The sequence below is a fragment of the Lissotriton helveticus genome, chromosome 7 (assembly GCF_964261635.1).
Source record: "Lissotriton helveticus chromosome 7, aLisHel1.1, whole genome shotgun sequence".
Lineage (NCBI taxonomy): Eukaryota > Metazoa > Chordata > Amphibia > Caudata > Salamandridae > Lissotriton > Lissotriton helveticus.
The window spans coordinates 875,389,019-875,533,197 of NC_136068.1; positions in this window are offsets into that span (position 1 = coordinate 875,389,019).

The window sequence follows — 144,179 nt, forward strand, 5'->3', positions numbered from 1 at the left end:
AATAGGGTGGTTGACTATTTTGCTTCCTAGCCTACAGACGCCCCTAGGTTAGCAGGCATGCAAATACCTCTGCTCATGTTCGCGGATGATACGCGGATGATACCCTGTTGCTCTCCAGGACCTAAAAAGGCCTGCAGGTTGCCCTGGAGCGCTTTGGGGTTTTCTGCAGTGAGCATGACCTTGAGGTAAATGTGGACAAGACGAAGTTTATGGTCTTCCACAGGTCCAAGGTTGTGAAGGGGAGGGTACATATGAACAATGTTCCTTTGGAACAAAAACACTTTCACTTCTCTGAGGTTAACATTAGGAAAGAAATTGAGAGAAACCCCAGACAGATGTGCTGACACTCAAGCATTCCCAAATCACAGAAGCATTGTTAAAGGAGCAAAGGCTCTCAAAGATAAAGCCCATATCCCCGCACTCAAAATATACAATCTTAAAGTAGGCTCTTCTCTGTTGTACGGGGCAGAATTATGGGGTTTTAATGACTTATCTACCCTGGTGGCTGCCCAAAATAAATTTCTAAGAATCTTGACTGGCCTACCGCAGTCTACTCCACTCTGGCCCTTATTCCTGGATTTGGGATGCGAAAAAATCTTGGACCAAGCACGGTTTAGACCGGTAGCTTTCTGGAGAAGGTTCTGGACCACTCCAGAGCTTGCCGTATATGCCCAAGCTTTTTCCGAAGTCAGGGGGTTGGGTTTTACAACTCAAATACCCTGGATGAGGAACTTAAAGCACACATTGGCTAGTATGGGTATGAGCAAGCTGTGGGATGGTCCAGGAGACGCTGCTTTCCCCACAAAAGAAGAACTGAAAGCAGCCTACTGGAGTATGGTCAGACTGCAGCATTTTTCACAACGCCATTGATGCTCCCTGACCTGGGTCTTTATTGATCTTAAACACGAGCCTAATCTCAAATTATATTGGGACATCATTACAAGACCAGATGACAGAAAGCTGTATCACCAGTTCAGGGTGGGGTCTCTCCCTATCAAATTGTTCACTAAAAATTGGCACACCCTTGTTGATGATAAATGCCCCTTTTGTCCAGCCGAGGTGGAGTCTCTAAGCCATATTTTCTTTGTCTGCCCAGCATATCGGTCACCCAGGCACAAATGGTTGAAACCAATCTGCAAGAATATGGGCATCAGAGTAGCAATGGAGGCCCTCAGGTTCCTAAAAACCAATACAGATGCCCCTATTATTATAGCAGTTGCTAAATATTTAAGCTGGCTGTGGGCCATCCGACGGAAAAACTGAAGGGAGGCTAACATAATTCTTACCTTCAATATACAGTTTGTTACTGTTGTTGTAGCTGTTGCATTATTCTTATTTTCTTACTTTTATCTTTTTACTTTGTCATAGCCTATGGTAAACCAAATGTACCTTTTTATTGCTGCTTACAGTTTTTATGATGGATGTAAAAGCCTCTTTGTGATTTTAGGTATTTATTAACACTGGAGGTTACACTACAATTGTGTATCTCTCTTTTACTTTTAGTCTAATAGGTAAGCAACTAGTCTGAAATGTTGGTTGTATACTGTCATTATGGTACTGTACCGGGATATATGGCTTATTGATGTATGATGTCTTTTATGATTTTTTTGGTAAATCAAAATAAAGACATAAATAAACTGAAACTGACAACAGTCATTGTTGGCAATGTGTCAGTCAAAACGTAAGATGTTGTTCACATCTCATGGTGTATTGCATTGACATGTGTCCACTTTGATCTCAACTAGGAGGAGGTCAAATCTGCATAGTCCCCTCACAGTGCTGGCAGGGATGGAGAATGAGGAGGTCACCTGTAAAGTCCGTCTGGATAGAGCCACCCTTCAAAACCTATGTGCTATATTGGAGCCCCACCTGCAGCCTTGCAGGACATATCCAACTGCTTTCATCCCTACATCTAAGTTGATGGCGGGCCTGCATTTTTTTGTCACTGGATCATTCCAGCAGTTGTAGTGCAGGCCCCCCACCCCCAAACAACCCTTCCAGGGAAGATGGCTACCTATCTGTAAGTTTGTTTGTGGTGATACAATGGCTTCCAACTGCTCCTGGGTGGGGGAGTGCTCCATCCTGCTCAGGTGTGGGACAGAGGGCATGGTGGGAGTAGTCGTGTAGGCCTCCCACCCCCTAACGAACCCATTGTATGATAATGTTGCTGTTATTGTAAGGGTATATGTGAGCTTTGTGACTACAGCCAGTTGTTGACCCAGTGATGGCTGACAACGTTTCTTGGACAGGGCATTGGTGCATCTACAGGTTGTGTATATTGGCACTGTTGCTCATTGTGATGTGGGCCTGATTGATTGGATAGATGGTTTGTGTTGCGTGATGTCTGTGATGCCACACCCAGACTAGTGAGTATTTTTCTTTTGTGTTTTTCTAGGTCCCTTCAACCTCTCCTTGCATACATACATTCAAAACTCCTGGTACATTGTATTCATGGTGGAGACTGCACATCCTGGAATAAACATGGATCAGAAACAATGGCATGTGTGTAAGGATTATTTATTTACAATGGTGACATGGGAGGGGGGTTGAACATTAACATTGAGGTGATTCGTGAAGCTTTAAGTTTACAGTTATGGTAAATGAGAGAATCGAGTATTCACCACATTGATGTGGTGACCCAGTCCAACAGACAGATGCCATTCACAAGGCAGTGTGGGTAAGGACAGTCCAAAAGAGTCAATGCAGCAGTGAAGAGTGTTGCCATCATGGCTGGCTGTGTGACTGATGTTTGGCAGGTGCTTTGCCACTGGTTACTCCCAGGGATTTCTTGGGACAGCCTGTTCGTCCCTTGGCAGGGGGGCCTCTGCTGTAGGGCCAGTGGGGTCTGAGGACTCACCCCTCTCTGTGGCGGCAGAGGAGGATGTTGAGTTGTCATCCTGCAGACCACCAGTGGTAGGGGGAGGTGTTGTTTGTGACACAGGCCTATCCCTCAGTACCACCACTTGCTGGCCCAAGAGGTCCACAATATGGGCCACGCGGGTGTCCAAGGACCTCATCAGCAGGAGGAGCTTGCAGGAATCTTCTTCTGACTGGCCTGTTCATCCCTGTACCTGTTCCTAGGCCCCAAGGACTCTGTTTATGTTGTCCAGGGCTTCGGTCCCAGCCTCTGGTTGCCTGTGACTGACCCTGCCCCTCCCTACCTGCCCTGCTGCCATGGACCTGTTGCCTCACCACTGTGTGTCCCTGCATCCTCTCCCTGCCCTCCTCAGTTGTTGATGTGGTGAGGTCATCCTCTATCACAGGGAGAGTGGTGCAGACAGTACTGGTGATGGTGGAGGATGCACAGACCATAACAGCAGGGGTCTGCAGAGAGGTTGGGGTTGCAGCAGATGTGGTGGGGGGGACAATGAGGTCCTGGGACCTGTTTTGCCCTGGCACACTAGATGGGCCGGTTTTGAGCTCCTCGGCCAAAGAATCCCGGGAGTCAACATCCGAGAGCCCATGTCCTGGGGAGGGGGAGACTGGCTTTGCAGGTTGCTGGTGTTGTCCTCTGCAGTCAGTTCTTGGTGTTCTGTGGGTCAGATGGGAAATGGTCATTGTAGTGCACCCAGCAAGCTTTGTGTAAGCTGTATATTATTCACTGTTTGTACACCACACAGTTGACTAATCAACACAGTTTGTATGTGCACTACTGTGCCTACTGATATGATGTTGAGGTACATTCATTACTTGTCCATGGTGTGAGGTTTCAATACATACCATGCGACACATGTATATTTTGTGATTACAGGGACATGTTGTCAACTAACGACTAGCGCAACAAATAATTTAGGTGAAACCTCTTTGTTGAATACTCTGCCCTAGCAGACGTTACATCTGAGCATGAACTGTCCATTGTCATCTCATGCATACCTTTGTCATGTCATGTGCATATCTGAATTTGTACCAGCAACCATGCTTTTTTTGTCATCATGCGGTCCTTGCTGCTCTTGCCCCATGGCACTTTCACATGACATTCAGTGCTGTGCATGATTGTGTACTGACTTTCTTCTACATGTGAATTAGAGTGTCACACTTTGGTTCCTGTGACAGTTTAATTTGCTTAGATGTGTGCACACTGTGAGTTGCAATAGGATCGGTGTGTATATTTGTGCAATGAGAGGGCTGGTGTTGTCATATGGCACTGTTCTTTTTGAGAAGAATAGCTGGGTGCATGTACTGGCTACTTACCTATTATGTTTTCACATTTGCCTTTGATTTGTGACACATCTGTGTGTATGTGTGTGATGGAGGCTTCCATCCTGCTCATCTGTGGGACAGGGGCCAAGGTGGGAGTAGTAGTGCAGGCTTCCCACACCTAAACCGCCCTCCCAGGGAAGATGGCTACCTACTTGTTAGGTGAGGGTGAACCATACAATGGTGGTAAAATGCTTCTGGTTGGTGTGGAGTGCCACATCCTGCTCAGGGATGGGACAGGGGGCATGGTGGAAGATATAGTGCAGGCCTCCCATCCCCAAACAGCCCTCCCAGGGAAGATGGCTACCTACCTGTTAGGGGAGGGTGAACCATACAGTGGCTGCAAACTGCTTCTGGGTTGGTGTGGAGTGTTCCATCCTGCTCAGGGGTGGGGCAGGGGGCATGGTGGGAGTAGTAGTGCAGGCCTCCTACCCCCAAACAGCCCTTCCGGGGAAGATGGATACCTTCCTGTTAAGGTGAGGGTGAACCATACAATGGCTTCGATCTGCCCCAGGGTTGGTGTGGAGTGCTACATCCTGCTATGGGGTGGGACAGTGGGCATGGTGGGAGTTGTAGTGCAGGCCCCCCACCCCCAAACAACCCTTCCAGGGAAGATGGCTACCTATCTGTAAGTTTGTTTGTGGTGATACAATGGCTTCCAACTGCTCCTGGGTGGGGGAGTGCTCCATCCTGCTCAGGTGTGGGACAGGGGGCATGGTGGGAGTAGTCGTGTAGGCCTCCCACCCCCTAACAGCCCTCCCAGGGAAGATGGCTACCTACCTGTTAGGTGAGGGTGAACCTTGCAATGGTAGCAAAATGCTTCTGGGTTGATGTGGAGTGCCACATCCTGCTCAGGGATGAGACAGAGTGCATGGTGGAAGTTATAGTGCAGGCTTCCCATCCCCAAACAGTCCTCCAAGGGAAGATGGCTACCTACCTGTTAGGGGAGGGTGAACCATACAGTGGCTGCAAACTGCCTCTGGCTTGGTGTGGAGTGCTCCATCCTGCTCAGGTGTGGGACAGGGGGAATGGTGGGAGTAGTTGTGCAGGCCTCCCAACCCCAAACAGCCCTCCCAGGGAAGATGGCTACCTACCTGTAACTTTGTTTATGGTGATACAATGGCTGCCAACTGTTTCAGGGTTGGTGTGGAATGCTATATCCTGCTCAGGGGTGGGACAGTGGGCATGGTGAGAATTTTAGAGCTGTTTGCCGGAACACATACAACCCTATAAATGTTGGCTACCTTTGGGGTGATTCAGATGTAGTGAATGTTACATCTGTGGGACATGTGTTGGATTTTGTGGTGCCTATGGCTATACTTGTACCTCTGAGATGTAGCTTTGTAGTTGTGCTGGACAGTACATAGCAGTGTAATGGTCTACATTTGTTTGTACTTACTAGCCTCCCCTCCCCCGGCTATTCCTGTGAGACTCTCGGGGTGCAGTATGGCAAGCACCTTCTCCTCCCATGTAGTGAATGTTCTTGGTGGAATGGTAGGGCCACCGCCCCAGTCCCCTGTGCCAGCTTACGGTTCTTGCTCGTCTTCTTTTTGACAACACTCTTCAGGTCATGCCACCGCTTTATGATTTCCAGTTTGTTCTGCGGGATGGTCCCTACTGCATTAACCTTGTCGATTATCCTTATCCACATTTGATTGCTTGTGGCTAATGGTGTCTGTTAGACCAGGTTACCAAACAGTTGTAGTTCTACTCTGATTATCTCATCTACCATGACTATCAACTACCTCTCTGTGAATTTGGGCATTTTCTGTGGTGCCATGGTGTGTGATGTGCAAAGGGGTTAGAGTGAGGTACAAGTGTGTAAGGGGGGTGATGTGTATGGTGTGTGAGGTGCTGAGGGATTGGAGATGCAGGTGTTGAGGTGGTGGTTGTGCTGTGTGTGGTGTGATTAGTGATAGTGTGTTGATTTGCCTCTCATTTGTGCTCTGGTGTTGGGCCCTTCAGTTGTAGAGTATTGCAAATGATTGTGGTCAGGGATGGGGCTGGTTTTCTGCTCAGCTATGTGCGTGTGTCCAAATGGGGTATTGCTGTCAGGTGTGTTGTGTGGGTTATCCTGGGATTTGTATTTTTGTAGTAGCCATGTGGTTGGGTCATTGGGGTGTGTTCTGTGTTTTTGGGGGCATGGTGATTTGCTGTGGCCAAATTCCTCAGGTGGTCATGGGTGATCCGCTCGAAAAAGTTATGTATGGGATAACGTTTTCTCCCAAATTGGGTTTTAACGCTGTATCAAAACTGTGATTATTTAATTCAATCTTAACCATTATGTATTGTACATCTTTACCCTCAATGATTTATGGTAACTGATTTTATAACTATGTACTCTCCTTTTTTTGAATGAATTGTTATTTATTGATTGTATAAGAGGGGAATACGTTTTATTCTGTTGTGTTTTAAATTTGTTCTTAATTCTTTTAAAAAACAATATGGAAAACGCTTTTATGATATTTCTATATCGAAATAAAGCTTTGATGATGATGATGAATTTGCTGTGTGCACTTGGTGGCCTTGTTGTGATTTTTTCTGTCGACCGCCATATTTCTCACGGAGTGTCCACAGCGGTGGCTATGCTACAGCTCTTTTGCCGGCTCTCCCATCCATCACTGTTTACGACTGCAGCGGTAGGAAACAGCGGAATGTACCGCGGTCACATCAGGGATATCCTAATTTTCTGTGCAGTGTCTCCGCTGGAATGGTGGTGGTTTGCTGATTTTCTGCGGTGAATCCCACCGCCGCGGACGGATTTTAGCCAACTCTTAAACTCCTTTTATATAACATATAAGTCATCACTAAGGAAGGACCTTGGTAACCCAAAGGGCTGGGTGCTGTGTAAGTAAAAAGTAGGACATGCTTCTTTATGTTTTACAAGTCATGATAGTGGCAAACAGTCTATTTAATTTTTCACTACCAAGAGGCCTACTCATCTCCTAGGCTAGCATTGGAAATTCCTCAATACACTTTAAGCTGTAATTCCTGATCAGAGAGAAGTAGCTTTTTAATGTTTCATATTATGGAATGGTCTTGATAAATCATCTTTACTCGTGAAATTGGATTTAACATTTTCTCGATAGTCCAGCTTATCACCCTATACCCCAAGACACAGAAATTAAAGAAGAACTCAAGTATTTCAAAGAAATCAGTTTAGAACTATCTAGGAAGGCTATCCTATCTTGTAAATCAGGCTCTCCCTTTGACCCATGCCCGCCCAAAATTCTACATTCATTAGTAGATATAGTAAACCCGGTCAATAACCAAATTGTTAATACCACTTTCAAACTGGCAAAAATCCCTGACCTCTGGAAAACTTCCGCAGTCAAACCCCTTCAAAAAAAGAAACTCTCGGATCCCACCACTCTTTCCAATTTGAGACCCATCTCCCTTTTCCCCTGCCTGAGTAAAATTGCCAAGAAAATAGTGAACACACAACTGAATGAGTTTCTGGAAAATTCTAACACCCTACACCCTAAACAATCTGGGTTCAGATCAGGACATTCAACAGAATCAGTACTGCTCCACACCACTGATACCCTTAAGTTCGCTCTGGACCAGGGTAGGGAGGCAGTACTGATTCTGTTGGACCTCTCCGCGGCCTTCGATACTGTCTCCCATCACATCTTGTTAGACAGATTGAAGCAAGTTGGAATGAACAGCAAAGCCCTTGCCTGGATAACATCATTTTAGGAAAATAGAAACCAGATTGTCACACTAGGCAGTTATAAATTTGAAGGAAAGCCACTTTCCTCGGGGGTCCCTCAGGGATCTTCCCTGAGTCCGACCCTATTCAACCTGTATATGTCCCCTCTGCCTTCACTAATTGATTCCTTCAACATTGAAGCAATTGCCTACGCAGATGATACACAGCTGATTCTCACCCTAGATAAAAACTCCACCGCAGCAGAAGAAAAATTCCACCTCTGTCTCACCACGGTAATGAAGTGGATGGAATCAAATCATCTCAGATGCAATAGCTCAAAAACAGAAATCATGCTGTTCGGAAAATCCAATGATTTCAAACCCACCCTATGGTGGCCCTCCAATTCAGATCCCCCGCCAACTACAGTAGATACCGCAAAAAACCTAGGTATCAAATTCGACCCCACGCTTTCCTTTTATAAGCAGGCACTTACTATTGCTGGCATGTGCTTTCAAACTATAAAAACTCTAAGAAAATTCTTTGACCTACTCCCTCTACAGGCTAGGAAGACCGTGGCAGTGGCCTTGATCCTGTCACGCTTGGACTACTGCAACAGCATATATGCAGGAACAAAAAAGACGGTGGTAAAAAGACTGCAAGTAGTCCAGAACTCCACCGCAAGGCTGGTACTTGGGCTCCCCAAGCGCTCCCCCTCGGCCGAAGCATTAAAAATTCTCCACTGGCTGCCTATCCACAAAAGGATCCTGTTCAAGGTCCTAACCACCACCTATAAAGCCATAAGCGAAACTGGCCCCCAATACCTAAGAAATAAAATTAGGCCCTACAAAACTAAACGAATCTTACGTTCTACATCAGAAAATCTACTCGCCATTCCCAACTTTAAAATGAAAAACCGGGAAGGCAAAACCTTGGCAGCTCTCGGTACAAAGGCCTGGAACACCATGCCTACGCAACTAGGGCACACCCATAACGAACCCACTTTCAGGAAGCTTTTAAAAACCTGGATCTTTGGCGCTCCAGATCATCAAATACTGTCGCTAATCTGATTCCTCACTCCTTTCTTCTGCCGATACCCCTCCCACCTCCCTTTAACCCTGTCAATACCTTCTGCTGATGTCCTTAAAGCACCAAGATGCTCCCTGGAGTGAACGTTGCGCTATACAAAACCCTCTTTCATTCATTCATTCATTTCTATTTTAGAAATGGCACTTTTAGAAAGTGAACATTTCTCTGCTCTTGGATCCAATACACCTCTGCGTTGGGTGACAGATATACTTTGTGCATTATTCCTTACAGATCACCACAAACACAGTAAGGTAAGGCTCACCTGCATTCTGAGCACATATTTGCATTCACCTGCATTCTCATGGGCGACATCCTTTACAACGTAGGCCTTACAACGAAATGCCCTTACAACACAACCATTACAACGCAGATACACTTACATCGCATGATGTTACAACGCATTCCAAAACAAATTTTGTAATGCGTAAAGAGTGTATATTTGGGTGAATGAATGGGGCGTGATTTTTAACGTTCCATCCATCATCCAAATATTACTGGTTTCTAATCTTAATGGTTGTGCTAAATATTATTATTCTCTTTTGAGGGTTTTCGTTGTCATGCAAGAGGAAAGGTATATTAGAATAAGGGAGTAGGTTTGGGGAGTGACTCTTTGTGGGTTACTTGTCTGTTTTTGATGTTGAATAATTCTTCACAAATTAGTTATGATAGGCCTACTACTTGTAACATGTGGTGGAATGTGTTGGGATACCTCCCTTAAAACTGCACCATAGGTTTCATTGGAGGTGGATGCAAAATTATTTATTTCATTATTCCTTTCTCTCACTTCAATCTCCATTGCAGAGGCAGAGTGGTTATGGTCTGTGGTTCTTAAAACAGTGTCATCAAGAGTAACTGCTCTGCCTGTGCAATGGGTTGAGTAATATTGCACACACCTCCAATGAAACATGGGTTCAGATAGTCTCTCTTTACAATAAACATACCCACCATGGTTTAGTAGTCTGTTCCCTCTTTTTGATGTCAGGTATTTTGCTTCTTTGAATGGGGTAGACATTTTATTTTCTGAAGACAGAAAAAAAAATCAAATGTTATTATATTTAATATTTTATTGTGCATACCTGTTTAGAGGGAAAACGACTGAATATTTAATATAATACATTTGGCAGTTTACAATTCATGCATTTTCATTTTCTGTTTAATATTTTAAGTTTGTTGTTTTTCTAACTTCGTTGGTTTATTTCATAAAGATTTTAGCTTTATTGTGAGAAAGAAACATTAATTTGTTGTATAGAAAAATAGTTACATTTTTCTTTCCTTTGAATTTGCTGTGGTTTTGTTCTTCTTCTTTGGTAAATGTATTGATTTTCCTTGATGTTTCTGAAATGAAATATATTTTATGGGTTTATTATATATATATATATATTGTTTATTGTAAAGTTGCCTAGGGAGAGAAATATAGTTAATATTTTTGTATTGGTTTTTGTTTCTGAATTCTTACCTTTATAATATTGTTTAGGTTGTTTCTTGATTTTGAGAGTGAGTTTTAGTTGAGTTGTGTTCTGAATGAGTAGAAATATATTTATTGCTAGTATATTGAATGTATTTTAAAATTATTTGTCTGAAATATAATAATGTAATTTGGGTTGAGGAACAACAGTTTCGAATATTATAATTGGACAACAGTTTATCATTTTTCATTGAAGAAATACTTTTGTGCTTGTTTGCCTAATTTTTTTTTAAATCAAGTTTAAACTATCTATTTAATTGTTCTATGTCTTTTTCTGTGGAAGAAAACATCAATTCTTTATAGTAATAGAAGTACAATTTTTAACATAATAATTTATTGATGTGAAAATTACCTTGTTATACAGTTTTTCTTTTAAATGGTTGTTGAAAGATTTGAAGGCTGAAAGAAAAATATTTGGACATTGTTTAAAATCTGTTAGGGTGATGTTTTTAAATTAGTTTAATTTGTGTTTGTATACTGTTTAATTGGTTTACATATTTTTTGTTGTTTAGATATAAGGAAATTACTTTACAATATTCTTTTCCCAACTTTTTGTGGATATTTTGATATGAATTCTCTTGAAAATGTTCTGAGTATTTTGTTTTTGGATGTCATAGTAACCTGTTGGTATACATTTTTCATGTAGTTCAAAATACAACATAATGTTTTACTGAGATAAGTTGATGTTTTAGTTGGATTAGCAATGTATTTTTCATCAATATACAATATTTTTACAAAGTTAGAAATAATAGTTTTATCTTAATCTTATTTAGTATTATATTTGAGGTGTGCATGTTTTAGGGTAGGAATAGAAATATAACCCACACCACTATCCTGCTTTTTCTCAGAGGCAAGCACCCTATGGAGTAGGAATAGTAATTTTAACATACCAGTACTCTGCACCTTTCTTGAAGTAAGCAACTTTTGGAGTTGGAATAGTAATTTTAACCCCATTAGTATCCAGTATTTTTTGTGATTTAAGCATCCTTTGGCGTAGGAATAGTAATTTTAACATGCTATTATCCTGCACCTTTCATGAAGCAAGCACCTGTTGGAGTGACAATAGTAATTTAAACGCCATCACTATCCAGTGTTTTCTCTGAGGCAAGCACTTTTTGGAGTTGGAATAGTAATTTTATTTTTTATTTTTTTTTTTTTTTGGTTTTTGTAGAGCGCGTAGTCACCCGTGAGTATCCCAGCGCTGGACCTCGAACTCCTAACGGGGGGGCAGGGGAAGATGGAAGAAGGATCAGGGGAAAAGGAGGGTTTTGAGGGACTTTCTAAATCGAAGGAGGTTTGGTTCGGCTCTGATGTTTGAGGGTAGAGCGTTCCATTTTCTGGCCGTGTTCACTGAGAATCTGCGGCCGCCTATGCGGGTTTTCTTCACCCTGGGGACAACAATGAGGTTTTCCTGTTCGGACCGAAGCGCTCTCGACGGTCTGTATGGAATGATCCAGGAGCTCAGAATGGGGGGGCCCGCGTTATTCAGGACCTTGTGTGCCAGACAGAGGGCCTTGAAAACGACTCTTTCCCTCACGGGGAGCCAGTGAAGTTTATTCAGGGCAGGCTTGGCCGAGGTTCTCGCTGGGGTGTTTGTGAGCAAGCGGGCTGCGGCATTTTGGGTTTTTTGTAGTGTTTGCAAGGTGGCTTCTGGCGCCCCGAGATAAATGGCATTACTGTAATCCAACCTTGCTAGCACTAAACCTTGAATTAGCAGGAGACGGGACTGGAATGGCAGTAGGGGGAGCACTTTTCTACAAGATCTCAGGAGCCCATAGCAGATGCCTGCTGTTTTCCTGGCCTGTGTCCGGAAAGTGAGGTCTGTCTCTAGCCACACTCCCAGACTCTTAACCTCTGTCTTAGGGGAGGGGGGGTCACCCATACATGCGGGCCAGATGTTGGGAGGAAGACTCGGGGTTTTATGTCCGAGCAGCAGGATCTCTGTCTTTGACCCGTTCAGCTTTAGGTCAGAATCGCCCATCCATTGATGGACGGTGGACAGGCAGTCTTGCAGGTTGGAGGGCTGTAGCTTAGGGTGGGAGAGGGTCACCACCAGCTGAGTGTCGTCAGCGTAGCTGACGATCGTGACTCCGAAAGGGGCGACCAGCTCCTCCAGTGGGGCCATATATACGTTAAAAAGTGTGGGGCTCAGTGAGGAGCCCTGAGGTACTCCACACTGGAGGGGGATTGCGGGAGACCGGCTTTCTCCTTCCCAGACTTGGAAGGAGCGTCGGGAGAGAAAGGATGTGAGCCATCTCAGCGCACTGTCTTGTACGCCAGTGCTCTTCAGGCGCTGGACTAGGACCTGATGTCTGACGGTGTCGAATGCTGCGCTGAGGTCTAGGAGGACCACTGCCACTGATCCTCCTGTATCCATGATTTCCCTCGCCTTTTCTACTGCTGCCAGGAGGGCGGTGTCTGTGCCCTGACCTGGTCTGAAGCCTGTTTGGGAGTTCTTTAGGCAGTGGTTTGTTTCCAGGAAGTGGGACAATTTTTTGTTTGCGAGCTTCTCTGCGACCTTACCTATCCAGGGGAGGAGCGATATGGGTCGATAGTTGGATAAGTCCGTTGGGTCTAGTGACGGTTTCTTCAGCAGACCTTTAACCACGGCCTCCTTCCAGCTTTGTGGGACTGTTCCTTGGGAAAAGGAGGTGTTAATGAGGGCCGTGAGTCTAGCTGTGATGGTTCGTGCTATGTTTTTCGTGAACCGTACGGGGACTGAGTCACTGGGGGCTCCGCTTTTCGTGGCTGCTAGAGTGGTTGCCACTTCTTCTTCTGAAACTGGCCCAAAAGCGGTTAAACAAGGCGATTCAGGTTTGTCCATAAGATTGCCAGAGGTGAGGGTACACTTCTTAGCGATTCCAGGGGTGGCCTGGTTAGTAGCAGGTAGGGAGGATAGGATTTTCTTGATTTTGCTATCAAAGAAATTGGCCAGGTTCACACATTTCTCCTCGGCTGCTTTGGGGTCTAAGGGTGCCTGCGGGGGGGCTGGGACATGGAGAAGCTCTTTAAGTATGGAAAAAGTCTCTTTAGCAGAGCACGAGGAATTCTGTATTCTCACCTCAAAGAACGAGCTTTTAGCGCTATGGAGGGCTTGTTTATACGCCTTCATGGCAGATTGATAGGCGTTTTTTTCCGTCACTGTTTTATTTTTTCTCCATGTTCGTTCCGTCTTTTTGCACTCTTTCCTAAGAATGTTCAAGGCCGGGGTGTACCAGGGAGCGTGATTAATCCTCTTTACGTGTTTAAGAGAGCATGTTAATGGAATGAGGTTGTCTAGGGGGTTGGTGAGCCAGCTGTTGAATTCCCTATCAGCGGTGTTAGGGTCAGCTGAGAGGGGGCCATCAGAATCCCTGAGCTTCGCTTCCCATTTTTCAGTATTTAGCTTGTGCCAACGTCGGGTTAAAATCTTAGTTTTCTGTTTGGGGACCGAGGCGGGTTGATAGGCCCAGTGCATTGGGACCAGGAAGTGGTCGGTCCATGGGAGGGGGGTGGGGGCTTGGGTTTGGAGGTTCCTGATGTTGGTGAAGACTGGGTCTAGGAGATGCCCTTTCTCGTGAGTAGGTTTCGAGTTCAGGAGCTGGAGGTCAGCTGACGCGAGGTCTGCTAGAAGATTTGCGGCGGTGTGGTCTGCCGGATCTAGGAAGTGTAGGTTCAAATCCCCTAGGAGAAGAAAGTTGGGCGTTGCTATAGTTTTTAGCGGGATGAGATCCATTAAGGTGTTCGAGAAATCACCTATTGAGCCTGGTGGTCGATATACCAGGAGACCCGATAGAGAAGTGGTAGGCGAGATCTGAAGGGAGAAATTACAATTTTCGCAGTCCTTGACCGTACCGTCGGTGATCCTGCAGCTAAAATGGTCTTTATAGAGGATGGCGAGCCCGCCACCTCTTCCAACTGGTCTATTGAGGCAGCAGATTTGGTAGCCTGGGGGGGTTGCGTTGACCAAATCTGAGCCGTTGTTGGGGGTCAGCCATGTTTCGGTCAGGAATAGGGCGTCTAGTGAAAGGGTTAGGGTGAGAAGGTTTACCTCGTGTGAGTGCTTTACTAGCGACCTGCAGTTCAATAGGCCCAGTCGGAGCGTGTTGCTCACTTGTGTGGTTTCAGGGGTGTCACATAGAGGGCATCCTGTGAACGGGGTATCATCCTTCAGGATGTAATTACACTGTGGGTTTTTCTTTGTGTTCCAGAGACGAAGGGTATCCGGGGAGTAGGATAGGAGGGGCTGTGAATCGGGCATAGTGTCAGGTCCTAGGGCCGGCTGGGCCCGGACGGGCCCAGACGGGCTTGCCTTTGGCGCGCCTTCGGCGCGCTGACGGCGCGCCCGCTGCGCCCGTCCGCTGCGCGTCCGGTAAATGCACATATTTTATTTGGTGGAGAAAATGCGGGTGGGCGTGGCCTCGGGGTGGGCGTGGCCTGTTTACCTCGCCGTCAATGGCGGCGCAATTGTTACAATCCGGTTTCCTACGTTGCAGCGAGGGTCGCTGTTCGGCGCTTCTGTCGCCTGTGTTAGTGCAGGCAGGGGGTGAGTGAAGATATTTTTTTTAAAAGCAAGAAGTAAGAAGTAATGCGCAGAGTGAAAATCAAGAAACAAATTTTAAAAATACAAGGTGTCTCCCGGCTTCCGCCTCAGGAGATATGCAAGGTCTGCTTTAGTGGCGCTGGAGGCAGCGAATTTATACCGTGGAGGGCGGGTGGGCGTGGCCTCGGGGTGGGCGTGGCCTGTTTACCTCGCCGTCAATGGCGGCGCAATTGTTAGTTGTTATGCACAACACTATCCAGCATTTTATAGAAGGCAAACACCCTTTGGAGTAGGAATAGTAATGTTAACATACCACTACCCTGGACCTTTCTTGAAGCAAGCACATTTTGGAATTGGAGTAGTAATTTTAACCCTACCACTATTCAGCTTTTTATTTGACTCAAGCATCCTTTGGAGTGGTAATAGTAATTTTAACATATCACTATCCTGCAACTTTCCTGAAGCAAGCACATTTTAGAGTTGGAATAGGAATTTAAACCCCATCACTATCCAGTGTTTTCTCTGAGGCTAGCACCTTTTGGAGTTGGAATAGTAATTTTAACCCCACAACTATCCAACTTTTTCTGTGGTGTAAGCATCCTTTGGTGTGTGAATAGTAATTTTATCATATCACTATCCCGCATCTTTCCTGAAGGAAGCACCTTTTAGAGTTGGAATAGTAATTTAAACCCCATCACTATCCAGTGTTTTCTCTGAGGCATACACCTTTTGGAGTTGGAATAGTAATTTTAACCCCACCACTATCCAGCTTTTTCTGTAATTTAAGCATCCTTTGGGTGGGAATATTAATTGAAAAAAATCACTATCCTGCACCTTTCCTGAAGCAAACATCCTTTGGAGTGTGAATTACTAACCCACACCTTTCCTGAAGCAAACACCTTTTGGAGTTGGAATAGTAATTTAAACCTCATCACTATCCAGTGTTTCTCTGATGCAAGCACCTTTTGGAGTTGGAATAGTAATTTTATGCACAACACGATCCAGCATTTTACAGTAGACAAACACCCTTTGGAGTAAGAATAGTAATTCTAACATATCACTATCCTGCACCTTTCCTAAAGCAAGCACATTTTGGAGTTAGAATAGTAATATAAACCCCATCACTATCCAGTGTTTGCTCTGAGGCAAGCACCTTTTGGAACTGGAATAGTTTTTTTTAACCCCATTACTATCCAGCTTTTTCTGTGTCTAAAGCATTTTTTGGAGTGGGAATAGTAATTTTAACATATCACTATCCTGCACCTTTTATGAAGGAAGAACCTTTAGGAGTTGGAATAGTACTTTAAACCCCATCCCTATACAGTGTTTTCTCGGAGGCAAGCACTTTTTGGTGTGGGAATAGTAATTGTATGCACAATACTATCCAGCATTGTCCAGGAGGCAAATACCCTTTGGTGTAGGAATAGGTTTTTTAACATACCACTATCCTGTACCTTTCTTGAAACAAGCACCTTTTGGAGTTGGAATAGTAATTTTTACCCCACCACTATCCAGTGTTTTCCCTGAGGTAAGCATGTTTTGGAGCTGGAATAATAATTTTAAACCCACCACTATCCAGTGTTTTCTCTGAGGCAAGCATGTTTTGGAGTTGGAATAGTAATTTTATACATAACACTATCAAGCATTTTACAGTAGGTAAATAATCTTTGGAGTAGGAATAGTCATTTTGGCATACCACTATCCTGCACCTTTTTTGTAGTAGGAATATTTTAGAGTTGTAATCGTAATTTTAACCCCACCACTATCAAGCATTATCTAATTTGGAGTAGGAATAGTTATTTTTATTTTCTTCATATTTCGAAGCATTTCAGAGGCGAGCATCTTATGGTATAGTAATAGTAATTTTAACATATTATTATCCTGCATGTTTCCTAAGGATAGTATATTTTGGAGTTGGAATAGTAATTTTAACCTTATCATTAATTTTCATGTTTTGAGAGGGAAGCAGCTTTTGTATTTGGCATAGTAATTTCAAATCCACCCGTATGCAGCTTTTCATAGGACAAAAATAGTGTTTGGAGTAGGATGAGTTATTTTAACATGCCTTATTGTCCTTATTGTCTCGTCCCTAGCTCCTATCCCCTCTCCCCCAAATCTCTCCCCTTGCCTGCAACTCTGCCTACCCCCCTGTCCTTTGTGCCCTTTGACTAAGCACTCCTTCTCCCCTTGTTGGGGAAAGATCCAATATTTACACTCTGGAGTCTCAGCGAACCCGCTGAGTGAGTCCACTGCGCCAAGGGAGCCACTCACACTTGAGGTTTGGTATGGCACCCCTTGCCAAAGCACTCCCTCTCCCCTTTCTGGGGAAGTATCCAGTATGTAGGCCTTGGAGTCTCAGAGACCACTCTGAGAGAGTCCACTGTGCAAAGGGAGCCTCTCGCAACAGAGTTAGGGAAGTGATACCACTTCCCCTGGGATCACAGCTTACTGGACTTTGGACATTTGCCTTGACTTGTCTACCGGTTTGTGTCCCCGTCACCCTTCCCCTCCTCTTCCCATGCTGTGTCTCTCACCCTACCCTCCTCTTTCCCGCCTTCATTATCTGTCTACTTCCCCTGCTCCAACCCCCCTCTCCTGATTCTCTCACCTTGCCTGCTTTTCCCCTTTCGTATTTGTGCTTATTGTTTATCTCGACCTTACAAGTTACTATGTGGCCATGCTGTACGAACTATGTAACCTTTGTAACGATTTAACCTGTAACTATGATCTGATGCTCATGTAAAGCGCTCTGATACCTCCGGGTCTAGCCAGCGCTATATAAAACTTTTGAAAATAAAATAAATAAATAAATAAATGCCAGTATCCTGCATTTAATTTTTCAGAATTTTTTTATAAACCCATTATTATACATTTAGTAAAAAACGATAAAAAAATATATAGTTTTAGTTATTTACTTTATATTTATTGTCCAAAATAGAGTATTTTGCAATGTTTAGTTAGATTTTGAAAGTTTTCAAATCAACTGAAAAAAATATACCTTATTTTAGTATGTTTGCTTATCTAGAAGTTGTTAAGTAGTTAAACATCTCTAGAGTTTGTACTTACTTCATCTTTTAGAAGGCTTGCTTCCAGGTTTGTCTTTCCCAGTATTAAAACGTGCCTTCAGTCTCTGGTAATCAGGTAACTACAGTTTATAAAATGGTGGTTGGCTTTTTTACATTTTTTGTGTTGCACGTTATTGGAAAGGAAAATATGTTATGTGTAAAAATTTTCTTGCCGATTTTTAATGGTGTGTGAGAGCGTAAATAATTATTTCATTATGTTACTTTTTGTAACTTTTTTTTTGCATGTTATGAGTATTTCCAGGTCAAAGTAATTTCACTGAAGGACTTTTGTTTTCGGAATTTAAAAACGGAAGTTTTCTTTTTTGTGTTGATAGTAGTTGTGTGTTATAGTGTTTTTGTTATGTGGATCTTTAAGTTTTACTAATGGTAGTTTGTTTTGTTTTATTACATGTATTAATGTTTGTTTATTTGTTTTGTATTGATATAGTAAATTTTTTAAAATGTTGGTTAAATGCATGTTATTTTAAAATATTGTACATAGATTATTTTTGTTGTTTTAAGTTTGATATTTATTTTATATGTGTTTTTTATATTTTAGTAATGTTTAGTAAAAATATTTTTTTTAAAACATTGTTAAAAAAACTTGAGTATTATTTTTTTAGAAGTGGGCACTTTTATTAAATATCTTTTTATAAAATAGAATATTTTGTAGTAATATTTGAAATACATTTATATAATTTGTATTTGATAATTTATTCAATTTTTAAGTATTAATTTTGGTACTCGAGTATTAATTTTAATACCTATGTCTTGATTCCCAATATCCATGTTTTAATACACTTACCCAGCCAAAACCCCTATTTTCCCTGCATCCCGCTACAGGAGTTTATTATACAAAAAATAATATATATTGCATTGTAAAAGTGTGCGTTGTTTTAATATGCATTCTAATGGTTCATTGAATGTATTATACTATATTATATTATATTTGCGTTCTAATGGTATGTGTTGTAAAAACTTGCGATGTAATGTCACTTGGGTTGTAAAAGTTGCATATTCATTCTAATGGGCCTTGGCAGGGAGGAATGGGAGGGGCTGACAGTAAAACATCAATAGGTAGTGTCCTGTCCACACACAAAGCCCTGATTTACCCCCCTAGGTTAGCCAGGCAGACAGGACTGGGCTGAAAGGGCTGTGTGCCCTTCGGAGACCCTCCTTTGATGCCACCTCCACTTCAAAGGCACAGTTGGGTATAAGTACTGGGTCTCTGACCCCATCAGATCAGACACTTCTGGATGTTGAACTGAACCTCTGTCAGAAGGACTGCTGTGCTGCCTAAGGGGCTCAACTGGACTACTTTTCTGGAAGGACTTATTTTCTGCATGGTGCCCTGCTGCCCGCTGCTCCTTGATTCTGTTGAAGGAAAACTGGACTCTTCCTTCCCTCCAAGTGATCTCCAAGGGCTCAGGGTTTCAAAAGACATCTGCCTTCTGTGAGTCCTACTCTTGCCTGAATTGCCCTCTCCAAGTTCTGGGCTTCAGAAGTGGGTCTTCTCAGCTTTTTCCACATTGACGTTAATGCAATGGTGACTTAGCGCTGATCAGAACCGACACATTGCCTTAAACACCGAAGCAGGGAGGCTTGATGACAGAGATTCTATAGCTGGTGTGATCCATCACCGGCAGTCACCACAGCTTGACATCGATGTAGCACATGTATCACAAAGGGATTTTAAACCAAAGCTTCCATCGACAGCACAGATGCTCACCTCCATGCCAGGAGTGACAACGATAAGGTGCCACTTCAACATCTTGCCTCGAGTCTTTGACACTGACACTTTGAACCATCCAAGGTGTTAGTGGGGGTAGTAGCCGGCCTGCCCTCAAACGCGGTCAGACTGAACTATGCATTTACCCTGATCTAGCAAGGCCTCAAGTAACCTTTTAGCAGTACTGACGTTTAAGCACTGTTTTTGCATTTAATCTTTAAAAATTCACATCTGAACTTCTACTGATTGGACTTTTGTCAATGTGGTCTTATTTTACTCAGATACATATTCTTTATTTTGCAAAACTATTTTGGAGTCCTTTTGTGGTGTATTTACTTTGTTGGAGTGTGAGTTATTGCGCAAATACATTACACATTGCCTTCTAAGTTAAGTCTGTCTGCTCTGTGCCAAGCCACCAGAGGGTGAGCACAGGATAATTTAGGATTGTGTTGTGACTTATCGTGAGTAGGATTATGGTCCCTACTTAGACAGGACACATACCTCTGCCAACTAGAGATCCACATTCTAACACCAAGTAACCAACTATATTAAATCTTCTAGTAGTGTATTCTACCACTAATTTCCTAGCACTGTTTCTCTCCACAACCTTTCGACAGAAAACCAAGAATGTACCTAAGATCTTAAAACATGACCTATAACATATGTACTCCGCCTGCCTTTCAAAAAGACAAGATCATATTCTAAAAGTATTTGTGGATCATCATAAGCACTCAATTCTTCACCTGGTCGGAAATGAAATGCATGTTCTATCAACAAATTGAGATGTGAAGTTAAGAACTTGGGGAGCAGGTTGAAGACTCATTTGCATATGGCTGTTCCAAACTGGGGTGGGGTGGTGAGCAAAAGAACAATAGTTTAAACCCAGATCTGTGACTGGGAGTGACTGGGAGTGATGGTTGACAATGTTCAGAATTCCGTCCTTCATCTCTTCGTAAAGTTTTCTAAGCATGGCATTTTCAGAATTGTCAGTTAAAATCCAACTTTACCATTAAACACAATTCAAAATTACAATTCGTTTGAGTGTAATCATGTTTTAAGTAGAGAGTATGAACCTTTTGCCATTGATTAGTAGGGGAAAAGTGCCAACAAAAAAGGCCAGGTCCAAAATATTGAAACAATATTGGTTTTAGGGAATTAGCCTTCATAGGATACACTATCTCTGTATTTTGCAGATTATATTCTAGAGAAAATGGATTATAACCAGAGATGTAAAACACCTGTCTCCACAGCCTTGATGGGACCCTATTAATGACAATACTATTATTCTTAATATTCAAGGACCTTACTACGTACTAAATGCCCATTTACTTCAAGATCTCTGACTTAGTTTCAATTCAAAATAAGTATGCACCATTAGGGTAGTTGGAATCTGAGGGCAAGGACTTTAGCAAACCTGCAGAGAGGGAAGAACTAGCAAAGGAATCCAAATCTGTTGATTTAATTGTTATAACCTCATGGTGAATGGCAGAATGTATTCATACTGTTTCTGATAGAGCTGACCACTTGGTCAGTCATCCAAACAGGTGATAAAAGGGCTGGCCACAGGTCACAGAATAAGTTCCAATCAACTCCCCAGGTGAATCTAAGGAATGGTCTAGCCCTTGGGAAACTGATGAGAGGATACTGGAGCATATAACAACATAGCAATGGCAACTTGCTTTGGGAAAGTTGATTCACTATATGCATGATAAATTGGAACATGTTAATTTTAAAGTGTTTGACTTTTTTAACTATTACTACAGAGCTGACATGATAAGGCTTTACTGGCTACAAGTAAACTCTAAAGTAAAAATGAACATCTTAGAAATAGATAATGCCATTATGATTTGAGGGACATCAACATTCCAGAAAGTTTTTTTAACCCTTCTATACTTATTCTAATGCTTAATGGCCTGATTAATGAAATTATTTTCGCTTGGAAGTTAAGAAGGCAATCAAGAATAATCGGAACCTACTTTGTTTAGCCAAAATCCAATAGTGTATATTTATGTGCAAGAAATATGTGCAGCTTCAGAGCCAAGGACAGATCCACATTCACTATCTATCTGGACGTTGCATTTGAAACAGCACTACAAAGTCCGCAAATGCAGAGCCTACCCCTGAGTTTACATTGGCTCAGGAAATGGAGGAGGTACTTGCGTATATATCTAATAAAGAGAAGTGTGTAAGTCCAAATAGTATACATTGATAAAATAGCTGTTGAAATCCTCGGCTGACGGCTTGACAAATGGACCTACTTTCTTCCCACAAGATGCCTATCAATGCATCCTGCAATGAGAAAGGAGGATATGGCTACTCTCTACCTACAGAGAGGCTTAAACAATGGATTAATGGTGGATTAAACACTGGAAGTGGTTGTAGGTTAGGGAAGAAAAGGGAACTGGAGAGGACACAAGGGTAGAAAAGATGAGAGGGTAGAACTAAATAGGGTGACAAAGATTTGGATGTATATGTTTGTTTTCCTTTATTCTTTTTATATTAAAGATTCTAAGCTGTAATGTTAATGGCTTGAGTATACAGCAGAAACAATAGGCTGTTATGCAAGAACTAGATGCATGCCTAATCACTATTGCTTTCGTTCAAAAGACCCACATATCTTATGTAGAACATGCTTTATTAAAGCAACTAGGCCTGAGTGTAATAGAAATGCACATTCTAAACATATCAGCGAAGAGTATTGGCAGGTACATTTACCAAAAATAATATTAAGGAATTATTAGTAGTTTGTACCACGAGAGGCAGCTCAGAATCATTCCGACAATAAAGCACTAATGTTGTCAATACTCATCGACAGGGCAAATAGTATTACAGGTGGACTCTTCCCTAAAACAATAATACTTGAGGACGATTTTAACAAACATATGCCTCATTATATGAGTATATTTGTTTCAAAAGATATTACACTACGACTATTGTGTGGGACATTAATGAAGGCTGCAATACATGCATACTATCACCAGCTATCTCATTAAGAAAACCATGACAGTAATAAGGATTTTGGTTTTCCTCAGAAAAGATTACTTGATTAGAAAACAAACATGTCTATGCCATTAGGACTCATTTGACAGCAAGCAATAATTTATATCTATTTATACTGCAGGTTATGTTTCATATTACCCAATGGATGGTAGATAAAAACAAATCTCCCACTTATGCTTACAATATCATACCTCCATATATGAAAACAGTGAATCAGTAGTTCATATATTGACCTACCGGATCAAGTGAAAACATTGCTGTACGAATTTTAAGAGAAGCATTGGTGATAATGGCATAGACATTCATAGAAATGGTGCAGATTGTTGATCAATTTCAGCGTTTTTATCAGAAGCTTTAATAGCTAAAACATTGGTCCTATAGATAAGGCAACAGATAGTGGAAGACATTGGGATATTGGTTGAGGCAGGAGGGAGCCCCACTCAGGCAACAACCACATCCTTGTCATGGTGAACCACAAAAGTCTCTAAATAAACCTATGGTTCACCCTGTGGTAGCTTGGCACAAACGCAGTCAGACTTATATTAGAGGCAATGTTTAAAGTATTTATGCAATACACAACTAGTAATAAAGTAAAAACACGACACAAGAAAAATCCGAAACCATTTCAGGAAATCATTTTAATAAATAAAATGACACTGAAATAAATTGAATCCATTCAGTAAAACTGGAGTTACAGGTGATTTAGGTAAATCTAAAACTTAAAAGATCAAAGCGCCAACTGCGAGTATCTGATCACTCAACATAATGTGACACTCAAAAGTTAATGCTGATCAAAATGGAGTGCAGGTCCGAAATGAGGGGTGGATTGGCCTGGTCTCTGCTTACCTTTGGACTTAGAAATTGTTTTTGAAAAAGTTCTTGAGAAGGTAGAATCTCAGCGGGGCAAGGAAGCCAGCTGTGTCTGAGGACGAGTCATTGACGATGAGCAGCCGCTGGATGAGGTTTTGCTGAAGCCTTTGACAAAGGCAGGAAAAGCTCCAAATAGGAGAAGTTGGATTTGCAAGCTGAGGAGATTGATGTTGTTGTTGAAGTGTTGATCATTGATGAGCCTGGTGAAGATTTCCATCTTCAGACTTGGACGATTTTCTGGAGCTCTGATTCACCCAGCTGGAGGAGCCTATACCCTGTAGCCAGAATTATCTATGAGTCTAAATACCATTGCTGGGAGATCCGGCAAAAGAGGACTTCTGCTGCAGAGAAGAATGTAGTGGGAGCTGAGGAGAACACAATCCTACTTGAAAACCACCTTCATTGGATCAGCTTGAATTTTCATTTAGGTTCGAACTCCTGTTGGTTCACAGAGTAGTTTTTGCAAAATAATTTTCAAAATCCAAGTTTGGCATTTTGGAAGGATGAGGCCTTATTAACAGCACACCAAGGGTCCTGGACCTGGGGAGCACCACTTGGGGGCTAGCACTTATTCCAGCAGAGGCCATATGTATCTGGCAGGTTAGTTGCAGGTTCATTGGAGTGTGTTGTTTCCCGGTAGTTCACACAGGAGGCTAGCCCTTAGAGTCACAATGGCAGCCCTGCATTTGAGGAGCAGGGTCAAGCTTCCTTTCTCAGGCACCAGTGCAGTCCTTCCAGCAGCAAGTCAGTTCCTCCAGCAGAAGGGCAGTCCTTCTTCTGAGTCTTCCACAGGCCTAGAAGTGATCTGATCAGTAATTCGGGTGGTCCAGTATTTAAACCTGGTGCATGCCTTAGTGTGTGGATGAACTCCCTGTCCTACCCCTGTCTCTGATTCTGGAAAGTTCCTACCATCTTCTGTCTAGACTCCAAGCAATCTGGGGTGACCAAAAGGGAGTGTCAGGTTATTTTGTGTGTTCTTGAGGCAAAGCCCTTTGAAGTGTAAGTGGGGAAGGGTACAGGTCCACCCCAACCATCCTAGTAGGATGGCCCATCTGTCCCACAACTTGTCCCTTGTGTGTCACTTTTTAGGAGGAATACACAAACCTTCAACAGCAGAGCCTTTCATAGCTGTGTGACCAAGTATACTGGCAGAAGGCACAAATGGCAACTTTCTACAAGTGACACTTTCAGAATTGTGACTTGAAATTTGACTTCACCAATAAAGAGTATTTTAAAATAGAACTTATTGATTTTGGGAGTTGTTCACTGCTAGTACATGTAAATCTTAAATACACATATCCTATTTTTTAAATATCATGCACCCTGCCCTAAGAACCATTGGAGCCTGCCTTAGGGGTTATTTATACAAATTCAAAAGGAAGGTTTAGACATGGCAAAAGGTTTTATTTTACTTGATCAAGTTGGCAGTTTAGAAGTGTACTAAAGGCTGCAGAGGTAGGCCTGAGACATCTATTAAAGTACTGCATTAGTGGGTGACACAATGAGTTTTGCAGGTCCACTGGTAGCATTTCATTTAGAGGTACATGTCTTACCATGTTACAGGGACTTACACGTAAATCAAATGTGCCAATTAGGTGTAGACCAATTTGACCATATTTTAAGGAGAAAAAACAAACATTTTGGTACTAATTAGCTTTGGTAAAGTGTGCAGAGTCCTAAAGCCAACAAAAATGAATTGAACAAAATAAGAGGGATGAAGGAAAACGTTTGGGGGACTGGCACCCAGGGGGGTCAAGTCTAACAGATAGCTTTCTAAGATCAGTAAAGGTCTGACAATTGTCCCAAATAAACCCTCGGTTTTTAGAATTGCCAATTACAGGAGATGAGGTTTTCCTGGCTATACAATCATTGACAAATGGGAAGGTTGTAGGTGAGCACTACATACCAGCTGAGTGTTACACAGCCTTTCCATATCAAACAATTCCTCTATACATTGATGTTTTTTAGATAGATAGATTTATTTAGGTAGCCAGGTTCATACTACAAGGGAATACATATTGATAACACACTTTTTTACAAAAGTGGGAGCCTCTAAAATAGAGAGATACTCACTAAATATTCGATTAACCAGACAAATTTAAAACTCCTACAGAACATCTCAGCATTTATATTTCCTTTAACTCACATGTGGTATCTAAAGTAGACTTTTAAGATATTGGGCCCTGTAACATGTATGGCAGTCCTGGGCCCGCCATACCATCCTTTGCGGTCTGACCACCGCCTCCTTGGCAGTCCGTCTGCCCGATAACAATGGCAATTGCATGGCCATTATGACCTGCTTTTCTGCAGACTTTTTCATGGCGGGTCACCGCCATGAAAGGGTCGGTGACAAGACAAGTTTTGGTTGGGTACAACTGTTTCAGGGTGAGTTTTTCCTTGATTGCTGTTGTCAGCACAGTTTGCCCCATGCTGTTGGGTTTTTGTGTGCACTGTTTCATTTGCACTGTGTGCTGCAAGAAACAGTGCATCTGACTTGTCGGGGGCAGTGCTGTATGGCCAGTAATAGAACTGCAACAATGCCTCAACTGGTATTATTGAGTAGGCTATTTAACAAGTATGTACAAGACATTACAATGCAAAAGAATTAGAGAGACTCATAGTTCATTTTAAAATGTGCTCTGGCATTATTATATTTTGAAAAATGAAAACAATAATGATATAGACAAGGGGGTACAGTTGTATCAGCACTGTAAGTAACGATTGCAGAGGCAACCCAAAAAAACTGTGCACACAAGTGCTCGTGACATTCAAGGTGAACGGCGTAGGTGACAAGTGAAAAAACAGCGGGTGCGCAATGTGAACAAGTGACTGGTATTTACAAGCACCTCAAGGATCACCAACAGACCACCACCACTGTTGCCGCCCCAATTTTTAGAAGAGAGCAGTGGACACGGTCAGGGACAGGGACGGACACAGAGCAACTTCCAGTACCAATACTCCGGAGAGCGACAAACCCGAAGAAGGTTTTACCAATGGGGCCCACCACAATAGATAATGCCCTTGCTAACGCAGTTCCATCCACCACAAGTACAGCCTCCACAAACAATCTGGACCAATATTCAATTTATCCGGCCACACCCTATCCGCTGAGGCCTTAGCTTTATGCCCACAGGATGGAGCAATTTCTTTGAACTCCAAGAAAATGTACTTCAGTTCTTTAGACAAATCAGGCTACAACAGTTCTTTTCTGACAAACCACAGTCAGCATACACTAACAGAAACCCCTTCCATCCACCTTTAACCCTCCATCGGCCTCCATGCCCCCGGAAATGCCTGGTACTCCGGGAAGTAGTTGACCTCAAGAATCAATTTGAATATATTCCATACAACCTACCTTGGGAAGAAAAACAAGCGCTACTTAACTTGAAAGAAAAAACAGAATTTGTAATAAAACCTGCTGACAAAGGTGGCGGTATTGTGGTAATGGACATTGAGAAATAAGATCAAGAAATCAAGAGACAACTTGCCATTGGTTGTCACTACCGTCCTCTCACCAAAGACCCCCCTGCCTGATCTCAAAACCAAAATCAAAACACTGACTGGCAAGCTAGATCACAAGACATCATTTTACCCAAGGAATTCACATTCTGAAACAACCAACACCCTTGGACGCCTATTATCTATGTATTTCCCAAGATACATAAAGATAGTACCAACCCTCCTGACCGTCCAATTGTCTCTGGATGCGGGTCCATCTTGGGACCCTTGGGCAAATACATTGATGCCTTCATAAGTAAATTTGTACCCATGACTAAAACATACATACGCAACAGCATGGACCTCATAAATACCATTGAAGACAGCCCTTTGACACCAACACCAAACTCATGGCGGGACTTGACATAGAAATACTGTACACCAACATCCCCCATGAGGAAGGCCTCATGGTGATCCAAGAACTGCTGGAAGCCAGACCCAGACCTACACTGATACCAAAGGATTTTATCATGGACTTACTTGTAATTGCTGGGAAAAATAACTACTTCCTAAACCGTGATACTTACTACCCACAAAGCAAAGGAGTATCAATGGGGGCATTCTTAGCCATCAACTTTGCCATCCTGTTTGTTTATAACCTTGAAAAAAGTCACATACTTACACTTCACAATTCATTTCAATGCCACATTTTTTTTTGGAGACGCTACATAGATGACATTGTTCTACTGTGGAAGGCCTCTTCCAACACCTTAGATTCCTTCATCGCATGGCTGAATCAGTCACAACCCTAGCTGAAGTTTACATCAGACTGCAAATCAAATGACCTACCATTTTTGGATATCACCCTACATGCTGAAGAAGGCAAAATTGGCACCACCCTCCACAGGAAACCTACCAAACGTTACACTCCATTACACTACTCCAGTTACCATCCCTGCAGTCTCTGAAATTGCCTTCCCTAAGGCCAATTTCAGCGCATCAGAAGAAATTGCAAGTAGTGCAAGGACTACTTTCGGGTAGCAGTCATATTCTCCAACAAACTTATCCAAAGAAGATACACACCACGATTGGTCTCCCGAGCCCGCAAAAGAGCTTGGTATTGTCACCCGGAACAGCTCCTGATGCCCCAAAAGAGAAAAGCCAACACCCGGATCTCTTTTGTCACCAAGTTCAGACCCTGCAGTAATCAAGTCAGCAAAATCATTAGGAAAAATTGGTCCATACTAAGAACACATGAACCATTTCTACAACTCCCGCTCTTCTCCTATAAAAGCGGCGACAACCTTTCTAACCACTTGGTTCATGCCATCACGTGGCCCATGAAGACAGGCTCACAGGAATCCATCACTGCCACATGGGGCCTACCTCCCATAATTGGACATTACAGATGCCAAAACTGCGTGGTATGTTGTCTCAAAGTAAACACCAAGGAATTTAACATCAACAACAAAACCTAAAAACTTAAAAATCTTATCAATTGCGCTCCAACAACGTAATCTAAGCCATTCGATGCCCCTGTGACCTAGTCTACATTGGCCAAACGACCCAAATGGTCAAACATAAGAGCCACATTCATTGCAAGGTGCTGACCACCCCGTTGGTGTCCCACTGCTTGGAGAAAAATCACAGCACACTGGATATGACATGGCAGGTCATCGACCAACCCTTACTACAAACCAGAGGGGGTAACCTCCAACTGTTACTCAACAGATGTAAATTTAAATGGATCACTAGATGCAATTCGGTACACCATGGCCTCAATGCCATTGATGAATGGAACAGCACTGTGCAATTATAACCTGAATGCACGTCTCACTGTCAAGCCATACAGCACTCTGCCCCCATACACCCAACGGACTGCCCCTACAAGGTTTTCCTTGGCTCTTTCTTTGTCAGCTCACACAACCCTCTTGTGCCAAGTGAATAGATTGAGTGTCCACCTTCTTGCTCAAATGTATATATATGTTTACATCCAGATCATTAATGTATTCTGTAAGACACTTGGTACTGACTATTTATGTTCACCAATTTAACCTTTATGCTTTGACAATAATGATGTCTTTATGTCCCAAATGAACAGTATCTCTCTCATCCTTTGTTCCTTTTTTATTACAAATCTTTATTAAATCCGCCTTTAACTACCCGTGTCCCTGCTCTCCTTTTTGTTTCCTCCCTGTCCCCCCCTCGTCTTCCTTTTCCCCTTTGCACGCGTTCCCCTTTTCCGATGCGGCAGCTCCTTTGATTTTCTGATCACCTTCATGACTAATGCTGCTCCCAATCCCCCCTACAGGCCCGCTCGTCGATAACCCCGTTGATTTCTCCCCTTCACCAATGCCTGCTTGGCATGTGGGTGTTTCCCTAACATCTTTGCTCACACCCTATTGAAACACCCTCTAGCGCGGTGGTGCTCTGGTTACCGACTGGCTCCAGCACGTTTACGCCGAGTTCAGTAAATGACTGGCTCCACATATACGGCCAATTCTCACGGCTTCACCAGAGACCGGCAGGCCGACCATGACCGTGGTGGCCTCTTGCAGATCCTTGCGATTTAAGCATTCATTTGAGGTTATAAAAAAGTACTTTGAACAGCCAATTTCCTCAAAATCCCAAAATTTCGATCGGGTTGGGCATTGTCAGACTTTCATTTTCATTATTGGACTGCAAAGGGTAAAAAGATTATAAATCAACTTATATATGTGAATTATGGTATTGGACTAAAGCTCGATGGCTGATCAGTCAATCTGACCCTACTACTAAAGGATCAAATTCAAGATTGTCATTGATGAGGGTTGGATCTGGCAACACTGTATACATGTTTTTGAATACATGCAGGTCATAAATATTTGTCTGTCGGTGCACTATCAAACTTGTCTGGTATTTTCTCATGATATTATTGCTTGGAAATGTGGCCAGGGTGAGGCTACACATGTCGGAGCACAGTATAGACCACGGGCCTCATTTATGAAAAGAGACGCATCGCTGGGTGAAAACAGCGATGCGTCACTTTTCATTGTGCCCTCCCAATGATGTGTCATATTTACAGTATGACGCATCATTGCGCAAGGAGTTACAGATACGTCAGTATTTCTGACGTATCTGTATGGCGCAAAAGTGACGCATTGCTGGAGTGTGTCACAAAAGTGACGCAACTCCAGCAATGTGTCCTTTCACATAGGGCATGCCCCATGTGAAAGGGCCTGCATCTTATGCCTGCTGTGAGGTAGGCGTAAGAAATTGACGCATTTGCATACTAGAAGTTGCGCAGTGAAATATTATAGATTTCACTGGGTCACTACTATGACCTTTTCTTGCGTCAGAACGCCACCCTGCATACATTATACCTGGCGCAGGTATAATGTAGCGCAGGGGTTTACAAAGTGACGCATCTACCTAGATGCGTCACTTTGTAAATATGGTGCAGCAAGGCACATTTGTTATGCTGCTGGTGCGTCACAAAAAGTAACGCACCGGCGGCGTAAAAGTGACACACGGCCTCATAAATGAGGCCCCACATTCTTTGAACATATGTTAAGCTCCAAAACGATGATCTCTTGCCTAGTTCCGGATTCTAAAATATTTGCTAATAAGAGCTTTGCTGATTAAAGCTAATATCCAAATGGATAGTCCAGATCTATTTAAAATTCTTAGGACACTGGCTATTGCCACTATATATATATATTTATATATATATATATATATATATATATATATATATATATATATATATATATATATATATATATATATATATATATATATATATATATATATATATATTACCTACTGGCGGTCGCCAGTAGGTATATATAGTTAGGATTTTTTCTCTATGGGATTTTTGAAAATTCTATGTCTAATAACTTTGCCGTTTGTGGACGGAATTGGTTGCAATTTTCAGGAAAATGGCACATTTGGTTTCTGAGCAGCCTTTGAAAATTTGGGGGGGGTTCGTCAAGGGGGGGCCGAGAAAAAAGGGGGGTCCCAAAACGCGTTTTTCCCATGTTAATTTCCATAGGGCGGTTGGCCTCACTTTTAGCCCGAACGGCTGAATGGATTTGCACGAAACTTGGCAAAATTGTAGGGACTGGTAGCCCGATGTGCCTTTTGTAGGTCTCAATATATGTGCTCCAGTGGATTTTGAGAAATTAACGTTTAAAAAAGATATATATCTGTAAGCGCGGACCGGGCAGCGGCCTAGGACGCGTACTTTTCGCGCAACGGAGCTTTGTGAAGCGAAGCTGATTGGTTCTCCGGCGTCTGTCAACATTCCAAACAGTCCGTAGTGGCCGCAAACAGTCCGTAGTGGCCGCCATCTTGTCTCTCGGTAGGATCGAGAGACAAGAGGAGGCCAAAGCGAAGGGGCAAATGACCATAAGGGGGAATAGTAGATCCTCGCTGACCCCCTAGGTTTGATGTGGAGGTTTTAAAAGGGCCCCGCGGGGCAAAAAAAAAAAATTATAATAATAATCTTACGGCTGAATGGATTTGCACGAAACTTGGCAAAATTGTAGGGACTGGTAGCCCGATGTGCCTTTGCTAGGTCTCAATATATGTGCTTCAGTGGATTTTGAGAAATTAACGTTCAAAAAAAGATATATATCTGTAACAGCGCACCGCTTCGCGTACTTTTCGCGTTACGGAGCTTTGCGAAGCGAAGCTGATTGGCTCTCCGGTGTCTGTAAACATTCCAAACAGTCCGTAGCGGCCGCCATCTTGTCTCTCGGTACGATCGAGAGACAAGAGGAGGCCAAAGCGAAGGGGCAAATGACCATAAGGGGGCATAGTAGATCCTCGCTGATCCCCTAGGTTTGATGTGGAGGTTTTAAAAGGGCCCCGCGGGGCAAAAAAAATAAATAATAATAATCGAACGGCTGAATGGATTTGCACGAAACTTGGTAAAATATTAGGGACTGGTAGCCCGATGTGCCTTTGCTAGGTCTCAATATATGTGCTTCAGTGCATTTTGAGAAATTAACGTTCAAAAACAAGATATATATCTGTAACAGCGCACCGCTTCGCGTACTTTTCGCGTTACGGAGCTTTGCGAAGCGAAGCTGATTGGCTCTCCGGTGTCTGTAAACATTCCAAACAGTCCGTAGCGGCCGCCATCTTGTCTCTCGGTAGGATCGAGAGACAAGAGGAGGCCAAAGCGAAGGGGCAAATGACCATAAGGGGGCATAGTAGATCCTCGCTGATCCCCTAGGTTTGATGTGGAGGTTTTAAAAGGGCCCCGCGGGGCAAAAAAAATAAATAATAATAATCGAACGGCTGAATGGATTTGCACGAAACTTGGTAAAATATTAGGGACTGGTAGCCCGATGTGCCTTTGCTAGGTCTCAATATATGTGCTTCAGTGCATTTTGAGAAATTAACGTTCAAAAACAAGATATATATCTGTAACAGCGCTCCGCTTCGCGGAGATAAAATTATATCTGTATTACCTAGCTGTTGCTAACACCAGTTAGCGACGGCTAGTAGGAGATAGCGACCATCTTGGGCCCCACTTTGCATGTGAGTGATATTTATCACTAATGACATGCAAAGTGGGCATGCCAAGATGTTAGCGACTGGAAACAGTCGCTAACATCGCTATCTCCTATTATCAACTTTTGGAAATATTCGAGATAAGCGCGAATATCTCCAAAAAGTAACAGCTGCCCTGAGCAGTTCTTAGCCATGTTATCCTATGGGAGGTGGATAACATGGCTAAGAGGATTAGCTCGGTAATGCATGAATATCGCTGAGTTTTCAGCGATATTAATGCATTGCGGTCGGTTTTTATCGTATTTGCGATAAACTTTGATAATAGCAAGGTTTATCTGCGATAATTTCTGACGGTAAAAAAATCTTTGCAATGCATCGTTAGGGATAAATATCGCTTAACTTTGGTAATATGCCCCAACGTCTGTTAACGTTCGATTCGAAGGAAATCAGGAAGTGTTGAAAAACATTGTCTGCGCCATCTTGTCTTTTTTCAAATGCCACACTTTTGTCGTGCAAGGCAGCCATTTTAGATGCCTTGACCAGACCCACTCTGTGCACGCTGTCGATCCTTAGCATGTCTCCCCACCCTCGCAAGCATCTCCCCCAGGCAGTGGTCACCCCCGCTCTCTGTCTTATGCATTGGTAATAAACCTCCCCCCATCTGCGCTGCTCTTTCCTGAGAATCACACCCTGTGCCCGCCCGACACCTCCCTTTCGCCCTATTCACTACTGCACCCTCTGAAATTCCTTTTCCTCTGTGTCCGATTGTCCAGGCTGGTCCTAGGGTATCAGCTAGCCCTGCAGATGTAGTTTATGGCCACAGCTGTAAAGATTCACCCCTCTTCAAAGGAGTTATAGTAGATCAAGGCCCACACTCGATGAGATCCGTCACAGCAGAAGCGTTGCTATTATCTGAAAACCATCCTGTATTGTGATTGGGGAGGGGACCGAGCGTGCAGCGGAAGATTCCAGGGATGACTCTTTGTACATCAAAGTTTTTACAATTATGTGTCACATTAAAAATATATAGCACTCCGACAAAGTAGTAAGATTATAAAACTTTAATAATTTATAAATATATACAAGAAAACAAAAATAGTAATAACATATAAACATTTTTAGGGAAAAACAACGAAGTAGCGGTCGGCTGTGCGAATAGTCCCAACGCAGCACAACGTCCAGATTTCCGGCGTGGGGCGGGTCATCAGTAGCAAACTGTTGTGCGAATAGTTCCAAGGCAGCAGAACGCGCTGAAATCTAGATGACACGAAAGTGATGTCTAGTAAGTTGCCACCCAGCAAATAACGGCGTGGGGCGTCGCGGGGGGTGGGTCTTCAGTAGCAAACTGTTGTGCGAATAGTTCCAAGGCAGCAGAACGATGGCACCAAGGTGATGTCCAGTAAGTTGCCGCACTGGTTTTGGTATCCTACAATGCTGCTCCGAATAACGGCGTGGGGCGCCCCGGGGGAGGCGGCGTGAACGGGCCTCTCCAGGTGGAGTGTCATCTGTTGTAGTGGGGCGCCCCTTTACCGTTTCAGTTGCCATTCCGTCCGTTTTTGGTCCACTGTGTCAAAAGCCGCAATTCAGCTGAGTTGCGCCCACTCTTGCGGTGCAGCGATAGGCGGCTGTCACAGGACTCTCAAAATGGCGGCAGGCTCTTTCCTTTTTGGGCCTGGTCCACTGAAATGGCCCTGGGACACCTTGGAAATCGGACGCTTGTCTGCTAGGTCTTGGACCCCATTCTCGAAAGCGTCCCCTCCGCCTTGAGAATTCATCAAAAGTTTTGGGGGCCCCGACTCCTGCAGGCTTCTGGTGGGGAGCGGCTGCCATGATTGCTCGCGGAATGACTACGACGGAGCTACGAGATGGTGGTGCTCTCATGCTGACGCCAGCTTCAGTCTGAAACATCCAGAAACAAGGTGGGGCTTTCATCGTTTGGAAAAAAAAAAAGTTTTCATCCAATGAAAAGTGTTGTTTTTAGGTCATATGATCAAGCCTTCCATCATTAGGAAACCAAAAGTAAAATGAACCAATGAAAAGTTTTATAAACAAGTCACATGACCTGTTATGCGGCATAGGGTATAAAATGCGGAGAAAATACGTTGGCACGTGAGGCGGCGTCAGTAGCGGACCGATGTGCGAATAGGCCGAAGGCAACACAGCGCGCCAAGATCCGGATGGCACCGAGGTGGTGTCCAGCAAGTTGCAGCACTGGTGTGGCCATCCTACAATGTTGAAAGTCGGCGTGGGGCGCCCCGTTGGCCTGTGAGTTTGCGTCAGTAGCGGACCGATGTGCGAATAGGCCGAAGGCAGCACAACGCGCCAAGATCCGGATGGCACCGAGGTGGTGTCTAGTAAGTTGCCGCACTGGTGTGGCCATCCTACAATGCTGAAAGTCGGCGTGGGGCGCCCTGTTGGCCTGTGAGATGGTGTCAGTAGCGGACTGATGTGCGAATGGGGCCAAAGGCAGCGCAACAATATTTTCTGACTGACACCACAAGGCGCTGAGATGCCAAGATCCGGATGGCACCGAGGTGATGTCTAAGTTGCGGACTGATGTGCGAATGGGGCCAAAGGTAGCGTAACAATATTTTCTGTATGGAAGATACCACTAGGCGTTGAGATGCCAAGATTCGGATGGCACCGAGGTGATGTCTAGCAAGTTGCTGCACTGGTGTGGTCATCCTACAATGCTGAAACTCGGCGTGGGTCGCCCCATTAGCCTGTGAGATGGCGTCAGTAGCGGACCGATGTGCGAATAGGCCGAAGGCAGCACAACGCGCCAAGATCCGGATGTCACAGTGGTGGTTTCATAGTTGAGAGGCACTTCATCTGCAGTGGGGCGCCGAGATCCGGATGGCACCGAGGTGATGTCTAGCAAGTTGCTGTACTGGTGTGGTCATCCTACAATGCTGAAAGTCGGCGTGGGGCGCCCCATTAGCCTGTGAGATGGCGTCAGTAGCGGACTGATGTGCGAATGGGGCCAAAGGCAGCACAACGCGCCAAGATCCGGATGGCACCGAGGTGGTGTCCAGCAACTTGCCGCACTGGTGTGGCCATCCTACAATGCTGCGCCGAAAGTCGGCGTGGGGCGCCCCGTTGGCCTGTGAGTTCGCGTCAGTCAGTGGGGGCTGTTTGAGGATCTGACTGCATTGGAAAGCAATGTGATGCTGTGCGTCGCCCCCAAGATGGAGGTTCCTCGGCTGCAGTTGGGCGCCCCTTGGTGTTTCACTCGCTATGCAGCTGAGTTGCGTGCGCACTTGTGGCGAATAGGCCGAAGGCAGCACAACGCGCCGAGATCTGGATGGCACCGAGGTGGTGTCCAGCAATTTGCCGCACTGGTGTGGCCATCCTACAATGCTGCGCCGAAAGTCGGCGTGGGGTGCCCCGTTGGCCTGTGAGGTGGCGTCAGTAGCGGACCGATGTGTGAATAGGCCGGAACCAGCACAAGGCGCCAAGATCCGGATGGCACCGAGGTGGTGTCATAGTTGAGAGTTCTGAGCAGCGCTTGTAACACTGTCTGAAGCTTATTTGCACCTGCTGCAGCTTCACTATTGCCCTGGTGTGGCCTAAGATCGCCCATGACATAGGCGGCCACCTCCCGGGGTCCGGCTGAACTTTTTTCCTTTTCCTTTGTGCATCTTGTCCCACAATCCGTTTGACCTGAAGACACGACCAGGTCCCTGAATGTGTGCAGGGGGACGCTATTGATTGAATCAAAATGGCGGCTTCACACAAAGCTGACTCAAGCGTTGCTGCTGATGCTATACAGAGAAAAACTGGTTTTCAGTTTGTACATTCTTCAGGATTTTTCCATCCAAGGCTGGTTGAGAGTTTGTATAACAATGGCTTCAGATTTTCAACATACTACTCTTCAACATTCTTCCTAAATGTAACAATGTGAGACTCACTAGGAGAACGGTGTAGTGAGGGCCACAAACGGCTGTTTGTCTTTCCTTTCAAAATGCTGCCAACAATATTTTCGGAATGGAAGACAACACAAGGCGCTGAGATTCGGTTGGCACCGAGGTGGTGTCCAGCAAGTTGCCGCACTGGTGTGGCCATCCTACAATGCTGCGCCGAAAGTCGGCGTGGGGTGCCCGAAGGGGGGGGGGAGGCGGCGCAAACGAGCCTCTCCCGCTTCTCCATGTGGAGGCAGTTCATCTGCAGTGGGGCGCCGAGATCCGGATGGCACCGAGGTGGTGTCTAGCAAGTTGCCGCACTGGTGTGGCCATCCTACAATGCTGCGCCGAAAGACGGCGTGGGGTGCCCGAAGGAAGTGTCCTTATCCAGGGCATTATCGCTGTATCATGTCCTCCACTAAAATGGCCCTGGGACACCTTAGAACTCGGACGCTCGATTTTTTTTTCCTTTCCTGTACATGCAAAAAAAGGTAAATGCCCGGTACGTTACACGCTTCATCTGCCACGATGAACTCTCCAGAGGAACCGAAAAAAAATATAGTTGTGGTAACTATACCATGCATCGTCATATGGAGAGGTGGCACCAATTAATTATAGTGCTGCATAAAAGAGAGATTTGGAGGAGAACCCCTGACCTGCTAGTACATTCATCAAAGAAGTGGCACTGAGAGCTTCAGAGGCAAGGGAAACGGTCCCAAATATTTAGAAGAACTTTGGAAAGATTAAAATGACATGTTTAGATTGTGGCAAATTAATTTCATGTGGACAGATGAGTGTTACTCTAATAAATACAGCATATGAACATCATCATAGTCGATGGTTGGTAGAGACATTTTGACTATATCCTGGACCTGCCCGTCCTCGCCCAAAATGGCGCCGGAATAAATGGGACTCGTAACTCCTTGTTGTGTACTGGTTGCAGAACCTTGAAATCACGAGATACGTATGCAGTTTTGAAGCACATGGCGGGCGGGGACGAGAATTGATTGAATATTTCGACATCCCTATTGATATTAAGTTCTGATGTGTTATTGATTACTGTACTGTTGAAAGTTCGAATTAACGTCACCCATGGTACTTGCCCGCAAATGTATATCTAGATAATTTTATTGTAACTGGCCCTGTCGTATTTTAATTATAAAATGTACGTCCACCGATTCCGTAACTGTTAGACACCTTAGTTCTTGCAACCTAATGGCCCGCCCGTTACGTTCCTCTACAGTGTAAATGTCTACTCATCACATACGATTACAGTTTGCTCCGTGGCCGGCCCACGTGGTTATAGGCTCGTATTTGTATAATGAAATTTTCACAATAAAGGTTTTTAAAAGAAAACATGGTAGTAGTATATACATTGGTAAAGTTTGTAATAATAGTCACTGTTTTAGAATCATTAAAAGGCAAGTGAAATAAAGCAGACCAATTACATGAAGGGTAAAAGGTATAATACGAAGGAACGCAGTAAAGATAAATGGTCAAGGGCTGTTGTGTTTTCTATTCCTGCAACATAAAGTGATCGATAAGAATCTCATATTCAGGCGTATCGGCGACTAAGACAGCAGGTCGACCCTCTTTTGCTCAACGGCTCCATCATGGGACGAAGAAACGCTCTTTTTCTCGAAAAAAGAATATATTTTACTTGCAGGACAGTTGTAAAATTTCCGGGAAAGTACATTAGCCTGGAACATTATAACATATATTTAAGAAAAAATAATGTTCGGAAGTAATGAAAAGCGTAATTTTTAGGTCATATGACCAAGCCTTTCATCATTACAATAAGAAAAGTAAAATGAACCAATGAAAAGTTTTATTAACAAGTCACATGACTTGTTATGCTTACGTTACGCGCTGCGCGCCCCGGATGACTTCCGGATGCGCTAACGCGGCGCGTCATATGACGCATTACGCGACAACGCAGGTCCAGAATATAGTCAAAATGTCTCCACCAACCAGCGGTCGGAACACAACCCCTTTCAGCAGGCTAAATAGTTCTGTTAAATGAGAACAGAAGGGACAGGCAACAAGAACCATCAGTGAAAGAGGGGAGGGCTAGTTCTTCTCTACCGGGTTACATTGGGGCGCTACCGGAACTGATCGAATTGGTAGTCTACAGTGTTTCTGGATGTTTCAGACTGAAGCTGGGGTTAGCATGAGAGCAGCATCATTTCGTAGCTCCGTCGTGGCCATTCCGCAACCAATCATGGCAGCCGCTCTTTATCGTTATTTTGGGCGGGGTGGGTGGCGGAGCCGAGCTGTTTTGCAGCCATCATTGTGTGGAGTTCAGTTCATCTCACTAGTTTTGTATTTGTCATGAGGGGTTGTTCCTAATGTTTCTATTTTAGCGAGGTCAAAAAGAGATCCCATTAGTGGCCTACTGATTTTGCTCGATTCCTTTTCTTTTTTTTTACACGATTTTTCGTTATCTGCAAAGACTAAACAGAGTATTGCGACTCTGTGTTTGTTTGTAAATAGAGAATGAACCAAAGAGAACTAATTCTAAAACAGTAAATACTTGGATAACAATCAATCAAATGGAGAGAGAAGCAGGCACGACGGATTACAACGGGGGCAAAGGCCTGCGTTAACTACCTTTCACTATCTGCAAAGAGAGAGTACTCCTAATAGAAATGAGGGGGGGGGGCACCATTCAAAGCAGATCAGTGTGCATAAACACGAAAATGTTTTCACTTACCACGTACTTGACATTCGACAGCTTATGATATTTGCTATTAAAAAACATGATCAGCAGTGGATTGCGGGTGCGCAATATATAGTTAGTGCAACTAACTATATATGGAATTTCAATGGTTTTGTGTGAGTAAAATAAGGTTTTTTAAATGCTAATTCCTAACTATATATGGTCTATAACCTATGGTTTTTTCAGTGAATTTTCAAGGTTTTGTAAATGCTAATTCCTAACTATATATGGTCTATAACCTATGGTTTTTTCAGTGAATATATATATATATGTTGTACTAAGTGCCCAGCTGTCAGGATTCAATAACATTTTGGCGGAAAGATGGTCTAGCAGTCTGAATTGTACTGTTAGGACTAATGTGGTATTACATTACTTTGAATGTGCTATTAAATATTTGTGTGCGATTCATTTTTCATTACCTCACTATCAGACAGTAGACATGCTATATTATACTCGCAGCAGATTGTATCAATGCAACTGTTATATAAATGCACAATGCCCCAGATGCCTAGGAAAAAACGTAGAATGCGTGGATGTTTGTCACCTGTTGCAATCTTCGTGATTATTTCCAGAATATTCCTCACAAACTTTCTAATTTCTTGGCTTCGGAATTAACCTTCTATACACGTCTATACAATAAGGGACATGCACAGAGTTACTAACGGGACTCAGACACGACCTTGTGATCAACTATGGTAACAACCTCCGATTGGCAGACCATTCAACCTGGTCCAGTCAAATAGAGTGTTACTAGTTGGTCCTTTGCCTCCCCCTGTCTCAGCTATAGCCCGAGGCAACGCCGGACAGGTAAGGGGTCACGCTGGCCCTCTAACACTTTGGTTTTATTTTATTTTATTTTATTTTATTTTATTTTAGAAGCCCTTTTAGAACCACTAGAGGGTGGATAAGACATTTACATCTGGGATGGCAGTAAAATGTTTATCAGAGGGTTTTTGAGACTTAAGTAATATCTCTGATTGTTACTAAACATCGAACATAACAATGAGAGGAGCGGCAGATGTGTGGGGGGAGGGGTGATGTCCTAGGGAGTAGGATCTAAACATTACAGAGTTAAAATGAGAAGCGAGGATAATGCACTGGTACATGTTAATTGTGGGATTAAATAGGACAAGTGAGTCCTGAAACCCATATTTCAGCTCCGGTGCCCTTTTGCTTTTCAGAGCGGGGTCTCACTACGTCTGAGCCAGGTCCTGGACGAGGTGAGGTCTCTTCCCCGGGCAATCTGGGTGAGTGGTTATATGTACTGTGGTTAGACGTATACTTAAGGCAATTCAGTGGAAACATTTTCCTGAACTTCAAGGTGGTTATTCCCTATGCACGGTATGTTTATTTCCCGCTCTACAGATCCTACAGAGAATCCGGGTGCTAGAGGAGAGAAGTAACAGTCTTTGGAGACATATATCCTTTACTGTTAGAGAAATATATCATTGTAGTATTTCCTTTTTGATTTAGTTTTTTTACAAACACCAGTTTTTGCAGTCGCATTGTTAGAAGAACAGAGGCCCTGATGAAAGCCTGGGGACTGTATCCCGTAAGGCAGAAACATGTTGGCCCCTATGCAGATATTTGTTAAACTGCATGAATAATTTTTTGCGCTGTTCTTGTTTTTAATTAGGAAGGGGTCTTGGCTGAATAAAATACTGAAATGAGATTCTCTATCCTATTTTAAACTCTCACGCACTTTTCTTTTGTTGCACTGCACTCACCCGTCAGATCAGAGTCTATGGTTTTCCTAATGTTGGTATCGTGAACTATGAGTCCGAATAGGGTACTATAGCTGTCTCGGTGATCTAGAGACACTAGACCCAGGACGGAGGACCATATGATAATATTGATCACACATGGTTTTTGATGGGAATCCTAACATAGGTACTCACTCCGCTAACACGAGGATAACCATCTTCTGTATGACGCCTTGAATCAGAATCCTTTTCTCTGATTTCATCTCAGCATACCAATGAGTTGCTGTTATACAGTTATCTGATTAGATTCTCAGGTGTTAGACCCATAGGTTTGTTAGTCTTTAAATAACACCCATTGTCGTGTGTTTGATTTGATTCATTTTATAGCAAGAAAACCAACTGAAATCAAATAGCAACATAATTATTTAATGTAAAACTTCTGAGGTGAGTGACATGCATAACATTTGTCTCAATTGTTTAAAACAGGACTCTCATCAGAGAAGTTGCACAAAGTGCTGTTGCAAGCGGCTCAGTAAAAATAGAAAATGCTGCTGCTAAGAGGGGACACACCTGAAAATTGTCTTTTGCTAGGTCTATTTAAAAATCTGCCATGCCCTGATGATCAGTTCTGCTTTCGAGCACCCATATAACGCCTACATTGCCTGTACATATTGGAGAGGAAAACCAAAGTGGGCAAGTATTTCCTTTAAAAACAATCACTGGAACTGGTCGAAGGCTTTTTGGCATCAACCAAACGTGATATAAGGGACAATGAATGGGTTGTAGATAACAATATCCATGCATGCGTGAAAATAGGTGTTATACTTCCCAGCTTGAAATCAGGGAGAATCCTTGCAGATCCGAAAGAATTAGCCTAATTATTACAATCTGAAATGGTTATGCGATGATCTATCAAGCTTAACATGTGTATTCAAAACATATTTCAAGTGGAGCGCAGAGCACGTCTGGCTCATTGTTTGATTTTCATTAAAATTACCTCCCTGCCACTGTCAGAAAGTGGGTTATTGTCTAGGGAAATGTTGTCTTCAGGAAACCCCAGTGTGTTCTGGCTGGACTGCAGTTTCAAAGGTGTGCAGTGATACATGATAAGGAATAGTCTCTGCGCCATGTGCATTTTATGTATTAGATGAGTCACCCCTAAAGTAAACCTTATAAACTCACATGGCTTTGTGCTTAATATGGAAAAACAAATGGCATACTCCATATAAGGAATACTATGCATTCGCAATGAACATTTGTCTGAAGTCATTGTTAACTGTGTAGGTAAATCGGCATTTTCCTTGAAAAGGCCAGTTATAAATAAACCATCATTTTATATCTCTGCCTGTACAATACTGGAGGGATAATTAATAGTTACTTTTCACTTAGTGTAAAAAATCTAATTGAATTTGGAAAGCAACTTTAGAAAATGTGGATTGTTAGAGTGGGGTTTTTTCACCAAACAGGAACCAACATTTACTGTGTTATCTGAAATAACAAGATACACTCTGAAAAAAATGAATCGAGTCAGGAGTGGTACTTTATTCAAACAAATAAGTAACAAGTGTCAAAGACACATCATTAATCAAGAATAAAGGCACACAATCTAGCAAATATTAAATCACGGCAATTTAAAGAGAGAGAGTGAAATTGAATATCAAAATGCAATGAGACAGTATAACCTCGACGGTATGACCTAATCCAATAATGAATGAATCAATAAATCAATCAGCTGGCTGGGAGCACCTCTTTATGAAAGACACTGTATGAGGTGATCAACGAGTTGGTCAGCGGACAGTCCTTTTATAAAGTCTTAATGAGGAACTGGTGACCGCAGAATCAAAACATTATCAGGTGCTTTACTGCAGAAAATAACAAAAGCTGGACATTTTATTGAAAGAATTTGCATCACTTATTGAAAATTAAAAAAGCAGAATTTACGAAAAGGTACAAAAGTTTATCAAAAGGTTACATGTTATTTTGAGCCATATTGCTGTCTTATATTCCAGAGCTAGCAAAACATCTGGTGAGAAGTTGCGGTTATCCCCAACCTCTAGGTTTAGCCCATTATGTTCTTCGAGATGACAGATGTTTCCTATTTATCTCTTCATGATGTCAATGTACAGTAAGACATGCATGCAGAGGACAGGGGCTTGGTGACTTGATTATCATTAAGGCAGTGAACTGAGGTTATTGGCCTTCACGGGAGAGATACATCTGAGATTACAGAAGGGCATGAGGCCTACTACCTCTGTAGACACTCAAGGCAGTGTGGAACATTTTTCACAACCCTGTCTAAGGATTGGCAGGGACATTTGAGACTATCATGCTTCAGATGTGGACAGAATGAACCTGGGGCATTATATGGTAAAACTGGACCCTGCTTCGGGACCCAGTTTGACTCTCATCCTTGCTCTAAAGGTCCAATACACATACTTGGTTGAGTGTTAACAGCCATGCTTCTGAAAGGCAATGGCTTTGCCTCTGGCCTGGGGAGGGGCAGGGCTGTCACCAGCAAGTGGTCGTTTAGCAGGAATTATCTGGGAGGAGGAGAGGAACAATTGTCAGAACAAAGAGCACTCTAAAAGTTCTTCCTTTCACTTGAAGATGCAATATGAGGCTGGATGGTAATACCGTCATCAAATCCTAGAGCCCAGCAAGACTTTCTGGCTGTAACTCCAGCAGGGAAGAAACACTGTTTTGGTCCTTACAGAGGGGAGGATCTCTAATTTCCATAGTGGAGATGCTAGGTAGACTTGTCTATTTTGTTTTAGATCTCATATGAAGATTTGAAGTAAACCGAGAGAAAAAGTGCTGCAAACCTAGGTGGGTAATTTTTGAGAAAGTAGGATTGGGGGGTAAGGAGTTTGCCAATCACTGACACTTGCCGGGGAGGATGTCCCCTTGTAGCTTTTTGCCACAGTTAGAACTTGTTCAGTGGGAACTTGTATTAAAGCCATCTGGCCTCATGGTGTCCTGCTCGAATTAAGCTTCCACTCTTGCTTGTTGGTGGAATTTGAGATCCAAAGATGTGATTAAATCAGTTAGGTAAATTCCTAGACAAGGATAAGGTGGCAAATCTACCCCTTCAGCAAAGTGATGTCAGTGGCTTTGAAATCCAGTTTTAGTGTGCCTGACTTTAGCTCAGGTGTGATTGGCCTGACATCCTGGCTAGGCTCTGAACTAATATGTTTCACTCACTAGTAGGTTACATTTTCTGGGTGCTTTCTGCCATAAAAACGTACAAATTTATATTTCTGCTTCTTCTTATCCAATTTTGATCATTTTGATGTCTTTGTTATATTTAGTTTGACATTGTACCCCTTCCTGTGTAATTTATGGTAGCCATTATATCACTTTGCACATAAACAATAAGGTAAGCGTATGCTTTACTGTTATCCTGCTTATCTTGGAAAAATTATGCTAAGACAACATATAATAGCTTCATATAGATTAAATAGTCAACATAATAGATAACGGCCAGAGAAACACAGGTTTTATTGCTGGTTTGCTATATATTTTAAAATGCACAATAGTTATGACTCCAGGAGGCAACTGTTGTGCAGAACTGCAGGAACAGATCTAGACATTAAATAAAGAGGATGTAAAACGATAAGTACTTTTAAGTGTTTTTAAAGGAGACATCATTATGACCATTAAATAGATTTTACTGCAAAACAGCATTAGCACAATACCACCAGGGAATATTTGTTCCTGTGACACTGCAGAACTGCAGGTCTGCTGTCGCAATAGCAGAATAAATGGCTATGCCTTCTGCTGTGCAATTAGCAATGTCCTGTTATCTCAATCAAGATGTTGTTACAAGGGTAATTTCCTGAGAAAATGTGTTCTACTGTCTCTCTGCCAGTATGCTACCTTCTAGAAACTGTGATGCTCGACATAAAACGATGAACAATCTCAGAAATGCCAGTACTCATTTTGTAAAGTTATGTTTTCTTTCACACCCTTGAACAGCCTAAATCGTTTTCTGTGATGCAGAAAGTGTAGCATATTAGCTTAGAAAAGAGTCCTTCATATGAAATGTTAAATGTTTGAAATGACTCCTTTATATAATATTTCTGTATTCACTAAACACACACATACATCTGTAAAAGACAGTAATAAAAAAAGCGGGTTGTGTAAAAGATTATCGCAATCCCATAGCAAAACGTTACAGTGCTATATTGCACAACTGGGGTATTTGCATGTTGATAGGGTCTGTTCTTTGCTTTGGAGAAAGCCAAAGTAAGAGTAAAGGAGATGTGGCTCACAGATGGCCACTTTATTCGGCCAGAACAATTTATTCAAGAATAAAACTCTCATTCGAATTTACGTATCACATTTATGGAACATTGTAGCAATTGCTTCACGGGAGAAGGAATATTTATCAATTTTCATGAAATGCCCTTTAATCATTCCCCATCATGGGGACCCATTGGGCCATATTGTATTGTATTGTATTGTATTGTATATAGCTCTTGTATAGCGCAACTGCCACCCTACGGGTCTCCTGGCGCTTTCAGAGAGAACCTAATCAGATGGAGCCGGCCGATAGCAGGGCTGAATAGTGGGTACTGAAATCTCAGATTTTGGCAAATAGCCAGGTCTTTAGGCTCCTTCTAAAACCTATCAGGGAGTCGGCTTGCCTGATGTTCTGGGGCAGCTCATTCCACAGCCGGGACGCTACTGTGCAAAAAGCCCTACCTCCCATCCTGGCTCTCTTAAATCTGGTGGTTGTTGCTAGACTCAGACTAGAGGAGCGAAGAGGCCTAGTGGGCTTGTACCATGTAAATCTCTCTTGCATTGGTAGGGGCCCCGTACTGTGCAGTGCTCTATAAACAATGCGTAGTGATTTAAATGTGACTCTGTCCCTCACGGGCAGCCAGTGGAGGTCTCTCAGAGCCATTGTGGTAGAGGAGCTGCGTGGTCTATTAAGTGCCAGCTTGGCCACGAAGATCTGGACTCTCTGCAGTCCCTGCAAGATATATGAGGGGGCACCTAAATATAGGGAATTGCAGTAATCCAGTCTGCATAAGATTATGCTCCTTACCACCAAGGGCCTGGCCTCGACGGGAAGAAGAGGGAGAATCTGTCTAAGTGCTTATAGCAAACCAAAGCAGACGCTGATAGTTTTGTTAGTTTGCGATACCATTTGAAGATCTTCATCAAACAGTACTCCCAGGTTACGCACTGTCTTAACTGGGACACAGAGATAAGCCCCCGGGGAGAGCCTAAGCTGACACTGTGGCTGCTGATTCAATTTCGCAGTCGAGCAGTAGACTATCTCCGTTTTCCCCTCGTTAAATAGTAGGGAATTTGCATTTAGCCAACCAGAAACCCGACACATGCATTCCTGGAATGTGTCCATAGACACTGCATGTTTCCCTTCAAGGGAAGTTATGATGGGTATACTAACCCATCTAATCACGCACTGTTCACTCGGCGCTCTGCACCTTAGGTTAGTTTATTCACTTATTCACTATAGACCCTGTTTTACTGTTATTTCTGTTTATTCCGATTACACATTCAGTGTTAAACTTTTTTTGGTAAACCTTTTCTCAATGTATACGAAGTTCAAACAATAATCATTATCAGCATTTGCATTTGAAACAAAAACATTATTTTCAATAATTCATTGATATCTCAATGCTTCATTATTACATTATTACATGATCACAAAGTTTATAACGAGCCCAATGCATTTCGGCACCTGATTAGTGCCTTCATCAGGGGCGAACCTGAAAAAAATAAATTTCAAGAATGTAAATGTTCGTGTCTGTTGTTGTCCATGGGAGCTTATGTGTTTGCATTTAATGACTATTTCATACCTGATTGTATTGACCTTTGTGAAAAATATAACCTCGTAAATACCACGAAAGCAGCTTTTTATCTGTTGACGAAAATGTAAAGAAACACTATTGTAACTGTCACTTATCAAAACGAGAAAGAACTAATCGTTGTAACTACTCTTCACAAAAAGAAACACCTTAACAGAGCCTACCTTACTCCAATTAAAAAATCAGACCACTGTAAAAACAAGATAAACCGTTTTAGAGAACATTGCTGCGTTAATGTATTGATCTTAACGCATCTTTGAATAAATAGCATACCTTGTTCGCTTGTTGTTTCTCTAACCTGAAACGACACCGAGAAAAGTCGTATCATTATATTGAACTCTCGATACGAGAAACCATCACCAAGATACAACCCGCTGCTAATCATACCTCTTATACCCGTCTGTTGCGCGTTGTAAGAAAAACCACTGTCCCGACTCAAAACGCTACCGGTCTCTGCCCCGGGTCGCCCTACGTTCGTGTTTATTAACACCCGTCACGGTGTTTAGAAAAATAAACAAAGGACTCAATGCAAACGGACTTTTCCTTTACTATAGGCGCCATCTTTGCGTGGTGAGATCTTATAAACAATGCCGTATTTCTGCTTCGGTTGCATGTTTTGATGATTCGAAGCTATATATGCTAGGTTGCTGATTTGTTGCGTTAAACTAATGACTGTGCCCAACTACACCAGTCGTCCACCAAATCAATCCTACTGTTCTTGTGCTGCCGGTTACTCACTTCTAAAGACCCCCATTTCTCGAAATTGATGACTATTCAAATTGGTCCTCATGAAGTGAGTTCGTCACGTTTTTCAAGGGAAAACACCAATTGGGTGTTATATAGAGATAAAATACATGAGGGTTAAGGTTATGGCACATGCACAGATCCCAGGAAACTAGCAAGGACATGCTAGCTAGGTTGTGTGTTTCTGCATGACTGCACTTGTCCTTTGAAGAAGAGGAAAACTTTCTCGTAAGCCAACTCCACAGCGGGACTCAGGGCCAGACTGGGTACCACAACCGGCCCTGGCAAAGTGATCGGCCGCCCCCCCCACCCCCCACAGAGGGGCATTCGAGGTGCCGCCGAGCGCTTTGCCGGGCCGGTTTTTGGCCGATCTTGTTACAGGGCCAATTTTGCAGCTATGCTGCAAAAACGTCCCTTTAACTAAAACGGCCCCCAGGGGCCCAAAACCAGCCCCCACCCGTGCGGCGCACCGGGGGATTGCCCGGTGCCCGCTATGGCCAGTCCGGGCCTGGCGGGACTAAAAGCTTTTCTACCAGATATTTTTATGGTATATATCTTACATGTTTCAGTGATTTTGTAGGATCCCATTTCAAGGGGAGATACCTTACCCCTAACGAATTTAAACAGTAGCCAAACAATGCCAGTGGGAGCCCTACAGGTTGAATATGATGATTTCATTGAGTGCATGATGTATATTCGGGGGTTTGCCAATTGCAGATCATATAGACCCTAATCACAATGTGTCTGCAAGAGTGAGCGCAATTTAGGCACTTACTAATTACTGTTAGTGCAAGGTGCAGTAATCACAGGGTGTGCAATTTGCACTAGATTCTGGGATGCAAACACCTAAATCAGGAATAAGATATTGATTGCATGTGCTTTACTTCTGTTTGGAATGTAAAAGACAAAAATGTGTGCTGTTTGCCTTGAGAATTTGTCCCTGATTTTATTTGCTACAAATTTAGAGAGCGAAAAAACCTGAGGATGGAGCAATACGCAACTAAACTGTAATTTCAAGGCAGGTGTCAAGAGGATTAGCTCAACAATTGTACTTGTGGCCTGGACTACATGGTTGCAGTACATACCTGGAAAGCGGGAGCTCTTTCCAGGTATCTAATGATTTCTCATTAGTCAGTAGAGTTAGTTCTGCAGCATACATTACCTGTTTAGCCTTTTTTGTCCATCTGTTTAATTCATGGAAATGGGCTATGATATTCATAGTTACGTGGAACATATCCTCGTGCAAAATATCACAATAAAAAGCTGTTCAGTGCCCTGTTTTCACAATACAGATGCTACTTTTCCTTTTAAAAACTCTGGGGCATATTCTCAAGGAGTCATCGCTGAGTTAACAGCACTTTATCGCAGCCAAAGTGGCGATAAATATATCGCCCCATTCACATGCTGGTGATAAAAGCCCATATCGCCAGTTTACCTGTGATAGCAGCCGCAAAAAACATCACCACAGATGACCCCGACAACTATTGTTAATGAGATGCAGAGTAGGCGTTCCCGTGCTAAATTTCGCAAAAACACCACTCTGCAACATTCTAAAGGACCAGCCAGATCGGTGACAAGATGCTATGCTGCAAAAACGTCCCTTTAACTAAAACGGCCCCCAGGGGCCCAAAACCAGCCCCCACCCGTGCGGCGCACCGGGGGATTGCCCTGTGCCCGCTATGGCCAGTCCGGGCCTGGCGGGACTAAAAGCTTTTCTACCAGATATTTTTATGGTATATATCTTACATGTTTCAGTGATTTTGTAGGATCCCATTTCAAGGGGAGATACCTTACCCCTAACGAATTTAAACGGTAGCCAAACAATGCCAGTGGGAGCCCTACGGGTTGAATATGAGGATTTCATTGAGTGCATGATGTATATTCGGGGGTTTGTCAATTGCAGATCATATAGACCCTAATCACAATGTGTCTGCAAGAGTGAGTGCAATTTAAGCACTTACTAATTACTGTTAGTGCAAGGTGCAGTAATCACTGAGTGTGCAATTTGCACTAGATTCTGGGATGCAAACACCTAAATCAGGAATAAGATATTGATTGCATGTGCTTTACTTCCGTTTGGAATGTAAAAGACAAAAATGTGTGCTGTTTGCCTTGAGAATTTGTCCCTGATTTTATTTGCTACAAATTTAGAGAGCGAAAAAACCCGAGGATGGAGCAATACGCAACTAAACTGTAATTCCAAGGCAGGTGTCAAGAGGATTAGCTCAACAATTGTACTTTTGGCCTGGATTGCATGGTTGCAGTACATACCTGGAAAGCGGGAGCTCTTTCCAGGTATCTAATGATTTCTCATTAGTCAGTAGAGTTAGTTCTGCAGCATACATTACCTGTTTAGCCTTTTTTGTCCATCTGTTTAATTCATGGAAATGGGCTATGATATTCATAGTTACGTGGAACATATCCTCGTGCAAAATATCACAACAAAAAGCTGTTCAGTGCCCTGTTTTCACAATACAGATGCTACTTTTCCTTTTAAAAACTCTGGGGCATATATCTCAAGGAGTCATCGCTGAGTTAACAGCACTTTATCGCAGCCAAAGGTGCGATAAATATATCGCCCCATTCACATGCTGGTGATAAAAGCCCATATCACCAGTTTACCTGTGATAGCAGCCGCAAAAAACATCACCACAGATGACCCCGGCAACTATTGTTAATGAGATGCAGAGTAGGCGTTCCCGTGCTAAATTTTGCAAAAACACCACTCTGCAACATTCTCAAGGATCAGCCAGATCGGTGACAAGATCACAAAACAGGCGATAAGGCGCTTTAGCAGCAGGAAAGTAACACCTGCCCTGACCGGGTGCAAAGTCGGACGACAGCCTGCACCAGACAAGAGAGCCCAGCCCAGAGCCACACCTGAAGACAAACAGAAGCCATGGAGCTATTGATCATGCAACCTGGAGCCCCAACAGGCCCACAACACCCACCGCCACCACCGCCACCACCTCCAGGCCCGCCGTCCCCGATCCTGCCTGCGCCCCCGGACTACGGCAGAGGCAGCGCAGACACATACCGCGAACCTTCAGAAAACTCACCAGCCTCACAGAATTAGAACACCAGAGTATGTCATTGCTCATTACAGGCTCAAAAGGACAACCATCCTCCACATCCTGAGGCTGATGGTACCAACGCAGTGGACAACCAACATCCCTCTGCAGACAAAGCTGCTGGCTGTGCTGCATCTGTTGGCCGCTGGTACCTTCCAACCAAAAACAGCCAGAGTCGGAGGCATCTCACAGCCAGCCCTAGCAAAGTTCCTCAAACCTGTCCTGGATGCCATCTTCAGCTTGGCACCCCAGTACCTATACTACCCCCTACACTGCGCAGGAACAGCTGGAGACCAAGCAAGGTTTCTATTCCATAGCCGACTTGCTGCATGTGTTGGGGGCAATTGACTGCACACATGTCCTACTTGTACCCCCTGCCACCACTGTACACAATTACCGCAACAGAATGCACACACATTCCATCAATGTGCAGGCAATAGTGGACCACCAGGGACTCTTCACCAATGTCGTCACCAACTACCCAGGCAGTGTGCATGATTCATATATCTTCCAACAGTTCATCATCAACCAGCGCTTCCAGGATGGCATCTACGAAAAATGCCCTGCCCGTTGGTAAGTACCAAATGAACACATCACACACCCTAACTCCACAATCATGCAACTCACAACTCTGGTAATGCACACGTCACAAAGTCACATACAACATGCCAAACAACATGCCCACCCGCCAGACACAACAGCACAACTTACTGTGGGAACCTGGGCTAACCATGTACATGAGTCATTAATGGCATGGCACTGCAGCCACACAATAGCAGATTGTGGGGAGAGGTAGAAACCAGGCATTTGCGAAGGAGGCAAGTGAACCATGAATGAGAATGTACAAAATGCCAAGAGTGACGTGGATGTGCTGGCCAGGCTGTAGTATGCAGACCACAGATATGTCTATGTTGACATATACTGCTGGTGTTTGGAGTGTAGTGGACAGTGGACCATGTCACCCCAGCCAGTGGGGGAGATCACGGAAATGTAGCTTGTTACATCCCCCCTGTAAGTGTGTGCAGAGTGGGCTGGGCCGGCGTACACCAGGGCAGCTTAGGGCTGTGAATAAACAGCACGTAGCCCTGGCGTGGTTCTCTTCCGGAATGGCCAATGTGTCTGCCTGGGCAGCACCTCTCACCCTGCCACGAGGCCGATGCCATCAGCGGTGTTGCCTGCGATCTTGTGTGCCTGCTGCACCCCGGGCCACTGGTCCCCAAAGCCGTCGTGCTCGACCCTGCCCATCCAGGCATCGCTGCTAACCTGCCGACACCGGCGTGTGTCGAAGAGGGCCCACCACATGCCATTGCAAGCTCCAAGCTCGAGGCAACCGACCTTGGCAGCCTCCTCAGACCATCACAGCCTCCGCGAAACAGGCCGGCAGTACTCCTTTCTCTTTGACGTACTCCACCGGCGTACACAGGGGACAAGTAGGTTACACATTTGGAACAGAGTCTTGAGTACACCATGGCAGAGAACATTATTTATCGCTGAGTTTATGTCACTATACTCCCTTCAATGTGGTGCCACCAAGTCTGTGCATAGGACTCCAACCAAACATGTCTGTGGTCCCTTGCTGACTGCGGCCTTCGGCCTACACAGCCACAAATCTAATCCACATGCCATTCCAATGTCATGTGTTAGAGATCCAGGAGGAGATTGCTGGACAGCGGTTAATCTGCGCTGACAGCTGCCTCGGACCTACAATGTGGTCAATGTTAATGTTAATGTTAATAGGTATTTGTAAGCGCTCGTACGCCCGGGGGCTTCATGGCGCTGTAGGAAGGAGCTGGCGCAGGGTCACAGGGGAGGGAGCAGCTCAACAGTGCGCCTGAGTGAAAAGCCAGGTTTTCAAGGAATGTCTAAAACTGAGGATGTTGTCATTCAGTTTCAGATGGAGGGGAAGGGAGTTCCATAAACCAGCTGCAAGAAGGTCAAAGCAGCTGCCTCCAAGACGCTTCCTCTTGTAAGATGGAACTGTCAGAAGAGATTTATGAATAGAACGGAGATTACGTGAGGGAGTATATCTCTTAAACATGTCTCTGATGAAAAGGGGGCCAGAATCATGCAGAGATTTGAATACAATGCACCCTGTTTTAAACGCCACACGCTGCTCCACAGGCAGCCAATGTAGCTGTTTCAGGCCGGATCTTACAGACTGCCTCTTCGAGAGGTTCAGGAGGAGTCTGGCGGCCTGATTCTGAACCAGCTGAAGGCGTTTGAGCTCTCCAGCTTGAATGCCAAGGTAAAGACTGTTGGAGAAGTCAAGTCTGGACAGAACCAGGGAGATGACTATCTGAGTGAGAGCGGCCGGGGAAAAGAAGCTAGCAATTTTCTTGATTTTCTTCAGCTGGAAGAAACTAGCTGAGACAACTGCTCCGACTTGTTTTTTAAGGGAGAGGTCTTCGCTAATGTGTATTCCCAGACTCTTGACCGAACATGACTTAGATGGAGGAGTTCCCATACAGGAAGGCCAGAAGCTGGGGTTCCAGCTGAGGGCGCTCAGTCCTGGCAAGACCAGTTCGGTCTTGCCAGGGTTAAGCTTCAGATGGCTGCAGTTCATCCATTTTAAAATGTGGGACATAGTGTTTTGAAATTCAACCACAGCATCCTTGGTGTTTAAAGGGAAAATCAACTGCAAATCATCTGCATAGTTGAATATCGTTACTTTGGCCCTCCTAAGGGAGTGCAAAAGGGGGCGTAGATATAAATTAAAAAGCAGGGGTGATAACGAAGAGCCCTGCGGGACTCCGCAAGTAGAGGATATGGTGGGGGCAGTAAAAGGTCCTAGTCTGACAGCCTGAGTGCGCCCGGTAATGAATGAGCGGATCCAGCTCAATGCCAGGCCCCTGAGACCTGCCTGCTCGACACGGTCGACCAAGATGTTATAGTCGACCGTGTCGAAAGCGGCAGAGAGGTCCAGCAGCACCAGGGCCTGATGTATTCCTTCATCCGCATTCCGTCTCAGGGTATTCTGCACCGAGAGGATGACCGCCTCGGTGGAATGACATGGGCGGAAGCCGGCCTGATTCGGTGCGAAATACTCTGATTCTTCCAAGAACTTGAAGATGCTGTTACAGACATGAGCCTCCAAAAGTTTGGCACAGTAAGGCAGCAGGGATATAGGCCTATAATTTTGCAGGTCCTGCGGATTAGCACCCACTTTTTTTAACAAGGGAATAAGAAGGGCTTTTTTAAAATTTTCAGGGACTTTACCCTGAGAGAGCGTACCATTCAGTAAAGAGAGTATGCCCTCCGGAATACTGGCTCCCACTTCTTTCAGGATAAAAGGGGGCAGATGTCGTCAGGAGAACCTGATGTAACTTTGGCGAGGAGTTTGAGCAGCGTAGTGCTGTCAACAGGGGGAAGTGAACTCAAAGTGGCAGTGTTATGAAAATTGTCAGTCAATAAAAGCGGGGACTGAGTAATAGGGATGCTTTGTTTGATAGCACTGATTTTATCCGAAAAAAAAGAATTTAGTGAGTTACATAGCTCCTGAGTAGGAGCTATCGGGAGAGACGTTCTGTCGCTAGCACTCAAGTTCTCTACGATGTTAAACAGCTCTTTGGATTTGTTGTGAGCATTAAGGATCTTTTTAGAGAAGTAGTCAGTTTTATGTTCCTGAAGCAGTTTTTGTTAATCCTTTCGTGTCTTGCAGTAGTTAACTCTGTCTGCTTCTAAATAGTCTGTTCGCCACTTGCGCTCCATCTGACGAACTCCAAGTTTAAGACTTTTCAAAAGAGGTGAAAACCACCTATGAGCGTCATTGGGGCGAGAGCGGGAAAAGTTGGTGCAAGGAGCATAGACATCGGCTGCCTGAAGTAGCCACTTGGAGAATGCTGCTTCCATTTCTTCAGTGTCCTGATCTAAAAGAGGACAAGAAGATCTTAAGGTGCCAATAAAACCCGAGGTATCCACATTATTCCAGATTCTAGTTTTGCCTCCTGGCTGAATAGGAGGTTTCCTGTTATTTTCAACGGTCAAGGTGAATTTGATCATGAAATGATCCGACCAGATGCAAGGCAAGATGGAGTTAATGGCCAGAGGGATGTTCTGAGACCAAATTTGGTCAAGGCTATGACCTTTTATATGAGTAGGGAGGTGGATCTGCTGAGTGAGGTTCATATCTAGAAGGACATCTTTCAGTGCAGCTGCTTGGGAACCTAACTCCGCCGAGTCCAACCAAAGATTAAGATCACCCAGCAGCACTATTTTTTTATGTGAGATTATTAAGGGGGCGAGCTGTTCTGCTAAAGCAGCCGCAAAACTGGGCATATTTTGAGGGGGGCGGTAAATGAGGATCATAAGTAGAGTGCCGCAATTGTTATCCAGTTTGATAATCAGGTTATCTGAGCATATAAGGTTCAAAGATGGTAGAAGGGAGACATTATGAGACTTGCGTAAGATCACGGCGACCCCCCAGCCCCTTTTGTCAGCGGGTCTATCCACATGCAGAATGTAATAATCTGAAGGGACCGCTGCCAAAATGTCGGGTAGGGAGTCAGCATTCAGCCAAGTCTCAGTAAGGAACAATATGTCAGGCTGTTCAGTTTGAAGGAAAAGAAAAATGTCCAAATGGTGCTTAACCATGGACCTGGTGTTGAGGTATGAGCATTTGAGGATAGTTTTAGGGTTAGGAGGGGGTGGAAAACAGTCGGGGAGGCTAGGCAGTGGAGTATTACCGATGGTAAACTCTGGCCTCAAGATACCATAGGTGGCAGCGCGTTTTAAAACATAAGCAGGGAGGGCGGGTCCCGTGCTAGAAGAGGGTCTAAGTGACAATAACTCAGGTGAGGAATATTTCTGTATTTGACCAGGGGTTGCTGCCCCGCGCCCCGTCCGTCCGCGGACGGGCTTGACTTTGGCTCGACTTCGGCGCGCTTCCGGCGCGCCCGCTGCGCCAGCCCGCTGCGCCGTCTGGTTGGGTGACACATGATATAGGGAGGAGGAGGGTGGGAGGCCGGCCCGACTTGAGCGCTGACCTCGCCTTCCTCACCCAAGATGGCGCCCACCGCCGAGTGAAATGTCAAACAAAGCGGGTTGAGGCTCAAAATATAAGAGGTAAGGGTGTATAGAGTGTCAGTGTGCCTGCCAATTCAATTCCCCTTTCTAAAACAGCCCCCAGAATATAAATGCGAACAAATTCTTAAAACGCTAAAAACGCTCCAAATTATTTTTTTAAAAGCCTATAAGTAGGTCACACTTTTGGGACTGAGTCTTGGTTTCTTCATGGCAGTGATCATGTCACAATACGCAAGGAGAAGAGTAAGAGGAAGACGCGCTTCAGTCCGGAGGAGAAAAGGCTCACCTTTACGGAGGTGATGGGACACTGCCAACAACTGCACTGATGCCACTGACTCTGTGCAGCGCAGGCCTACCACACGTGGATGTGGGCCACTGCTGACCTCTGCTTCTGGCACACACGCCGTTGGAGTAGGTCATACAATTTGAACTGACTCTTGCCCTCTTCATGACAGAGTTCATGCCATTGTACTGGCCTCATCGCAGACTGCATCCCTTTTCAGCTCTGGTGCCACTGAGTATGTGCCCTCTAATTCATGGGCAATCTCTGGTTGAAATTTGGTGGCGTCTGAGTCCATGGGCTGGAGGTTGTCTTCATCTTCATGTAGCTGATACTGACATGGTGGAAAAGAGGAGTCTTTAGCATTCAACTCCGCCATTTGTCTGTTTCTGCTTGCTTCTGCCCTCTGCCTCATACCCTGGAAGGACCCCTTCCACTGTCTCCCGCAACCCTCTGCGACATTATCCTTGGACATCGACAAGGAACCGCTCAGCTCGCATGGCCCTAACTCAGTGCACCACAAGTCACCGTCCCGTGGTAGTGTGCCTGTGCTGGCCGCAGTATATCTGGGGCCACTAACTCTGTGCTGCTCAAGTAAGGGACCCTTGCTGTTCGTACCTTGTACTGCTGATGGTCTGATCACTGTTGTGGGTGTTGCCAGCACCAACCAACCTCTGAGGGGTGGCTTACACTACCCAACATCCATCCAGCACAGGGGTCACTGGACATGTGACCCTGGCAATAAAAGGGGCCGGGCGCACATGCCTGTAGCCAGTTCCACAAACTCACTCAGTGTGTCCGTGTGGTCATTATATATGCATGATGACCCCGGGCCCTGCCACATTACATTGTGCTGTGTACAGCCGGCGCAACCATGTCACCGCAGGCAGTGGTGTAGAACTGGGACTTGTAACCGTGCCGTACCTCCCTGTGAGCATAAGCGGAGTGGATCTGGGTGTGGTTAAGTGTAGGCCTTGCCAAGGATGTGGCTGATGCATGTGTCCCTGGTGTAGTGTCTGCGCCACCCGTCCAGCAATCGACAAGGTTGATATGTGGCATGCCCCTGGAGCGCGTGCTCGGTTGAAGCAGTACATTGGGGAGGGCATGCCCGCTTGGGGTCAGGGATCACACATGCCAACTGTTGTGTGTGTCGCTATTAGCGCAGCATGAGCCAACAATCTACCCTCAACTGCTTGAAGAGTTCAGCCATAACTGCAAACACAACAATGATGGACAGAATGTGGATCAATGTCACACATTCACCCCAGTCAAAAGATCTGGGCCCAAATCCATCGTTTTTCCACTCCACACCACCCTGGGTTAGACAATGGCGATATGCAAATCAGCGCTGACCCTGTTGCCCCATGGGAACAGTCCAGTCCGAACTACAAAAGCCATGTCCTTCCCAGAACGGAAACAAGCATCCGAGGACCGGCCCGGTTTCGAGGTAACACCTCTCATCAGCCCGGCTGAGTGGAAAAACGATGGATTTGGGCCCAGATCTTTTGACTGGGGTGAATGTGTGACATTGATCCACATTCTGTCCATCATTGTTGTGTTTGCAGTAACCGCGTGAAGAGTTCAGCCAGGCAGGTGCTCTACATCTGTGTCAGCCCTGTCCTTACAATGGGCCTGCACACACATGGCTGGCCACCTTCGGCGCACATCATCCCTGTGTCGTAGTCAGGCTTGTGGACATGCGCAGACAGGCATGACAATGGTGTGCCGTAGTGGTGCAAGTAATGCAACGTGCTGCGCACATTAGTGACTATGCCAGGGGGGGAGGAAGGAGCAGCAGTGAGGCTACGTAAGACACATTGATGCCGTTCATTTGCAACAGACAGTTCATGTCTTACAGGATTCACTAAGTCACACATACCAAACACCAATGAACCAGTGAGCCTGCCAACACATCATGCAGCACGTAGTCTTGACTCATGTCTCTGTGCAAGGTCGCAGGTGACCAAGGATATGCACTCTGCGCTTGGATGATGACACTCCTCCGAGCCCTGAACACCCTGGCCTAGAGGCAGTACAATTTGGCCCACAAACACACCAGGGGCCTCGGGGAGCGTACATTTGGAGGGTTGAAGTCATGTTTCAGATACCTGGATGTCACAGGTGGAAGGCTCCTGTGCAGCCCAGACATCGTGTGCAAGATGATCAGTGCATGTTGTGTGTTGCACAACATATGTGTATGCAGCAAAGCTCAATGAATAAGAGTGCCAGATGCACCGAACGATGATGATGAAGATGAGGCAGGTGGACCACTCCCCACTGCAGCAGGAATAGTCCGTAGGGACTATATCATTGACAAAGTCTTCTCTGGTTGGTGTCACATTGTGACGGTCTTTGGCAATAATGGGACAGTACGATGACTGGCACAGGCACAGCATGTGTAAATAATTGCTTTCCAAAACACATTCCCTGCATGCATGTCACTCATTTGTACGGGCCCTTCACTCAGACAAATGTGGGTGCGACATGTAGTGATGACAATTTTGTAATTTGTTAATGGATGGTGGGTGTGGCACGTCTGTGCAGTGAGGCTGTTTAGGGTGTCACATATTTGAACTGCCAATTCGCTGAGTCACAGTTGTTATGGTATCCTACTATTCGGCTTTTCACCTGTGTCCCAAATCATTCCATTTTGGCTGTCATTTGTGGTCTACAAGTGACAACAGGGCTTCTTTTGGGCTCTGATATGTGCCACCATGATGCAGGGAAGCACCCTGTGACTCATGTTCCATGACATTGGCGACATGTAGGTAAGGGTGAGTCACTGCCCCTAAATTATTTCATGCTTTCATTATTGTTTGATCATGACCATGGCACGTCGGTGTGCAGGAGATGTTGATTGTCCCTCTGCAATGTGTTGAGGAGATGCGGTTTCACAGTGTGTTCCATGTATGTTTCCGCATTGGTGCAGGGTACATACTGAATGCATTTCAATGTACATTGTGGCTGTTTGTGAGGAAATGCCTATCTGATGTGGGACAATGGTCATTTCTTCTACGTCACAGCTGTGGGGTTGTGCTTGTGCATTGTCATCTCACCATTTTTATACTCTGCTTTTATGGAGTATATTCCTGCCTGCCGCGTGGGATTTGCAGGCCTTTCGCTGGTTTTCACAGCTTTTTGTATCACGTTTGGCCTCATCGCTACTTTTTCCGCGTTCGCTTTTTACATTTTGGCGGTGTTGCATTGAAATTTAGCATAGACATGTGGCGCGTTGTTTGGGGGCTTATCGCATGGTGCCTCTGTGTTGTGAATATTTAGTTAACATGGCGTTATTTTCCCGCAATAGACTGCAATGTTGAAAGTTGCGTTAAGCTTATTTTGCAATGGTTATCACATGTTCTTGAGAATATCCCCCTCTGCGTGGTTGTTTCTGCAAATGTCATAACTTTTTGCAATTGGGTTTCCAAGAATGTGTGTACGGACATGTAAAGATGTGCAGATTAAGTGCGCCTAGGGTATACCTTTACATTTCCGTAAATATAATAATTATTGTTTTTAATCAAACCTTAATTTACCTCCTAATTTATACAAAATTCTCAAGCTTCCCCATTACTTTGTAAAGTTCACAAGACAAGACCTATTTTTTTCAAATGAACTCAACTGTTGCACAAACCGTTTATCCATTATACCCCAAAAAGCTGAACTCAGTGACTGATTCTAAGAAGGAGTTGTAAATCTGCATCCATAGGTTGTATGATGATAGAGGCAAGCATGGCTAAACCATGTGCCCCTCTACCACGCAGTCCGAACCATGAATGTATCTTAACCACGCATTCTTTACTTCGCATGCCTTTAACACACAATTTCGTGGTAAAGACATGAATGGTAAAGGGGAATTGGTCGCTAAGTTTTCCACTACTCGGACCTTAACCCTAACCTACATATCCCCTACATGTCCCGCCATCCTGAGGTCCAAAATCTTCCCTGACCCCCTCCGACCCCCACGGTGTCCCTAAAACTACCCCACTCCCCTTCAACTGCCCTTAGGCCCAAGACCCTAACCTCCTATTTAAAAAAATGACCCTAACCCCCTTAGCTCTAAAAAACACCCCATCACCTCAAAGCCCTAGAAACTAACCTTTTACCCATTCCCTTCCCCCTGAGGCCTAAAACCCAGCCCCTTTACATACACTACCCCGACCCCCCACCTCTTGCGCTGTCCCTAATATACCCCGACCCTCTCCACTGCCCTAAGGCCTAACACCCTAACCCCTAATTATAAATACAACCCCAACCCCCATTCCCTAAAAACTTTCCAATCTCATAGCCCTAAAAATTATCCGACCCCCATCCCTGAAAACTACCTGACTCCTCAACCTTGAAAAACACCCTGACTCCCCTCCACCAGTCCTGAAAACTACCCCGACACCTCAGCCCTGGAATCTACCCCTAACCCATACAAACTACCCGCCCACCCCCCAAAACCCAGCCCCATCCCCACTTATCTCACCACGTCTTACACTTCCTCGTCCAATGTCTCCCTGCTTCCGAATTCTGCTAATCTGCAGCCAACAGCTCTACTGCGCACTTCCTTAACCACACATATGCTTGGTTAAGGTATATGCGTGTTTAAGAACATGCAGAGTTGAAGCCGTATGTTGAGTGGTGCAGATTTAAGACTGTCCAAAACTCGCCAAACTTTTCGAGGTTATGACTGGTAATCATTCAAAAGCCACTCATGATTTTTTTTACTCAGAAGAAAAAAATGTAATGAATGAAAATAAAAAAAGGAAGTGCAAGCACACTTCATGTGTTTATTTTTGTATTTTCCCCATGGTGAATCAATTTACACTCAACCCTTACCATTTTTAGGTCTCACCTGTAGGCAGCACACATGCGCTGTCTCACGTGACAATCTATTATCACTCTTATTTCCTTGCTTCCCATTGGTCAGCATATGCATGTTTCACTTCCTCTTCGTGCAGTCATCCATTCCATGGCTCATGGATCAATTAGTAGAAAAAAAATTATTCTTAAAAGTTATTCCTTTTTCTGGAAAATGCCATATGAGGCTGACTGGAACTTCAGTCAATAAATCCCAGAGTGTTCCAAGACTTTCTCACTAAAATGCCAACAGGATAGAGAACCAGCTATGGCCCTGACAGAGGGGAGGACCTCATTTCCACTGGAAGTTTCTTGGGGGACCACAGCTCCTTCAGGTATGATAGCAGTAGCTATTTTGCATTAGGTTCCATTACAAGGTTTGCAGTAAAGCAAGAAATGGAAGTTATGCAATCAAATATGTGAAAGTTTTGAGAACATAGTATTGGGGGTAAGGAGTTTGCCAATCACTCATTGGTTTACAAGACTCTAACTGACACTTGCCAAGGGAGGATATCCACATGGTGGGGAAGAAAATCTTCCACTTGTAGATGTCTGCCAGAGTGATACATTGCTCAGTGGAAATCTCGCATTAAGGCCATCTGGCCTCATGGTGCCCTGCCCAGCTTCAGCTTCCACTTTTGCTTACTGGTGGATTTTGAAACCAAAATAAGTTATTCAATCTGTAACTAAATTCTTGTACAAGGATGAGGCAGAAAATCTATCCCCTTAGCAAACTGAAGTCAGTGGCTATAAAATCCTGCTTTAGTTTGCTCATCGTCTGCTCACCTGCAATTGGCCTGAAATGATAGCTAGGCTCTGAGCTGATATTTTTCACTAGTGCTTTACAGTTTCTAGGTGCCACATGCTGAAAAAATGTACAGATTCATATCTTTGGTTTCCTTTATCCAAAGTTGATCATTTTGACGTCTTTGTTAAATTATAGGCAAGTGAATGGTTTGGTGTTACTCTGCTTCCTGATTAATGTCTTCCTTTGTATCCTTCCACTGCTTGAGCTAGGGTGGAGGTGTGTTATTTGTTTTTTCTCTTTCATCTTGCTTTTTACTTTGTTGCCTGTGCCTCCTCGTTCATGCCCCCTCCCTCTTGCATTGTTGGTGCTGTCCTGCCTGTCCCTCTCGATCTGTTGCTTATTTCTTGACGGGTTCACCTGACAACCTTTTCTTATTTTCCTCTTCCCAAGTTCTAGTGAAGTCAGCCCTTTCCCAGCACTATACGGACACTGCAGCCCTGCCTATCCATTGGCCTGCACCTTGCCACCTGTTACTTGAATGTCACAGACTTAGCCTTATACATATATATATATTTAACCCAGATGTAGTAAGATAAACATTTGATGAGGACCAGTGTTGGCTGTCCCTGCCTGCAGGTCTGCACAACTGGTGTGCTGGTGAATTACTGCCCTACACCTCAGAGTGAATAAATTCCCTTGGAATTCGGCACAAAAGATATGTCTCGCCAACTGCTCTGCGACGCCTGTACAGAGACTCAGCACATGACTTTAGCCAGAAGTATGCCCACTGTCTTTAGCTATTGGATTACCATCTTAGTCTCTGAACTAGTTTTTTTTTCCCAGTATTTGCTTAGTGTGTAAAAGCAAGCAGGATGTTTTATCTTCTACAATGTAAAGCTTGGTAGCATTCAACAAATGTATGACCCAGTACCCTTCAAAGAGGTAGGGGTCACCAGCAGCATGTGGTTCTCTTCTCCAAGACACGTTTTTTTGTTTTAATATGAATCACACAAAACCTAATAGAAACTGTTTTACAGAAGAGCCTATTCAGTAAGTAGGGTTTCAGTAAGGGGCTTGCTGCTGATATCTGTGTATGACCTAAAGCTCACAGGATCAAGTACTAGCTGGGCTGACTCTGGCTCATTCATCCTTTAAAATTCAATAAATTCGAGGAGGAGCCAAGATGGCGATCGGGATGGCAGCGTAGGCCCCCGGCTCCGTGAACCTCCACATCCCGCACAGATATCCTGCACGAGATCCTGAGCCTGCGCTACATGCCCGTGATGGTGGTTGAGAGCGGCAACCGATCGTGTGCTCCTGAGGTTTCTGCGGCGGTACCGCCGGTGAAATGTTCATTTGAAGTTTGAGGCCTGTGCAACCCTGGAACCGGGACCTCGGGTGGACAACGCGGCCGGGTACTAGTTCAATAACAGCGGCCATTGGTGACTGGGTGGAGTCGTACTACCGGAGCGGTGCGAATATTGGCCTGATTTTCGCTGTGGTCACTCCTACCACTGAGCGGAGCGGATCGAGTGCATACCCGAGGTGGCAATTCCAATGATGCTTCTGTAATTGCCTGAGCCCTCACCAGTGAGCTGCTCGGACGCTGCTTGTAACTCGCCCCGATTTTCGCGGGCCACTCCCGAATTTTTCGCTAGTACTGATCCAGGGTGAGGGTGGCTTTTACCTGTGACCGCACACTGGGCACATATTTTGCCCGCCCCCGGAATCCTGTTTGCAGTAACATGGAACTTGATGCGCTTGTGCCTGAGTCCCGGTCCCAATCTAACGTGGTACTACCCTACGGCCATCTTGATAGGATGGAGTCTATCATCCTGTATACTGGGTCTCAGCAAGGTTGGGAGTGTGTGGCTGCGAGGAGCGTAGCAGAGCGGACGCAAGGAGCTATGCTGGCGTATGGTGATCTTCTCGCAGCCCTCAGTGCCCTTCATTCCACCCTGGATCACGGCGCCCGAATGTTGGGGAGACAGCTTGATGATATTGTGTCAGCGTCGGCACAGTTGAGATCGGCCTGTCCCCAGGTACACAAGGATCTGCTTCACTTCACACAGGAAGAGAGTGTCGTGGCCTCCCCTGTGAATAGGGGAAAGCTGGAAATTTCGGACTATGTGGCAACGTGTGGTCGGCTGGCTGTAGGTTCGGACTGTTCCGGAGGTTTTAGGTTTGAGCAGAAGATGGTGACCTTGTCCCACGCACAGCCTCCGGCGACCCAGGCAATATTCCAGCAACGGTCACCTGCTCTGGCTGTTTCCTCCTTCCTAGACCCTGTGTGCTTGGTGTGGAACACATGTCCTGGGGCAGTACCGGGAAAGATGATCCTCCATGATGATGACTGTGTTGGTATCCAGCGACGTCCACATTACATGTGTGTGTCGCTTTTTGGTCTCTTTTGGTCGCTCCTCTTCCTCGTAACATCAGACATGGCAATGGGTCGACGGGTATGCATTGGTGGATTCGCAAAGAGAGGCCAAGGATAAGGCTGATCCTTCAGAGGTTGTCATTTAATAGGCGGGCGGGCACGGGGGATGGTGCTCTCACGGCATGACTAATAGTGTAGTAGGTGAATAATGCTCCCCATTTCTCTCTGACATGCTCGATTTTTGTTGTTTACTGTTTACCTTGGGGAGGAGTATATTGTGCGGGATGGAGAAGCCGGGGGCATGTTTGAAGGCCCCCCTCCAGTTTCTTAATAATCTTATTCTTTAGTGGATTCTTTGACTTTTTCTTTCCCTCTCCTTTGGGGCAGTTCCTGGGCGACAGGCACGCTGTTAGTGGGGTAGGCCGTAGCCATTACAGTGGTGTGGGGTGGCGGGTGTGGGGGGGGTTTGTTATTTTAGTTTGTTTTGTTCTATGGTCCCTTTCTTCTTTTTCCGTCTGTCTTTGGGAGGGTTCTTTACCTCTTTAATAGGGTTGGCTGTCTTTCTTTCCCTTTCTCCTTTTATTATAAGGCTTCTACACTCAACTATGCCTTTAGGCCACTGGAGGGCGGGATTTCTGGATGGTGCTCTGCTATATCGCTTGCTGTCGTATTGTTTTTGCTCTGGGTCCGCCTCGGCGACTGTATTGTTTTGACAACTTCATGGTTCATCACTGATTCTGTTTGCTCCGCGGGGTACGTCCTCCCCCTAACCTCTTCTTATTTTATTATGTGGTGTGACGCCATTGCTCCTACAGCCGTTCCTACTCTACATAACTTTAAAAAAAACGAAAATCTCATATATCCTTATGCTTTGCAGTGCGCCCTCACACATGTCGTATCTATGATATTGCTTTCTTCGATCGTGTTCTTGTTTCTACATCCTGATTCATTTGATACGCTTGCGGCCGGCCCCTGTGGTTGTGGGCCTGCGCATGTACTATTTTGCAAGTTTCAATAAAGATTTTCAAAAATAAATAAATAAATAAATAAATAATTCAATAAATTGAGTATTGATAAAGTGGATAAAATAAAACATTGGTGCCTTTTAGGTCTCAACTGACACAGTGCCGGTGCAGTTGATTGTGAGGCATTTTATTAGCTTACAGTGGGCACAGAGCCCTGCCATTTGCAGGTGGTATTCAGCCTGCACGTCCTATTCTTATGTCTGAGCCTTTTCTGGAGTATGGCCAATGTATTTGAGTCCTTCTACTGCTCACATTTTGAAAGCTACTATTTTCCAATTGTTAAAGCACTTCATGAGAGAGCTTGTCCTAGAAAGCTGTCGCCCTTTTATGCTTTCTACCTCTGTTTGTGTTGTTGCTTGCCTTCTCGTGCTGTCTGTGTCATTCTTCGTCCTCGTCAGCTTCATTGTTGTCCTTGTCTGCTGTCTGTGTAATTGCTTGCTCCCACCCACTGTCTGTATTTTTGCTTGTACCACCCACTGTCCATGTTGTTGCTTGTCCCCACTTGCCTCAAGATAACCCTTTAAAGTAGTTATTTTATAAGTCTTCCTGTTTTCGTTTAACCCTCTGTATCAATTGAAACCATTGCTTCTGTCTCGCCATAAACTTCAATGTGTTTTTTTCTACACAGATCCAAGTGAAACAAGACACATTGTTGGCAAGTAGTTCAGACAAAGTGATGGTGATGTATGGCACCCTATTAAATATACAAAATTGCAAGTAAATGATGGCCTGATGTAACTGGTTTTGTACTCACAAATGGTTCAGTGTGTAAAAGTGTACTTGTTGTATGCAAAACCCAAAATTGCAATGTACCAAAGGGACATTGCGGTTCACGAATGGGATTGTAAATCACAATGTTACCTGTGCAAACTTGTGAGATTCACACAACAAAATAGTGATGAAAGATTTACACCTTTCCCTGCAATATGCATGTTCATGTGTCTTTTGTTTGCAACTGCTACCGTGGTTGCAAACCACTGACTGGATACAGTCACTTCAAAGGCAGTGGCATTTATGTGGACAGTGGAAGCGGTCTCTGTTGGACAGCTTCAGGGCCGGACTGGTCTTAATTGACATCTGGTATTTTCCCGGGAGGCTGAAAGGGTAGGAGCCGATTTTTCAGCCGTGGAGGCTATTTCTGTTACTGGTGGCCGTTTTGCAATGATACTGATATATCAGCCCCTAGTAACAAAAAGAAGCTGCAGAACTGGTCTGTTAAAATTGTTTGGGCTGGAGGAGGGGAAGGGTGGGCGGCTTGGGGAGGGGGAGTACAAGGGGTTGGGGGAAAAAGCAAAAAAAGAGAAAATAAGGTGTATTAAGGTAAATAATATCAACACTAAAGTCCTTTTAATGATTATGACAATAATCCAAGCTCGGCAGGGAAATTTAACACAAACACATGTCAGGCATTAAAATGTGTACAGACAACGTAGGTGGTCTGAATGATGCGAGAAAGCGTCAAAGGGTGGGACATTTTTCTAAATAAAATAACTTCGATATTTTTTGTATACAGGAGACCCATCTTCCTTGGGCAAAAAGAAATATAATGAATTTTAGGGGGTTTGAAATTTTAGCTTGCTCATCTCAAACATCAACAGTTAGAGGTGTGGCCATCTTAGCTAAACCCTTTTTAGGGGGAGCTAAGCGTCACAAGGCCGATAGCGCAGGGAGATGGGTGATAGTGGAACTCAACTTAGGCTACACATTATGTGTGATATACGGTTCAAATCAGGATGATCCTGAAATCTTCGACTTTTTGGAAGGGGAGCTAGCCAATTGGCCAACGCCCATAATAGTTTGTGGGGATTTAAATATCTCAGTAGACTGGAATAAATCAGCTGACTATTCTGGGCAGAAACCTAAAGTGTTCCGAGCTCTGGATTCTCTTATGAAGTCACATGGTCTCAAGGATGTGTGGGGGGTAAAGGAACTCTTAGATCCAGGTTACACCTATTTTTCTAGCCCCAATCGGAGTTATACCAAGTTAGACTATTTCTTGATCTCCTCCCCAGAGTTGAATAAGGTTTGCATCAAGAAACTCCCAAAGTCAATTTCGGACCATAATCCTCTGGTGCTGTTTTATGAAATGCCTAGAGTTGAGAGAAAACAAACTAGCTGGTCTTTTGAGAGAAAACTATTATTAGATACCAGATTCGTGGAACATCTTAGAAAATGGGCTGTTGAGTTTTATGATGCTAACCGATATAGCACGTCTCGGAATGGCGTGTGGGACACTTTTAAGGCCTCTTTAAGGGGAGCGATGATAAGTTGTTCGGCTAGGCTCAGGAGAGATGATAAGAGAGAGATTGAGAGGCTTATGGACATGTTAGGGGTAGCTGAAGAACAGTATATCAAGGATATAGGCCAGGGACGGGAGGGACAGGAGAGTTTAAAAAGAATAACTGTTATTAAAGCTGATCTTCAGAAAATAGTTATACAGAAGGAAACCATCGAGTATCAGGTTTCTAGGGCAAGACGCTATGAAACAGGGGAATAAGCATGGGCGTAAAATCCGCTCCGATCGCGGATTTTTCGGATTTTCGGCAAATTCGCAATCCGCGAACTCTCGCGAATTTGTCAAAAATCCGTGAATCCGCTCGCGGCGGATTTTTTGCTTGGTTGCGGCGCGCGGCGTGGTGCACGGCGTTCACTTTCCGTCATTTAGCGTTTGCCGAGTTGTTTTTCTTTGCGAGTGACGCGCCATTTTGGATCTTGCTGCGTGATCCCGCGGGAGTTTGGCGCCCGCGAATACGTAATCGCGGCTTGCCACCTTGCACAGCACACCTCGCGAGAGTTCGCAATTGCGAACACGTAGTTGCGGCGGAAAGGAACAATCTCGCACTCGCGAAATAGAGCTTTTGCAATTCTGCACAAGAAAATCACCAGCAAACAGGATAAACCTTCAGAAAATTATGATTTTTATCAGAATCACTCCTCAGATTGACATTTGCATGGCCTTTTTTTTTGCAAGGAGTCCATTTTGGGGGGGGGGAGGAAGGAAGTGCCCCACAGTCTCCAACTTCCTGTTCCTGTCCAGCAGGCTCCTCCCAGTGCTTTGTCCATCTCCTGGTCACTTTCATTTGGATCTGGAGCTGGAAGGATTACTTTTTGTGGGTGCTGCTGGATATTTGGATTTGAGGCCTTTTTGACTGTCTTTGGATCACTTTTGGATTAGAAATCAACTTTCACAAGTAAGTTTGTTTGGGGCATTACAGTTGCTGCAAGTAAAATTTTGGAACTTTTTCAGAACATTAAATAAATTATATTGTGGGTAGCCACAGTATCCAGTAGGACCAGGGTTGGTTAGGGGTGCATGATACAACTGTTTTGTTGAATTTAAACACCATTGAGGCCATGGATGGGCTGGGATTGTGCTGATTTTTGTCGTTTTTTTGGGCCTGCTGGTGGGGCCCTTTGCCCAGGGGTGGTGAGTGTTGCATGGGCCTAGTCTTTCTGTGGGGTGTCTTCTTGAATTTAAACATAATTGAGGCCATGGATGGGCTGGGATTGTGCTTATTTTATTGTTTTTTGTCGTTTTTTGGGGGCTGCTGGTGTGGCCTTTTGCCCAGGGGTGGTGGTGCATGGACTGAGTGTGCCTGTGGTGTGGTCTCACTCTCTTTAATGTAAACATCATGGATGGCATTGGATTGTGGTGATTTCTGGCTGTTTTTCTGTTTTTTGGGGGTGTACTGTTGATGTGGACTGGCCATGTGGGTGGTGGTGGTGGCCATCTTGAGTGCTGGCTGGTACAGGCAACATGTGCTTGGGGTGTAAGGGGCCATTTTGAGGAGAGGCAGTGTCTGAGGCCTGCACTTATTTTGCCTACTTTTCATCCATTATGCCCAGGGGTAGTGAGTGTTGCATGGGCCTAGTGTTTCTGAGGGGTGTCTTCTTGAATGTAAACATAATTGAGGCCATGGATGGGCTGGGATTGTGCTTATTTTATTGTTTTTTGTCGTTTTTTGGGGGCTGCTGGTGTGGCCTTTTGCCCAGGGGTGGTGGTGCATGGACTGAGTGTGCCTGTGGTGTGGTCTGGTCTCACTCTCTTTAATGTAAACATCATGGATGGCATTGGATTGTGGTGATTTCTGGCTGTTTTTCTGTTTTTTGGGGGTGTACTGTTGATGTGGACTGGCCATGTGGGTGGTGGTGGTGGCCATCTTGAGTGCTGGCTGGTACAGGCAACATGTGCTTGGGGTGTAAGGGGCCATTTTGAAGAGAGGCAGTGTCTGAGGAATGCACTTATTTTGCCTACTTTTCATCCATTATGCCCAGGGGTAGTGAGTGTTGCATACTTGCATGTCCCTAGTCTTTCTGTGGGGTGTCTTCAATGTAAACATCATGGACGGCATGGGATTGTGTTCTTTTTTCTGTGTTTTGTCCATTTTTTGGGGTGTATAACTGAACTGATGTTCCTCTGTCTTCCATTGCTTTTAGGTGCACAAGAAGACTCAAGAGAACCACCAGTGCCAGGAAGAAGTCCTGCAGCGGTGTGTGTGTGCAGCATAACGTCACGCGACGTCACGTCTGGACACAGAACCCTCTGCAACTCGTGCAACTGCTGCCTGCTGACCTGCTCTGAAGAAGATGGCCCCAAAAAAAGTAACCCGTAGCTCCTCTAGCAAGAAAGGTGCCAGTAAGGAGCAGAAGAAGCAAGTTACCAAGGACACTGGTGTGCCGCCCGCCCCTTTTTTTGGGAGTAAAAAAAAAAGTATGCCTGCAGCGGGATCTGCTGGGGACCAAGCTGGCAGCAGCACCCCCGCTTCATTGGGCTCAGTGCCACCACCACCACCACTCCAACTTAAGTCCAAGCCCTTGAGTGCTGCAGAGGCAGCCAGTATAGTTCTTCAATCACCATCGACCAGTGATGTTGGCTCATCGCAAGAAAGCAGCAGCAATGTCCCTCAATCAACACAGGTTGTTGTAGCTCATCTGACGAGTGTTGAACAACCACAGCCGCAACAACAATCACATGTGCAAGTACAAGCCCAAGTACATGTGGAAGGAGAGGCAGCGCAAGGAGATGCGCAAGCAGAGGTGCATGGAGGGTCACAAGTGGCCACAATAGTTGTTCCTCCCGAAGTAGGGGCACAGCAGGAAATCGACAATCAAGGCGAGGTATCATTTGAGGAAGCCACTCCTCCTGATGATCCTTCATTGTCTTCCACACCCCTAGCAAGGAAGAGATCAAGGGTGGTGTCTACATCTTCTTCAAGCACACCTCCTTCTGATGATACGGATCAAACTTGGGAACCAGCACCACAGCCGTCTGAGAGTGAGGCACACCATGATCCGACAAAGGTAGTTAAGCGTAAAAGGAAGCTCGTCCAAAGTCTCAGAGTTATGGAGTGTGATGAGGCTCAACAAGAAGTGGCGGATACTGCTGCTGATGAAGACTCTGCCAACGACGACCCAGTCATCATAAAGGTCACTGCAGCCCCAGCGGGCATGCAGCAAACAGACATTTTGACCCTAGCCCGAAGAGCTGCTGAGCGTGATGATGATGATGATGTTGTCGATGAGGAGGCAGTGGAAACACCACAATCATTGGAGTTAAGTAGTACACCAACTCGTCCCGCTTCCATATTTCTTTCTGGCAAGAAGAGACCTCCGTCAACCTCGACCTTAATTAGTGGCGGTGAAAGTGCAAAACGTACAAAAGTTGGGCAATCCAGATCCTCCACTTCATCTGGCATTAGCTTCATGACCACCACCACCAGTATCGCCGGCGCCGCCTCCTCCATGTCCCACAGACACTTCAAGTCCCCAGTTTGGGACTTCTTTACTGTTTGTCCAAAAAATCCAAAGTTTGCCATTTGTACCATTTGTAAGCAAGCAGTTAGTCGTGGTAAGCCAGGTACCAACTATGGTACCGGAGGCCAGAGAGGTCATCTTAGGAGACAGCACACTGTCAAATGGTTTGCGCACCTAGATGCGATCAAGAAAGGCCGAATTCAAGGAAACGTTGATGTTTCATCTGATGATGACGAGGAGGAAGAAGACGTGTCAAACACTTCCCTTACACCCAGTACCCCTGTCAGCAGCACACCCAATGTGAGGCACACTAAGAGTGTTGGAGCGACTGAGACACCAACGCACAAAAGTTCACCAGCGAGCAAAATTGGGTCAACGAAGTCATTATCAGCCCGTAAATGCTTGGTCCAGGGCAACATTAGAACAATGCTTACTTCAGACGTGCCATATGAACGCAACCACCCACTGACGCGTCTGTATAACACTAAGCTGGCTAAAATGCTAGCTGTGGACCTTCTCCCTTTTTCTTTTGTAGAAGCGGTAGGTTTTCTAGAATTAGTGGCAACGCTCTGCCCTAAATGGAAGGTTCCTAGCCGGTTCTATTTTGCCAGAGTTGCGGTTCCAGCACTACATGAAGATGTGCTGGAGGCGATTGGGGCAGCTTTGCAGAAGAGTGCTGTTCACACAATACATCTGACAACAGACATGTGGACCAGTGGCGCAGGCGCTGATTACATGTGCATCACTGCACACTGGGTCTCTTTTTCAGGTGTTAAAGCAAAGCTAAACGCAGGTGTTGACCCGGACCAAGTTTTTAAAGCTGCTCAGAAACATGCAACACTAGCCATGTTTGGCTTGGAGAAAAGTCACACAGCAGAAAACCTTTTGGAAGAGTTTAACAAAAAGGTCTTGAAAATGCTATCCCCCCAAAAACGCATGATTGGTTATGTTTCCACGGATAATGGCGCCAATGTAGTTAAGGCCATGTTTCAGGGTGACTATTTTAGAGTGCCGTGTTTGACGCACTGTATCAACCTGGTAGTTCAAAAATTCTTGAGTGATAAACACAGTCCAGCGTTCGAGGTAATGGCCACCTGCCGCAAAATGTGCAACCATTTCAGCCATTCTTTTAAGGCCCGGAAGCATCTGAGGAGACTGCTACTTGAACGTCAAATGCCAGTGAAAGCACTCATCCAGGAGGTGGCAACACGTTGGAACTCAACCTTCTACATGCTTGAGCGTCTGTAGGAGCAGTATACGGTACTCGATCACTATTTCTTCACAGAGGGTACATCTCAGAAGGAGGACATGCGGTTGGGTGCGGCGCAATGGGACATAGTTAAAAGCCTGACAGACATGCTTCGTCCTTTTGAGTTCTTCACGCGTGCAGTCAGCCAGGAGGACTGTAATTTGGGAAAAGCTATCCCATTGTTGTGCATGCTGGAGCACCAACTGATGGCGGTGTCTTCTGAGTTTGAAAAAGATGAAAAAAAAAAAGACCATTTTATTTTGTCTGAGAAATTATTAGAGCGCCTACGTGGTGATGAACGTCTTAAAAACATCAAGTCAGAACAGCATTACATTTGTGCTACTATTCTGGATCCACGCTACAAAAAGGCACTGGCAGGCGAAGCATTCTTTCCTTTTGCTGATGCAGATGTTCAAAAGTACAAAAATTGGTTAGCCTTGTCAGCCAAGAGGTTTGAAAAAGAACGGCAGGTTATTGAAGGAGAAGACAGTACATCAGCATCAGCATCAGCAGGCCATCCCCAGTCACAAGAATCCACTTCTGCACCTGTGGCTGGGGCACAAGTGACCTCTCAGCCGTTAAAGGCAACTGGATCATCTGCACCACACACAACAGTATCAGTGGCTGTTGTAGAGGATTGGCTAAGTTTGCTTGGGTATGGTTCTCGAAAAAATGTCAAAGGCACAGCAAAAAGTAAGCAAAGTGGAGGAACCGTTGATGACCTTGAGTCGATGGTGCAGGACTATATGAATGACTCAACAGAGGTCTTTCTTAATGATGAGCCATTGCAGTATTGGCATGGCAAAAAACAATTGTGGCCACAGCTCTCCAACCTGGCTATAAACTATTTGTCTTGCCCACTCGCAAGTGTGTCTTCTGAACGTGTTTTCAGTGCTGCTGGTGGCATTGTAACTCCCAAACGGAGCCGCCTCTCGCCCAAAAATGTGGAGCGGCTGACAATGATCAAGATGAATCAGCACCTCATACCACCAGATTACAAAGTACGAGAAAGCACGCCGCATGAAGACGAGGAGGACGGCAACGTAGATGAGGGGATTTGTTCTCTGTTCGGTGGCACTGACCTCATCCTGCCTGAATTCGCAGAGTATGATGACGAAATCTTCTTCTTATTCCCTGACACCGAGCCCTGAAAATGAGACAATGAATCAAGAACTTTCTTTTTCGTCCTTATTCACTTTTATTCCTGTTTGTCTCTCTATCTTTGGTTTGCACAGTTAATTTAATTCAAACTTTAATCACCTAATCCCAAAAACAAGACCATCAGCAGAACTGTCTTCACTTGTTTGCTTATTGATTTGAAGGTGCCGCAGTCTACATTCCTCAGGTTCACAAGTTCTGAAGTACATGCTCCTCTATCCTCCTCCTCCAGACTGCGATTTCCCTCAAAGCAGAGTGCTGGATTACGCCCAATGAAGAAAGACTCAGCACTTGTGGGGGTGTTGTACTTCTTTGCGGGTGAGTTGACGGATTTGGGCCCATTGCTGTGAAGCTCTAATAATGGACAAAAGTGTTTTGGACCAAATATGAGGTGGAAATTTCTTGCCGTTTTTGCTGACTTGCTTGCCTTTGGGGTGCTCTTTGGCGGGGTTCCGGGTGTTTGTGGGTGATTTTTGGTGTCTGGGAGCACTGCTGCGACAGTCTAATCTTGATTGCATTTGCTTTTCAGGAAATCCGTGGTGGAAAACAGGAGTTATGATGATTGATGATGATGACCTAGCTGCACAGCGCCGCGATTGGACCGAAGGCCGAGAGATATTGTAAGTATGAGATTTAGCTTTTTCGCTGTTTGGGGGTGTTGTCGGGTGGTTTTTTCCGGGTGGGTTGGCGGGTCTTGCCTGGGGCATTCCTGGGAAGGTCTAATACCGGATAGAAGTGTTTTGGACAAAATCCTTAAGGAACAGCCTTTTTTTTGCTATTTCTTCTGTCATCTTGCTCAATGTAGCGTTTTGGGGGGCTTCCTGCTGTTCGTGGGTGGGTTGCGGCCGGGGTCTCTGTCGAAGCACTGCTGCGACAATGTAATCTTGATTGCATTTGCTTTTCAGGAAATCCGTGGTGGAAAACAGGAGTTATGATGATTGATGATGATGACCTAGCTGCACAGCGCCGCGATTGGACCGAAGGCCGAGAGATATTGTAAGTATGAGATTTAGCTTTTTCGCTGTTTGGGGGTGTTGTCGGGTGGTTTTTTCCGGGTGGGTTGGCGGGTCTTGCCTGGGGCATTCCTGGGAAGGTCTAATACCGGATAGAAGTGTTTTGGACAAAATCCTTAAGGAACAGCCTTTTTTTTGCTATTTCTTCTGTCATCTTGCTCAATGTAGCGTTTTGGGGGGCTTCCTGCTGTTCGTGGGTGGGTTGCGGCCGGGGTCTCTGTCGAAGCACTGCTGCGACAATCTAATCTTGATTGCATTTGCTTTTCAGGAAATCCGTGGTGGAAAACAGGAGTTATGATGATTGATGATGATGATGACCTAGCTGCACAGCGCCGCGTTTGGACCGAAGGCCGAGAGATATTGTAAGTATGAGATTTAGCTTTTTCGCTGTTTGGGGGTGTTGTCGGGTGGTTTTTTCCGGGTGGGTTGGCAGGTCTTGCCTGGGGCATTCCTGGGAAGGTCTAATACCGGATAGAAGTGTTTTGGACAAAATCCATAAGGAAACACCAGTTTTGGCACTTTTTGTAAGTTAGGGTTCGTTAGGGTTAGCCCTAGCAGCAGGATTGCATGTGTTTCGGGGGGTTCTATTGCAACGCAGTTCTGGTGTTGTAGAGCACTGTTGGAGCGATGCTGGCTATGGATACTTTTGCTTGCTTGCAAGTGGTTTGAATACAATGCACGGTCTGTATTTGGGCCTACTGTTACTTTCAAAGTACGTTTTGTAACCATTTTTCTGCTAGGCATCGTTTTTAGAGATCTGATTGGGGTTCTTCTACATTTTTGCGACTGGCTTTAGTAAGGGTCTTGGTGGGAGCATTGCTGGGAAGGTCAAATTTTGTTCTAAAACACAGTTTACAGTACACCTACCTTGAGGGGAAAGATCCGCTATAATATTTTGGCCATACTTATTTATCCTTAAAAAGGTGACACAGACAGAGCACGCAATTTCAAAAATATTGTACTGTCTGTTTGGGAAATCAAAGTGTCACTTTTTGAACCACACAGCGTACATACCTTTTATTTATTTATCAGTGGTATTGTAATAGCACTTCCTGTTTTCCGTTCAATAATTACAGGCCGGGTTTCAGTCAACATCCGCCAGGCAGGCAGTGGACAGGGTGTCTTCTGTCAGTGGTCACCAACATTGATGGACGAAGAGTCTGCTGGAATGGAGGAGTGCCGCCAATAAGAGGAATTGTTTGCTGCATGCAACTTACTTACCAAATTCAACAGGACAACTCCAACAACATACGCAATACAGATACAGTATCCATTGTTTTATTCTATGAGTGTGACTGCATGTGCTTAGCTTTAGTTTGTAACCAAAGATTGTCTTTATCTTCAATTATTGTTTGTCCATGCTCTGCTTTTTTTTTCTTCTCTCAACAAAACCTACCCAAAAAGAAACCCCCATTCCCATCCATTTTACAAACCCTAACCCTCTTCCCCCGGGCTGTGTTGTTTTGCTTGATGTCTGACTAAAATGACATCAATAATTCCACACACTTGCTGGGGAGGATAAGGTCATAGCAACAGGCTGGTGAAGGAATACGAGGATATCTTCTAGACTTACTCAGCTTCAGTACTATATCTTCTAGTAGTAGTAGCCAATGTCAAATAAATTCAACGCAAGTACTAGTTACTTATACTTGCAAGCAAATACTTTACCATTTGTTAGGCCACATTATGGCACTGTTCTAGTGTACTGTCACCTGCTATATTCTCGATCGTACCGTAACCGTTGTAATGCTACAGTAAGGACAAACAAGGTTTCGTTTTCTTTTTTTCCATAGGCATGCAACTGCCACTGTGTCACACCACTAGTACCACCGCAATGAGGAAATGTCACCCGCCCAGGATTGACAACGTTAATCCCCATTTCACGTGGAGCCAGCCCTGGGCCTAGCCCTAATTTCTAACACTAATTACAGGTAAGATAAGCGTTTGGTGGGAGGTAGTATAATGGAGTATTATTTCGGAGTAGACAAGAGATTGACGGTTGTACTACTAAAGTCCTACGACTGTTCAGGAAAACAAAGTTACTGTTACACCCCCGTCCCCCACCCACCAGACTGAAAAGCAGTAAAAAACAGGTATGGTCAGATAAAGTTTAAAAATGTATATTTATGTAGCCCTAACAAAATAATCTCCCTCAAGACCCACCCTAACCCCAACGATTGTCTTTGAAACGTCCCACAACGATCCCAACTCCCAAATCCCACCCCCCAAAAGTCTATAAAAAAAGGGCAAGGGACACTCCACTACTGGAGGGTGCTGGTGCTGGTGCATTTTGCCGCATGGGCATCATACTCCTTGCGGAGGGTGGCAAGCTCGGAGCGGAGGCCCTTCACCAAGTTCTTATACTTCTGGACCTCCTGCTCCAGGTTGGACATTCGGACTCGTAGGTGGCGTTGGCGTTCCTTGCAGCTCCTGTGGGGGGCAGCTGGTTTTTCTGTTGCTTGGCGGTGGCGGTTGGCTTTGTTAGCCCGGCTCGGTCCCGCTGGAGCACTGTGGGACCTGGAGGAGGATGCAGCGGTCCCAGCCGAGGATGTTGTTGTTGCACCGCTCGACTGCGTGTCCTCCTCCTCCTCCAGGGCCACCAGCCGCCGATATTCGGCGACAGTGGCCTCCAGCCTCCGTTGCCGGGCCATTCTAGCCTGCTCCCTCCGTGTTGTTGATTTGGAAGGAGCAACTATATGAAGAAAGAAAGACATAGTCTGTAACCAATGCTCCTTAGCATTAATAACACAAAGTGATTGAGCCGAAAGTTGGGTCACAGTACAAGTAGCAAATTGAAAGCACAGTACATAACTATTGAGGACAGTATCTATGTAACCTCCCACTCCTGCATCCTTGCTCTAACATTAGTGGTACTTTAATGAACAAATTCTACGACCACTATGGACTTCCATTACAGTCGACTATGACAGTACACCAGTCTTATTCTTCTTCTTCTCTCTTGTTTAGGAAAATTGGTACGTTATCTTAGGCAAGCCGGCAGAATGACATGGACAGCACAGTGAACTTGCACCCGAGAAAAAAAGTTGCACACCATGATGAGTGAGACAGACTTGCGTTACTGTACCGGTCCAGTACATGCAGGTGGTGAAGCTATTACTTTTCTATTACGGGTGGCACTGAGAATACTCTGTTACAAGGGCTACTGCTTAATTAATTTACCTTTCACCCTACAGTGCAAATGAGTACTAGAAAAGGACAATGAAGAAGCTAACTAATTTGATTATCTATCACTTCACATGGGACTTATTTGATGACATATGGGATGACTTTAGGTGCTTTGCTTAATATTGAGTGAACAGTGATACACCCACACATGAATGACGTACTACAAGCAAACTAAAGTTATTAAGAGAGGTACGGGGTGTCCACCGTAATAACCAGATATATGCTGTGATTGCAGACGCAATACAAAGTACTGCTACTATTCATGGTAGTATTGGACACATTTACAATTCCTTTTCCTTTCCTTCCCTGCACTGGAACGGACGTGCGGGTGCGGTGGTACATGCTCTTCAAGGTAACACTTAGTACATCTGGCGACCATCTACTCTCTCTAGATACACATGTGCTATCTAAGAGTCAGAGAATACCATGCTCCAGGCATCCATTCAGTCAAAGTATACGCACACATACAGTTTCTGTTTCACCCACCCAGGCTGCTGTCCTTCCACCCATCCTTGCTTCATCATTGACCCAGCCATGCACCATACCATATTCTTTCCTTCCAAGCCACCTCGGGGGCCAAGCAAACACATATCGTTCTTCTTTGCCAGCCATCATACAATTTCGTGTCCCACTTACTTACACCCTTCTTTCGCTTTTCGTTCATCCCATCCATCATGTTCCTGTAAGAACTTATTGGGATTCTTCTCACCAAAAACTTCACAGCTAAGTCGAAGTACATTTCGAGGAGGCTACTACCTGGTTGATTTGTAATACACCCGTGCAGAAAGCACACTATGCAGTCTTCAATCTCAATAAGTAAGGAATATATAGCTTACCTGTTTCCGCCACCACCGTTTGAACCCCCACAGGACCGTCCGCCGGCTCTTGCACCGCCTCCTCCCCAGAGTCCTCCGAGTCCTCGCCCAACACAGCCACCTCCGCGCTGGCCCCGTCACCAGATGTTACACCTACAAAGTACATTTAAGAATGTTAGAATACACCACTCACTACTATATAATATTTGGTCTAGGAGAAATGTTAAAAAAACTCAATACAATGTAATAATTTGTGACTGTCTACTCCAAAGTAAAAATGTCCCTTTTTCCAGGGAAGGCTGTTGTCTTGCTGCACTTTTATGCACAACTGATGAATGCTTGCTTTTTATTTTTAACACGCACCACTTTTTCTCCTAACAGACAGAAGCTTGACTCCTAAGAACACGACCAGGATCAAGTTCAAACCAGGTGAGAGCTCGGCTCGACCACAAGAAATGTGTCCAATTAATCGTCAGCACTAACCACTTTTCCGTTTTCAGTTAAATAGTTTTATGACAAAGTAGATTTTAATAAATGTGTTTACTTTTAATAAAGCTTTTAAACTTAAATAGACTCTGTGGTTTTTGGTCCTCCAGACTAGAGTGGATGAGCTAAAGGTTTTGGAATTTTTGCAAGCATGAGTGCCTCTGACACTTCTTGACTGTGCTGTGACTCCGTACTCTCTTGTCCTGCGTACGATAATCTAGAGATCATTGGGGATCAATAATCGGTGACTACAGAGCTGAATGACTCTGCCACACTATCTAGTCAGTAAGGAGACAGTGCATAGAGCTATTGCTGAATAGAATGGGAGTCCAATGGAATTGCCAAATGTCCAATCTTAGTTAGCTACACAGACAGACTAATAAGAATAATCTAGTAATACCACAGGGAGTCATATTAGAGCCAGGATAAGAATGTATATCCAGTGTACAAGAAGATCAAAGACGATTTAGAAAAAATCGAATGAGGAACGCTAGGAAAAAATAGGTACTCTTTATTACAATTAAAACTTACTGGGGCCAGCAAAGGAGCCCTCGCCTGCCCGATCCTGGCCTGCATCCTGAGCACCCTCCTCCTCCTGTGTCCTCTTGCCCTTGGGGGGAGCTGATGTACAACATGAAAGAAAGAAAGACCACAAAACATGGATGAGATTTGTCAACCAAATCAACCATTTCAAAAGAACAATAACAACATTTTTTGGAGAAATAGCAAATAGATAGACAACTATTCCACGGGATCTATCTCATGTGGTATACTACGTTATTCGTATTGCCTGATTTGCGGAACGTTGACTTAGAAAGTTCCTATGTAACTCAATAAACAGACTACTAAAGAGGTTTGCCTAGGCCTGGCACTGCAGGCAGCAGTCCGCAGCACGCGAAGTGACAGACAAAGTCCATCCTGCTTGCAGATCAGTGAATACTCAAACTATCAATCCACCCACCACCACCACTATTTCTTCTTATAGCCATGTGTCTAAAGGAAGGAGTGGACTTCAGTCTGTTGGGGCTGATTTAGAAGTCCCTTGCGGCTCATTTTCCTCCATTGTTGCGTGACTTTTGTGACGCTGCGGCAGAACAAAAGACTCGCCATGGTGTTGGTGCGGCGTATGTATTAAAAAAAAAGAAATTATGGGCGATGCATCACGTTGTAAAGCCCTGCGCCATCAGGGGGCGTTCCGGCGCAAGGGAGGGCGTACCTGCGCAGGGACGAATCCTATAAGTGGCTGAGGGAAATCTACAAGATGTCAATCAGTCACTTTTAAGACAATGATGCATGAGTCAAACCCTGCGCGCTTGAAGCCGACGTACGGCTTGATGCAGCATTGGGGAGATAGGGTACCCCAGAGCATTGCTGGAGCTGCGCCATCGTTGGCACGCAACTCCAGCAATGCGCCGCCTTTACGGCACAGATGCGTAAGGCTTCTGTGACGTTTTGGGCCAATGGGTGGTGATGGTGGCATGGCACACAATTACTGCCGTATCCCTGCTACTTTGCAGGGATGCGCCGTTAATTAAAAATATGACCCTTAGTGTCTAGCATTACGCAGTTCTTATCTTTACACTACACTCATACATAATTTCTCAGGCCAATGAAATGAACACAATGTACAAAACAAATAAGCATAGTAGCAAGCAAGGCTACTGAGAAGGAGAGCAGTGCACCTGAAATGCATAGAAGATTTTGAAATATAATTTACCTACAATGTAATCGGCAGCATTATTGCTCTTGGTAAAAAACAAACATTTGCAAATAACAGAGCCGGATAAAACAGAGTAGTGATGAAATAGCTAGAAATAGCTACTACTACTCACCAAGCCCGGGGATCTCTACGCCAAGCACGTCCAGCAAGTCGCGTTCCCGGTCCATGACATCCGTCCAGCGGTGGGTGGCCTGGTTATATGTGCGCCGGACCCCAGAGAGCTGAAACATGGCCCGGCACACCTTCTCCCACCGCTTCCGGCGCTCCCGGATGCCATAGCCAGTCGCGATCTTGCCGCCTCCCAGGATCGTCTTGGGGAGGCGGCGCTGGACGTGGAAGATGAGTGCCGCCACTTCCTCCGCGCTGAAGATCTCCCGCGGCACCACTTGCTCCCCCCTCAAACGCCCGCACGGGAGCCGGGCACGGGGTGCGGGACCCTTCCCCTTCTCAGGGTGCTTCCCGGCTCCCTTTACCATGGTCTGGGCAGAAATAAACTTAAATGATAAAGAAGAAATAGAATAGTGAAGAAGAAAAGAAAAGAGTTTAAAAAAGTAGTTTAAAAGTAACTAAAAGTAGCAGAAAACACAAAAATATACAGCTAGAAAAATAGAGGGATAGATAATAAGTAAAATAGATTAAATAAACTTCAAACAAGCAAAGGATGGCAGAGATTCAGAGAGGATACAGAAAGCATGCCCAGAACCATAGCAATGAATGAGAAACAAGATGGCCGCGCCCGTTCACAACCGCGTGGGTAACTTCGCGCGAGATTTTCCTCGCGAGCACGCGCGAAATTGTACTAGCGAGCAGCACAGTTTGCGAGATTACACATAGCGGCCGGAAACGGAATTACGTCACGCAAACAAGATGGCCGCGCCCGTGTACGACCGCTAGGGTAACTTGGCAAACGTATAGCTACAAGCGCCTCGCGAACACGCGCAAAAGCCCGCGAACATACACGTCGCAAAAAAAAAAAGTGTATTCGCAAGCATTCGCGGCTCCCGAAATCGATCTCGCACGGATTCGCGCCCCAAAAAACGCGCGAAATTGCAGAAAAAACGTTTTTTGCTAAACTGAAAGCAATGAGCAGGTGCAAAAGTTCAAACTTAACATTTGTAACATTCACTGTAGTGCTTCCTGAGGGGCCCCTCCAGAGTTTGCAACTATTCTATGACCCTGCTATGACCCAAACAGCAGGCTCATAGAATAGCTACAAGTAGACCATAAAGGTCCTGTGAAAAAAAATTTCACTGCAACAGAAAGCAAATTACAGATAAGGAAGGAAGAAGGTGCCAGCCAGACTGGAACTTTCTAAATAACTGACACATTAATCAACCCCCAATTAATTCATGGCAGTTGAAGTAGGGGAGGTGTGCTTGCTTTTTTCACCCCCCATAAACTACAGTGATAAACAAACCTAATGGGTGGCAGTGAGGATGTACCAGAGGGTGGCCTGGGTGTCCCAGAGGGTGGCAGTGGTGAAGCAGAGGGTGCTGTGAACCTGTGATGATAAACCAGACGTAGAAACAACATAGTCGCGGCCGTTGCGTGCCGAAAAGTAAGTTCGCAATTGCGAAATTGTCCCAAAATCGTCGCGAACGCGCGCCAACACAAAAAACGGGAAAATCCGCAAATCCGCTAGAGTTCGCGTATCTTCGCGGATTGCGAATCCGTAAATCCGCAATTTCGCGTACGCGAGATCCGCTACATCCGCCCATGCTTACAGGGGAACAGGCGAGTAGGGCATTGGCTCTGCAGATAAGGCAAGAGAGGACTAAGAACTCAATTTCCCGTATACAGGATGAAGATAAGGAGTATACGGAGCCCAAAGATATTTTAAGGGTATTCCAGAATTTTTATCAAAAGTTGTATGACGAGGAGGGTGACACTGGAGAGCAGGTCCCTAGCTATGAGGATAGTGGTCCGGGTTTAGATGCACAGTCCAGTGAAGTACTCGATAGAGACCTAGACATTTCGGACGTAACCAAGGCTCCAGGGGCGGCTCTAGGCTCATGGCGGCCCTGGGCAGTGAGCGTAGATAGGGGGCCCCGGAAGAGGGGGTCCGGGCCGGGCGGAGCGCAGAGGCCAGTGAAGAGGGTGGGGGGGGTCAGGGTGTTTGGAAGTGGAACAGAGCCGGAGGCCGCCAAATCCCTGCCAGGGGCCGCCAGGCAAATATGTATCCATCCTCAGAGGATTATTATTTTAAGGATATATATTGGTGTGGTGGCACCTGGGGTTTGGTGGCCCTGTGGAGGTGCACAGCTTGCACATGCCTAGGGCCGCCCCTGAAGGCTCTACAGGAGTTAGCTGCAGGCAAGGCTGCTGGCCCTGACGGAATCCCCCTCGAGGTTTACAAATGCTTAGAAAAGGAGATCGACCCAATTTTACTTGATCTATTTAATGGGATCCTGTGCTCAGGTATTATACCTGAGTCCTGGAAGGAGACTAACATCGTTATCTTCCACTAGAAGGGGAAACCTAAGGAACTACCAGCGTCTTATCGCCCAATATCGCTAATTAATGCGGATACAAAATTATACTCTAAGGTCTGGGCAGGCAGGTTGGGGGGGAATATTGGCCATCTCGTTTCCCCATGGCAGCATGGGTTTATACCTGGGAGAGGCACTACGGAACAGACTAGAAGAGCAATAGCGCTATTTGATGCCCATAATGCCACGGGGGGGGGGGGAGATGGCCATGATCCTCCTCGACGCGGAGAAAGCCTTCGACCGAGTGGTTTGGGACTTTCTATGGGGCATCCTGGCCGGCAGAGGCTTTGGTAATAACTTCCTGAAGGCAATTAAGGCTATGTACCTCGACCCGGTGGCTCGGGTCATGGTTATGGGGCAACGGTCGGATGAAATAGTGATTAAGAGGGGGACGCGCCAGGGTTGTCCCTGCTCCCCGATTTTGTTTTCCCTATATATAGACCCTTTTATACAGAAAATGTTAGCCTCCCGTCAAATTAACCCTGTGGTGTTTAATGGCTTTACAACAAAACTGCTTGCTTACGCTGACGACTTGGCGATAACTACCTCCAACCCACACCAAGCAATGCCTGCATTGGCACAACTGGCTAATGAATTTGGGCGTCGATCTGGCTATCGGTTAAATGAGGGGAAAACACAGATTATATGTACTAAAAATATTGTGAAGACCGACTATAGATTTGTGAACTCAGCTGTATATCTTGGGGTTAGAATTAATGCATCAGTTGAGAAGATGGTTGGAGAGAACTATCTTCCCCTCATTAACTCAATCGAAAAAGATCTAAAAAGAATTGATGTGTTACACCTATCATTGATTGGCAGAGTGAATGTTTTAAAAATGACGATGTTCCCCAAATTATTATATCTGTTTAGGGCTATCCCACTGCTGTTAGAGGAAGGTGTGCTGAGGAAAATTGAATCCACATTTGTTAGGTTTGTCTGGCAGTACGGCAAAATTAGACGCTCAATTAACCATATGTCATTACCTTGGGATAGGGGGGCCTGGCTATGCCGAACATTAGATTATATCCTCTGGTAGGCCTACTCACACAAATGAATATACTGATTCAATCTGATCCCCCACTGTCTGAAGATCAAACTGAGAGTCAGGATCCTCCCTCTATTTTCGAGTTACTACTAGGGAGGAAGGCCTATGGATTACTGCAGTGTGAGGCGGATCGAAGGTACTATAGGAAGGCAAGATATAAGATCATGGAAGGGGTCTGGGGAACCTGGAAAGCTATTAGCAAAATTTTGAAGATCCCTAAAATAAATGCCAATACTAACTTGTGGAAATCTAATCTTTTTCCTCATTTGGGCCAAAGCGCGCACTGTATTGTATGGAGGGAGCACGGGATAAGATGCCTGGGCGATATCATGACAGGCGGTGTCATCCTCAGCTTTGTCGAGATGCAGCAGAAATATAGGATCCCAGGTAGCCACTGGTTTCTATATGGACAATTTGCTCAAACTCTATTATTATTATTATTATTATTATTATTATTATTGTCATTTGGACCAAAGATTCTGCTGCCCCCACACAGTCAATTGGTTGAATATGTAAAAAGAGGGGGAAAGAAGATAGGTACAGCCTACAATCTTTTGCTGCTGGGCCTCTCTGATGATCTGGAGAAAACAGAGGCCACATGGGTGCAAAAATTGGGGGATCCGGATGTTGACATAGACCTAGCACTACTCTTAAGTAAGAAAGTATTTCGAGCGTCAAATCTGAGGTCCCAACATTATAAGACTTTATTCAACCTCTACTATACCCCGGCGAAATTGTATGGGTGGGGGCTAAGAGAAGATGATAAATGCCCTAAATGCAACACCGGTCCGGCAGACCTATTGCATATGTTTTACCATTGTCCCAAGTTGGCCTTAATACGCAGTGAGATAAACCTGTTTTTGGAGGGGCTGCTAGGTATTAACATCAACCTATCCCCTACCTTGGTTCTCACAGGGACAGATGATAAACTTAATGTTGGGAGAGACACCCAAGCGCTATTGTTCATTGCAGTAGCGGTATTACGAATCCTTATCTCTGCTGGGTGGAAGGATACCATCGCTCCCACGTTTCATATGTGACTGTCCAGATTCTTACGTGCTGTAAGAACACGGGTTAACCCAAGAAGTCACTGGGACCTGGGTGAATAATTGATACAAACAAAGTGGTCCCAGATGAACGAACAATTTGACTCAACAATAAAATCACATAAGTGAATACAAAGACATTTATAACAACATTGTTTTTAATCACAACGTGTATCGTAAGAAATAAATCTTAAAAAATTGGTACATAGTAAATCACATATAATGCCCCTAAAGGTTGGGATAGAGGGGGGGGGGTTGTGATGGAATGGTGAGGGTAAGGGAGTTACATGAAGCAGTCACTAAGACCCAAATGCATCAGAAACAATATCAGATTGAACACAATGGAAAAGCAATACATAAAATAATCATGCCTCAAAATTTAGTAGAATCACAAATGATAAGTCAGGGAAGAGGCTGAACACAGGAGGAAGTGTCGACGTTTCGACCCAAATGGATGCAGGAATACGATAAACCTTGCTAGAGGGTCTTCATCAGGACGGGGGATGTGAAGAGAGGGGCAACGGATCTTAGGTTAATTTCATAGGACGGTACTTTAAATTTACACTCGATAAGGTTCTCAAGGGTGCAGCTTAATGACAGCATCTGATGGTCCAGTCCCGGTCCGCTATGGAAAGCGTCTTATGATACCGTGCTGTTGGCAGGTAGTACCGTGTCTGGTACCGGCACTGTGTTGTTATTGAAAGGGGCCAGGCCTGACGTTTAGTGGAAATCTGTTAGGGCGGGGGACACCGCCAAGAGTGGGGGTTCAAATGGAATTACTTCAAGCGGTATACAGTAGTCGCCGTTCTATTGACACGCGAGGGGTCATTCCAAAAAGTCGTGGTAAGGGCATCGCATCCCAGACTAGAAATCTTGCAAGGTATGCAGCAACGGACGTATAGAGTGCTTCTTAGGAGCAATAATCAGCACTAGACGCCGTCTGAGTGAACTGCTATAACAGCTTCCTGAAAGAGTTCTGATCACGTGATCGGAACTCTTTCAGGAAGCTTTATACTCTCTTCACATCCCCCGTCCTGATGAAGACCCTCTAGCAAGGTTTATCGTATTCCTGCATCCATTTGGGTCGAAACGTCGACACTTCCTCCTGTGTTCAGCCTCTTCCCTGACTTATTATTTGTGATTCTACTAAATTTTGAGGCATGATTATTTTATGTATTGCTTTTCCATTGTGTTCAATCTGATATTGTTTCTGATGCATTTGGGTCTTAGTGACTGCTTCATGTAACTCCCTTACCCTCACCATTCCAACACAACTTCCCCCCCCTCTATCCCAACCTTTAGGGGCATTATATGTGATTTACTATGTACCAATTTTTTCAGATTTATTTCTTACGATACACGTTGTGATTAAAAACAATGTTGTTATAAATGTCTTTGTATTCACTTATGTGATTTTATTGTTGAGTCAAATTGTTCGTTCATCTGGGACCACTTTGCCTGTCCAGATTGTTAGGTATGCATAATCTAGAGGCATGTCTATATGAATTTAAGGAGAGGAAGGTGCAAGAATTTGGTAGGAACATCTGGGCGCCATTGAAGAAATGGAGGAACTAATAAAAAGTATTTTTTTTTCTTACTTATTTTTTAGGAGTGTTTTAAAGCTGATCAATGTTTTTTATAATAGAAATTTGAATTTTCCATGAGCTTTGATTGTATTTATATCATTATCGTATAATGCTGACTAATTTATTGCATATTAAGAATTTTATATCTTTTATGATGTATGGAGTGAATATGTATTGGATCTTAATGGAATTACACCTTATTTCTCAATAAAATAAAAAAATAAAAAAAGTGTTTGGGCTGGTTTGAGCTCCCAGTCCATCTCTGGACAGCTTCAATTTTAAAGAATGTGAACTGTTGGAATTAGGGAGAGCAGGTAGTGCTGCATGCTTCCCTTAATGGTCGTTTCATCATGTAATGTAGGCATTATATAAATGTCAATGCAGGGGTGGAGTTCAGTTCTCCCTTGCAGGTTTTCATCCTTGCAATTATACATATTAATAATAACTGGTATATTTTTCTGCAAACCCAAAAATATAATATGTGTTTTAATTAATTAGCACACCCATAACATCAAAAAATATGCTGGGCCATCTTGCAGACGCTGTGCAAAAATTGAGCTTGCAATGCAACTGGAGATAAGTGCATTGGACCCTTGGGGGGAGAGTTACTAAGTTTTTGCACAGTATTTGCATCACAAAAGTGATGCAAAATGGCACAAAATAGGTCTTTAAAAGTGGGAAAAGATTTCCCTCGTGTCTAGGCATAATATTTTGTACAGGAAGGGTATCCTTCATCTACAAAACCTATGCTGGACTCACACACACACCCTACCGCTATGGCGCAAAGGTGTGTGGGTGGCTGGCACACAGCAGCTGTAATCAGTGCCGGCACAAGAGAAAAGGGGAGGAGAGAGCCATAGCTTTGAAAATAGGGCGCTCTCCTGCTCGTTCCCTGTCGCACAAAGCAGCGCAGACTTGCGGGGGGCTGCGCTGCATGAATTTTTCATAAATCTCCCCCAAAATGTATTAAGTCAGTGGAATCTGAAAGTGTTACATTTCAGTAAGCAATTCATTCTTTTGTCTTTAGGAAGCAGAGGAAGTGTATTTTAAAAGCATTTTATGGAATGCCCAGAAAATTGAAATTCTAAGCTGATCTTCTGAGCAGAAGATTAATACCTTTTGATAAGTAAAACATTTTTTAGCAAGGACGTCCTAGAGTGGTATTCTGCATATTTGAGACTAGTCTGTTAAAGCTATGCAAAACTGGAGGTATCCAGTATCATTCTTGATTGGATGGTGAAGTTAGATTGCAATTCCTGGAAGGTTTTTGTTTTATCTTTCTGCCAAATTATTTTGGAATATTAGCTGCAATGAAAACAGAAATGGTTGATTTGTAATAAATAATACAATTCCTTTGATAATGCCCTCTTAAATTTGGAAGTGTTCTACTAAATGATTAAGGTTTGCTAGGGAAACAAATCAGTGTTACACCGAGGGCAAGGCCAGTTTCCCCAGAGCATGCAGGTGTCTATCAACAAGAAAAAGTACTGGTAACCAGCTTTCGAAAGACTAGGCACACTCCCTGGGTAGTCAGGAGTTAGCAGCTCAGTTTACCTAAAGGTGGTTGTAGGTAGAGTATCAACAAAATTATGACAGTTACAGTCAAAGATACATGTTTAGACCCTTAGCCTTCCATATATCCACCTTCACCTACAATAGCTGAAAGACCAGATTATTGATTCCCCCTCAATTATCCATAAATCACCACTCTCACACACTCCTTGATTAAATTTTTCCCTTAGCCTTGCTGTTTACTGCACCCCACCACAAAGTGCCATGTTTCTAAAGAAGTCCCCCTTATTGAGAGGAATGAGAACCCATACAAAAAACCCTCTGAACTCCATCCTTTCTTCATGCATGGATTCCAATAAATGCTAGAACTAAGAGCTTGAGGTATCCTTATTATGATTACTGTATTTGTTTAGTGTTTGAATTACTGGAATGTGTCACATTGTGGCTGTGGATTGCCTAAGTTTAGTGTGATTTTCAATGCAATGACTTTCAATAAAAACAAAGAGCTTCATTTAAATCATTGTGGGCAGCCTGCTTTTACCACCATGGGGACAGATAAAATTACTCTGTTCTCATGGCAGAGAGGCCACCTGCCCAATCTACAAATTACCACCAAGTAGCTGATAATTTATAAAAATTATTGCCAGGAATAGCTGTCACGGCGGTTGCTGGCAATGCATATTATTCTGTGCGATAGGGCTGTGTCAGCAGAATGTTATCCCACAGCAAAGAGTAATTGTTTTTTCTCTACAAAAAGAAAATCCCAAAATGGAATTTTCTTTTTGTAAAGAAAAAATATCATGCTTGATTCACCATCTGTGTCTTTTCTTCATGGCGGGGGAGCATATTACAATTTTACTGTTTCTTACCACCAGGTTTTACCTGGTGTAAGAAACAGTAAAAAATTACTACGTGTCTGCCCATCTAAATTGCGCAGGTGGACATTTATTAATTTCTCTGACAGCCCTTACTCCACAGGGCCATCAGAGAAGTTTGGCCATGGTGGAGAAGGGTTAGTCTTCAACATGACCAAACTTAAGGTGTCCTCGACGCATGTATGATGCTACAACGCATACTTTTACAATGCATGCATTTACAACACATTTTTTACAACGCATAGACTTTTACAACAAATGTCTTCATAACGCAAACCATTACAACGCTAATGTATTAAAACCATTGAAAATGCAATTACAACGCAAGACAATACTACGCATGCCATTACAACACATGTATATAGAAATAAATTGTAAAAATTACATTTTGTAAAATACCTCCTGGCATGGGATGCAGGGAATATAGGGGTTCTGGGTGTGTAAGTGTATTAAAATGTGGCCAGAAACTGTACACACAAACGATAAAAAAGTACTAGGTTAAGAAATGAATACTCGATTATTAATCGAAAATTAAAATTAATTAAAAATAGTAGGCTCATTTTTTCAATACTGCAAAATATAAAAATCACCAAAAATAGCAATAATAACGAGATTTCAGCAAAAATCAAAGTACAAAACTTAGACAGCAGAAAGGAAAACGAGCCAACCACCATTTTATGACCTACACTGATACAGAAGTCCTAAAACAGTTTCCATTACATTACATTTACTCCCTAGCACACGAAATGGAGGAGAACACAGTCACAATCCAAAGTAATGGGCATAAACGTAAACACAAATTAAAATATACGTTTACACATAATAACATGTAGAAAAAATCCATGAATACAATACATATTTTTGTGAAAATAATGGTGGTTCACAAAAAAAGAGATAAAAAGGAGCCTTCCACCATTTTGAAAACAGTGGTCAACCAGCGAGAGCACACGCTAATTTGGCTACCTCTCACTGTCAGAGATATGGTCACTGTGACTTCACATAACTGCCTCAAAAATACACCAAGTAAGTAATTTAAATTACAATTAAATAAGTTGCTACTATTTTAAAATCTGAAAAACATTATTTTGAGAAATGTTCATTATTTTAAAGTTTATAGATAACTTTTGTCAGACTTTGGAGAACAGAGAACAATAATTGTTTTTGCTTCAATTAATCCAAAGTGAGTCAAAATAAAAAAAAATAATAAAAGGTATACTTTGAAAAAAAGCATGAGAGTGTTGCGTTAATAAATACTATTCCACAGTTAAAAAAAAGCCTTCCTTTTAGTGATAAAATGCATAGTGTTGTGATAAATCACATGAACATGAAAAATATAACCATTGTACGATGTTCTTTTTTATTCAAAAAAAATTATTGTGGTGTACTGTAGAATATTTAGGAATGACAGAGGGTGTACCTAAGTGAGAGAAAAAAAGGTAACTTGTGCTGTATGAATTATGTGAAATTTTAAAAATAAAATATCACAATCCTAATATGTTTTTTCTTTCTTTGCAGAAAATGAGTGCTCAACCAACAGCAAAGTACATCAAATCAAGAAAAGGAAACAATCTTTTAAGTCATATGGGTTACATATATTGTAAGGAAAGGATAAGTTTCCCAAGAAATCATTGGAGATGCGTGCAATACTTCTCAACCCGTTGCAGCGGCAGAGCGGTTACTCTGGGTGACTCTGTTTTAAGAACCACAGACCATAACCACTCTGCCTCTGCAATGGAGATTGAAGTGAGAGAAACAATTAATGAAATCAAGGAAATTGCAAGCACCTCCAATGACTCATGTAGTTCCATTTTGAGGGAGGTTGCACAACACGTCCCAACTGATGTTGCCAGCAGTATGCCCATTATACCCAATCTGAGACGAATTGTACAATGCAAAAAACAGGCAAGTAACCCATGAGTTACACCACAAACCTACTCTGACATACATATTTATCCTGAACTCTCTCTTACTGTCTCTAACAAACCTTTCTTATTGCATGTCAACCAAAACCCTCTGAAAAGAATCCTTAGCTTTAGCACACCCTGTAATCTAGTTAGATTGGAGAATAGTGATGTTTGGATGATGGATGGGACTTATAAAAGCATGCCCCATCCATTCACCTAAATATATTCATGCAAAAATTAACAATACAGTAGTCCCCTTAGTATACAGTTCGCTACCTGATAATCAATCCACAACTTACACTGAAGTTTTTACAGTGTTAAATCTAAAACATCCAACAAAAGTCCTAGGAAAATCATTATTAATTTTGAATTTTCAATGTTTAATGTTATTTCCTTTTTTTATTTTTTTTTATTGACAAACTGACAAGGGAGACATATCTGTGTACATATAATAGGAAAGCCATTGTTTACAAAATAAATGTAACTTACTCCCTAGCGGAGACTTGTTTCAATTTTCACTTGGAACACATTGCAACATAATTCATTTTGCTCATACATAAAATAAAAAAAACTGTAGAAATAATATAGTTATCTACAACAACAAAGTATCTATCCAACAAAAAAGTTAAATAACCACAACCCCTTCAAAGAAAATTACCCCAAATTTTCTCAAATTTGTTTAGTGAACGGGCTCTTCTAAGTTTTGCAAGCCCTAACTCCATGGAATGAATTTCGTTAATTATTGACCACCATTCCCAGATGTTAGGGGGCTTGGGACAGATCCAAGCTCTGGCCAATATGAGTTTCGCACAATATATGAGAATCGTTATCAAAGCAGATTGGGGGAGGGAAACAGGATGTATATCAAATAGTACTATTGGTACAGTAAGAGAGGGTAAAGAGATCTTCTTAATTTCCAAAACTTTAAGTATTTCCCCCAAAAAATCCTTTAGAGTTGGGCAGGAGAACAACATGTGTCCCAAATCTACTGCCTAAGCGAAACATTTGGGGCATTTAGTACGATCACCTTGAGTGTTACTAAGGTTCAATGTTTAATGTTATTTCCGAAATGTACGTGGATACCAAAATTCAAAGATGTTTTTTCCACTTTTCCCAGGCATTTTGGCGTAAGATACAAAAAAGATCCTTAGTTGTGGATTACTTATCGGATAGCAAACTGCAATTTGAACAAAAAAAACTAACTACACTTTGCTTGGTTCCTCCTGATAGTGTAGACGAGTACTACATTGCAATTACTTAATGTGACTTTTTTACCTCTAACAAAGAAAAATTGGCACCCTTACTAAATTATTTTGAAGACACATGGATTGGCCATCTAAGCACGTCGGGTCGCAGGAGGAAGCCACGTTTCCTTGTGGTGTGGTGGAACTGCTACTCGAGCTGCTTAGAAGGAAGAGCAAAGACAAACAATGCCATAGAGGGATGGCACAAATCCTTCAATCATTCAATTGGCAAACCTCATCCAAACTTTTATCATTTTTGAAAACTTTGAGGAAAGAGCAAAGTTTCCAAGAAATGAGAATGTCACAAGCATTAGCAGGTAGTCTAAATCCACGAATTAGCAAAAAATCTAAGGAAATATCTGAAAGACTATTGTCAACTCTACAACAATTTTTGTTGTGTGTGGCTTCAGACTACCTGGATAATGTTGCACACATACTACATTACTAATGCACACTACACTTTTACTTTCCTGTTTTTTTTTCCTAAAAAGTATAACTTCTTTTACTTGGCATTAATTTTAAATATTACAATTTTGGAAAGTCGGGTCATCTTACCTTAGATGTTTTCTTTTTTCAAGTCTTTTTCTTTCCATTCCAAAATATTTTTCCAAGACTGTCTTTTTTCCATGAAAATAATCCACCAGCGAAATTCCCATTAAGAATTGTGAAAACAAAGCAACCCATTTTCCATTTCTCTGATTTTTCCAATAAAATAAGTTTGCAAATTTGTTCTGGTTTTTCGTATCCACCACATCCTTTTTAAAAAGCATTCCAAGTGAAGTCCAAAAAAAAAGTAAAAGGTTGATATTCTCTGTCACAATCAAAAGTAAATCTTCTCATTCAACGACTGGTAGTAATTCCAAAAATTCCAAAGAAACTAAAGTTCTCCAGTTTTTCAGAAATATTCCAAAGCTTCGTAAAGCATAATCCCCAAAAAATTGAAAAAATAATCCACCAAAACAATGTAGTCCTCCCAAAAAATCCATAATGTCCATCGATCTTTTCATTTGACAGCATTTAAAAAATCAAACAAATTTTTCATTTTTACTAAAGAATATCAATGAAGTTAAATATTTATCCTTTCTCGAGCCTATTTATTTAACTTTCAGATTTTCAATATGTAAACACGTGACCCGACGTGGGCATACTATATCAACATAGTTGGTTTAAAAGTTTGTGAAACACATTAAACACCTTTATAACATCAAACAACCTCCTTAGTCTCTCATTGCAATAAAAGTTACTCATGCTCTTTAGTTTTTAAGTATTTAAAAGTATCTTACCAGAACGCAGGTCTCCCTTGCTTCTGCTCTGTCCAGCGACGCTCCTCAAAATGGCTGCCTTCAAGCTTCATGTATACGTGTCAACGTCATCTGAAGCCACAAACAAGAAAAACTTGATACTATATCTTTTCTTAAATGTAATTAATATTACAAGATAAAGCAGTTTTATTATATTTTGTTCAATATTATTTCAATTCATGTGCAGTTATATTTTACAAAATGTATTATTAAAATTTTATTCTTTAACTAATTATATTTTTAATTAAAACTACATCTATTTTTACTGGTTAAATTACTTTATTTTCAATTCTTACCTTTTAGCTGCTCCAACTTGCTTGTAGAATGTCCCGCAATCCTCTCAAATTTTACTTTTACTGATGTAGACTCGGCAATGTCCTGAGTACTATAGAAAAAAATGAAGGACAATTTTCCCTATTACCTTCAATGTTAAAGTGTGGGAAAATTTAAAAATAGTACTTTTTTGTAATAAACTTTAATTAAGGCTATTATAACATTTTTTATTCATTTTTTAAATTTCACTAATATTATTTAAATAATATTTTTGGGATTTAAAAACATGTTCTTTTTTCAAATGTATTAACTTTAAGGTAGAGGTACTAATTACTATTCTAACTCCAAGGGACATCAATAGTATTTTAAGTGCTGTATAGTGTAGGAGTAATAATTACTATTCTAACTCCAAGGGATGCAAGAGTAGGGTAAGTGCAGGATAGTGTAGGGGTGCTAATTACTTTTCTAACTCCAGGGGGTTGAATGTTTAGGGTAAGTGATGGATATTTTAGGTGTACTAAATACTATTCTTACTCCAGGGGTTTGCAACAGTAGGGTAAGTGCTGGATAGTGTAGGGGTACTAATTACTATTCTTACTCCAGGGGGGTTGCAAGAGTAGGGTAATTACAGGATAGTGTAGGGGTACTAATTACTATACTAAATCCAGGGGGTGCAATAGTAGGGTAAGTGCAGGATAGTGTTGGGGTACTAACTACTATTCTACCTTTAGGGGGTGAAAGAGTAGGGTAAGTGCTGGATAGTGTAGGGGTACTAATTACTATTCTAACTCCAGGGGGGGGGCAATTTTAAGATTATTGCAGGATAGTGTATAGGTACTAATTACTATTCTTACTCCAGGGGGTGCAACAATAGGGTACGTTCTGGATAGTGTAGGGGTACTAATTGCTATTCTAACTCCAGGGGGTGCAAAAGTAGGGTAAGTGATGGATTGTGCAGGGGTACTAATTACTATGCTAACTCTTTTCAAACTCAAAATGTGAATATAAATATTTTTTTAAATACCCATAAATGATTACTAATACATGCTATTATTCAGATTTTAATCAAGAGTATTTTTTTTAATACCCACGTTTTAAAATATATCTAAAAAATTTAAAAAAGATTCAAATCATTTTAATAATGTTATCAAATATACAAAATGAATTGTACTACTTACAATTAAAATTATTATTTTCATTAAAAAACAAAAATAATTATTTTAAAAAAAGAAATAATATTTAAACAAGTAATAATTAATAATATAGAGTACTTACCCAAAATTGCGTTGTAATGGCCTGTGATGTAATAACACATGCGTTGTGATGGCATGCGTTGTGATGGCATGCGTTGTATAACATTTTGCGATGTAAAAGTTGGGTTGAAAAAGCTTTCGCGTTGTAATGCCAGCATTGTGATAGGGGACATTAAAAAATTCATCTCGGCCGGCGTGTTAGTGGGGAGGGAACCCCATTGCTGCTGCGATGGGGTTCCCTTCCTACCAAAATATAAATTGTGCCAACCACAGTTACAAAAAGCTAGGAAGGGGTGCAAAAGTTGTGTGAAAACACAACATTTTGAATACAATCTCATAATATGTATGAATATTTTGACGTGGCTTAGTGATACAAATAGCCAGTGGTGGCCAGTAATGTGCATCAGGAGTGCAGTAGGAACACTAACGCATACTCTTGCACACACATACACCCAACGTATATATACACTTACACACCTATTTACAGCATACACAAATACACAAGCACTTATACACTCACATGCACATTTAGTTCATGTACAGTGTCTAGCTGCATAACCAACACAGGAAGAGTGCGATAGACAGGCCTATGCTCAGCCTGAAGGACACATTTCATGTATTGGATAAAGGTGTAGGGGCAGGGTCCCTCTGCCTTAAATAACAGGTAGCTGCTGAAAATAAAACAATGACATCTAAAATCTTCAATAAGTACGGGAATCTCATAAGAACAACATATTCAAAATGATCTCAAATGAAATACACTAATCATAAATTAAATAATGTAAACACGAATTAAATATGGTAATCTTGAGATAGCATTTAAATTAGGACCCCTCTGTAAACAGTGTGTATAATGTTCTCGACTAGATAATGATTGCACTGCTCTGAAAACTACTAGAATGTAGACACACTGAACCAATGGAATATAATATGGGAATTGCAGACTGAGTATATAATGGTAACAAAAACTCATAATCCTAAAGAATTCTATACGATATCAAAAATGCAGTATAATAATCGTCTTGAAAAAGGCATGTTTCTTTTTCTCTTCCTATAATGTTAAAGTTTGCAAAATCAGAACATTTGAATAAATACGAGCAGTGTGTTGAAATTTAATGTACAATTTGTTCACCAGCTAAGTGCAATGATATCAGTTAACAAGGTTAACTTAAGGGCTACAAGTCCAGGAAAAAACATGGCTCACAACATATGTTGTGGTCTAGCTGACTTACTGAATGCTGCACCACCACACATGCATGGTCTAAAAGGAATGTGTAAAAGAAATAAAATAGCAAAATATAGTTCTTGCCTGTCATGAAAGACTCGGTTGCAAATATATTGGTCATCTATGAACCTATGCAAGTGCACTAGTATCAATCAAGGTCAGTTCTTCAGTATCCCACGTGTAGTTACATGATGAGTATAACACAGACTTAAAGACTGTCACGAGGATCACAGTTCTCCTAGGAATGGCTTAGGTTTTCTACACAGGAAGAAGTTAACAGTAATTGGTGCAAAGTAGACTATTGTAGCTTCTGCAAAGATTTTGGATTTTTGCGGGAATGTTGCTGGAAGTCTGCATGCTGAACACTCTGGATACACTAAAGAGCACCAGGATTTATGCCAGTACTGACACCAGCAAGTTGCCCACTGCCAGTCAGTGAGCAGCATATCATTACAATTTAAACTTCTAATCAACTTGTCGGAGAAACACACGCAGTTTCCATCCTGCTGTAATTCTGGGTATGTTAGCTTCCAACTATACAATGGAGTACTTCAAAAATGAACACATGAACAAAGAAGAAAAGGATACTGTAAACTTACTGTCAGAAACTCAATACTCATACAATTGCATTCAAAGTATAAAAAGAACATAAAAACATCTATCGACTATCATACTTTTATGACAGCAAAAAATATATTTAAAAAGGAGCCAGTACCAAAAATAGTTTCATAATCTCTATGTTTGCAGATAGAAAGAGGCCACCCTATGATCCGTAAAATATTGGCTTTTAATAAAGGGTATCCAGTGATTTGCATGAAAACTATACAATTCACAGAAAAGCGTAAAGTGCATCAATGTTTGAAGTGAGCCATCATCACGAGGGCATACAGACACTTGAGCAATCCCCATCTAACTATGCCTGGGGAAAACAAGTATCTAAGGAGTTTCTCAAAATTTTGAGTAGAAGGGCCCTCTCCCAATGACAAGGAGTATACAATGAATATGGTTCTATTCCATGGGTAGCTTTTAAATTAAGATCATGTTTGTTAGTATATGTCTCTCTCTCTCTCTCTCTCTCTCTCTCTCTCTCTCTCTCTCTCTCTCTCTCTGTACGTCTGGATTCTGAAAAGGTATGCTTTAACCACTTCTTGTCCTGTTTATTTATGAAGCTTGGGTAGAAAAAAAGAGAGCCTACCCATATATGCAAGAAAAAGTTCAACATAGGGTAGCCAAAGTATATTCATCCCAAATCACATGCAAAACAATCCTTTAAAAACGTGAGCGCAAGGTTGGCCAAAATATAAAGGCATACCATCAACCTAGAGAGTTTGATTATATGCTCAAAACATGATTGCCCAAACTTTTCATGACAGATAAAATAGGGACAGCTGGGTGCTTGAGATAGAAGATGTGGCAACAATGGTTTGCTTCAATTTGAATGCAAGAAGAGTGGGCATCCCCACATACAACAGACCCATATCTGCCTACTGGTACACAGTGAGTTTTATAATTCTCCAAAAATGCATCAAACTGTTTTCTTCCCACTAAAGGTGTCAAATTAATAGGAGCTGCTAAAGACTGCATTCATTTTTGAAGTCTGACTCCAATATTAGTATGGCAGAGCCAGAAGCATCAAATCAAACCCTTAGGTATGGAACACTAGAAACCTTAGTCAGCTTATTAGAACAAATACTTAGTGATCTTATGTTCTAACACTTATGGCCATAGGTTTTTATTTGAGACTTAGCTTAGTTAATGGGCAATGGGCTAGTCATAAAATTATCAAAGCCCAAGACCAAATTTTTCAGGCTTCAAGGGGTACGCGCTAATAGCATGGCATTGTCCTGTTGCTTGCATATGAATTTTCCTTGAAAATACAAAAGACAAGAGGAATTTGGCAAAACAGGAATTAAGCACTTTGGCTGGGGGCACAGTTACAGACATAGGTCTGAGGACTGTCTCAAAGTACAAGCAATCTGAATGAGCCATTATACATTTTGATGGGTGTCGTAAAGTACTTCCAATGATCTTCTTTTGGTGAAAGAAAGTAGGCCTTTTCTGTGAAATCATAAATAAGGTCCCCAATAACAACGCAGGTGGGTCTCAACCTTGCATGAACACAATGGGGGCCAGTCGGTAACGGGTCCAGATGTCCATCACGAGGGGCGCGTGATCTCTGCATTTACTGTGGGTGCTGTGTTACTGACTAAGGGGCCGATTAGGATCGCGGTGAACCCGCATCCTCCGGGCCGGCGGAAGCCACCGCCGGCCCGGAGGATGTGGATTCACCGCTGCGGAGGCTCCAAAGACCCACCGCCAGATTAGGATGGCTGGTGGGTCAGGAAGAACGTCCGCCGCTTTTCCGCCGCGGTCGCATTCTGACCGCGGCGGAAAAGCTCTGATATGGTGGCGGTGTCTATCAGACACCGCCAGCCATATTAGGATGGGGCAGAGGACATGCTTTTCCGCGGCGGCTTTTCCGCCGTGGAAAAGCATGTGGTCTTTCGTTTTTGGGGGCTCGTTGCGAGCCCCCAGGGTGTTGGGGGGTGGGGGTGCCTGCCACTTTGTGCATGCATATGCAAAGCATGCACTTTTACCCTTGCGGCGGGCGCTGCTTCAAGCAGCACCCGCCTTAATGGTAAACATAGGGTATGTGACCGCCAGGGTGGCGGTCACATCCTAATCTGCATGGAGGGAACGCCGCAGCCCCTGCAGACGTTCCCTCCACCTTGGGGGGCGGACGGACGATGAACGACGGACGGTCCGCCATCCTAATAGGCCCCTTAGTGTGGCATCTGATTTTTTGATGTTTTGATGTTTTGGGAATGTGTGCACCTCTCCAGCCATGTGTGATGTATTGAGGCCAATCCCCCTGGGCCCTTGTGGTGTTGCTGTGATTATCTGGAGAATGGCCCTGAGTTTTCTAATCATGCATTTGTCTGCTGGCTACGTACCACCCCACCTGTGACCTGTCAATTAGTAACCTGAGGTCTATGTTACAGAGTCTGCTTGACCACATTTTTCTGAGTCGGGGTTGATGGAGAGTTCATGACTGGCGAGTTTGTTAATAGTGATGCGATTTTGCTCGTACTTGCTACAGATCATTATAAACATTAGCATTGATGTTTTCAATATTAACAGTCTGCATATAGTAAACAAGACTAAAAAGTATTGGGATTATGATAAAACCCTGTTGTACTCCCCTTTTTGGGCCAACAACATCATAGCATTCACCATGTTCTGCCATACCTTACTCTGGCAGACAAGTTACTGTGCAAGTCAGACACAAACTTCACAAGGGCCGCATCATGCCCCCGCTCCAGTAACATAAGCCACAACCGGGACCTTTTAAGTGGTCAAATGCGCTAGACATGTCTAAGAGGTCCAGGTACAATGGACAAAAACATATTTCTCTATGATATGATAGAGATTCGGGCATAGCTCCATTGTGCCTAGGCCTTCTCTGACTCCATACTGACAGACACTAAGAATGTTGCCTTCATTGGCCTAGCTCCTTATTCTATTACAACCACGCTTCCCTAATACTTCAGCTGAAGAGCCAATAGAGAAATAGGCCTACAGCAGCATGGGCCACTGCAATTGCCCCTTTTTTAAGATGAGTACAATCAGAGAGTTCGACCACGAGGACACAAAATTAGAGGCATTCAAGTTGGTAAATAAATTAAGGAGCAAGGAGGCCCAAATATCGTGTTACACTTTAGGTGATCAATAGGGATGCCATCAGGTCCTGGTGCTTTATTAAATGGACATTGCATCAGGTCCTTAGTTACCTCCTGCAAATCTGTCCTATGAGGAATGCTCGGTAATTAGTGCTAGGAGTGGGAGGATGACATTTGGAACAGTCTCTTATGCGTTAAATATTCTGAGAGATCAGCAGCCCACGGTTCAGCATTAATATGCAATCTAACATTAGAAAAAGTGCTGTTCTCGATTCTAATGGGATTTACATTGTGCCAACATTGCTTTACGCTTTTAGTCGTATTGGCCACAATAAGAGCATGAAGGTTGCTTTTTCTGCTCTACTTTTTCCTGACACTAATGACTTGCTTTCATGTAGCCCTACCTCTTCTTTATATCGGGGGTTTCTTATCAAGAGTGTAAAGATGAAGTCAAAGGAACAGTATAAATACATTTACAGGATACTACAAAGAGCTTTTCTCAACCTTCTGTTGGCTGACTAGCAGGCATGCTGGCAGCATTTAACTATCGAGGAGTCTGTTCAATCAAATTTGAAATGAGCCTCATACATATGCTTGTAGCAGAGTCATACATCTATGTGAATGCCTCCAGTATCTATCCACCTGCAATCTGGACAGAAATAGATGTAAAAATCAAATCAGTATTAAACTTAATTGGGGACTCAAGGAGCAAACTGGAATTAGGTAACATTCACAATTTCCATACGAAGTGCAGGTCCCCGTCCTTCGTGTAAAATTTCATTCTAGTGCCAGACCAATGAGTAGACTGCAGAGATGAAAGCATAATTAACACTTTAAGACGATTATGGTCCTGATATCTAATTTTAAGTATTTCACTCTTAGTCACAAGGCTAGTCGGCAATTAAGTCATAAATACGTAATCAATCGTAGAGGAACAGCATCTCCCATAAAAGTAGCATCTGGGCTATCCTGTTCATGGATGTTAATACGTTGAAGCCCTAGGATGAAATTGCCTAATTCCTTACCTCTGAAGTTGGAACATTCATTGTTTTTAAATGGGGTGCTAAGATCACTGCAGCAAAGCTTATATGTATTCAAATGCAGAGTTGAATTATAGTGCCCACAGCTAATCTAGTTTGGGCCAATAACAATAGGTCTATCAAATTGGGAAAAATATTGACAACTTCAAAACAGCCTCAAAATATTATTATTATTAGCATATACAAATTAATTATTCTAAAAGTTGAACAGGCAAAAGTTTAAATTGTTACCACATATGATCACAATCATCGGAATAACATTACTATGGATATCAAAGGGGAAAACCTTACACTTAGGAGTGATAGTCCAAACCAAATAAAAAGGCCCCCCCTTTCTCTTACAGAACCAGCTGGCTACGCTGAGCAAATCTAACCATCATGAAAAATATCTGACTCTCCCTTAGTCTCCTGCAATAAAATCATGTCTACTTCACCATTAGGTGATATACTGGGCCAAAAAGTTTAATTTGCCTTATTTGAAGAGAAATTACCTAAGCCAAAGAAAGTATCATACAACAAATTGCACCGTTGACAGACCACTTTTTGACAATAGTGGTAGAAAATCTATTGCGTAGTGCACTCAAGCCACCAGCTAAGTGGCTATGGGTACAGTTTGCACAGGTTTTATAGAAGCAGGTGGTAGGAAACAGTAGACTTGTGTTGGAAAACGGCCCTCTCTGAAGGGTCACCTAAAACCTTTTGGCTTCCTCTTCCTCTTTATCTGCCCTTCTTTTTCCGGCTTTTGGACTCTGGGCACTGTTACCACTAATGACCATTGATAAGGTGCATGTGCTCTTCCCTCTAAACATCGTGACATTGGCGTATACCTGATTGCCATATTTAGTTTACCTTTAGGGCCTTCGTAAAGTGGAATGCCATATACCCAGGGCCTGTAAGCTGAATGGTACTAGTGGACCTTTAACACTGTTTGTGCAAAACACACAAGTAGCCTTTCGAATCTGTCTCAGGCCTGTCATTGCAGAGTCTGTGTGTGCAGTTTACTGACACTTTGACTTGACATTTAAATACCACCTGCCAAGCCTTAAACTCAAACCACAGAAGAAGGGACTGGGAGCCGAAAAAGAGGTCCAGTACCCTTGCTCTCTAGAAAATGTATGCAAAACACTCAGGGGTAGCTGTTCCTGAAGGGGATTGTGGCCCAATAGACATCGGAAAACATAGTGAAAATGTATGTAAAACACTCAGGGGTAGCTGTTCCTGAAGGGGATTGTGGCCCAATAGGCATCGGAAAACATAGTGAAAATGGGGGACAAAGGAGGGGGAAATTGTGTCTCAGGATGGATGTACTGGTAATTGAATACCCTTATTTGGAATAGTTGCCCTTGTGAAGGTGTCATGCTTCATCATTGAGCAATTTTTTCCTCATAATGTCGGTGCTGCAATACCCGACAGGTCCCATGAGTGGGCTCTTTGTGGAGATCTTTTTAAGTAAAAAACGGCATAATGGTGAGTGTGGGTGTGTGGCGCAAGTGTAATAATGAGTTAAAAATATCACGGTAGTGCCCAATAAAAGAAGGTGTGATTCCTGGGTCCACTGAATAGAGTAAAAACAGAAGCCAAACTTCTACTGTGCACTAATGAAGAAATATAGTTTTGTTCTGTTTGTCCAGTGAGTAGGGTCGACATGTTTCACACCCTATTCGTCCAGAAGGGATCCTCAGCGTTTCATCAGGGCCAGGTATAGTGTAATTTGTTTTTTTATATAAGCAGATATTTCTTAAAACACAGGGGTAAGTCTGCCTGAGTAGTAAGGTGCCGGAAAAGATACTCTTATATCATCAGTCTCTTAAAAAATCCAACACTCTCTAAGTGAAGGAAGTGCTTCTGAGGTAATAGCATGCTTATGCTATTTGCGACAGTGGCTGAGGTACTGGGTTTTTAGGAACCGGCACAGAACCGGCAACCCAGCGGTGTCAGGGTACACCCAGAGACCTTGGGTTCTTCCTGATTCAGACCACAGAAACTCAGAGTCTTCTAGGTGAAGTCAAGGATCGATTTTATTGGCTGCAACCAAAGTAACAAGTGTCCTAGAAGTACAACACACGGGAAGTATATTCTCAGGAGACTGCTCGAATTTACAAAGTCAGGCTTCTCTTCTTATACAGAATTTTAAGCTTCAGGCAAACATTCTTCGAATTTACAGTATATCATTTACAGTTCTTTGTTACAAAGGAAAAGCAGAGTCATGATGACATGTACATATTTCACTTCGTGCTGCCCACAACAAATCACCCGCAAGGCCCAACATTTCATCAGATATCGGTGGACCCCCAATAAAACAGGCACCTCCCCACCATAAAGTAAGTGAAGCAAAAAGAGTAGAGACAGATGTGAGCAAGATACGGCAGGTGTGCGCGCTGAAATGGTTTTATGGCTTGTTGAGCCTTGATGCTATCTTGTTCGGCCACTGGGAGGGGAACTGACCTAACGAGTTCGGCCTGGGGCAATGGTTCCAACTTGCACAGGTCATAGGAAAGTCAATTAAGGAGTATGTGTCCTTGTGGAATTAAATTCAGCTGGATTAAGGCCTATGTAAAGGGCAACACATAAAATGGCTGCCGTATATATAAAATGGAAGCCAAGGGTTCAGAACGCAAATGCCGATTTCGAGGTGAAATCGTCACTCGAATATGCTGAAAATATTTGTACATAGTGTGCTCGTCATTCTCGGTCTGTTGATACCAAATTCGTCATGTTTCGACGAAGTTTTAATTCTCGAGTCCAGAATGATTACACGAGTCCAGAATTTTCAGAACCACAAACCCTCCTTTTGCCCTTACATAGGCAATTAATCTGTCCTCATGCTAATCTGAGTCCAGATCTATATTCCTAAAGTCATTGAGATGTTGCTGTAACATCATTCTAGTACTTAGTTCGTCTCTTGATACAGGTTTCCTTACACATGATGTGACACAGAGGCCACATATTGCAGGAGCACACTGCACGCATAGACAGAACCGGAAAAGAATGGCTAAGACCATTCCAATGACCATCAGAATTTTCCATCCCCAGGCGGATACCAGTTCCCAGAACCACCCCATTAACGACCAATCTCCTTTATCCACATGAATAGATTCGGAAATCTTATGTAGTTTGGAGATGGCCTGGTACACCGTGGGAGCGTTATCTGGGATGAAAACACAGCAACTCGATTGGATTAATCTGCATACTCCACCTCGGTCTGCAAGTATGACATCTAACGCGACCCGGTTCTGAAGGGTCATGAGTTGATCCGACTGGAGCTCAGCAGTCAAGTTACTAAGGGCACCAGCAGTTTCAATCACGGTGGACTCAACTACCCTTGTCAATTGCCTTATGTTCCTGCTGTTGGCCATGGATCACCAGAACGGCAGAAAACCCTTTGCAAAGTCCCCAAATTCGTGACCTGCAGTGTCTTCTGTACTCAAGACACCTCTAACTATCCTTGTCCTGTGGTAATCTGCCGCTGCTGTGTAGGTGGGGGGCAACAGAAATGAAACAAAACATGAGCCCGAAAAGTCAGGGGGCAACCATGTATAGGCTCTATCATGGCAGATGAAATAAGTACCCTTAGCTGCTAAGAACGCAGGGGAAGTCTGGGCTGCAAAAACATATGTTTTAGTGCAGATACTCTTCCCTAACTGAGCCCTGTGATTCGTGCCATTACCCTGCAGACACAGATGACCCTGATGGGTTACAATCCAAATCGGGGACGATCTCTTAGCTTGCTGTTTCTCACTCAGAGTAGCTCCATATCCAGTCATGTTCCATCCTATGTATACTAGTGTCTCATCTCTCGGGATAGTCTCATAAGAAATACCTTCTTTAATCATGTCTACTATACCCTTGACTAGAGCACTTTTTCTAGGATTGTCTGTTACAGAACGTAGGGGGTAGATTTCGTGGGCATATATGAACATTGTCCTATATGCCCATACAGAACCATTGTGACTAAATGGCAGGACCAGATAAGGGATACCTTTATCCGTTGTGTGAGGCATAAGACCGCACACCCAACAGTTAGTTGTGTTCATTACAAGTTGGTGTTGGTGCAAGAGCTGAACAAAGGAGTTATTAATGAACTCCAATCTCCTATTAGATTCATGGTCAGGAAGAGGGTGGAAAGAATGAGAGGAAACAGTAGGAGGAGGTATGGGTGATGCAGTGGGTGCAAATATTACACGAAAAGAGAATAAAACATAACTTATTAAAAATATCATTACACTGAATAGCATAAAAATACACAATATTATAAAACTTTTCTTTGTCATCACGTTACATAATTTGCGGTTAAAGTTCGTTGGTTTGGCAGATCTCTCCATCTCGGAAAACTCCATCCTCTCTAAAGTGCTGCCCGCGGTGGGAGGTTGACTCTGCTAAGGGATGCTTCTGTCAGTCTAGAGCAACTCCCTTGGACCAACCAGAACTACCGACCTAAGGTCGTTAGCTGCACCCCAAAGACTTTAAGCAACCGCGCCCCTAGCAGCGGAACCCGGATGGCGGTTCGAAAAACAAAAATAAGCAAGTTTTCTACAAATGGGAGAGCTGCACTTTCAAATAAAATGGTGTTTGGAAGGAAAAATAATTTTATTAGTCCATGGATCTTGGTCTCAAATTGCAAAAGAAATCGCTTTTATTAGTTCGTTTTTCTTGGTCTCAAATTATACCGTTGTCTTCCAGGTACTGTTTGATCCTGGAACAAGAGTTCAGGCTCTGTAGAGTTCAATCGCTTGGATGGTGGCACGGATTCGTGCGAAATGTTCTCATTTTCTCGTTCAGAGTCAGTTCTTTTTACCCGTGCATCACTGAAAGGTATGACATGTGGCACGGTATCAGGTTCTGGGTCAGCGACACCCTTCTGGACCCACTGGTCATAAGGCAGAGGAAAAGGGATTTTCTTACAATGGATCCCGTGGACCCAGTTGGCCTTCCCCTCCACCCGAACGGCTGATCTTGTGGAAAGAAGGACGAGGTGCGGTCCAGTCCACCTGGGCTGGTCGTTTTTAGTTCTCTGAAAATTCTTGACCAAGACCCAGGATCCAGGGTCTATCTGATGTCCCGGAGTCTCAGAGACCGGAGGCAGGGTGTCGTGAACCTGTTGATGCAAAACACGCAATTTAGCCGTCAATTCATACAGATAATCAAGCAAAACAGGGTGTTCAAGCTCACTGAATTTTGTGGGTCTAGGCACTCCCCATATGTTGGCTGGCCGGCCAAAGACGATCTCATACGGGCTAAGTTTCACTCGTGAATGCACAGTCATTCGGGTGGACAGGAGTGCTAAGGGTAGAGCGTCAGGCCATTTAAGACCTGTGCTCGCTTGGATTTTGGCCAGTTTAAGTTTTAAAGTGCCGTTGTAGCATTCTACTAATCCAGCCGATTGGGGGTGATTTGCAGCGTGGAACTTCTGCCGAATACCTAGCCCCTCGCACACCCTCTTCATCACACGACCCACAAATTCACTTCCATTATCAGACCAGACCATTCTAGGCATTTCAAACCTGGGGAAGTACTCTTTCACAAGGGCTTTTGCTGTGGACAAGGCAGTGTTGTCTTTTAGGGGATAGGCTTCTACCCATCTTGAGAAGGCACAAACAACAACGAGTACGTATTTTAAATTGTTGCACCTCTCCATGTGAATGAAATCTAGCTGCAAAACCTCGAACGGATACGTAGGAGGTGCAAAATGACCAGCTGGAGTTGGGGTTCCCCTACCAGGATTGTGTTTCAAACATACCATGCAGTTCTTGACAACATTCTCTGCACACTTGGGAATCCCTGGATTCTGCCATACTGGAGCCAATAACTCGCAAATCCCTTTTACGCTGATATGAGCCATTCCATGAGCCATTGTAACCACTGCAAGCACATATGCATCGAGTAACAACCATATCTGATGCTCTGATAATTCAATCCAACAACCATTTGCATCCATTCTACCCATACTTTCTCTCCACGTGCTCAACTCTTTCTCGGTGGCCTCAGCTCGGATGGACTTCACACTCTCTATTGTGTCTTCACACATTCCAACATCACCAGTCCATCTTGCAGGGCCTGCAACATACATTCGGCTCATTACATTCTTTGCCGTTTCTTTCGCGATCTCATCAGCAAATGCATTTCCACGACCAACATCATCAGTCACCTTCTTGTGAGCACTACATTTCACAATCGCCATTTGCAGAGGCAAGGTCAGTGATTCAAGAAGCTCATTCACCAACTGACTATGCTGAATCTTAGCTCCATGCGAAGTCAGGAACCCACGTTCTCTCCACAATCGTCCAAAACTGTGAGCCACTCCAAATGCATACTGACTATCAGTGTAGATGGTCACTTTCATTCCTTTCGACAACACACATGCTCTTGTGAGTGCAATTAATTCTGCTACTTGAGCTGAATTATGTGGCACACGTGCAGCCTCAACAATTGTATGCAAAGTCGTGACAGCATATGCTGCAGTCGTGTCACCATTCGGGAGCTTGAAGCATGAACCATCCACCCACAATGTACAATCACATTCAGCAAGAGGAGTATCTGATAGATCTACTCTCCCTTTCGTCTCTTCCTCCGTTCTAAGAAAACAGTCGTGCTGTTCTGAAACACCTGATTCCTCTGTAATTGGCAACAATGTGGCTAGGTTTAAAGTACTGCACCTTTTTATGTGCACATGACTCGCTAACAATGTTAATTCGTAACTGGACAATCGAGCACTAGTTAAGTGCTGTGTCTTGGTTCTATTTAACAACGTGTCTACTGCATGTGGGACCATCACGACTAGTGTATTATTCATTACTAGACCAGCAGACTGTCGAATAGAAACAGCTGCTGCTGCTGTGGCTCTTAAACAACTTGGCAATGCTCTAGCTACCAGATCCAAAGTCGATGAAAAATAGGCACATGGACGTTGCCTACGTCCAAACAACTGAGTCAACACTGACAATGCACAGCCCTCTTTCTCGTGGACATACAATGTGAAAGGCTTACTGTAGTTGGGGGTACCTAACACAGGAGCCGAACATAATGCTGTGCGCAATTCGAGAAAACTTTTCTGACACTCTTCAGACCAAAGAATTGGATTGGGTGTATTTTTACACGTTAATGCCACCAAGGGTTTGGCCAATAACGAAAAATTTGGAATCCACTGTCTACAGTACGATGTAATGCCCAGGAAAGCACGCACTTCCCTCTGTGTTCTTGGCACACTCAATTTCGCTATTGCCTGAATTCTTTCTGGGGTCAGTTTCCTTCCCTCCTTCGATAAGAGGTGACCTAAGTAGGTCACTTCTTGTCGACAATATTGCAGTTTGGAAAGTGACACCTTGTGATGAAAATCACACAGATGACGCAACAATGACAGCGTGGCTTTCTTAAAATTTCCTCAGTGTCTGCAGCAATGAGCAAATCATCCACATACTGAATAAGGGCAGCACCTTCAGGTAGAACAATCGTATCAAGCTGTGTTTTTAGAGCTTGACTATATATTGACGGACTTTCACAGTAGCCCTGAGGAGCACGTTTAAAGCGAAAGCTGCGACCTCCCAAACTGAAGGAAAAAATATCCCTGCTTTCTTCAGCAATCGGAATGCTGAAGAAAGCATTCTTCAGGTCAATCACCGAAAACCAAGAGGCAGAAGCTGGAATCATAGTCAATAATGTGGTAATGTCAGGGACAACTGGGAATTGTGGCACAACTATTTTATTCACCTCTCTAAGATCAATCACGAATCTGTACACAGGTGGCTGAGAGGGATCAGTTTGTTTTAAAACAGGCAGAACAGGACTATTGCAAACGTTGCCTCGTGTTTCTTCAATGACATCCTTTTCAATCAATTCGTAAACGATCGCTAGCAAAGCTTTTTCACCTTCACTAGATATTTTGTATTGGGGAATTCGTGGCATTTTAACATTGGCTTTCAATGTTACAACATATGGTGGTATTTCTAAAAGACCCACATCATTTGGACCAGCGGCCCAAAGAATATCTGGAAGAAACGACAATTCTGCTGGAAGTTTATCCCTCGACAAATACATTGGAGAAACCACTTTCTTGCCTAACGTAAGCTGTACTCCTGAAGGAGAACAGTACAAAGTCGCATACAATCGTTTTAACAAATCCAATCCTAGCAAGTTTTCGCCACAACCTGTTGTCAGAATGAGGGGTGCTTCAAATTCGCAAGGACCAACAGAAAGAGACAAAGGGTCAGAAATCGGATTTCTAACTGGGGCGCCAGAAAAACCTACAGAAACGTTCATTTCGCCAGACAAAGGTGCGCCAGGGAGTTTGGAGTGCATAATAGAACTCTTTGTAGCACCAGTATCCAACAGAAAAGGCTCTGACACACCTGATGTAATCACCTCAACGTAAGGTCCACTCTGATCTACTGGAACTGAAACAACTCCCTCTCTTTGTCTTTGGCTGTCCTAGCAATCATTACCCTCCAAATACTCATCTTCTGTATAGTAATCATCAACATAGTATTGAGCTGTCCTGTCAGATGTGTTGTTCTGCTGATCGAACCTATTCATAGAATTTTGGGGTGGAAGGGGACGTGCGTTCTGGGGGACGTTTCCACGTCCCCTACCTCTAGGCGCTTGCTGAACACCACGACCTCTTGCACTAGAAGCACCATTTGCACGTTGTAATAAAATAGGACAACTATACTTGAAATGACCCTCTTCCTTGCAATACGAACACTGGTTGGGGCCTACAGGGACACGTGGCTGAGTGTACTCGACTTTTTGCGAGTTCCTCTGAGACTGTTGAGGCTGCTGAAAATTATTCTGATAGTTATTCTGACCACTGTTGTTTTGACCACTACCACCACGTGGCGGATATGCTTGCTGTAACAAAACCTTCGTTTTTAACAACTTGGTTTTCTTTTCTGCTCTATCTTTCTCGTCCTTGTCTCTATTTTCGTAATATTGTGCAGTAGCCAATATCTGGGCTGAAGATGAGACTGCCCAAGAACTTTCTGAATCTTTTAACTTTTTACACAATTCTGGAAGCAGATTGTGCACGAATTTATCGACAAACAATCTCTGACCACCTTCTGTGGTCATATCTTGACCGCTGTGGTCGACAAATGTTTCTTCAAACCTGGTGAAGAAATCTGAGACCGTTTCTTCTTTCTTCTGCTTGCATGCAGACAACTTATCCCAATTTACACGTATTGCAGGATTATCGTTTTCATGTAATCAACTATTTTACCAGGGAGTTCTGCTATCAAAGGCCAAGGCTTAGCACCACCAACTTGTCGGGCATCTGCAGCAGCAATATTAGCCCAGGAGTCACCTAACTCCTGATCATGATCTGTATGACGAATTTTACCCCATAAAGGCTGTGGAACAACATTCCCAAATAGCATATCGATATCGGCTAAATTCATTATACATGATCCAGCAGTCTGTGACATCTCTTTGTAATACCCTGCAGGATTTTTACGCGGATAAGGTAATGTCTGTTTAAGGGCTAAAACTTCAGCTCGCTTCCATGGGACATGTACCCATACACGCTGAAAGTGTCGCAGAATAGGTGGGTTAACAGTTGTGTCGCCCTCTCTTCATTGTGGGGGAACTTCTCTCATCGGGTATTGTCGCGCCTTTTTCCTACTAGATGCACCAGGCTCAGATTGTGACCCAGAACTGCTCCCCTTACTCCGATATGATAACAATATTTCCACCGCTTTCCCCACATCGGGACCTACAATCATGCCCTCTCCAAACTTGAGCCGTACATGACACAACTCTTGCGGGTTGCATTCCAGATCATTGTCTTCCAAATCCTCACAAAGGAAAACACACATCTGTTCAAAAACATATCTCTGCGTCGGTGCTTCCCATTGATGGAAGACTTCCATGACAGACTCTACATCATACTTTACAGTGTCCATAACCCATTTCCGTGCTAAACGGTTCAGTGAGTCTCTCTCTTGATAGTCAGGCAGTCGACTTCGCAACTTTCTGCGTCCCATGTTAGGGGTCGTAGTAGGCGACCCGAAAAGGGGTGAGAAAAGGTTAGTGACAGTGCTGGCCATTTTCTGCCCAACGGAAGGTGAAACTGAAGGAAGAACGGGTGGAAAAACGGGGTGAGATAGGGCAGGGGCAGAGACAATAGCAGAGGAGGCATCAGGAGAAACAGAAGGAGCACTAGGCAAAATCGTAGAGGGAGCATTAGGAGAAGTAGAAAGTACACTAGGCAAAATCGTAGAAAGCACAGGTGAAGCAGATGTGATCGGTGGGCCTGGAGGAGGCTGCACCATAGAGACAGGAGTCAGCTGAAGAACAGCTGGTGGGTGCTGCGGAGGAATAGGAGGCACAGGTTGCACAACTAAAGGTTGCGGGGGTGCGGTGGCATTTTGCGCATAGGGTGTGGTGAACTTAATAAATGCGACATTAATGGATCTTTTTCACGCTCGTTTGCTGCCTCTTGCTGAAGAGACGGCAAAACTGGATAGCATTTATCCATTGTCATTTTACGTTGCCTGTGCAACTGCTCACTCATCTGCTCTTCTTCATTGTCTCTAAACTGCATAGCAGCTTGCATTACTGAAAGTCCCCCTACTCTCTTATTTTTCTTAGCTAATTTGATTTCCTTCTGTTTGGCCTCCTTACGCCATAGGCGGAAAGAGTCAAACATCGCCGGCCGGGCTTTCTTTTTAAAGAGTTTAACTTCAAGGTTATCTAAGATTTCGGTATCGAAGCTACCATATTGGGGCCATTTTAAAACACCATCTTTTCTGGTGTATTTGATCCACACTTCATTTTATGTGATGGGGCCTACCCCATGTTTCACATATAACTCGTAAGTTGGAGTTCCAACCGGAGGAACCGGACATGAGTCCTCCAATCGGGAGTCCCTATTATTACAACCAAGACAAAACAAATTTCCAAGTCTAAGGCTAGGCATCTTCGCTCTCTAGTCTAGCTCCAAACTTCAAAGGATTATCGATTACGATATTTCTCGTGAATACACGAGTCCTTCGGCTTTGGCGCTTGCAAGCTCCAAATCAAAGCCAACTAAGGACTGGGAGATGCTCCACTTATACTTAACTGAAATATCGATGACATCACCAGAAGACTCGTCTTAGTTTTTCGCTCTACCAAACTTCAAGGGTCCAAATCAGGGCGATAGCCAGGGCAGCAGACCTCTGTAGCCGTTGGGAAGCGGGGAACCTCGCAGCAAAGACCTTCGGACCACGTCGACATGCAGGGGTCGATGAGGTGGTTGGCCGTCCTCCGGAATTTTCACACGAAGCTCCTCCCGAACCTCTGGCTGGGCTGGTACCACTGGAATCGCCCCACGTTGGGCGCCAGCTGAGGTACTGGGTTTTTAAGAACCGGCACAGAACCGGCAACCCAGCGGTGTCAGGGTACACCCAGAGACCTCGGGTTCTTCCTGATTCAGACCACAGAAACTCAGAGTCTTCTAGGTGAAGTCAAGGATTGATTTTATTGGCTGCAACCAAAGTAACAAGTGTCCTAGAAGTACAACACACAGGAAGTATATTCTCAGGAGACTGCTCGAATTTACAAAGTCAGGCTTCTCTTCTTATACAGAATTTTAAGCTTCAGGCAAACATTCTTCGAATTTACAGTATATCATTTACAGTTCTTTGTTACAAAGGAAAAGCAGAGTCATGATGACATGTACATATTTCACTTCGTGCTGCCCACTACAAATCACCCGGCAAGGCCCAACATTTCATCAGATATCGGTGGACCCCCAATAAAACAGGCACCTCCCCACCATAAAGTAAGTGAAGCAAAAAGAGTAGAGACAGATGTGAGCAAGATACGGCAGGTGTGCACGCTGAAATGGTTTTATGGCTTGTTGAGCCTTGATGCTATCTTGTTCGGCCACTGGGAGGGGAACTGACCTAACGAGTTCGGCCTGGGGCAATGGTTCCAACTTGCACAGGTCATAGGAAAGTCGATTAAGGAGTATGTGTCCTTGTGGAATTGAATTCAGCTGGATTAAGGCCTATGTAAAGGGCAACACATAAAATGGCTGCCGTATATATAAAATGGAAGCCAAGGGTTCAGAATGCAAATGACGATTTCGAGGTGAAATCGTCACTCGAATATGCTGAAAATATTTGTACATGGTGTGCTCCTCATTCTCGGTCTGTTGATACCAAATTCGTCATGTTTCGACGAAGTTTGAATTCGCGAGTCCAGAATGATTACACGAGTCCAGAATTTTCAGAACCACATGACCCATTGGAGGGTTCAGCATAATCACCTACCCGCATCTTCTACACCTTTCAGGTTTCCTGAGACACAAGTCCCCCCCTATTTTTTCCCACTAGCTCTATGTTTTCCAATGCCTATTAACCAGTATCTCCTTCAGCAGGAACAGCTACCCCTGAGTGTTTTACAAGCCTTAAACTCCCCTTTTATTGTACATAGGTCACGCCTAAGGTAGGCCCTAGTTATACTAATGGCATGATGCTGTGTAACTAAAGGTAGGGCATGTATGTTTAAGTTTTACATGTTCCTGGTAGTGACTAAGAGCTGAATTCCTTTTAGACTACTGTGAAGACTACCTCTCTCTTAGTTTAATATTGGGAATTCCCTTATACCATTTTAACCCCTTCGACGCTCATGACGAGCTGGGCTCGTCATGCAGTAGCCTCCTGCTACGCTCATGACGAGCCCAGCTCGTCATGAATAATGGTAATCATGATTTTCCAGCACAGGGGAAAAATCCCCATAGCATTCAAAAGGTTAAGTGGTAACTCCTGATCTGAGAGGAGTAGCGTTTACATGTTTAATGTGTTTGGAATGGTAATGATAAATCCTACTTACTGCTAAAGTTGGATTTAACATTACTATTTTAGAAAGGCCACTTTTAGAAAGTGGACATTTCTCTGTATTGTGTGCCTAACAGCCTGTCACGAATACACGTCTGTGATAGGTAACAGCTAAACTTAGAGCATTCCCTCTAGACAGCAACAAACACAGGAAGGTGAGGCTCATTTGATTCTCAGCACTCATCTGCATTCATCTGCATTCTGATGGGTCTTCCTGGGCAGGGAGGAATGGGAGGGACTGACACTTGCACTTAAATAGGTAGTGTCCTGTCCACACACAGAACACTCATGTAGCTCTCACAGAAAGCATGGGAGACAGAATTCAGTTGAAAGGGACACATGTGCACTGCAGAGAGCTGCTTTGAAATCACCCCCAACATCAAAGGCACTTTTGGGTACAAGTACTGGGTATCTGCTGCCCTAAACTCAGACACTACTGGACTTGTAACTAAGCTGTTTCAGAGGAGCTGCTGTGCTGCCTAAAGGTCTCAGATAGACTGCTTTTCAGGTAGGACTGCTTTACAACTTGTTGTCATGCTGCCTGCTGCTCTCTAACTGTGTTGAAGGAAAACTGGACTCTGCCTTCTGCCAAAGTGATCTCCGAGGACTTGCTGGCTTGCCCCCTGTTCCTGAAGTCTCAGGGCCATCAAAGACTTCACCTGCATACTAATGCTGTGAGACTCACCCACTCAGGAGTCTGGCAGCTGTACTGCTGCCACAGACCATTGAGTGCTGGATCGCCATTGGGCTTTATGAAAAGAACAAGCATTTCACTTGTTAAGGATTGTGCGCCCCATTTTTGCAAAAGACACTGTGGTGCTGATGGAAGCCCCTTTCCTGCGTGGCCCCTCCTGGCTGCCTTCACCAATATCAAGGGCTTTTTTTTCCTGGGACCAAGTGCCCTTTTTCTGTAACTGACACAGCCGTGCCAATGAAGCCCTTTTAGCGGGGCTTGCTGAGATGCCTTGACAATAGGAAGCTTCTTCACATCCGCTCCATCCGCCCATGTGAAAAGAACAAACACTGTGCATGCAACTCCACTGCACTAGAAGAAGGTAAATAGAACAAAGAAACCTGTGAGGTCTCTGAAGCTGGCCTGAGCGACATCATGGGCCGCTAATTCTAATTCAAATATTCCGGTCTTGAGGTACCTGCCATAACTGTTCTCACCACAGACATTTGGAGTTCTGCTTGTTCACTTCAACATTAAGAAATCTAATGTGCCTTTTTCTAGCATTACTGTAAGGGACCAAATTGAAGCAGATGTGTTTCCCACACTGTGTTTACCTTTATGCGTGTTAATGTTGTAACATGAATTGTTTTCATTGGATTTTTGTCATTTTATTCTTGTTTTATTGACAATACAATAACCTATTTTTATAAACCTTGTAAAAGTAGCCAAGTGGGGCAACCAAAATACTACTGACCTGAGTGTTGGATTTCTGAAAAAAAGTCGATTCTAACACTTGTAGGTATTTTAAAGCTTTTCAGAATGGTATCCACAGCTAATGTCTTGGATGCAGATCTTTTCCAGGATACTGTGATGGATCCCAAGGGATTGTATCACCACAATCTCAATGACAAATGCAAATAAACGAAGTAATACATGCACAAGTAGGGCAAGTAACTTCATAAAGCCCATTCTCCTCAATAGGAATACACAGAAAATAAATACAGACACTGAAAGTGAAGCTCATGTAGTTATTTGTATGTAGAGTACAGACATTCAGTAAAACGTGCTGGCACTGTAAATTACAGGAAGGTATCAAAATGTGTTCTTAATTCAGCTGTTTCACAAACTCTGTGTGCAAACTGTTTTCAGTACAACTACCAGTATCCTTTTCATTGTCATGGACCTAGGTTATATTGTCTTGTTGAAGACATGTCTTCTTACTTGAACTGTCCAGAAGTGAAAGCATTGTGCACTTTGAAAAGATCATGAAGAGTGTAATGATTCACACATTACACTTTCTTTCAACTTTCTCCATGTTTTGTTTCTGACATTTACTGTCAGCCCAGCCTATCTAATCAGTTGCATTGTTATGATGCTGTCTCTTCCGTTGATCGGCACACCACATCTCAAATATCACAGGCTCCAGTTTTTCTGATCTCCTGTCACATTGTAATATTTTCCCAGCAGAGCAAAAACCTATGTCTGATCTGGCAATAGTTCAATAGATGCAATTACTTCTGATGCTACTGATAGCCTCTTGCCATCAGAGTATTCTCTGAATATTTCAAAACTATCCATTCTGGTATAATGCTTTTGATGCATTTTGAATGCCCGTTATTATTTGCCCTCTACATTGACGTATTCCTAAATAAATTGAAAAAGCGCTGATAATATAGAACCAGTTCAAGTCTCTCTGATGAATTATAGAGCATTAGCATTAGCATATGCTGATGACATCGTAGTGGTAACAACAGATATTTATACATCAATTCCGGCAATAGAAGACTTACCAACTATGGGGCCCATTATGATAGCAGATAATCCGCATCCTCCGGGCCGGCGGAAGCCACCGCTGTCCCGGAGGATGCGGATTATCCGCTGCGGACTGAGAAAAGACCCCCCGCCAGATTAGGATGGCTGGGGCAGCTTTTTTCAGTCCGCCGCTTTTCCGCCGCAGTCGCCTTCTGACCGCGGCGGAAAAGCTCTAACATGGCTGGCGGTGTCTATCAGACACCGCCAGCCATATTAGGATGGCTGTGCTCCTATGCCTTTCCACGGCGGCATTTCCGCCGTGGAAAGGCATACTGTGTTTACTTTGGGGGCCCGTTGCGGGACCCCAGGGGTGAAGGGGGTGGGGGGTGTACATGGGGGGTACCTATGGTACCCCCCTGCCTTTGCGTGCACGAAGTGGCAGGCACCACGCGGTGCCTGCAGCTTTGTGCATGCAAAGGTAAACATGCCTTTTTTAACACTGCGGCGTGTGCTGCTTCAAGCAGCACCCGCCGCAATGTTAAATATACAGGATGTGACCGCCAGGGTGGCGGTCACATCCTAATTAGCATGGAGGGACCGCCGCTGCGGACAGTCCCTCCTCCTCTGGGGTGGCGGACGGACGCAGGTCCGTCCGCCATCCTAATAGGCCCCTAAGTTTGGTTCTTTTTCAGGCTATAAATTGAACATTGCAAAAACACAAACATTATACTTAGCACAAGACCGTCCTCTTTCTTCACAAATAACAACAGTGACAGAGGCCACATATTTAGGTATTAAAATTGTAACCCCATTATCTAATATTCCGGATCTAAACTTTAATGCGGTTTTAAAAAAGACAAATTCAATGCTGGAAAGAATAGATCATCTCCACTTGTCATTAACAGGTCGGGCCAATGTCTTAAAAATGGTGGTTCTCCCCAAGTTTTTATACATGTTCCACGCTATACCACTTGAATTCCCTTCCACCTGCTTTAAACAGTTAGATAGAATGTCTGCAAAGTTCCTATGGAGCTATAAGCGACATAGACGTGCGCACAAAAAAATTATATTGCCTAAAGAAGGAGGCGGCTGGGGCATACCATATTTTTTGTACTAATATTTGGTCTCCGTATTACAATATATTTCCCCTCTAGTGATTGGTGAAAAGGCAAGACTATTACAGAGTCATTCGCCTTCTATTTATGAATTTGCTTTGGGAGCAGATTGTAGGGGTTGCCTGATTAAAATAATTGAGCTTAGGTATTTAAAAAAAACTAGGTTCAAGATATTAAAATCAGCGTATGCGGCATGGAGATTAATTAAACGGCATCTAGGAATTCCTAAAGTAACGCTGTATACTCCTTTTAATTCATCAGGCATTTTACCATCAATTTGCTATGATCAGGTGATGTATCGATGGCGTTTGAAGGGTATTCACTGCCTGGGTGATATAATTAGTGATGGATTTCTTCTTTCCTTTTTTGACCTTCAAGAAAAATTCGATTAATCTGGTCCTGACTATTTCAAGCACTTGCAAATTCATAGCTATATTAATAAAATAGAATCACACCTAAAGAGAATCCCTATTATTTATTGTATGTTTAGGAAAACCTCAATTGGAATATATTATAACATTTTGTTAGTACCATGCTCGGATGATATGGGGATATATCAGAATAAATGGGCAGTAAAATTGGATCGGGAATCAGTTGAACTAGAGGAATCAATTAGATTAGCTAATGAAATTTTAATTACAGGACGCTCACGATCACAACATTATATGGCAATATTTGACCTGTATTATACCCCCGGTAAAATTTCAAAGTTGGGGACAACGGTGGGTACATCTTGCAGCAGATGTGGGGAACATGCAGCTGATGCAGCACATATGTTTTTCTCATGTCCAAAATTGAAGCAATTTTTCTCCTCTATTGAACACTTCTTGACTATCTTGCTGTAAACGACAGTGAGCATAACCGGGGAAATGGTACTGATCGGGGTAACATCAGATGCAGTATCTGAAGAGAGGAAACATTTTTTGTTTATTTGCATGGCGCTTATACGTACTTGTATTACGCGTGAATGGATTAGTGTTGGCCCCCCCCTCTTTTGAGACTTGGCGTGCGGGATTACTTGCTAAGTTTAATTTAGAAATAGCTATATATAGGACCAAGGACAGGAGGAAAAAGAGAATGGGAATGAAAATGTGGGCACCTGTAATGGAATGGTGCAAAATGTAAAATTTGCTATTGCTTTCTTACTCCTTCTCTCTCTTTTTCTTTCTTCAGGGCTTCTCTATTTCGTTACGCAGCTTATTATTTAACATTAGCTTTTTATATATTATTCTATCTTCGCTTTTTCCTTTTTGCTTGTTCTTCCTTTTTTTCTGAATTAATGTATAAATATGCTGCTATGTATGCTTTTTCTAATATAATTCATAACCTGCTCTGCTTGTTTTTTGCTTGCATAAAATGAGAAAATTGTTCAATAAAAAAAGAAAAAGAAAAAAAAGAAAATGTAATATTTTCCCAGCAGAGCAAAAACATATGTCTGATCTGGCAATAGTTCAATAGCTGCAATTACTTCTGATGCTCCTGATACCTCTGGCAATCAGAGTATTCTCTGAATATTTCAAAAGTATCCATTATGGTATAATGCTATTGATGCATTTTGAATGCCATTTCGAAGCAAACCCATAACTAATTTATCATGCAGATAGTCAAATCAAAATAATGGATGGAATGATTTAACAAACTACAAGTAGGTTAGTATCAAATACATTAAGATGGTCTATCAGTGGGTTGGTTCCTCCAAAGTGAATCACTTTGTGCCTGTCTCTGTTACACCGTGACATTTGTTGAATGTGTTTCGGAAGTCCCTCTATCCGTCCTAAGTCTTGTGTACATTTACCTCTAGAATATTTCTGTCCTTCCTGCAAAATTTTCTATGATAAAAGTTAAAGTTATTGAACCTATCGAATTATTTGGTTGTAAATAGTTTCAGTGATCTAAACCTTTGCTCATGCTAAACAACATTAATAGAATCACTCTAGACACATGTTCAAGTAATTGCCAAAATGTTGCTTAGGATTTAATATACTTGCCATCTGTTCATACAAGAGTTTATTGGTGCTGTTTTTGTTTCATATAAAGTTTTATATCCAAACTACTTCTTTTTTTTTGTTTAGAATGCTTTATTAAAATTGTGTAGGTACAGCAATAGGACAAACTATGCAAGCACTTCAATTCAAGCAGAATTAATGAACAAATGAAAAAAGAACATTCAATAACTCTAATAACCAAAAGTGAACATTATCTAAATATAAAATCAGCAAAGGATAATTTTGCATAAACTGATGCATTAAAAGTATATAGCCAGAATTGAAAAACTAAACATTTATCAAAGCGAATGCATTTTACATTTTATGAGAAGAAAAGAAAAGAAAAAGCGAGAAGGGAGAAATGGAAAAAAAGAATGGAGGACGAGAAAGAAAAAGGAAGAACATATGATAAGCAACAGCAACACTCACTAAAAAACCCAACAGACTAACTTGCTAAAGGTTATAACATTTATGGTGGTTCATAGTAGTAATGGATATGGATTGAACGGATTGTGTGTATAAGAAAGACGTTAGCGGTGACCAAAGTAGATCCCTTTTAATTAATAAAGGAATAGAGGTAGCATATGCACGATCCAATCTATGATAATGGCATACTAAATTCCATCAACCAGTGAAAGAAATTTTTGTGGCGTGTTTCTGAATTTGTGGTGATAATCTGTAGGGCTAATGATATAAACAAGTCTATGAATTTTCCATTCGAACTCCAGGATTGCCATATAAAGGAGGAACCTCCTAAGTATATGTGCAAAATGCAAAAAGGATAGGTCATGGACAAAATATCATTCAACTTCTTCCATATGAGTATCCAAAGCTGCTTAACAGGAGGGCAAATGAAAAACATATGTAACAGATTACTCTTGTCGTGCGGAGAACATTTTGCAGTATCAGTCAAGTTAAATCTATGAAGATCTGCAGGGGTAAAGAAAAGCCTATGGTAAAAATAATACAGTGTTTGCGTTGTGCTTGCTGAGCAAGATGAAATGTGGATTTTATCCCAAATGGATTCCCATGTCTTTAATAGAGAACTCTTGTTTAAGATCTGCTACCCATAATAGCTCCACCATGGATTTCGTTCTCAAATGGGAGGGTGGGACAAAATAATGTACAAACCAGAGGATTTCCTATGAGAGGAAAAGTCTCAAATAAGAGGAGGTGTTTGACACTCTGGAACAGAAAGAGAAGCTTGAGTGAGGAGAGGAAGAAGCAATTTAAGATTATGGTAATGTGTAGCATGAAAAGAAGATATGCCATACTTTTCCTGAATCTCGTAAAAATCTATAAAATACCCGTCGTTGAGAGCATTGCCGATGGTAATAATACCTTTGTTAATCCATTCTCTGCAAGAGAAGACTCTGTTATTTAGTTTTAAGTGTTTGTTGTATCGAATGGGAGTTTGCAGAAAAGTATCCATGCAAGAGTTAGAAGAAACAATTAGAGGTTTAGCAACAGCTATGGAGTGGGTAAGTATTGGAGAGAAAAGGTATTTAGGGGTTTGAGAGCGAAGAACCGCTTTGTTCAAAGAAAAAGGTGTGCATTAAGCCTGTTCCATTGGCCCCATGTGATAACTTCTGCTTGAGGGGTTAGCGCAAGGGAGGACCAAATTTGTTTTAACGTAAAGGCAAAATTATATTGTCAAAGATTGGAAAAGTTAACCCCTCCATTTTCCTTTGACTGTTGCAAAGATTCAAGGTTTGTGTTTATTCCATAAAAATGTAATGAAGAAGTGATTAATAGTTTTAAAAAAGGAAAGTGGAAGAGATACTGTCAACATGTAGAGGTGCAAATTGACTATCAGTAGTAACATCATTTTAGTAATTGCCAGTCTACCCCACCAAGACAAAAATAACGGTTACCAGCCCTCTGTTAAAGCCAACATTATTATTATAATTTCATTCAAATTAAGTTTAATAGTTTCTTTAATGTTGTTTTGTATAACATCCATAAGCATTTTATATTTTTGGAGTTCCATGTAAACCTGCATCTTTGAACATGTCTGGAAGGCAATATTTATTTAGAGGAAGAACCTCCCATTTATCAATATTAAGTTTATATCCAGAAACCACGGAGTACTCCTGTAATAATGAGAAAAAATCCGGAATGGATGTTCTTGAGTTAGTGAGATATCGCAGAATATCATCCTCAGAAGCAGTAAATGTAATGTCTATATTTTTAAATACAAAACCAGTGAATTGTGAAGCATGTAAAACAATTTCCAGGAAAGGTTCTAGGGACAAGATAAACAATAGTGGGGATAAAGGACATCCTTGTCTAGTCCCCCTATGGAGGGGAAAATAACGGGACTGCTGACCATTGACCCAAATATAGGTCGAGGGTTCCGAGTATAATAACTTAATATATTGAAGGATATGAGGACCAAAACCATGCATTTCACTATTCCGAAAATGAACTCCCAGTTCACAGAATCAAATCTGCATCTAACATTATGGCTGCCACAAGAGAGTTCATCTTTTAAGCTAGGTCAATTATGTTATGGAAAATTCTAGAGTTGTCCGCACCCTGATAGATGTATATCAACTAAGTCAGGGACAACTTGGTTAATAGAGTGACAATAGTTTAGCATAAATCTTACAATCCCTGCTAATCAATTAAATAGGTCTGTAATTACTGCATTGAGAGGGATCTTTACCTTTCTTAGGGCTCAAACAGAGCATGGCTTGGGAAACAGCAACGAGGGGGATACGTACAATGAAGTGGCTGAGCGTGTCATTAGCCTCCTGCGCTTAACGACACGCTCTGCCACTTCAGAATCGCAAGGCTGCACCATATTTACAAGAATGTGGTGCAGCGTTGCATTTCCCCCTGCCTAGTTTAAACACTTAGCAACAATACAGGTACCCTTGCACCAGAGTGCAAGGGTGTTTGTGTACAGGGGAGGATTGGTTATGTGTAGGAAGGTGTCCCTTCCTGCGCATAAACTATCTTAAAATGCCATTTTGTAAATGTCATGTGTGCTGCTTCATGCAGCACACATGAAAGTTACAAAATGGTATTTTTTAAAAAGGTTTGTTCATGTACATAGGGGGCAGCGTCAAATACAATGGATGTTGCAGTGCAACGCCCACCACAACACCCACTGCACGCCCCTTTCACACTACACACAGTGTGAAAGGGAGCCTTATGTACAAGGCAGCGTTAAGCCACGTTAAATGGCTTAACGTTGCTTTGTACATAAGGCAAGGCCTCTATCGCCAAGGGATAATCACACAAAAATGTTCCCGTGGCTATAGGGGCTTGTACATATGCCCCCAAATGGTTTTCCCATGGTTAGAAAATGGGCAATGAGAAGCAGCAGCTTGGGATTATTATTATTATTATTATTATTAAAAAGGATTTGGTACCGCGCACATACACCAATTGGTTTCTTGGCGCTCTAGACCAGGTGGGAGAAGAACATACGAGGGCAGGGCCGCTAGCCGTGCGCCAGACGGAACAGGTAAGTTTTCAGAGAATTGCGGAAGCAGCGATAGTCGTTAGACAGATGAATGGCAAGAGGGAGGGAGTTCCAGGTGGCAGGAGCAAGGAAGGAGAAACAGGCTCCTCCATGTTTCTTGCGGTTGAACCTGGGGGTGATCAAGAGGTTGTGAGCCGAGGATCTGAGGTGACGGGAAGGGATATAGGCGTGCAAACAAGAAGAAATAAAAGCAGGAGCACATAGGAACAAAGATTTGAAAATAGTACAGGCCATTTTAAAAACACACCGCTGTGCAACGGGGAGCCAGTGTAAAGTTTTCAGCAAAGGAGTGACATGCTGATGTTTGGGCTGCCGAAAAATTAATCTGGCTGCCTGGTTCTGAACCAGTTGGAGTCGGGAAAGATGGCAGGCAGGAACCCCCACGTATAGGCAGTTGGCATAATCTAGACGTGAGGTGATGAGGGCGAGGATTACAAGAATAAGGGCCTCTTGAGATAGAAACCTGCGAATCTTCCCGATTCGGCGGAGGTGGAAAAAGCAAGCCGAAGTGACGGTGTTAATGTGAGGCCGCATTGAGAGGTCACTAGAAATAGTGACCCCCAGGCTCTTCACGGTATTCACAGGGCAAGGAGGGGAACCCAAAGCTGCAGGCCAGAAGTTGGGAGACCAGGGAGTAAGAGAACCACCAGTCACTACAAGCTCCGTTTTACTAGGGTTGAGCTTGAGTTGACTGAGGTTCATCCACTCATAGATGAAGAGCATGGCATTTTGAAAGTTAGAGCAGGAGGAGGGAGAAGAATTGAGAGGAAAAATAAGCTGCAGATCATCTGCGTAGTTAAAAGCAGTGAGTGAAAACCGACGAAGGGAAACAAGAAGGGGCTGCATGTAGAGATTGAACAAAAGCGGGGACAGAGCAGAACCCTGGGGGACACCACAAGAAAGAGAGGATAGAGGGGCAGAGAAGGAAGAAAGCCGGACCGATTGAGAACGAGAGTAAAGAAAAGATACCACCCATGACAGGGCCAGGCCGGAGATGCCAGCATTTCTGACACGGTCGACCAAGATACCATGGTCGACCGTGTCGAAAGCGGCAGAGAGGTCTAAAAGTACAAGGGCCTGGGACAAATTCCTGTCAGCTCCCTGTTTCAACGTGTCCATAACTGCCACCACAACTGCCTCAGTGGAATGGGCAGGTCTGAACCCAGCCTGACAGTCGTCGAGGAAATGGGTTTCCTCGATAAAAGCACTGAGGCAGCGGGTGACATAGGTCTCTAGGACCTTTCCTAAATAAGGAAGGAGGGAGATGGGGCGGTAGTTGGCCAGCGTAGAGGGGTCGAGGCCAGGTTTTTTAAAAATGGGAACCACCACAGCGCTTTTGAAAGCATTAGGGACAGAGCCTGACAGGAGAGATTGGTTTAGGAGGTCAAGGGGGGACCGGGGCAGGCCACGGATTCAGCAGTTGATTCAGCAGTTGTTTAAAATGTTTAAAAAAGCGTACAGATAATCCTTTAGGCCCAGGAGTTTTATCTTTTGGAAGGTGAGTCATGGCATTTAAAATTTCTTGCTCGGATATTGGAGTATCCAAAGAGGATTGATGAATATTGTTTGTCGGTGACTTAGGAATAGATTGAAAGAAGGCATCAATCTGATGCTGTGAAGGGGTATATAAATTAGTATAGAAATCTGTGAAACATTCTAATGTTTGAGAATCACTAACATGCCTGACCCCCGTTATGTCTGATATAGCGACAATTTTTGTCTTTTGCTTTTTAATTTTAAGGCAATTGGACAAAGATTTGTCAGCCTTTTTCCGACCTCTGTACATTTTTGCATTAAACTTAAGCAGATTTTCACAAGCGTTATCCCAAGACTGTTTGTTATATTGCATTTTAGCCTTACCAAGTTTGACAGAGTGTCATTGTGGTTTGAAGAAAAGTATTTGTGTTCTAAGGATTTAATTTGTTCCAGAAGTAGTGTTGATTCTTTACGTCTGTTCTTCTTTTTGTTTGCAACATAATCTATAATGAAACCCCTAGCTTTTGTCTTAAATGCGTCCCATACAAAATTCATCTGTGAGTCTGAGGGAAGGTTATCATCAAAAAAATCCTGTATAAATGATATAAACTGCTCGTTAAATTGACTTTCCAACAAATGGGCGCAGGAGTAGGATAGTCAAGATCTACTATGACTGGGGCCTGATCGGAAATAAGTATGGAACCCTTCTAGGCATGTGTCATAAATTGAAGAATAGGTTGTGAACAAAAAATATAATCTATTCTGAAGTAGGATCTGTGCACAGGGGAGAAAAAGGAGAACTCCAGAACATCCGGGTGAGAGACATCTCTCAGCCTTCTAGAAGTGATGGCTTTGTGGAAGGTCTTATGCATTGTGTTTGGAATAAAGTTAGGTAGAGATTTACAGTCTAAAAAGAGATCCATAAGTTGATTGCAGTCACCAACTATTATGAGATTTTCAGATGTAAGAGAGGATAGAAGAGTGGAGAATGCATTCCAAAATAATAAATCTACACCATTAGGACCATAAACATTACAGATAGAAAAGAGAGTATTGTTTATCCTAATCTCTAATAGAAGCAATCCACCATTGTCATCTTTGCCCTTGTTCAACAATTGAAGGCATGACGATTTATGAAGTAATATTACAACACGGTTCTTATTATTAACAGCTGGGGAACAAAAAACATTCCCAACCCACTGCTTATTCAAGGAGTTTAAGTTTAAGTCCTGCCCTTTCGTTTCTTGCAATAAAGCTACCTGACATTTCAAACTAGGCAAACGAGACAACACTCTCTGTTTTTGATTGGGTTACGAATTCCTTTAATGTTCTAAGAAACAATTTATAAACCATTCATCAGGGAAAAATGAGGAACTACTAAAGTGCAGATGAGAAACCAGTGAGGACTATAAAATGGAACCAACCAAAACAAATTTAAGAAAAAGAAATGGAGAAACAAATACACACTGTCACCCACAGACATAAAAGTTGTTATAAGAGAAGTTATAGTAAATAGTATAAGATAAAACATAGATGTTAGTGTTAAAAAACAGAGATATCCTGCCTTCTATATGAAACCAGGCAATAAATAATAGTTATCCAGAAAAACTGAATTACCTACAAAATGATTGTTGCGTAATAACGAAGAAAAAAGAAACAAGGGAAGGAAAAAGGAAAGAAGAAAAAGTAAGAAATAACTAAAAAACTAAAGAAGCAAGAGGAGAACACCAACTCCCCATACACACGTATGAAAGAGAGATGACAAAAATCCAAAAAGGTTTAGCCAGGTGAGTGAAGAAAAAAAGAGAAATATTGTCAACGAGATAGGGGAATATGAAAAACGGATATCGCTTTTAAGTGGAAACATCGAGATGAAAGGAATTTGATTACCACATATGTTGGAAAGACGATGTAAGAGAAAAGAAAAATTTGACCAACACAGCACCATAAGGCCTTGCTATACAATGGGGAGACGGTACAAAAGGGGGTTGTGATGGACGGAGCATCTGAACCAAACAAACACTCACACCCAGTCAAAAGATCTGGGTTTGATCCATCACCGTTCTTTATCCCACTCTGCCACCCCAGTTCAGACATGGCTATATGCAAATCAGTCTGACCCTGTGCCTCATGGGAAGAGTCCAGCCCGAACTGCCAAGCCATGCCTTCCCTGTATCGGAAACAAGCTTCCGAGGAACGGTTTCTGGCATTCCAGCCGTATTAAGCCCGGTTTGCTTGAATCCAGTGGCAAAGTGAGCAAAGGACTCACGTCTGAGCATACCAGCCACACTCATGGCGGCCAAAGCGGTACAAAAGGGGGTGGTGATGGACGTAACATCTGAACCAATCAAACACTCACACCCAGTCAAAAGATCTGGGTTTGATCCATCACCGTTCTTTAGCCCACTCTGCCACCCCAGTTCAGACATGGCTATATGCAAATCAGTCTGACCCTGTGCCTCATGGGAACAGTCCAGCCCGAACTGCCAAGCCATGCCTTCCCTGTATCGGAAAAAAGCTTCCGAGGAACTGTTTCTGGCATTCCAGCCGTCTTCAGCCCGGCTTGCTTGAATCCAGTGGCAAAGTGAGCAAGGGACTCGCGTCTGAGCATACCCTGCCACACTTATCTCGGCCAAAGCGGTACAAAAGGGGGTGGTGGTGGACGGAGCATCTGAACCAATCAAACACTCACACCCAGTCAAAAGATCTGGGTTTGATCCATCCCCGTTCTTTCGCCCACTCTGCCACCCCAGTTCAGACATGGCTATATGCAACTCAGTCTGACCCTGTGCCTTATGGGAAGAGTCCAGCCCAAACTGCCAAGCCATGCCTTCCCTGGACCGGAAACAAGCTTCCGTGGACCGGTTTCTGGCATAATAGCCGTCTTCAGCCCGGCTTGCTTGAATCCAGTGGCAAAGTGAGCAAGGGACTCACGTCTGAGCATACCCTGCCCCACTTATGGCGGCCAAAGCGGTACAAAAGGGGGTGGTGATGGACGGAGCATCTGAACCAATCAAACACTCACACCCAGTCAAAACATCTGGGTTTGATCCATCACCGTTCTTTTGCCCACTCTGCCACCCCAGTTCAGACATGTCTATATGCAAATCAGTCTGACCCTGTGCCTCATGGGAACAGTCCAGCCTGAACTGCCAAGCCATACCTTCCCTGGACCGGAAACAAGCTTCCGAGGACCGGTTTCTGGCATTCCAGCCATCTTCAGCCTGGCTTGCTTGAATCCCGTGGCAAAGTGAGCAAGGGACTCACGTCTGAGCATACCAGCCACACTTATGGCGGCCAAAGCGGTACAAAAGGGGGTGGTGATGGACGGAGCATCTGAACCAATCAAACACTCACACCCAGTCGAAAGATCTGGGTTTGATCCATCACCGTTCTTTAGCCCACTCTGCCACCCCAGTTCAGACATGGCTATATGCAAATCAGTCTGACCCTGTGCCTCATGGGAACAGTCCAGCCCGAACTGCCAAGCCATGCCTTCCCTGGACCGGAAACAAGCTTCCGAGGACCGGTTTCTGGCATTCCAGCCGTTTTCAGCCCGGCTTGCTTGAATCCAGTGCCAAAGTGAGCAAGGGACTCACGTCTGAGCATACCAGCCACACTTATGGCGGCCAAAGTGGTACAAAAGGGGGTGGTGATGGACGGAGCATCTGAACCAATCAAACCCCCACACCCAGTCAAAAGATCTGGGTTTGATCCATCACCGTTCTTTAGCCCACTCTGCCACCCCAGTTCAGACATATGTCTATATGCAAATCAGTCTGACCCTGTGCCTCATGGGAACAGTCCAGCCCGAACGGCCAAGCAATGCCTTCCCTGGACCGGAAACAAGCTTCCGAGGGCAGGTTTCTGGCATTCCAGCCGTCTTCAGCCCGGCTTGCTTGAATCCAGTGGCAAAGTGAGCAAGGGACTCACGTCTGAGCATACCCTGCCACACTTATGGCGGCCAAAGCGGTACAAAAGGGGGTGGTGATGGACTGGGCATCTGAACCAATCAAACACTTACACCCAGTCAAAAGATCTGGGTTTGATCCATTACCGTTCTTTAGCCCACTCTGCCACCCCAGTTCAGACATGGCTATATGCAAATCAGTCTGACCCTGTGCCTCATGGGAACAGTCCAGCCCGAACTGCCAAGCCAAGCCTTCCCTGTACCGGAAATAAGCTTCTGAGGACCGGTTTCTGGCATTCCAGCCGTCTTCAGCCCGGCTTGCTTGAATCCTGTGGCAAAGTGAGCAAGGGACTCACGTCTGAGCATACCCTGCCACACTTATGGCGGCCAAAGCAGTACAAAAGGGGGTAATGATGGACGGAGCATCTGAACCAATCAAACACTCACACCCAGTCAAAAGATCTGGGTTTGATCCATCACCGTTCTTTAGCCCACTCTGCCACCCCAGTTCAGACATGGCTATATGCAAATCAGTCTGACCCTGTGCCTCATGGGAACAGTACAGCCCGAACTGCCAAGCCATGCCTTCCCTGGACCTGAAACAAGCTTCCGAGGACCGGTTTCTGGCATTCCAGCCGTCTTCAGCCCGGCTTGCTTGAATCCAGTGGCAAAGTGAGCAAGGGACTCACGTCTGAGCATACCAGCCACACTTATGGCGGCCAAAGCTGTACAAAAGGGGGTGGTGATGGACGGAGCATCTGAACCAATCAAACACTAACACCCAGTCAAAAGATCTGGGTTTGATCCATCACCGTTCTTTAGCCCACTCTGCCACCCCAGTTCAGACATGGCTATATGCAAATCAGTCTGACCCTGTGCCTCATGGGAACAGTCCAGCCCGAACTGCCAAGCTATGCCTTCCCTGGACCGGAAACAAGCTTCCGAGGAACGGTTTCTGGCATTCTAGCCGTCTTCAGCCCGGCTTGCTTGAATCCAGTGGCAAAGTGAGCAAGGGACTCACGTCTGAGCATACCCTACCACACTTATGGCGGCCATAGCGATACAAAAGGGGGTGGTGATGGACGGAGCATCTGAACCAATCAAACACTCACACCCAGTCAAAAGATCTGGGTTTGATCCATCACCGTTCTTTAGCCCACTCTGCCACCCCAGTTCAGACATGGCTATATGCAAATCAGTCTGACCCTGTGCCCCATGGGAACAGTCCAGCCCGAACTGCCAAGCCATGCCTTCCCTGGACCGGAAACAAGCTTCCGAGGACCGGTTTCTTGCATTCCAGCCGTCTTCAGCCCGGCTTGCTTGAATCCAGTGGCACAGTGAGCAAGGGACTCACATCTGAGCATACCCTGCCACACTTATGGCGGCCAAAGCGGTACAAAACGGGGTGGTGATGGACGGAGCATCTGAGCCAATCAAACACCCACACCCAGTCAAAACTTCTGGGTTTGATCCATCACCGTTCTTTAGCCCACTCTGCCACCCCAGTTCAGACATGGCTATATGCAAATCAGTCTGACCCTGTGCCTCACGGAACAGTCCAGCCCGAACTGCCAAGCCATGCCTTCCCTGGACCGGAAACAAGCTTCCGAGGACCAGTTTCTGGAATTCCAGCCGTCTTCAGCCCGGCTTGCTTGAATCCGGTTGCAAAGTGAGCAAGGGACTCACGTCTGAGCATACCCTGCCACACTTATGACGGTCAAAGCGGTATAAAAGGGGGTGGTGATGGACGGAGCATCTGAACCAATCAAACACTCACACCCAGTCAAAATATCTGGGTTTGATCCATCACCGTTCTTTAGCCCACTCTGCCACCCCAGCTCAGACATGGCTATATGCAAATCAGTCAGACCCTGTGCCTCATGGGAACAGTCCAGCCCGAACTGCCAAGCCATGCCTTCCCTGGACAGGAAACAAGCTTCCGAGGACAGGTTTCTGGCATTCCAGCCGTCTTCAGCCCGGCTTGCTTGAATCCAGTGGCAAAGTGAGCAAGGGACTCACGTCTGAGCATACCCTGCCACACTTATGGCGGCCAAAGTGGTACAAAAGGGGATGTTGATGGACGGAGCATCTGAACCAATCAAACACTCACACCCAGTCAAACGATCTGGGTTTGATCCCTCACTGTTCTTTAGCCCACTCTGCCACCCCAGTTCAGACATGGCTATATGCAAATCAGTCTGACCCTGTGCCTCATGGGAACAGTCCAGCCCGAACTGCCAAGCCATGCCTTCCCTGGACCGGAAACAAGCTTCCGAGGACCGGTTTCTGGCATTCCAGCCATCTTCAGCCCGGCTTGCTTGAATCCAGTGGCAAAGTGAGCAAGGGATTCATGTCTGAGCATACCCTGCCACACTTATGGTGGCCAAAGCGGTACAAAAGGGGGTGGTGATGGACGGAGCATCTGAACCAATCAAACACTCACACCCAGTCAAAAGATCTGGGTTTGATCCATCCCCGTTCTTTAGCCCACTCTGCCACCCCAGTTCAGACATGGCTATATGCAAATCAGTCTGACCCTGTGCCTCATGGGAACAGTCCAGCCCGAACTGCCAAGCCATGCCTTCCCTGGACCGGAAACAAGCTTCCGTGGACCGGTTTCTGGCATTCCAGCCGTCTTCAGCCCGGCTTGCTGGAATCCAGTGGCACAGTGAGCAAGGGACTCACATCTGAGCATACCCTGCCACACTTATGGCGGCCAAAGCGGTACAAAACGGGGTGGTGATGGACGGAGCATCTGAACCAATCAAACACCCACACCCAGTCAAAAGATCTGGGTTTGATCCATCACCGTTCTTTAGCCCACTCTGCCACCCCAGTTCAGACATGGCTACATGAAAATCAGTCTGACCCTGTGCCTCATGGGAACAGTCCAGCCCGAACTGCCAAGCCATGCCTTCCCTGGACCGGAAACAAGCTTCCGAGGACCGGTTTCTGGCATTCCAGCCGTCTTCAGCCCGGCTTGCTTGAAAACGGTGGCAAAGTGAGCAAGGGACTCACGTCTGAGCATACCCTGCCACACTTATGGCGGCCAAAGCGGTACAAAAGGGGGTGGTGCTGGACGGAGCATCTGAACCAATCAAACACTCACACCCAGTCAAAAGATCTGGGTTTTATCCATCACTGTTCTTTAGCCCACTCTGCCACCCCAGTTCAGACATGGCTATATGCAAATCAGTCTGACCCTGTGCCTCATGGGAACAGTCCAGCCTGAACTGCCAAGCCATGACTTCCCTGGACCGGAAACAAGCTTCCAAGGACCGGTTTCTGGCATTCCAGCCATCTTCAGCCTGGCTTGCTTGAATCCAGTGGCAAAGTGAGCAAGGGACTCACGTCTGAGAATACCCTGCCACACTTATAGTGGCCAAAGCGGTACAAAAGGGGGTGGTGATGGACGGAGCATTTGAACCAATCAAACACTCACACCCAGTCAAAAGATCTGGGTTTGATCCATCACCGTTCTTTCGCCCACTCTGCCACCCCAGTTCAGACATGGCTATATGCAAATCAGTCTGACCCTGTGCCTCATGGGAACAGTCCAGCCCAAACTGCCAAGCCATGCCTTCCCTGGACCGGAAACAAGCTTCCGTGGACCGGTTTCTGGCATTCCAGCCGTCTTCAGCCCGGCTTGCTTAAATCTAGTGGCAAAGTGAGCAAGGGACTCACGTCTGAGCATACCCTGCCACACTTATGGCGGCCAAAGCGGTGCAAAAGGGGGTGGTGATGGACGGAGCATCTGAACCAATCAAACACTCACACCCAGTCAAAAGATCTGGGTTTGATCCATTACCGTTCTTTAGCTCACTTTGCTACCCCAGTTCAGACATGCCTATATGCAAATCAGTCTTACCCTGTGCCTCATGGGAACAGTCCAGCCCGAACTGCCAAGCCATGCCTTCCCTGGACTGAAAACAAGCTTCCGAGGACCGGTTTCTGGCATTCCAGCCGTCTTCAGCCCGGCTTGCTTGAATCCAGTGGCAAAGTGAGAAAGGGACTCACGTCTGAGCATACCCTGCCACACTTATGGCGGCCAAAGCGGTACAAAAGTGGGTGGTGATGGACGGAGCATCTGAACCAATCAAACACTCACACCCAGTCAAAAGATCTGGGTTTGATCCATCACCGTTCTTTAGCCCACTCTGCCACCCCAGTTCAGACATGGCTATATGCAAATCAGTCTGACCCTGTGCCTCATGGGAACATATGGGAATATACTTACAGAAATGTTCCTCAGACAACACATATTAGGTATATGAAGAGGCACACTCATTGCAAATCAGTAATAACCATGTAGTTTTAAGTCCTTAAGAAATATTCTCCAGGTAGGTGTTTTTTATCACAAATATTGTGGCCTGCTTGCCAAGATTTTGCTGTGACTTGTTCCTGCAGTACTTCTGGCTTAATCCTGCATTCAAGGACTAAGTTGTGAGCATCTCTGCATCAGTACTGGAATTTATCAGTAGGTCACGATTAGGTCAAGAAAGGGTCACACCTAATCGCAAGAAGATCCTTGCAGTTAAGGCCTACATTGCTTAAGGCTCCACATGTGATGTAATTAATAGTTTCTCCATGCAGCATGTCAGGCATTTCCTTAACATACTATGGTTAATGTAGGGCACCTGTAGTGTCCACGATTAAACTGTCCTTTCTCCCTTTTGCTCCAGAAGGGGCTTAGCAGACATCAGTTTCCTTGAACCTACTGTTGCTTGATAATAAATTACCTCAAATAAATAAAAAGCATGAGGCTTTTGGCAAAACAGGAACAACTTGATTTAATTATGCAGTGACTGGGAGAGTTTCGACAGAGGCATGTCTGAAGACAGTTTCGGAGTACAGACCTTTTGGCTGCACAGATATACATTTTGTGGGTAAAATAAAACACTTCATTCTTTGAAAAGCATCCTAGTCAAAAATAACAAGACGAAACTTTGGATAAGGGAGACACAGATAGCTTTTGGCCTCGGGGAGAGTTAGTGTGGGTCAGTGTGTGTGTGTCTAAATTTCGGGGGTGGTATGTGCGTGAGCACCCTCTGCGGAGTACATGTTGAGTCCTGATTGACTTTGTGTTCCTAATTACATGTGGTATTTTGGGAACACGCACCTTCGGCAAACATGTTATATTGAGGCTAATCTCCACGGTCCTGCTTGTGGTGTGATTACCTATCTATTGGATCTTTGGGCTAAGTGTATCCTCAGGTGGCATGCAATCCTTTGTGTGAAGGCAGTACACAGCCTATTCAGGTGTAAGCGGGACTGTGCATAACTCTGCCCTCCCATCCTGCCAGTGATGGCCCATCCAGGCACAGCTAAGCTCTATATTATGTGTGGCTTTCTAGGAGGAATATATCAAGACCAACTGACAACTACACCCAGACATTCGACACAAAGACAGGCTGCAGCCACTAAATGGCTGAGGCAGTAAAATGCCAACTTTCTAAAACTGTTTACCTGTTCCTACTTAGAAGTTACAGTTTATTTAGTGTAATTAGGTAGCTCCAATGTTATCCAATGGGAGAACCAGGCCTTGCAGTATTGAAAAGTAAATGTAACGGTATTTCACGTACCAGGCCATGTAAAACTTAAAAGTGCAAGTCCTGTTACTTGATAATATATTGCACCCTGCCTGCGGACTGTTTAGCACCTATCCTACGGGTGACATGTACACATTTAAAGCGAAGGTTTGGGCATGTCAAAGGGTTTATTTTTCCAGGTTGAAATGGCAGTTTAAAACTGACCACACAGGCTGCAATGGCAGGCCTGCAACATTTTTAAAGGGGTACCTAAGTGGGTGGAACAATCAGTGATGCAGTCCCACTAATAGCATTATATTAACAGGCCCTGGTCACATGAGGTGACACTTAAATAGTGACTTAAAAGTAAATTAAATTAGTCAAATGAGGAGAAACCAATCTTATTATGTCTTAAGGAGTGAGAACACTCACTTTAGCCTGTTTAGCAGTGGTAACGTGCACAGAGTGCCAAGGCCAGAAAACACTACCCCATCTCCTGGGGCTGAGTGATTTAAAAAGTAGAGTGGACATGCAGTCCCTTCCCAATCATATTTCCTCACCCAGACAACAACATCCCCAGGGGCCCCCTCCCTGTGCCACACTGAGGTGCTCAAGCCCCCACTTCTATGCAATATATAAACTTTAGGGGAGGGGGCATGCACCCCCCCTTTTCTGAACCATAGTATGGCCACAGAGACCTAATCGCTTGTGCTGGCTCATTGATGGTATCCCTGGGACCTCATCCCCGGGTACACTATTGTTTCCCTGCCTGCAAGGTCAGTGAAAAGCATTTGTGCTCCCACCCTACAGGAGAACAAAGCTTCTGCCAGGTAGGGGCACAATTGTTTCTCCTACCCACACTCTCATAAGTAAGGAAACAGAGAATTGCTCTCATCCAGTTAGGCTGGTGGCAGGTTAGCTGTCTGGGAAGCGGTAGCTATGGACCTCCCACACATCCACCCCATCATTGGAGGTTTTGTGGGAAGCCCTGAATGGGCATCAAGGCACACCTTTGGAAAAAAATGAGTTCGATTCGTGGGTGGCCACATGGAATGGGGTCACTACCAGGGAGCAGGTATGTTTTTGGGAGCCAAGACTCCCCCCTGCTGCCCCCAACAATAATTAAAACTTTGAGTGACCCAGGTAGTACCAGGAAACTACATGAAAATAAAAACAAATTCAAATAGAGAGAATAAGAAATGAGCAGCTGAGCCTCTGATTTATTACTCACGGCTCCTAGCTAGGAGCACCCCATAATGTCCTTCATAAGCTCATTTACATATACTTTGATGATGCTGGTGCCAGCAATCTGGACAAGGCCCCACCAGCATGGTTTTAGATGTTGTGGGGACCTACATGAAGGGCAGCAGCCCCTCTCAGATACTTACGAAAACAATCTTATGTTTCCTGGGGTCTATATTATATGACCCTAGGAAAAGGAATTGGTGTTTTTAAGCATACCAGAGCTGGAGCTTTTGCTCTTGAGCTTAGAAATGCAGGAGCCCTTTGTGGTTGGTCTAATGGCTTGAGGAGTGAGAAAAAAGACTGACTTGTTTATTTTGTTCTTACTATAAATGCTTTATTGAAATGATCATTGACTAAACAAATAGACTTGCTGTTTTTATTACTATAAATGCGTTATTGAAATGTGTATTGACAAAACCAATAGGCTTGGGAAAGTAACTTACTTTGTTTTAAAAAAATATATAATTCCCTGAAAAAAAAAGTTAAAATGAAATTATAATTAGGTGAACATCAGTTAAACCATACCATTTTAAACTGAAAAAATACAGAAATTCAATAGTTATTTTTATCCTTGTTTGACCCGGCCTCGTGGCGTGGTTCATCTCTGTCCCTCCACACCCTGTGAGCGTAGGCCTGTACCCCGAGTCCCCTGCGCAGCCTCTCCATTAGGGTAGCCTGCACCCCGAGCCTGGTCGTCCTACTCCAGTTAAACCTAGATCCCCCTAGAACCTCGACCAGGCCTGCCTTTTCCGCTCCACGCCCGGCTCCGAGCGCCTAACCTTGCATGCCCCACAAGGCCCGGACGCCATCTTCCCTTCCCGACATCCCTGTCTCCCTGGGCCTAGCGTGACCCCGGCCCCAGCGAACCCCAGACTCCAAAGGCGCGCCAGTCCCGGCTGGGGGGTAAAGGGCTCCCCGAGTGAGATAAGCAAGGGAGTTTCGATGGCACCTCCGGCCTCCCCTGAGGGGCTGGTTTCTGTCACACCTTTGGCCCTCCCCTGTGGGCCAGTTTCGATCACCCCTCTGGCCTCCCCGAGTGCTGGCTCCAGACCCGCTGGGCGTCTGGGAATTCCCGGACCCATCTTAAAAAGGGATCAAAGAGCCAACCGCCGGACCTCACCAACGACCAGCCCCCCCCGGGCAGGAGACCTCGTCGGAGGGTCCGGAGATCAAAGCGCAAAAGGACTATAACTGGGCCCGCCCGACAACTAGCGGGCAGTTGTATCTTGGACCTGAAGCCTGCTGATCTGATCGCCGCTGACCCTAAGAAGACTCATCCTGAACCATCGGAGCCCTGCTGACGCTGTCGCGGCTCGATCTCTAAGACCACCCGAGCCCTGCTGACGCTGTCGCGGCTCAAAGCTGAACCTGTAACCATCGGAGTCCTGCTGACGCTGACGCGGCTCGATCTCTCAGACCACCGGAGCCCTGCTGACGCTGTCGCGGCTAAAGCTGAACTTGTAACCATCGGAGCCCTGCTGACGCTGTCGCGGCTCGACCTCTAAGACCACTCGAGCCCTGCTGACGCTGTCGCGGCTCCTCACAAACTTCGCCAGATCGAGCCCTGCTGCCCTCGTCGCGGCTCGAGGAGTACTCTGGTCCGGCTGGACCATCGAGACCACCACCATGACCGAGCCGACTCGACGGAGGTGAGGCAGCCAGTACGACCATCCTCCCGTATCCCCTGGCTCGAGGATTGAGAGCTGTGCGTAGGGTACGCCTCGTACTGACCCAGAGACTAAAAGACTGTCCCGCTTCCCCCTTCCTGAATCCTCAAAGACTTGGTGGTCCCTCGACCACTGTGTATTTAAGAGTGCTTCCCTCGTTTACTGCTTATATAAAGAACTTGTTACTTGAATCCAACGGTGTGGTGTCTGTTCATAGTGTGGTGTGAGCTCTGTGTGTACGATCCTAGACTCGAAGTCCTCCCCGGTGAGGACCTCACAATCAAGACTCGGCAAGTTCTGTGGAAGAGGTGGGTCTTGGGGTGTCTGGGTGAGCACAACCTGGCCCTCTGAGATCGGCCCCTTCTAACATTGGTGGCAGCGGTGGGATAAGAACCTACGTCTAGGGATCGTACAGCACTGTGACACACTACCCGAACGAAGAGCAACCATGAGCATCACCAATGACGAAACCACCTTCCAGATGGAACTTTTGGGAGATTATACACACCGGCAGCTGAAGCAGTTTTGCATAAATCGCCAAATCCCGACAACGGGACTAAATACCAAAGAGGACTTTCAACAAGCTCTAACAGCCTGGATGGAGACCGGAGCCCAACCTCCAGCACCGACAGAAGCCGATGGAGGGGGAGCCCCCGGATCGAAACTCACGCCCCAGAGCAAGAAAGAGCAGAGTCCCCGACGCGGGCTCACAGCACAGAGAGAGGTCTATCTCGAGAAGAGATGACCGACCGAGAACGCAACCGAAGCCACGAGCTAGAACTAGCCCGTTTGAAGATGGAGGTAGAACTCAAGCTGGTCGAGAAAAAGCTAGCCATCGAGCAGCTGCGGCTGCAAGGAGAACTGGAGGAGAAGAAACTCCAGCGAGAACATGACGGAAAGAAGCTCCAGCTGGAACACGAGCGCAGCATATTGGAAATAGAACTAAAGGCCCGGAACGAAGACAACCGAACAGCAGCGACCCGAGAGTCCGTTCCCCCGGTGGAACCCAAGGTCCACATCCCCAAGGATGTGGTCAAAGAATATTACCAAAACGATGACATCCAGCAATGGTTCAAGGCCTACGAGGTCGCCATGACCTCCCACCGAGTTCCGCGGAAAGATTGGGGAGCCGAGCTGTGGGGTCGATTCCTGAGTGAGGGGAGAGACACCCTACTCGACCTACCGTCTGCCGAACAGACCTCCTACAGCCACATGAAAGAGGCCCTCCTCACAAGGTACGGGCTCACCCCAGAAATGTACCGCCAACGCTTCCGAGAATGCAAGAAGATCCCCGGCACCACATGGGTAGAATATGTCAATTTCTACAGCCGGGCCCTGGAAGGGTGGATCAAGGGCAGCAAAGTATCCACCTTCGAGGGACTCATCGACCTCATTGCGTATGAACATTTGTCCCTGAATTGCTTTGTGGAACTCCGACAGCACCTCCTGGACAGCAAGTTGGCTGACCCACGGAAAGTGGCCGTCGAGGCCGATCGCTGGGTGAGCACCAGAGTACCCCGGGGGCCCGGGGGAGACTTTGGCCGAAATGAACAGGGATCTTCCCGCCAGAGGGGAGGGGGGAGTCAGAATAGACAGAGGGAATCCCAGGTAGGGTCCCCGCGCAGTCCCCCCAGAAACCAGCCCGGCACCTCGCCTCCCACAGCGCACGCAGGGTTCCCCCCAGCTAAGCCAGGGCCCCGAGTCAGCCAAGCCTGCTTCCATTGCCAGCAACCAGGGCACTATGCCAATGACCCCCTATGCCCTTTGTTCAAGAAGCCCGCCGCTACAGGGCCCCCAGTGCGTCACATTACCTCAGTAGCCCTAGAAGAGGAGGGGGAGGAAGAGTTCGAGGGAGCTGATCCCGCAGCTATGATGTTAGTCTCCCTGGGTGATAGGGAGATGGTCCCAGGAGCCCCCCTACCCGACAACACAGAGAAATACCGACAGCAGGTGACTGTCAATGGCCATCACATAGGGGCGCTCCGAGACACTGGGGCCAGTATCACCGCCGTTAAACGGCACCTCGTTACCGAAGCCCAGATTGTTCCCCACATCTCCTGCAGGGTGATCGCAGCCGATAACTCCGTCCGCACCTGCCGGATAGCTCAAGTCCCGTTCGAATGGGGGGGCGTCTCTGGAGAGTTACGAGTGGCGGTCCGCTCAGACATGCCCGTGGACTGCCTGCTCGGCAACGATCTAGAGAGCTCCCCATGGCAGCGGGTTGAGAAAAGGACCCACTTGGAGATGGTGGGCCTACCCGAGTGGGCCTGTGTGAGTACCCGGTCGATGACCGCCCGAAGGACCACCCCCGAAGGGGCGACCGTAGAGGCGGCACCGGCGACCCCAGAGGACCCCGAGGTCCCTGAACTCTCTGAGACCCCTGAGCTGTTCCCCGGAGAGAGCTTCCCCCCCGACGCAGGTCCCCTCGGCCCTGGCGTCGAACCGACCCCGAGCCTGGACGACCTTCCTGAGCTGGCCCAGTGGCGCCAGGAAGGAGGACCGTCCCGAGAAGAATTCTGCCTAGAACAGACCTCCTGTCCATCCTTGGTTGGGCCGCGGCAGCAGGCCGCCGCCCAGGCCACCGGTGACCAGTCCGGCTCCCACTTTGTCTATTGGGAAAACGGCCTCTTGTATAGCGAACAAAAATCCGCCGAGCTAGGATCAGGCCGAGTACTGGTGGTAGCCCTACGCTTCTGCGGCTTCCTCCTGAACCTGGCCCACGATGTGCCCCTGGCGGGACACTTGGGTCAAGACAAAACATATCACCGCCTAGTCACCCACTTTTACTGGCCGGGCATGCGCTCCGATGTGGAGGCCCACTGTAAGTCCTGCCCCACGTGTCAGTCCAGCGGAAAGAGCGGGGGGAAGCGCAAGGCTCCCCTCCAACCCTTCCCCGTGGTCAGTACCCACTTTGAAAGGGTGGGAATCGACATTGTGGGCCCCCTCGACCCCCGGACCTCCTTGGGGCACCGCTTTATCCTTGTCTTGGTGGACCATGCCACCCGATACCCCGAAGCCATTCCCCTCCGAACGGTGACCGCCCCCGTAGTGGGGCGGGCCCTCATGGCCATCTTCTCCCGGGTGGGATTCCCCTGAGAGGTCGTCAGCGACCGAGGGACCAACTTCATCTCGAAATACATGAAGTCCCTATGGCAACAATGTGGGGTGACGTACAAATTTACCACCCCATATCACCCCCAGGGTAACGGTCTGGTGGAGCGATTCAACCGGACCCTCAAGGGAATGATCATGGGTCTCGAAGAGCCCCTGAGGCGTAAGTGGGACGTCCTCCTTCCCTGTCTCCTCTTCGCATACCGCGAAGTCCCCCAGAAGTCCCTGGGGTTCAGCCCCTTCGAGCTCCTCTATGGGCACCCCTCACCCTGGTCAAGGAAGGGTGGGAGACGGCGGCCCCAGAGCCCCCTCCCGATGTGTTACGATACATTCTGGCCCTCCGGAACCAGACGAGGAAGTTCAGAGAACTGGCCGAGGCAAACCTCGAGGCCAGTCAAGAAGAAATGAAACGGTGGTATGACCAGAATGCCACTCTGGTTGAGTTTCAGCCCGGACAACAGGTCTGGGTGATGGCCCCCGTGGAACCCTGTGCCCTGCAAGACAAGTGGACAGGGCCCTTCAAGGTGGTGGAACGTAAGAGCCAGGTGACCTACCTCATTGATGTAGAGTCCCCCCGGAACCCCTTGAGGGTCCTCCACGTGAACCGCCTCAAGCCCCACTTCGCCCGGTCCGAGTTGAGCTTGCTCCTCGCCACGGACGATGGAGAGGAAGAAGAAACGGAGCCTCTCCCCGATCTCCTGTGCGTGAAAGAAAAAGATGGCTCCGTAGAGGGGGTGAGTCTCTCCTCCTCCCTCTCTCCCGAGCAGCGCAAGGACTGTCGCCAGTTGTTGGGACAGTTCTCGGACCTCTTCTCCCTCACCCCCGGCGTCACCAGCTGGTGCGTCCACGACGTGGACACCGGGGACAACCCACCGGTACGGCACAGAGCCTACCGCGTCCCTGACCGAGTCCGGGCCTGTATCAAGGCCGAGGTATCAAAGATGCTAGCTCGCGGGGTGGTCGAAGCCTCTGACAGCCCATGGGCTAGCCCTGTAGTCCTGGTTCCGAAGGCAGCCGCCCCCGGTGCTGTTCCCGAGCTGAGGTTCTGCGTTGACTACCGCGGGCTCAACGCAGTCACCAGAACCGATGCGCATCCCATCCCCCGAGCCGATGAGCTTATCGATCGCCTCGGGGCTGCTCGCTTCCTTAGCACGTTCGACCTGACCAGTGGATACTGGCAGATCGCCCTCACCGAGGGAGCCAAGGAAAGATCTGCGTTTTCCACCCCGGATGGTCACTACCATTTCCGGGTGATGCCCTTCGGGATGAAGAACGCCCCCGCCACCTTCCAGAGGCTGGTGAACCAGGTGCTGGCGGGGTTGGAGGAGTTCTGCGCTGCGTATCTGGACGATATCGCAGTGTACAGTTCCCACTGGCCCGAGCACCTCCAGCACCTCTGGGCGGTACTGACGGCCCTGAGAAGGGCCGGTCTCACCATTAAGGCGAGCAAGTGCCAGATCGGACAAGGGTCCGTAGTCTACCTCGGGCACCAGGTCGGAAGCGGCCTCGTAGCCCCCCTCCAGCCCAAGATCGATGCCATCGTGGCTTGGGAGGCCCCCACGACCCAGACGGAAGTGCGGGCATTCCTAGGGCTCACAGGGTACTACCGACGGTTCATCAAGGGGTACGGCAGCATCGTAACCCCTCTCACGGAGTTAACCTCCAAAAACCAGCCGAAGAAAGTCAGCTGGACCTCCGCCTGACAAGAGGCGTTCGAAACTCTAAAAGACGCCATGTGCTCTGCCCCAGTCCTCCAGGCCCCCGACTACTCCAGAGAGTTTGTAGTTCGGACGGACGCGTCCGAGCATGGCATCGGAGCAGTCCTGTCCCAGGTGAACGAGAGCGGCCTAGACCAACCAGTGGCATTCATTAGCCGAAGGCTACTCCCTCGAGAACAAAGGTGGAGCACCATCGAGCGGGAGGCCTTCGCGGTGGTTTGGGCCCTGAAGAAGCTGAGGCCCTACCTGTTCGGTACTCACTTCCGGGTCCAGACCGACCACCGACCTCTCCGGTGGCTAATGCAAATGAGAGGGGAAAATCCCAAATTGCTGCGCTGGTCCATCTCCCTCCAGGGGATGGACTTCACTGTTGAGCACCGGCCTGGTTCTGACCACGCCAACGCCGACGGCCTGTCCCGATTCTTCCGCCTCAGCGAAGAGAACCCCCAAGAGGATGGGTAGTCCTCCCCGCCTTCAGCTGGGGGGGACGCGTGTTGGAATCGGCCTCGTGGCGTGGTTCATCTCTGTCCCTCCACACCCTGTGAGCGTAGGCCTGTACCCCGAGTCCCCTGCGCAGCCTCCCCGTTAGGGTAGCCTGCACCCCGAGCCTGGTCGTCCTACTCCAGTTAAACCTAGATCCCCCTAGAACCTCGACCAGGCCTGCCTTTTCCGCTCCACGCCCGGCTCCGAGCGCCTAACCTTGCATGCCCCACAAGGCCCGGACGCCATCTTCCCTTCCCGACATCCCTGTCTCCCTGGGCCTAGCGTGACCCCGGCCCCAGCGAACCCCAGACTCCAAAGGTGCGCCAGTCCCGGCTGGGGGGTAAAGGGCTCCCCGAGTGAGATAAGCCAGGGAGTTTCGATGGCACCTCCGGCCTCCCCTGAGGGGCTGGTTTCTGTCACACCTTTGGCACTCCCCTGTGGGCCAGTTTCGATCACCCCTCTGGCCTCCCCGAGTGCTGGCTCCAGACCCGCTGGGTGTCTGGGAATTCCCGGACCCATCTTTCAAAGGGATCAAAGAGCCAACCGCCGGACCTCACCAACGATCAGCCCCCCCGGGCAGGAGACCTCGTCGGAGGGTCCGGAGATCAAAGCGCAAAAGGACTATAACTGGGCCCGCCCGACAACTAGCGGGCAGTTGTATCTTGGACCTGAAGCCTGCTGATCTGATCGCGGCTGACCCTAAGAAGACTCATCCTGAACCATCGGATCCCTGCTGACGCTGTCGCGGCTCGATCTCTAAGACCACCCGAGCCCTGCTGACGCTGTCGCGGCTCAAAGCTGAACCTGTAACCATCGGAGCCCTGCTGACGCTGTCGCGGCTTGATCTCTCAGACCACCGGAGCCCTGCTGACGCTGTTGCGGCTCAAGCTGAACTTGTAACCATCGGAGCCCTGCTGACGCTGTCGTGGCTCGACCTCTAAGACCACCCGAGCCCTGCTGACGCTGTCGCGGCTCCTCACGAACTTCTCCAGATCGAGCCCTGCTGCCCTCGTCGCGGCTCGAGGAGTACTCTGGTCCGGCTGGACCATCGAGACCACCACCACGACCGAGCCGACTCGACGGAGGTGAGGCAGCCAGTACAACCATCCTCCCGTATCCCCGGCTCGAGGATTGAGAGCTGTGCGTAGGGTACGCCTCGTACTGACCCAGAGACTAAAAGACTGTCCCGCTTCCCCCTTCCTGAATCCTCAAAGACGTGGTGGTCCCTCGACCACTGTATATATAAGAGTGCTTCCCTCGTTTACTGCTTATATAAAGAACTTGTTACTTGAATCCAACGGTGTGGTGTCTGTTCATAGTGTGGTGTGAGCTCTGTGTGTACGATCCTAGACTCGAAGTCCTCCCCGGTGAGGACCTCACAATCAAGACTCGGCAAGTTCTGTGGAAGAGGTGGGTCTTGGGGTGTCTGGGTGAGCACAACCTGGCCCTCTGAGATCGGCCCCTTCTAACAATCCTTAACTATACCTTGTGCCCTAAATGAACTATAACTCACACGCCTTCGAATGGACTGCTAATTACTGCTCTTTTTACGTAATTCATGGCATGTTCTATGAAACATCAGTTCAACATCTAAATGACATAATTGATGGCAACACTGTGTATAGCAGGTATACCTAGCCCTTTGACAATTCTGTACTCTACGCGTAACTCATTGAGCATGTGCTATAGAACGAGAACTGTCGAAAATGAATTTATCTTGCTTCTATTATTTATAAGTAAGCCAAGTGTGTAACTAATATGTTAACGAATTAGACAATTCTGGAGAGGTTGATGAATAGATGTCAATAATAATAAATATCTATGAAACATTCATGCCATAATCATTTAATTTTAATTAACTGAAACAATAAACTGTTCAACTTTCAGTGAACAGTGCATCCTTTATTAATGTTTTATATCAAACATTAAAAAAATGCATACATATTAATCATAATAAAGTATGCAAAAAGTGATGAACGGAATTCTTCAATTTGCTCAGTCACTGGTAATTATTTTTATAACACAATACCACCTGAATTTGGACCCAGACATATGCAAATCAGTATTTTTCCTGCTCCAATGGGAAGTTTACAGCCTGAACTGTCAAGTCAGGTCCTCCCTGATCTGGAACACTAGCATCCCAGGGCCATTTTTGCCCACATGACCTGGCCGATGGCACAAAGCCCATTGGCTTACATTAATTCGAGCATTCCATCCATCACTCTTTTGCATAAATAGTAGTCATGATTATTAATGTATACTTCATTTCTTAATAGTCACAATATTAAATTATCTGAGGGAAGGCTGACGTCTTGGGTAAGAAGTTCTACAATCTACAGTTTTAAATGTCTTCAAATAGTCACTAAAAATCCACGGAGCTTGAACACAGATTATGTAAGCACCATTCTACTCTCCTCTGTTGATATTTCAGGATTGTTGAATCCTTTTAAGTATCATTCATCAAGATAAAAAAGTTATTTTTTTCTTGGCAATGCAATTAATATATGTACCCTCTAGCCCATACCTAGTGACAAAAACAATTGAAAAACGAA